At 32.8% G+C, this 144,179-nt stretch overlaps 6 protein-coding genes and 1 long non-coding RNA gene across 7 annotated transcripts; 4 read left to right on the top strand and 3 right to left on the bottom strand.

The window, feature by feature from the left end:
• Positions 1-73: 73 nt before the first annotated feature.
• On the bottom strand, positions 74-6,694 carry LOC142233377 (UBX domain-containing protein 4). Its single transcript, XM_075304274.1, has 3 exons — positions 6,519-6,694; positions 1,466-2,831; positions 74-652 (listed from the first exon to the last, which is right to left on the bottom strand). Exons 1-3 carry the CDS (start codon positions 6,598-6,600, stop codon positions 442-444), a joined length of 1,659 nt encoding a protein of 552 aa, XP_075160389.1. The 5' UTR covers positions 6,601-6,694; the 3' UTR covers positions 74-441.
• Positions 6,695-8,048: 1,354 nt separating this feature from the next.
• LOC142236687 (uncharacterized) lies at positions 8,049-8,542 on the bottom strand. The gene is made up of 2 exons (XR_012722158.1): positions 8,305-8,542; positions 8,049-8,237 (listed from the first exon to the last, which is right to left on the bottom strand). It is a non-coding gene; the product is annotated as an uncharacterized LOC142236687 (long non-coding RNA).
• Positions 8,543-9,678: 1,136 nt separating this feature from the next.
• LOC142234390 (three prime repair exonuclease 2-like) lies at positions 9,679-11,190 on the top strand. The gene is made up of 3 exons (XM_075305518.1): positions 9,679-10,239; positions 10,301-10,467; positions 10,531-11,190. The coding sequence occupies exons 1-3, from the start codon at positions 9,948-9,950 to the stop codon at positions 10,936-10,938; spliced, it is 867 nt and encodes a 288-aa protein (XP_075161633.1). The 5' UTR covers positions 9,679-9,947; the 3' UTR covers positions 10,939-11,190.
• A 13,723-nt stretch (positions 11,191-24,913) lies between these two features.
• Positions 24,914-26,223, top strand: LOC142234258 (UBX domain-containing protein 1). Its single transcript, XM_075305347.1, has 2 exons — positions 24,914-25,097; positions 25,170-26,223. The coding sequence occupies exons 1-2, from the start codon at positions 25,049-25,051 to the stop codon at positions 26,057-26,059; spliced, it is 939 nt and encodes a 312-aa protein (XP_075161462.1). The 5' UTR covers positions 24,914-25,048; the 3' UTR covers positions 26,060-26,223.
• Positions 26,224-30,899: 4,676 nt separating this feature from the next.
• Positions 30,900-33,444, top strand: ida (anaphase promoting complex subunit 5 ida). The gene is made up of 3 exons (XM_075305691.1): positions 30,900-31,109; positions 31,176-31,563; positions 31,627-33,444. The coding sequence occupies exons 1-3, from the start codon at positions 30,996-30,998 to the stop codon at positions 33,381-33,383; spliced, it is 2,259 nt and encodes a 752-aa protein (XP_075161806.1). The 5' UTR covers positions 30,900-30,995; the 3' UTR covers positions 33,384-33,444.
• A 2,576-nt stretch (positions 33,445-36,020) lies between these two features.
• Positions 36,021-38,989, bottom strand: Mfap1 (Microfibril-associated protein 1). The gene is made up of 4 exons (XM_075305522.1): positions 38,793-38,989; positions 37,930-38,735; positions 37,746-37,870; positions 36,021-36,562 (listed from the first exon to the last, which is right to left on the bottom strand). The coding sequence occupies exons 1-4, from the start codon at positions 38,860-38,862 to the stop codon at positions 36,127-36,129; spliced, it is 1,437 nt and encodes a 478-aa protein (XP_075161637.1). The 5' UTR covers positions 38,863-38,989; the 3' UTR covers positions 36,021-36,126.
• Positions 38,990-66,611: 27,622 nt separating this feature from the next.
• Positions 66,612-140,268, top strand: LOC142233478 (sodium-coupled monocarboxylate transporter 1). Its single transcript, XM_075304417.1, has 8 exons — positions 66,612-66,752; positions 114,875-115,715; positions 115,789-115,937; positions 125,729-125,890; positions 129,673-129,788; positions 131,902-132,261; positions 132,339-132,803; positions 139,278-140,268. Exons 2-8 carry the CDS (start codon positions 115,166-115,168, stop codon positions 139,573-139,575), a joined length of 2,100 nt encoding a protein of 699 aa, XP_075160532.1. The 5' UTR covers positions 66,612-66,752; positions 114,875-115,165; the 3' UTR covers positions 139,576-140,268.
• The last annotated feature ends 3,911 nt before the right edge of the window (positions 140,269-144,179 follow it).

Genomic DNA, 144,179 nt, shown 5'->3' with positions numbered 1-144,179 from the left:
AAAGTATATGATGTACCAAAAGAATATTGCACAATTTCGATATTCTATTGCCTGTAAATAAATAAAGGACAGATTTATGTAATTTATGTCTCGCAATGAAACAATTATTCTTACTTATTTATTGTATTTATTTATTAATTGCATAGATTAATAACTATTTGTAAATAATTACAAACTAAAGGATTTTTTCTTTTCCTAAACCTGAAATACAAATACACATTCAATTACAGAAGAGAGGGAGAAAAAAAAAACAAAATAATCAAGTTCACATTCACCATATTTTTGTGGGTTGTTGAAAATTTTCATAGACCAAAGGACAAATGATTTCCTGCAATCATCTCAATTCGGTATTCAAATTCTCAGAAAAAGATAATAAAGACATATAATAAACACGAGAATTGGTTTAAAACTCGCAAACACTGGGAAATAATTAAATTGGAATTATTGTTGCTGTGTGGAGTTACCATTCCAAGTGGCATTCTCATCGTCCGAGTCTTTACGATTATCTGCGAGGCGATGCACATTCGAGCCGGACACATATCGACGATAAGCTTGTGATGATGTTCCAGGTGATGAATTGGGTCCATTGTTACTATTATCGGAAACTGCGTTTCCACCACCCACAAAACGGTCTAAGTTACGACGTTTCGCACTGCAAAGAATATACATATTAATTATAATTTATAAAATAACGTCTAAAAAATTCAATTTATAAAAAAACGTCACAAATGGGTAACCCAACATATATTTTATATGGTCGGAAATCAATTTTACGATATGTTACAAACGGAATAGCAAATCTAGTATACCCCTATTTCTGATGCACAGTGGTTCGAAATCGTTTTTTGGGAAATAATTCAACATAATTTTTTCTTTGTGTGAAACCTGAGGTGTGACCATCTAAGTTTGCAAGTTTATGGGTCCCTAGTGGATCCACCGGCTTAACTGTATGTGTTGAAAGTTGGTCGCCTCGAGTGTATGAAATTTTGTTTTAGATGCCGCAAACGATTTCGATGATTTTTTTGTAAAACCCTACTATTAGGTCGTGTACGTGTGCGAATATCTTTTATAGTTTTTGGGCGGACCAGTTATACGTGCGGCAGGTTAATAGACATAGACACAAAAATTTAGAAATTAAGAAATACCGAATTGTGACCAATTTTTTTTTTTACGTACATTCTTTCTATCGTAATTTTTTTTTCAAGACTTCTCCCAATGTTTTTTCTTGTTTCCTATAGAACACCAAATAAGTATGCGTTTTAAGCATTTATCGGCCATTTGGATTTTACAAGTTCTTTTCAGTAAAGAAAAATTATCGAAATCGGTTCATAATTGCAAATTTGACAGCTAAAAGAAAATTTCATACGCCCGTAATGGAAATACAAATTTCGTCTATATTTAGGTTGGAAGAAATCTTTAATAAAATTTACTCGAAAGTGTCGGATTATCTAATCATAATACTTACACATCATCCTGTACACCACGCTCTTCATTTGCTCGCTTCTGGGCACCTGTTTGTGCATTATTGGCAGCACCCTTACCAGTTACCCAATTTTTGGCCGTTGTAAATAACGAAAATATTGGATTCAATATCGACATAACAACCATGGATAATATATTGAAAATACCGCCTTGACGTGCTATCATAGCACTGGGTCCAGTGGCTTCTTTGCCAATTATTAAAATAACAGCACTTGGTATAAGTTCGAGTTCAGTCAGTGTCTTGGAATAATGCTCTGTGGTGAATTCCCTCTTGGGATATGTAGTGGCCAAAGTGAAATCCTTTATTCCCGTGCCAGGCAAAAGATCATTTTTAACATAATCTCGAATATCCGACAATGTTGTGGAACATTTGAAATTCTTCGTTCGGGAATCACCACTAGCAAATCGAAATTGTAATCGAGTTTCATCTGTTGCTGCTGGCGTGGGATTAGTTTGCAACGTTGATGAGGCTTGACCAGCAGCTTGTGACGTAGAGGCTTGGTTGTCATTTGTGCCTGTGCCAAATTTGTGGGCCCGTTCAGCCTTATCGGCAGCTATCTGAGCAAGTATCCTTTCTCGAGCAGCCTGCTCCTCGAGACGATCTTTTTTTATGCTATCTTTAAGTTCTTTTAGTTCTTGATCTTTTTGCCAGGCACGTAAATTTTGCATGTCTTTGCCTAATTTTCGACGCTGCAATTCCCTTTCCTTCTCCAGGCGTTTTTCTTCTTCCACGCGTTCACGACGTTTTTGTTCCAATATTTTACGAGTTTCTGCCATTTTATCCTCCTTTTCTTTCTCAGTCAAGTTTTGATCATTTTCTTGTAGTTTCTTTTCTTTTTCCTCTTGCTTGAGGGGAGCCAGTGGTGTTGAGGTTTCTTTGGGTTTCTTCACACAAACATCACCATCGCATACAATGTCTTCATGTCCTGCATTATTCGTTTCCACCACATTCTCTTTGACTTCAACTTTTTTCTGTTCGATGGGTGCCTCTTTTTTAGTAGGGCTCGCTTGACTTGTGCTGGCTTTGGCCTCTTGGCTAATAAATTCTTGACTTGAATTTGATCCTGAGGTGGGCTGCTTTTTGCCGGCTAGTTCTAAAACCTTTGCAACTTTCATTTCCAGTTCATCGACATTTGCTATTACAGATGTACAAATATCTAGTGGAGTTCCCGATTTACCAATGAAAAATAGTGAAGGCACCGGCACCATTTGGTAGATACTGGCAAACTGCATATAAGCTTCACTATCCGACTTCACTTTAATGGCAACAAAGTCATTGGAACAAAGCTTTCCAGAAACTTTGGCATCATCAATGAATTTTGTTAATTTAGCGGTGTTTTCATCATTGCCTATTTTATTTTTTTTTTTTGTGGGATTAAAGAGCAATCAAAAAAGAAAAGGAATTGGATTATTATATTTACAAGTAAAAGAAAGTTAAACTGCAGAAATATCTTCAATAAACTCAGAACTAAAAACTATGTATAATTCCATGGAGATATGTAGCAAATATGTTTATAAGGTCAACAGGTGGACCGGGTCGAATATTATGTACCCATCATGCGGTCACGAATTGGCCTTTGGCGTGATAATTAAGCAAAGCCGAAACTTGTTTACATTTGATCAGAAGCTTAACGTTAGTTTCAAGAGAGATTCAACTAGTGCCAACACAATTTTCGATTTTAAAAATATGAGTTTTCTGATATATATGACAAAAGGCGTCATAATTCTAATCTTGGATTTCGGATTTTATCCCGTCGTTAAATCCTTATTTTGTACTGAAAGAAAAAATGTTTTTTTTTTTCAAAAAATGTAGGCTGCCTTCGCTTCCGATTTGATGGTACATGTTAAATAAATTCTAAACTTAAAAAGAGTTCGGGATCGTCCTCGACCGAATATTACCTTTTTCTCTGATCATCGTATTCGTCCAAAAATATCCACTTCGGTCGAGCTCTAACCCACCACCATACAAAATTCTACTAAAGACGTCGTTCACAAAGCAATACTTCATTTAATAATGGAGCGATAATGGCCCATTTTTGTGCAAATATATCAAAGTCTAATTTGGATATGGGTCTATCTAACAAAAACACAAAATGGAAATATGTTTTAATGAAGCTATATCTAATTGTCAACATGAACTAATTTATATGTGGTTAGTCGGGGGTAGCCACATTACCCACCCAATTTCAGGCTGATCGGATGAATGAACCTATAGCCTTTCATATATGGGGACTACATAAGATTGTGGATATTGGATATATTTTTATTTAACTTTTAGAAGAATCTTAATTATCTCGTTTAAGACTTCAAAAAAATTAGGGGGACGTGGCATGTATGTTATTTCTCAGAAAGTAAATGGACAACGATGAGACAATATTTGGTCCATATTAGCCATAGTGGCACGTTTATTTCATATCTATATCTTAAGCTGAACTTATTTGGACAAAAGTTGGACATATAAGTCTCTCTGTGCAATACATCCGGTCAATTAGAATAAAATCCCGTCGGGGTCGGATTTCACTATCTCATGTTGGCTGACATATATCTAAGCTAGTACACGGCCTGGTATGCTCTCTAAGTCCTTCTTTCCATCGTACCCTTCTTTTATTCCAAGATCTCTTCCAGTCCCTGTTTTCCAATTGTGTCAAGTCTCCAATCACTTCTTATCCGATTTCTTCTTTCCATCGTACCCTTCCTTTATTCCAGGAAATCTTTGTCTCTCGAATTCCCCAATGTGTTTCCAGTTCCTGTTTCACAATTGTGCCAAGTCCCGAATCACTTTTTAACTGATAGGTTAACTCTTTGCCTAACAAATGCAGTTAAGGTCTGGTTTAACCCTGGAAAGTCATCCTTATTTTTTGTACATTAACGTCATCCTTCGTCATTTTGACTACGGCTTATTTCAAGACGCTATAATTTGCATTTGCGAGCAAAAATTAGAACCAAAATTGAGTTTATTTTCTCATTCGATTTATTTTTAATTATTATAACACAAAAATTCATAAAATTTTTAAATTGGTATAACTTAAATTTATCATTTCCCAATCGACCAAAATGCATTTTAAATCGAAAATGAAATTACGCGTCGTCATTTTGACGAAGGATGACTGTCCAGGGTTAAGGAATAGGATATCGGTGTCTTGGTCCTTCACATAATCAGAATGCCACACTCGGCAGCTTGGCCACCCTATTACACCCACCATTTTCCCTATTATCCTTTGATAATAGGATAATAGGGGAATCGGTGTTTCCGTCCATTCTCCCAAAATCTTTATTCTCGGGTCGGTTTAAAATGTGCATTTTATTTTCATTAGCCAAATCGGTTATACATATATTTGGGAGCTGGTTTTGAAATAATTAATGGGAACTTCGGATCTACGGAACAATTAATAAGGATCGATTCAGATTTAACAAGTAAGGAAAGTCTAAAGTCGGACGGGGCCGACTATATTATACCCTGCACCACTTTTTAGATCTAAATTTTCGATACCATATCACATCCGTCAAATGTGTTGGGGCTATATATAAAGGTTTGTCCCAAATACATACATTTAAATATCACTCGATTTGGACAGAATTTGATAGACTTTTACAAAATCTATAGACTCAAAATTTAAGTTGGCTAATGCACTAGGGTGGAACACAATTTTAGTATAAAACCAGTAAGGAAAGTCTAAAGTCGGGCGGGGCCGACTATATTATACCCTGCACCACTTTGTAGATCTAAATTTTCGATACCATATCACATCCGTCAAATGTGTTGGGGCTATATATAAAGGTTTGTCCCAAATACATACATTTAAATATCACTCGATTTGGACAGAATTTGATAGACTTTTACAAAATCTATAGACTCAAAATTTAAGTTGGCTAATGCACTAGGGTGGAACACAATTTTAGTAAAAAAATATGGGAAACATTTAAATCTGAAGCAATTTTAAGGAAACTTCGCAAAAGTTTATTTATGATTTATCGCTCGATATATATGTATTAGAAGTTTAGAAAAATTAGAGTCATTTTTACAACTTTTCGACTAAGCAGTGGCGACTTAACAAGGAAAATGTTGGTATTTTGACCATTTTTGTCGAAATCAGAAAAACATATATATGGGAGCTATATCTAAATCTGAACCAATTTCAACCAAATTTGGCACGCATAGCAACAATGCTAATTCTACTCCCTGTGCACAATTTCAACTAAATCGGAGCAAAAAATTGGCCTCTGTGGTCATTTGAGTGTAAATCGGGCGAAAGCTATATATGGGAGCTATATCTAAATCTGAACCGATTTGGCTGATATTTTGCAAGTTTTTCGAGACTCATAAAATGTACGGAATTTGAGGAAGATCGGTTGATATACACGCCAATTATGACCAGATCGGTGACAAATATATATGACAGCTATATCTAACAGGACCCTATACCAAATTTTAGGACAATCGGACTAAAACTGCGAGCTGTACTTTGCACACAAAAATACACCAACAGACAGACAGACGGACATCGCTAAATCGACTCAGAATTTAATTCTAAGACGATCGGTATACTAAACGATGGGTCTCCGACTTTTCCTTCTTGGTGTTACATACAAATGAACAAACTTATTATACCCTGTACCACAGTAGTGGTGAAGGGTATAAAAATTGACTCGCCGATTGGATTAAAACTTCTACGTAGACTTTGATTACAAAAATGTGACAGGCGGACAGACCGTTGCAAGAACATCGCATAGACAACGAATATTTCCCAAAGGCACCATGGGTCTATCTCGAATTTCATCAGTTTAACTAGGTGTGGAAAAATCAATGACTTTCTAGAAAAGTTGGTAACAAACTGTTGGTGCGTTCCAAGCTTAAACATACAGCAAATTTTGCAATCTTCGTCGTGTGTTTGATTTACTTTTGTAACTGTACATAGTTTATTGGTACGAATGCTAGCATGGTGGGTGCTTCAAAAAAGCGCCTGGAATATAATGTATTCAAGGCACTTTTATTGACGTGTTACAGTTCTTTCTGGTACACTCTTTCTCACACTTACCTTCAACAAAAACCACAAAAATTGCATTCATCGACTTTGACTTTGCTACAGCCTCGGCTATATTACCTTTATACCAATTCATGGTCTTGTTTTAAATTTTTTTTTACAATCTTTTCAAACAAATAATTTGCTATTATTGGAATTTGTATGGGTAATCACGAAAAAAGACAGCTGATTGAATGACTATTTATTAAGAACAGTAAAGTGACGTAAGCCAGAAGTTAAGGCCTGGTTATGCATCCAAAAACGGGTCGTAAGCGTAGCGTGGCGTGTCTGCTGTTTATTTTTGATATCCCTGTCGTACATGTAGTTAACTTGAAATTAACAGCTTATTTCTGCTATCCGAATTCTAGTCTTCGTTCGCATACAAAACGAAAAACAGCTGATTTTGGTTTCTCTAAGGGGTATCTAAACGAAAATCGAAACGAAAGTCAATGCGAACGAAGACGTAAACTTACAGCCTATTTCTGCTATCCGAATTCTAGTCTTCGTTCGCATACAAAACGAAAAACAGCTGATTTTGGTTTCTCTAAGGGGTATCTAAACGAAAATCGAAACGAAAGTCAATGCGAACGAAGACGTAACGTAAGCTCTAAAATTGGGTTTCTCTAACTCGATTCGTTCGCATTTTGACGAACTGAAATGTCAAAACCACTCACTTGGTAAAGACCTTTCGTTTTGTGGAAAAAGGCATTTATAAATAGGAAAAACTTAATAATTGATAAATTGATTAAAGCTTTTATTCTAAATATGTGATAAAAGATAATTATATCGATCTATTTTTTCTTTATAACCGCCATAGAGACCGTTTAAGGGAAAGTCTAACACGAGCAAACACATACATTTCGAAAGAAACACTCATTAAAAGGACAACTGAACTGTAATTATTGTAGAAATATGGAAATACAAATTCTTATCTCTCCACGCGGGCTAATTTGTTAAAAAAATATTGAGCTAAACCAAATATCAAAAGCGGGAAATGTTTGCCAAATGAACGGCGATGCCAGATTGAATTTTATGGAAAATCATTTTTAAAATGTATGGGCCTTTTTCAGGAAATTGAAATAATGGAGATCTGGTAATGCTAGCATTTGGCAGTAACGTAAGCCATGTGAACGAACGAAAGGAAGTTAGAGAAACCCAAATCTAGACGAAAGTGAGTGACTGCCGTTCGTTCGCAATTGTTTTCGTTCGGATATCAGAAATAGGCTGTTAATCTCTAAAATTGGGTTTCTCTAACTCGATTCGTGCGCACCCTGCCAACATTTTTTGAATTTGGGGGCGCTTCTGAGAATCCCCACTACGTCGAAAACAATCATATACGACATCAAAAACTCGTCGGAAAAGCGCCGTCACTATTGAGAAGTTGTACCACGCCAAGTTACTACGAAAAAGTTTCTCATCAGTGCAATTATTAGGTGCCTATTTAGATCAATTTCGAAGGACGCCAATAAGAACCCTTGCAAACTATCAGAAAAAGTGAATTTTAAGGTAATTGTAGAAGAATCATTGTGGTCAAGTAAAACACGATTGTGTAGATGTTTATTGATTTGATTAAACATTTATAATTTCTTATAAATATAACATTTTTCGGTTTATCTCATCACATTTAACATAATTTTTTGCATTAATAAAAGAATGATGTTGAGTTTTAAGTAGCAAGTTACATATTGCAGCGTCTATCAGCCAGTTTGTTTATTTTCGATGGAGACAGCGTGCCTGGAAAAATATTTGAAAAACGATCACTTTATTCTATTTGAAAAGTCGAAAAATGTTCACCACATACCTTTCACAATTTTAAGCGTAATATCTATGTTTTCAGAACTTTATTTTCGTTTTTATTTAAATAAAATATAACAAGCTGGTTGCGCTTGGCGTTTTACAAAAAATAAAATGGCTCTTCTAACAGTAGTGATGGCAAAATACTTTCATGTACATTTTGTACTTTTTGATATGCTTCCCCCATCACAGTTCGCGATGGTTGTGGTGACATTTACGAGTCTGTGGTAGCGATGAGGATGAAATGGAACTTTCAAATGCTGACAGGGCATTTTGTCGAACAGCCAATTTCTGATATCCGAACGAAAGCAATTGCGAACGAACGATAGTCACTCACTTTCGTCTAGATTTTGGTTTCTCTAACTTTCTTTCGTTCGTTCGCATGGCTTACGTTACTGTAAAATGCTAGTATTACCAGATCTCAATTATTTCATTTTCCTGAAAAAGGCCCCTACATTTTAAAAATTATTTTCCATAGAATTCAATCTGGCATCGCCGTTCATTTGTCAAACTTTTCCCGCTTCTGATACTTGGTTTAGCTCAATATTTTTTTTTAACAAATTAGCCCGCGTAGAGAGATGAGGATTTGTATTTCCATATTTCTACAATAATTACAGTTCAGTTCTCCATTTAATGAGTGTTTCATTCGAAATGTATGAGTTTGTTTGTGTTAGACTTTCCTTTAAACGGTCTCTATGACGGTTATAAAGAAAAAAATATATCGATATAAATCACTTTTATCCAATATTTACATTAAAAGCTTTAATCAATTTATCAATTATTACGTTTTTCTTTATTTATAAATGCCTTTTTCCACAAAACGAAAGGTCTTTACCAAGTGAGTGGTTTTGACATTTCAGTTCGACAAAATGCGAACGAATCGAGTTATTCGCTTTACAGACTATCAGTTATTCCGGACGACAGTGCTCGTGTCGAACATATCCCATATATTGTGCACATTATAAGTTAAGTCCGAAGGCACAATCGATACTGCTGCATGTTTATGGGATCCATAACACATTTACCGATTATTTGGTCATCGCCGACAAGTCGTGTCGATCCGACACACTGTAAGATTCGTTACAAAAACCGACATTCCGTCCGGAATAACTGATAGTCTGTAAAGCGCATTAGAGAAACCCAATTTTAGAGATTACGTTACGTCTTCGTTCGCATTGACTTTCGTTTCGATTTTCGTTTATATACCCCTTGGAGAAACCAAAATCAGCTGTTTTTCGTTTTGTATGCGAACGAAGACTAGAATCCGGATAGCAGAAATAGGTTGTTACACGCTAAACTTATATTGTGGACGGCGCATAAAAAATGCATTTTCACTTTTACACATTCTTGGCATCCCTATCCATACATATGTGTCATTCATTCATCGTGAGTGTTTTGTTGATAAATGAAATCAATCCGTTTAATGTGAAATTCTCAATAAAGTCGTGAAATTTACCAATGACACCAATCCTATGTAGATAATATCATTTAAAACCTAGATTTGCGTTTTATTTCTTCATACACTTGTTCATTTATTGCTGGCCAATAAAATAGGGAAACATCTCGACCAAAAAAAATATTTTCAATAGTCGTATCAAAGGAAACTGTAGCAAAATTTCCCCATAAATCCAAGAAATAATTTGACCAACTATGGAAGATAAAGATAGTATAAAAACCATTGCTGTCATAGATTTAGAAACAAATGGTCTGCCAAGAGAACAAAATAACACATGTGCTATTACAGAACTTAGTTTGTATGCATTTCCTGCATCAGCATTAAGAGATACGAACGAAGATGAAATTATTTTGCATTTAAACGATGATATGGATGTGATAGAAAAACGAGCGTTACAACCACCCCAACTTCCACGAGTTTTGCATAAAATGACCATGATGATTAATCCAGGAAAAGAAATTCATCCGGTATCTACAAAAATGACTTGTATGTACATATATTGGAGATAATAAACAATCAAAAAGCTCCAATTTTGTTCAACTTCCAGGTCTTAGCAATAAAATGTTGGAATCTGAATCAACTTTTGACGCAAATACGGCTAACTGTCTTTTGATGTTTTTGGATAGGCTTGAGAAACCTATATGTTTCGTAGCTCATAATGGTTGGTCATTTGATTATCCAATCTTACGTTATGTTCTTGACACTATATACATGGTAAGTTTATAAAAAAAACTATCCCTATAAATAGAGTAAAATATCTATATTATTCTTCAACAGACTATACCCTCTTCAATTTATTGTATTGATTCGTTTAAAGCCTTTCGAGAACTTGATGAGAAAAAAACAAAAATAGATGAAATAAAGTACCAAATTATGGATAAAGTTAAAGGCATACCTTCCTCTTTGCAAAATGAGACAGATAAATATTTATTGGCTTTTAATGAGTATCGTAAATTGTTTGTGCAACCATTTAATCCCAAAACATTCTTTCCCACGAAAGGATCCTATGTTTTGGGAAATATTTACGAAAGAGTTTTTCAAGAACCAGCTGGGGATCTACATCGGGCAGAAGGCGACGTTGCTATATTGAGTAAATTAATTCTACACCATGGTTTGGTATTTTTGGCTTATGCCGAAGAGCGTAAGAAATCCTTTGCAAAGGTACCCAAATTAGGTTCGAAATGAGCTCTTGCATATGTTTTATTGACTAGTCTTGAAATTAGGAATATTTTTATCAGTGCAATGGTTATAATTTTTTTTAATGTAGCAGTTTTTTTATCTTTTTGATATACTATATACATAGGACAAAATATTTAAACTACTACATCAAAAAACAAAAACATCACATTTTATATAAAATATACATTTTTACAATAAATATTATTATAATTTTTATATAAAATATATATTACAATAAAAAAAATGTAATAAGGTAAACTATTTATTTATTTATTTATTTTATTTTCATTATGTAATTTGAAGCCACATAGCGGCCAATTTATGGAAATTACAGTGGACTACTAACCGTGACTAAAGTATAATTGAAGTTATGACAATGTGAAAATATATGCGAGTATATAAAAAGTATAATTACATATATGAGGTATAAAATAGATTAATTAATAATATGACAAAAAATGAAATATGACAATTATAATTAATAATATGATAAAAAAAAATATAAAAAAAATGAAATATGACAAAACATTTTTAGTTCCCATTATGATTGAAAAAAGGCAAAATAAGAAAATATTATTTACTCAAACAAGCACAACAAAGCAGCACTACTAACTCGAGTTTGGATAAGCTTCATGCAGGTGATCCAAGATGATCGAGTAATCTTTTACGATATGTCGAATCAGAAATCGAGAAGTCCTTTAAATTAGTAGGGAAACAGTTATAAGATCTGGCGATTCTAGCCTGAAATGACTTGTCCATATGACCTCTGGCAAGAGGTACAACAATCTGATTTCGCCGCGATCGGCCAAATGAAAATAAGTCCACGAGAAATCGAGGTGACTGAGCACTGAAAATTTTGTGGAAAAGAACAAGTGATCTGAAGTCAATAAAACTCGAAAATGGGCACCCCAGGAAATCCTGGACATGAGGAGATATGTGGTCATATCGACGCAATGAATGTAGATAACGGACTATTCTATGAATTGCTAGTTTAACTTTCCTTATGTTACCAGCATTTGTGCCACAAAAAACCTCAATGCCGTATAGAATATTGGGCATTGCCAAAGCATGTACAAGTCTCTTTTTGAATGAAAAAGGCAGCATCAAATCAGAGTTGTACAATTGGCGTAGAGTCAAATTCGTTTGACTAATAACATTGTCTATATGTAGATCAAATGAAAGTCTATCGTCAATGGTAACCCCCAAACATTTTAAATGGTGGACGACTTCAATATCACACCCATTATAAGAAAGAGTTAGACCAATATCAGGATGAGATAAAAAAATTAATGCTTTTGTCTTAGAACCATTGACGGAAAGATTATTGAGACACATCCAACAGTATAAACTATTAGTTACAAAATCATTCTTAGCTTGTAAGACATCTAAATTATTAACATCCCCCCGAAAAAGCAACTGAACATCATCGGCGTACGAAAAAGTGGAGCAAAACATATCAAGATTCGCAAATAAATCATTAAGAAAAAGTATGAAAAGCATAGGCCCAATAATTGAGCCTTGTGGGACTCCACTCCTTACCGACAAAATATTTGATCTTTCTCCATTGATCTGCACATATTGCTTTCTACCTGTAAGGTATGAAGCAATAAGTTTGCAGGCACTAAAGCCGAAGCCGAAGTATTGGTGAAGCTTTTTTACCAATATGAAATGATCTACGCGATCGAAGGCATTTTCTAAGTCTAATGAAAGTAAAACGCATACTTTATCATGCGTGAAACTCCCCCTTATAGCATCAGTTAGGCCAAGCAGTAACATTGTTGTGCTTCTATGACTTCTGAAGCCACATTGACAATCAGAAAGTAACTTATTAAATTCTAGATAATCATTAAGTTGCTTTTTCAAAATATATTCGAATACCTTAGATAAAACAGGCATTAGCGCTATCGGCCTATACTCATGACAATTCGGACTTGACTTTTTCTTAATCGGACACACTCTTGCCGTTTTCCTCTCACGAGGGAATTTAGAAGTCATGATAATGGTATTGACCAAATGAAGGAAGTGGTCGGCGATATGTGGTATTACTATTTTGTAGAATTTGAGTGGAAATCCATCGTTTCCAGAAGCATTAGACTTAACGGACGAAAAAGCACAGATGACATCGTCAATAGTAACACATTTGAATGAAAATCCCGCTTCACCAAGTGAAGATGTTAAAAACGATCCAAAATCCCCCACGACATTTAACTGGTTACTTACAAATCCATCATTCAGGTCATCGACACTACTAACATTATCTGTGCGAATAGGGGATACTTCACCACCAATTATGCCGTTATCCCTAATTATGTTCCAAAATTCCTTAGGGTGTCCGCAGCGATCAAACATAGCGGCATGACAATTCCTCTTTAACCTCCTTTTGACGGCTTTTGCCCGATTTCTGGCCCTACAATAATTTGACCAATTCTCTTGATTCCTGTCACGAAGATAAGCTTTATAAGCTATATCAGCCAATGACTGATGGTAGCGTACAAGGGGAGACTTAATCCAGTCATCACGACTGTTATTGAAAAACTTTGCTCTTCTTTTAGGAAAAGCAGAATGTATTGTGTCAATTCCAGCCATAAGCACACGCAGCTGCAAATCGACATCGGAGGTTAAGTATAAATTCGAGAAATCAACACACGAGATAGTATTTCGCAACAATTGATCATCATAATTGTTGTAATCAAAATACTCATAGATGTCGCTGCTTTGGCGAACACTATTTTTAAAAATAAATATTTGTTTTTTGTTTAAGGTGAGTATTAAGTTCGAGTTTAGCCGCTAAAATCGCTAAAGTGAAAACTAAATCAGTAAGAAAAATGCATGAAATTATACATATTTGTTGCAAATTTTATTATAACTTGATGGGGAAAAGCCCAAAGCAAATTTTCACAAAGTTTGTGTTCCTTAAAATGGATTATTAAAGAAAAGTAATCGTGAAAAAATGACGATTTTAGCGGCTAAACTCGAACTTAATACCCACCTTTAGTCAATTCAAATCAAACATTTATATAATCAATTAATTCCACGCAATACAAACTACAGCAAAACTGTAACAAAATCGTAAATGAAATAAAAACTAATGTGAATACAATATTCTTCATAGCAAATCAGTAAGAAAAATGCATGAAATTATACATATTTGTTGCAAATTTTATTATACCTTGATGGGGAAAAGCCCAAAGCAAATTTTCACAAAGTTTGTATTCCTTAAAATGGATTATTAATGAAAAGTAATCGTGAAAAAATTACGTTTTTAGCGGTTAAACTCGAACTTAATACCCACCTTTAGCCGCTAAAATCGTCATTTTTTCACGATTACTTTTCTTTAATAATCCATTTGAAGGAATACAAATTTTGTGAAAATTTGCTTTGGGCTATTCCCCATCAAGTTGTAATAAAATTTCCAACAAATGTGTATAATTTTATGCCTTTTTTTTACTGATTTAGTTTTCACTTTAGGGGAAAAACTCGAACTTAGTACTCACCTTTACGGCCTGTATTAAATTCACATTATCGCGCTAAAATAGCTTTAATAATTAATCTTAGAGGAAATAAACTTTTTCAATTATCGATTTGGATCAATCCCCATCAAATTATAAAAAAATTGCCAACGAAATTATAATTTTTTTTTTTGCCTTTACAGATATGCATCCGATTTTAATCTCGAACTTAATACCCAGCTTTAATAATAAAAACTAACAACATCGCATTGATATTATTAATGGTAATGCAAAGGCAATTCTCATTATTAAAATACTGGCTCATTTTTTTTAAAAGAGCTCAAACTTACTGAAAAATGCATATATCAGAATTTGAATATTACGAGCAGAGTGTAGGAAATTGAAACATAGGAGGCAAAAAGCAAAGACAGTAAACTCTAGGAAGATAGGAAATTGGCTTGCGTCATACCAAATGTTGCATTCAAAGATTATAGATTTGAGAAAGATAGGAAATTGGCTTGCGTCATACCAAATGTTGCATTTACCAGATTAGTTTAATACATATTTTAGTTGTTTTTCGTTTTTAAATGAAAAATATAATTTTCTTAATGAAACAATGTTAAATTTTAGGCAACAACAAAAAAAAATTACATTTTCCCCTTTAGGGTAGGTACTATGTTTGGCTTTCGAGTTGAAAACCACTTTATTTTCGCGATTCCTTTTCCTTGAATAACCTGTAAAGTCTTGTCGAAATCTGTTTTAATAAAGTAACCACGAAAATTTCAACGCGAAAAGCGAACATAGTACTTACCTTTATGGATATTTATTTCGTGCTCTTAATTTCTTTTTATTTGCATTTTAATGCTATGTCTATACTTGTCGTATACGCGTTTGGTTCGAGTATTAAACTAATGTGGTAAATGGTTTGATGTGCTCAGTAGCCAATCTCCCATCTTCTGTAATCTATAATCTTTGGTTGCATTTACTATGTATTTGTATTTTTTTATTTGTTTTTCGTTTTTATATTTTAAATGAAACAATGTTATATTTTAGGCAACAGCAAAAAAATCACATTTTCCCGATTAAGGAAATTTATTTGGTGCCCTTAATTTATTTTTATTTGCATTTTAATACTATGTCAATACTTGTCGTATACGCGTTTGGTTCGAGTATGAAACTAAAGGTAAGTACTATGTTCGCTTTTCGCGTTGAAATTTTCGTGGTTACTTTATTAAACCAGCTCAATTCAAAGCAAATAAATTGACTCAATTGATGTGCAGTTTCTTGTTCCTCTAGATTTCGACAAGGCGTTACAGGAATAAGTTTGTTATCAATTATAATTTTGATTATTTAAAGAAATGTAATCGCGAAAATAAAGTGGTTTTCAACTCGAAAACCAAACATAGTACCCACCTTAAAGGTGGGTATTAAGTTCGAGTTTAAACGCTAAAATCGTCATTTTTTCACGATTACTTTTCTTTAATAATCCATTTTAAAGCCTAGTACTAAGATAACGTTTTCGCACGAAAAACTGTTATACTCCATATAAAAAAAGTTAGCGCGGAATAAATGCGAAATCTTTGTTTTGAGCATTTTCAGACACATATTTATACAACCCTGGATTTTTCGCACGAAAAAATAGGCAGGCATATTATTTCGCATAAATAAGTTAACATTCCTGGGATTGAGACCCTATTTACGGAGATATATGAAGATATTCGTTTTTCGCAGAAACGAACTTAGTACTAAGCATAAGGAATACAAACTTTGTGAAAATGTGCTTTGGGCTATCCCCCATCAAATTATAATGACATCTGCAACAAATATGTATAATTTTATGTCTTTTTTTACTGATTTAGTTTTTACTTTAAGGCCGGTACTATGTTCATTCTTGCGAAAAATTTTTATGGAAACCATTATTTCGCACATAGAAAGCGGCGTTTTTTTAGGTAGCTTGGAGCGCTATTTTACAGGGAGCGATATTGGATTAAGTTGGTGGTTGTTGCTTGTTTTTACAAAATAATATATTATTTTTCCTTGGGCAATTGGTCTGCTATACCTTTGATCCTTTGTATAGTTTCGGAACAAAAATATGGTCCGTGTTTGATTTATAAACCCGCACAAATAGTTTTTAATAAATAAATTATTTCGTAATTCACATTGCAAATGGCGCCGTGATATAAACGTCAGTTTTTCAACACGAAAAAACAAAGTATCACAAATGGAAAAACTTTCGCAAATTTTTCGCATTTATTGGTTTTGTAAGGAGTTTCAACGCGAAAACCGAACAGAGTACCGGCCTTTAGTGAAAAAATTACGATTTTAGCTGCTAAACTCGAACTTAATACTCACCTTAACACGGTAAATGATTTGATCTCCTCAGTAGCTAATTTCCGATCTTCCTAGAGTTTATTATCTTTGGCTAGGGTTGCCATTATTTATATTAAAAATATGTTAAATGCTCAAAACCCTGCCAACATTTTTTGAATTTGGGGGCGCTTCTGAGAATCCCCACTACGTCGAAAACAGTCGTATACGATATCCAAAACTCCTCGGAAAAGCGCCGTCACTATTAAGAAGTTGTACCACGCCAAGTTACTACAAAAAAGTATCGCATGAGTGCAATTATTAGGAGCCCTTCTGGATACATTTAGAAGGACGCCAATAAGAGCCCCTTCAAACAATCAGACAAAGGCCATTTTAAGATAGTTGTAAAAGAATCATTGTGGTCAAGTAAAACACGATTGTTTAGATGTTTATTAATTTTATGAAACATTAATAAATTCTCATAAATATAACATATACGACTATCACATCACATTTAACACATTTTTATGCATTAATAAGAGATTGATGTTGAGTTACAAGTTGTAAGTTAAATGTTGTAGCGTCTATCAGCCAGTACTTTTATTCCCAATGGAGGCAGCGTGTCTGGAAAAATATTTGAAAAACTAACACTTTATTCCATTTGGAAAGTCAAAAATTGTTCACCAATTTACTTTTCACAATTTTAAGCGTAATAACTATGTTTTCAGCACTTTTTTTTTCGTTTTCATTGAAATAAATTATAATAAGCCAGTTGCGCAAGGCATATTAATTAAAGGTAAAGTCACGAGCAAACGTGTGTACCCCCCATGATATTTAGAAAGTCAAACTAAAATGGCAGGTCACTTAAGTTTACATTTTGTGTATGTGTATTGTTGTTGTATTGTAATATTTATGTACACAAAGAATGTAAACAAACCTACTAAACGTAAACAAAGCCTTTGACAAGATGAATGTCGATATTAGTCACCTGATTGCATGACTTTACCTCTTTAATATGCCTTGCCAGTTGCGCTTGGTGTTTCACAAAATATAAAATGGCTCTTGTAACAATAGTGATGGCAAAATACTTTCATGCGAATAGTGATGGCAAAATACTATCACAGTTGGCGATTGTTGCAGTGTCACTTACGAGTCTGTGGTAGCGATGAGGATGAAATGGAACATTGAAATGTTGGCAGGGAAAAGTAGACCATATAATTTTGTAATTTGAACAGCACATAATTAAATAAATTTCTTAATTCTTCAAATATGAACATACTATGAATTGCTTCCACCCTTTGCTCGAAATATATATTTTATTAAATTCGAAAAGACCATAGAATTCAAATGTAAGAAAGCTCGATGTCTTTTGTACTGTGTTTGACGTTTAAGGCCGGTATGCACCTCTAGCGAAAAATTTCATTCCCATAAGAAATGCATTGCTATTTATGCTAACGAAATTTTCGGTAGCGTTCAATTTCGTAAGCTGGTACGCACCTCTAATGAAAATAACAGGGTTGTCAAAAGCATATTTTGGCAGCAAACATTTAATTTATTACAATCATTGTGTGCGTAAAAGTTTTAAAAGGTCTGTAAATAATAAACAATTTATTTGAGGAATATTTGGAACATATATTAACAATTTTTAAAAGCGATTAGCTGGTTTAAAATTTGTGTACACAGCCCTGTTTTTTTTTGTTGTAGACTTAAATAAATTTTTGCTACCGAAAATTTCGCTAGAGGTGCATACCGGCCTTAGACTTAAATAAATTTTTGCTACCGAAAATTTCGCTAGAGGTGCATACCGGCCTTTACAGAAATGGTCATCGTTATCATGCCTCCGTATTTGGCGTTCTTCTATTCGTTGTAGGATACGTCACGCTAACGCGTGGTATTTAGGTCTCATTTAGGATGTCATTCTCAGTTATATACCACTTTGCTATTACATTCGCATAATAAATAAACAGAGACTAACAGCGTCACAGTTCCATTTTGTTTTGAAAAGATATCACCTTTGAGAACTCACTCAACAATTAACCAAAATGGATTCACCAAAATTGAAAAATATATCCGTTCGTGTTAAACGTGCTCAACATCCTGATAGTACTTCGGTAGGTGACTGAAAAAAAAACTTAATGAAATCATAGACATTTCCATTTGTAATGTCTTTTGTTGTTAATTATACAGATGGATGAGGTACGTGACCAAGTTTCCATGAAAAGATGTACTGTAAGGCTCCAAAGGTACAATGATGAAGAATTGCGTCAAATGGGTATGAATTTGATCATCTCTTTGCTATATAACTTTCCAAAAAACAAACTTCTAACTTCATAATGCTATACATTGCAGCCCTTAATTGCAGATCAGTGGTATTGAAGGAAGACACTAGTAAACCCAAGAACATTAGAAACATGGTAGTACGCGTTCGAAGACTTGTAGACTATGGAATTCCAGTCCAATAGTACTAATGAATGATGGCCACTTAAGATTCCAATGTATGATACCAATCAGAAAATGTATATGCACATACTATATCTATGTGTGTAGTAGTAATTAAATACTGATTATTTCGACTAATAGTAACTTTTTTCACCAAAATCTTATTAATATGGAAATATGTTTTGTATTTATTGAATTGTCTAATTCAATTCGCATACATGCGAAAAAAGAAATAAATAAATATCTAATATAATATTTCTTTTGTAGAAATTCACAACTTTTTTGGGGGGATTATGTCTGTATGTATGTATTCATAGAAACGGGAACGGCCATATGTATGCACACAGTTGCAATACATTACGTTACAAAGGGCCTCAATGATTATAACCATTAATAATAAGGTGGGTAATAAAAAGCCGGTTCTTTCTTCTAATCATAAGAAATATATAATGCTGACTACTGGTTGCATTAATTTAAAGCAGTGCTTTAAACATTTTATGCATTAAGATATTGGAAGAGAAAGAAGTTGCAAGTTCTTAATGGTCAATTGTAATCACTAGAGGTCTGCATAATTTCATTTGTAAATGAAGAGTACACGTGTACTTGCTACATGAGTACATCTATTTGAGAGAGTCGTAAAACAATTGGTACACATTTTGATGAACACCAAAAGCCACGAGTAACTTCTTGTTGCTACTCTGATGTCTTCACTACCAACAAACATATATTCCTCTTTCTCTCTTATTGAAGTGTACTCAGAGTGATCACGTCGAGTATGTTGCGAGAACAAAACTTCATAGAGTACTCCATGTACCACGTGCAGTTGCAGAAATACAAAAAACAGTTACTCTCCATAATATATGTTTTCGGTTTGTTATAAAGAACGGCAAACGTTAAGGTAAGTGTGTGACATACATAAATATATGATATATGTGACATACATACATATCTATGATTAAGAACAATGGATAGTATTGCTTCGTACATAACTGAGAAATACTTGTGGTACAACGTGAAGTGAAGAGAATCCATGTTGTACTTTTTCTCAAGTACTTGCATTTTTATTGTTCCTTTTTTTCGGAACACATATTGTTTCGGATAAGTACTTGGTGGTATTTGACAAGCAAGTGTTCTCTTCACTTCACTACTTGCGCTCTGAGAGAAAGACATTGTATGTACTATATTCGACAGCGAATTGCATACATGTAGTGAAAAGTTATTCGATGCAGACCTCTAGTAATCACCACTTCGAGTTAGAAACTATTCCCGTAAAATGGCAATCGGTTCTTTGTTACACTCATAGAAAAATGTCTACCAAAAACAGCAGTCTGCTGTTATATTTTTGTACTTCAGGGTCTAACGAACAATAAATTTAAAAATTTTTAGAAACCAAAAGTAGTTTTTGGTATACTTTTACACTGTAATGTACTTACAAGCCTCCTAAATGCGATCAGCAAACATTTTGTTTGCTGTTATGACACAATTTGATAAATATTCAGATTTTTGGGTAAATACTTTAGATATTCATAAAATATTGTTTTAATTGTGTTACGATAGCCCCTTAGTTGTCATTTTTATTTGTTTCAGCCAAACTAAAACAAGCTTTTGTGTAATCGAGCTTAAACAAGTATATAGTAAGTTCAGCCGGGCCGAATCTTAAATACCCACCACCATGAATCAAATATAATATGTAGTTTCCTTTGAAAATTTCAGGGGGGTTTGATGACAGATATTTTCCCAAGCAGATCAGTTCAACCAGTACGCTTCCCACAGATAAATGTAAAGATTTTACCTAAGAAGACTAGATCAGATTCTGAATTTATAAGAACCATTTTTTGTTTGAGTTTTAGCGGAATCATAAATATCTCTTGTAAGTGCAAGAAAATTATGAAATAACGCCTTGATGAAATCTAAAATCTGTGAATTTTCATCCCAATTATTTAAATGACTACGAAAAGTAAAATCTGGAAATTTTGCTTGAAACTAATTTTCAAGAACAGAGCGCCTTCTATTCCCCCCATAAGTGAAATCGGTCTATATGGAGGCCTTACCAAATGGACCGATAAAACTATGGGATATACACTTTGTTATGGGTCTAAAATGCCAGTATATTTTAAATTTGTGGCAAATCGGATAAAACCTACAATTTCTAGAAGCCCTAGGAGTTTAATCGGGAGTTCGCTGTAATGGGGCTATATCAAAACATAGAAGGATACACACAGTATTCAGCACATTTAATTGTAGTTCTAGAATCTAGACCCCAAATTGGAGGGCCGGTTTATAAGGGGGCTATATCAAAAACTGTACCGATACTCAATATATTCGGCACACCTCTTTATGGTCCTAGAATACCTCTAGATTTCCAATTTCAGGCAAATTGGATAAAAACTACGGATTCTAGAAGCCCAAGAAGTAAATCTGGAGATCGGTCTATATGGGGGCTATATCAAAACATGGTCCGATAATCACCATTTTCGGCACATCTCTTTATTTTCTTAGAATACCTCTACATTTCCAATTTCAGGCAAATTAGATAAAAACTACGGTTTCTAGAAGCCCAAGAAGTAAAATCGGGAGATCGGTCTATATGGGGGCTATATCAAAACATGGACACACCTCTTTTGGTCCTAGAATACCTCTAGATTTCCGATTTGAGGCAAATTGGGTAAAAATTACGGATTCTAGTTGCCCAAGAAGTAAAATCGGGAGATCGGTCTATATGGGGGCTATATCACAACATGGACCGATACACTCCATTTTCGGCTCACCTCTTTATGGTCCTAGAATACCTCTAGATTTCCAATTTTAGGCAAATCGGATAGAAAATACACTTTCTAGACGCCCAAGAAGCAATATCGGGAAATCGGTCCATATGGGGGCTAAACCAAAACATGGACCGATAGGCACCATTTTCGGTACACTTTTTGATGGTCCTAAAATACCTTTAGATTTCCAATTTCAGGCAAATTGAATAAAAACTACAGTTTTTATAAGCCCACGTCCCCAAATGTGGAGGTCGGTTTATATGGGGACTATATCAAAACTTGGACCGATATAGCCCATCTTCGAACTTGACCTGCCTGCATACAAAAGACGAATCTGTGCCAAATTTCAGGACGATAGCGCCATTATTGAAGGCTGTAGCGTGATTACAACAGACAGACGGACATGGTTATATCGTCTTAGAATTTCTCCCTGATCAAGAATATATATACTTTCTGTAGTCGGAAATCGATATTTCGATGTGTTACAAACGGAATGACAAACTTATTATACCCCCGTCACCATTCTATGGTGGTGGGTATAAAAATAGCAGACAATGTGCAATCCATTTACAATAATTCTTGATTCAACCTGGTAAGATTCAATTAAACTGTCAAACTACAAACCACACCAAACATTTTTACGTTAAAGGTGGGTATTAAGGACTATTCCAAGTTATAATAAAATTTGCATCAATGAGGTATGATTTTATATCTTTTTTATTGATTTATTTTTGATCAAAGCCTTGGATCTTTCCAATCCATAATTTGACAAGACTTGAGAAAATATAATCGTCTTCATATACATTTACATACTTTCTTGTATACATTTAATTTAGTGTTTTGGTGGAAAACCCGATCATAGTGCTCACCATTAATGATGGTGACCCTTCTAAACAATAACTTTTAGATTTTCCGAGCCCGAGATATAAGTGACTGCAAGATTTTCACCTCCTTACGCTTCCGGATTACTCATAAGAGTCGACGAATTATGCTGCGCTCTGTAAAAATATATAGGTTAATTACACTTTTTATGCCCTCCACCATAGGATGGGGGGTATGTTAACTTTGTCATTCCATTTGTAACACATCGAAATATTGCTCTAAGACCCCATAAAGTATTTTGGCTCGTGGTGAAATTCTGAGTCACGTCCGTCTGTTAAAATCACGCTAACTTCCGAACGAAACATGCTATCGACTTGAAACTTGACATAAGTAGTTATTGATGTAGGTCGGATGGTACAGCAAATAGGTCATATCGTATAGCTCCCATATAAACCGACTCTCTGATATGGCTTGCGGAACCTCTAAGAGAAGCAAATTTCATCCGATCCGGTTGAAATTTGGTACGTGGTAGTCTCTAAGAACAATGCAAAAATTGATCCATATCGGTCCATAATTATGTATATATACCCCCCATATAAACCGATCTTGGGGGAGCAAATTTCATCCGATCAGATTGAAATTTTGTATGTTAACATATGTAAGTATATGGTCTCTAATCACCATGCAAAAATTAGTCCATAATTATATAGCCCCCATATACACCGATTCCCAAATTTGACCTCCGGAGCCTCTTGGACAAGTAAATTTCATCCGATTCGGTTGAAATTTAGTACGTTGTGCAATGATATGGGTACTAACAACCATAGTTATATATAGCACCCAGATAAATCGACTCCCAATCACACAAAAATTGGTCCATATCAGTTCATAATTCTAATAGCCCCCACATAAAGAGACCCCCATATTTAACTTCTGGCTCTCTAATTACAACGCAACAGTTCATATCGGTTCGTAATTATTTGTAGACACCCCTATATATACCGATTAAGAACTGAATTATATAAGTATTTAATCGGCCTTTCTTGTCTAAGATAACCTGTACGGACTAACTTAAAATTTAGAAGACGATGTTAAGAAGTTTTAAGATACCTCGCCATCGGCAAGTATTACCACAACCCAAGTAATTCAATTGTAGATGGCAGTCTTTAGTAGAAGTTTCTACGCAAAACATAACATTCGGCCTGGCCGAACTTACGGCCGTATATACTTGTTTTGGTTTTATTCAATCACAAATTTAATTTATCCAATTAATGTTTTAATTGAAATTTCTTCAATTACAAAAATAATAGAATCATCCATAGAATTAATTAGAAATAAAAAAATATATACTTTAATAAAAAATTAAATGATTTTTTCGGATTCGAATTTTTGAACCAATTAAAAATTTAATTGATTTTAATTAATTGATTGATTCAATTAATTGACTTTATTTTGATTAAAAATTGATTATGTCAATTATCTTTTAATTATTTATATTTTCCATTTTAATCAAGTTTTTAGTTTACATATTTTGGCGATATTTTTCCCGTGTAAATCTAGAACTATAACATATTTGAGTAACTAAAAGTTCTTTTTTTTATCGTTTATTCTAGTATTTAATTTTGTAATGTAATATGTTCGGCTGATGAGTCCTTTTTTGAGTCATGGCTCATTCAAAGGCCGGAAAAGTGAGCGGTCCCAGCGAATAGAAAAAGTGACAACTAAGGAAATGCCAGTTCAGTTTTCGAGTCTTTTCATATTACATAATCAGCATATTTTTCATGTTATATGCCATATAACATATTATGGTGATTTTAACGAATTATCCCTGCCAGCATTTCAAAGTTTGATTTTATCTCGATCGATACCATAGAATCTTAAATGGAACCATAAATCGCCAAAATAGGAAATATGGGAAATATTCCAAAACAAAAATTTTATAAAGAAGAAGAAAACCAAAAATCAGCACATTGTTATTACGTTCAAATTATGATAAATATATTTATTTCTATATGTGTGATTGATAAAAATATTATTTATTTATTTAGTGGAAAACCCGAACTTACTCTTCATCCTTATTCAAAATAACATTTTTTAAAACCTTTATTTTGGAAATTGGCGATATATTCGTAAAATCTATTACACACTCTTGTATATGGGTCTTCGATAACTATTTAATGGTAATCGAATGGTTGAGTATGTTCAGTGTGCTCGTCTAATTCAATGAAGTAAAAGTCATCATTGCTAAAATTTGCAAAAATTGTTTATATATTTCAAAAACGTAGATTGATTTATTTTTAAATATTTTTCTACAATATTTGCAATAGAGCCAGCATGGGTGATGTACAAGTTTTGATGGATATGGGTTTCCCACAGGATAGAGGTAAGTGATGTGTTTTTTGTTTGATAAGCCGGCAAATGGAAATAGTTATTCTATGCATTTTTTTTCTTTAAGTGGAATATGCCTTGAAAGTAACCAACAATAAAGGGGTGGAGCCAGCAATGGAGTGGTTGTTGGCTCATGTTGACGAAAGTATTCCCCAACCGTCTTCCGATGCTGCGCCAAATGAACCTAGCACCAGCTCACAAAAAACAGAGGTCGTCAAGTCCTTTAAATGCGATGACTGTGGTAAAATATTATGCAAGGACCAGGGTGAAGTAGAATTCCATGCAGCGAAAACTGGTCACAGTAACTTTTCCGAGTCCACCGAGGAGAAAAAACCATTGACAGAAGAAGAAAAAAAACAACAGTTGGCCCTAATCGAGGAAAAGCTAAAGCTAAAACGTTTGGAACGAGAAGAACGCGAAAAACAGGATGCTTTGGAAAGGGAAAGAAATCGTATTAAATCTGGCAAAGATATGTCTGAAGCTCGCAGAAAAAATGAGGAATTGGAAATGAAGAAAATCATTGAACAACGTAAACGTGAAAAGGCCGATGAAAAGGCTGCCCGCGAACGAGTTCGTGCCCAAATCGAAGCCGATAAGGCTAGACGTAAAGCAGCTAGCCAGACACCATCCTCTCCCGAAACACCAGTGGCCTCGTCATCAGTTTCTTCAACCACTACACCCGTCGAAGCGGTTAAATCTCCACCGAAAGATTATAAAGAGACTCGTATACAGATTCGTTTGCAGGACGGTTCGACTCTAACCGAAACGTTTAATGTACAAGAGCAATTATCGGCTGTGAGAGTTTTTATACAAATGAAAACTGGGAATGAAACACCATTTGGTCTTATGACCTCATTTCCTCGCAAAGTCTTTAATAGCGAAGATTTTGAGAAACCTTTGAGTGTTCTAGGTTTAGTTCCGTCTGCAGTTCTCATCATGACCAAAGTTAATGTGTGAACAAGATCGATCACAAATGCGTAAATATATAATTCTTATTCTAGGTCATTTTTTATATATTGCTCGGCAACAATATTCACATTTTATATGCAACAACAACTGTAAGAAGAGAATGCAGAATTGAATTTTGTTTTCAAGTAAAGTACAGTGATTCAAACAAAAAAGTTATCATGAGACGTTTTTGGATTACTACCAGGGATTCGCAGTGGGAACTTTTGGAGTTAAATATAATAATCATGCGACCATGGGGCATTAAAGTACATAATCAAAAATTGTTGTTTTTTTTTTTGATTTCAGCTTAAAACCATGCATCGACTAAACTACAAGTGTAGCTTAACCAACAGAGGAAAACAATGTTTGTCAAATTAATTTGGGCAAAGCCCTATGGACTGCAAGATAGTTGGATGGACGCACGTTTCGGAATTTACCACATTCCTCATCAGCATCCTCTACTTGCAGCAAAACTATCAACCAATTATCAGAATAAATTCACGCAGTTCATTAAACCCAACAATGAACCACACTTGAACCTTCCGAAAAAAGGTTTTACATGATAGCCGGCTTATGCCGAAATAATTTGTACAAACATATCTCTTTTCCGTTGCCACCGTCAAATCATCGATTTGAGTGCAGATTAAAGAACAAAACCAACTATAACAAAACAAAACGAATGAAAGAAGAGGAAGCACGCTCAAAATAAACACAACCAACTGCACTCAAATCGATGATTTGACGGTGGCAACGGAAAAGAGATATGTTTGTACAAATTATTTCGGCATAAGCCGGCTATCATGTAAAACCATAGGGCTTTGCCCAAATAAATTTGACAAACATTCTTTTCCGCTGTTGGTTAAGCTACACTTGTAGTTTAGCCATTTTTAAGCTGAAATCAAAAAAAAAAAAAAAAACAACAATGATTAAAGAACAAAACCAACAATAACAAAACAAAAAATAATCAAAAAATTTAAACAAATCACATATTAGTAACAAAGTACTATGTTCTGTTTTTCCACGAAAACTAAATTAAAAATGCACATTTTTATCCGATCTTGTTAAAACTTGGATGGAGAAGTTTTAGGGCTTTGATTGTGTACACTTTCATCTTTTAAAATTAATTGAAAAAGGAACTGTTTAAAAAAACTTAATTCTGTAATTGATACTACAATTTTTCCACGGAATTTTTTTTTTCTGATTCAACCACAAATTAAAATTTTTATTAGATGTGTCCTTCAATCACGAAAATTGTAGTATGAGCCAAAGTTTTAATTGGACATTAAAGAATTAATTGATTTCATTAGCAAATTTTAATTAATTTTTTAATTGCTTGAATTGATGGGATAGGGTCACATAAAAAATTTCACAATATAAACTTTCTTTAGTTTATAGATCTTCACCCCTTTAAAATAGCACACGATACTGAATAAAATAGCGCTAGATTCGGATCAAATTTCAAAATGTAGACTATAGATAGGCTTATAACATATACCATGCGTTGATGGAAGGCTTGACATTTTCTGTTTGAGGCACTCTAACTGAGCTGATGCTTTAAAAAAGAGAAAATTTAACGAAGCAGATTTAGCATATCCGTTAATAAGTCTAAACTCAGTGATAAGAGAGAAATTCACCACTGTGGTATCACAATGGTCTGTATAATCTAAATGAGCCTGAAATATACCTAACCTACATTCGTTTCCCACTCGACAACAAATTATGAAGTGACTTGCCTTTCGACATAGAGAAACTAGTAATTTCGTTTGAAATTCGAAAGAAAGCAATCGTTCGATGTACAGAAATAGGGAATAAAAATATCTAGCTAAATGAGGCAACAATTTCGAATTGAGAGCAAACTTGAAAATTTTATATTTTCACAAGATAATGCGAACCGGCACTTAGTGAAAATTGTAGGCTATAGTAATGCATTTTGCATATTTGGGTCACTCCCACAAAGTTTCTACCTTTGCTTATCTAGATACAATTTTTATACCATGCGCCACACTGTGGAACAGGGTATTATAAGTTAGTGCATATGTTTGCAACACCCAGAAGGAGACGAGATAGACATATGGTGTCTTTGGCAATATTGTTCAGGGCCGACCCTTGAGTCGATCTAGGCATGTCCTTCTGTCTGTGAACACATTTTCAAAGTTTAGGTCTCAATTTTAGTCCAATCGACTTCAAATTTGGCCCAAGTATGTATTTTGGGTCAGAATAGAACGCTATTGATTTTGCATTCGGTTCAGATTTAGGTATAGCTCCCATATATATCATTCGCCCGATATGGACTTATATGGCCCCAGAAGCCAGAGTTTAACCTATTTTGCTATAATCCTAGTGCTACAGTCAAGTGTACAAAATTTTATTGAAATCGGTTCAGATTTAGATATAGCTCCAATATATATTTTTCACCCGATATGGACTTATATGGCCCCAGAAGCCAGAGTTTTACACCAATTTGGTTGAAATTTTGTACAAGAACAATTAGTACTATAATCAAGTGTGCCAAATTTTATTGAAATCGGTTCAGATTTATATATAGCTCCCACATATATCTTTCGCCCGATTTACACTAATATGACCACAGAGACCAAAGTTGTACTCTGATTTACGTGCATTTTTGAGTGCACAGAGTGTAGAATTAACATACCCACCCGACCAAAGTGCCGAGAAATGGCGAAGGTTCGCTAATGCGAACATTTTTCGAAATAAATTAATGCCCACATTATTCGGGAAAAGTTCGATAATAGACAAAATTTCGAACATTCCTTATATCGAAATACACAGAAAAAAATTTCCTTAGTTTAACTAACGCTAAATTTAACTTATTTGTATTGTTAAAAAATTATTTGTTAGTAGTAAAATTTTATTACTTTTTGCGAAATTTTCCACAGCCCAATGAAATTTTCGTTTTTTTTAAGTATGTCTCAAATATTTTATGAACTAAACGTGAGTAAAAAGTTCGATGACCGTACACATAAGTTTAATATGAACTAAAGCAAATGAAAATTTTCATACGATTCCCAAAAATAGTAAGAAAGAGGGTGTAATTTCGTGAACTGTAGTTAAAAAGTACAACAGGGCATTAAATTTTCCTGGTTTTAACAACGCTTTGGGGAAATCTCAAAATGCGTAGCAAAATTTAGTTCAATTTTCGTACGAGTTAGTTTATTCTTCCTATAAAACAATTTACTTTTTTCGGGGTAATAACGTATATTTTTCGGCTTATTTGTTATGTTGGTGTTCCGCCATGTTTGTTTTTGACAAAGGTGATTAAAAAGTCATTTCAGTTTAAGAAATTCATAAGTTCGGGTGAAGTGTCTTAGCGAATCTAAGTAAGTAAGTAATTTATTTATATATCTTTTACAAAACTACAAATTTTCTTTCTTGTTTATTTTGCAGATGTATCCAGGAAAATGTTACTAATTGAAATTAGTCCTTTCACTGGCAGAGCCACGACCGGCTTCATTAATTCCGCGCAAAGAAGTCAATGTAGTGCCTTAAATCCCTATAAATATAACAGGTTGGCTGATAAGTCACCGGTATGACTTATAGACGGCGTCGCTAGTATTGAATACATATTATTTTTATAGAGTACCAACCTTCAAATGATTCGTGTCAAAATTTGACGTCTGTAAGTCAATTAGTTTGTGAGATAGAGCGTCTTTTGTGAAGCAACTTTTGTTATTGTGAAAAAAATGAAAAAAATGAATATGTGACAATGGATGAAACTTGGCTCCATCACTACATTCCTGAGTCCAATCGACAGTCGGCTGAGTGGACAGTACAGAAAATCTTTGAAACCGGAATGCTATCGAACTCGAAATAGATTCGTTAACAATCAATTATAGATATCGCGAAACCTTCTTTAATGAATCGCTAAGAAGCCTTCGAAAACGAAGAGTTTGCTGGCAGTAAAAGAACGACAGATGAACGTTTTTTTCGAACCATTCTCGATATCGTTTTCGATAGTTTTCTTCGACAAATAACCGAGAATATTTCTATATCGAATACGATAACGATCGCTGTGGTCAGATGGGTATTAACTTTGCATGCCAAATTTGGTTGAAATCGGTTCAGATTTAAATATAGCTTCCATATATATGTTTTTCCGATTTGGTAAAAAATGGCCAAAATACCAACAGTTTCCTTATAAAATCGCCACTGCTAAGTCGAAAACTTGTAAAAATGAATCCAATTTTCCTATACTTCTAATACATATCTATCTACCGATAAATCATAAATCCACTTTTGCGAATTTGCCTATAAATTGGTTCAGATTTAAATGTTTCCCATATTGTGTTCTACCCCAGGGCATTAACCGACTTAAATTTAAAGTCTATACATTTTGTAGAACTCTAACAACTTCTGTCCAGATCGGGTCTGATTAAAATATATCTATATGGGAACATAAACCTTTATATATAGCACCCAACACATTGGACGGATTTGATATGGTATCGAAAATGTGGATCTACAAAGTGGTGCAGTGTATAATATAGTCGGCCCCGCTCGACTTTAGACTTTTCTTCCTTGTTCTTCTTAAATTACTTACACATTATTGTCCATATTCAAAATAATTTGTAAGCAGTTTATCGAAGGAATTTCTATGAGAAATTCCGGGGGTAAATCTGAAGATAACCTGTGTACAATTTTACTAAACAAATTAACTTTTTCACTTAAAAATTCTCGGTCGAACATCTTAATATATATAAATATTTCTTAGCTACGCCAATGGCTCCCATAGTTGCCGCTATGGATATGTTCAACTACTTTGTGACTGCTGATCAAAGGCACAGCGATAACTGTTATCGTAAAATCGATTACAAAATCTCACATGATATACAACATTTTGAGGTTTCACTGTGTTTTGTTATTGTTTAAATTTATTAATATAAATACGGTTTACGACAAAGCGGATATAATTGTAAAAAGTGCAAAAATGCATTTCGAAGAGTTGGAGGCTTTAGATCCAACCAGTCCTAATTTAAGCCGTATTGAGATGCCAACTCCGCATAAAGTATCTGTTTTGATTTTGGTTGAGCAATACATCAAGGTAAGGATCTAGGATGGAATAGGGTTCATCAATAAAACTCAATTTGCACATTCCGTTTTGTTGTAGGCTAAGAAGGCTGCTACTGATTCCGGTATCATGTATCCCACACAATATCGGAGAAATTTCTGCATGCTTCTATTGAAGTTGATACAATATCCGGACATGACATACAATGACTTGTTTCAATTGCTATGCTCGCCAAAATACAAAATTGATCCTTTGCATTTGGAACGTTTCGAAAAGGTTATGGGCGAATTATTCTCCTTGGGCATTGAAACACTATTCGATTTTGCCGAAATGGATAATATTGAAAAGATGTTGGCCGAACATTTGGGTGTAAGTCAATTCAGTCTAGTTGGTCTATATATACGGCGAGTGGGTGTAATTTTGGAGCGTTTGTCTTTTCCGGAAATGATGGCACTACATAAAAACATATGTTTGTACTATGAAAAAGGTGAGTGGGATGGTAAAAATATAGCAAATTATCTGTTGAATGGTTGAATATGAACATATTTAGGTGTTCGTTCCTTGACAATTGGACCACGGAAACCCCACTGTGGCACAGGTGTAAGTCACATAACCAACAATACTACTACGGATGAAGATAACACAATGGAAGAGTCTATTTTGGATACAGAAACTGTACATCAGGATCGCAATCCCCACAGTAAATGGTCTCCCAAACAAGCTCTGATGTTTGTAAATCAACAGTGCAATCTATTGGAAAAGAATGAATTGCGGGCTTTGCCACCCATCGAAATGCAAACAAAACTGAATGAAATAATACAGGATAATCCCTTGAATGCAAAAGCCTACTTTCTGAGTTATATGAATCAATTACGGTTACGTGATGTGTTTGGAGCACGGGATGCTTTACACAGATCTTTCGATCGCAGTCCCACCTATATGATAGGTCAAAACGATCAAAGAGGATTTCAATATTTCAGCGTAAATTTAGCCGTACTGCATGCAAGTTTTAATCACAAACGAGAAGCATTGAATGCCCTGAAGGAGTGTATAATGCTGGCCCAGGAGTGTGGAGATAAACGATGTCTAGATTTGGCCAATTCTTGGTATTGTCTCTTGAACAGCAGTAGCATAGGGCCTTTTCACAAAAGCCTACCGGATATTCAAGATCCGGGCTTCATACAGAGCCTTTCACAGGCTTTGGCATTTGTGGTGACGTTTGGAGCAAAATGTGGATGTCTACCTCTGGACCTTTTTGAATTGTTGCAAAGAAGCGATAACTTAAATAATAAACATATTCTATTGGAGCATATTTCCGATACGCTGGCCCTTCGTAGCACTCTGTGGGTTCTTTATGGACGTTATGAAATGTCTGCCCTGTATTCGCAATTGTTAATGAATCTCAAGAAAACCTGGGCCTTTGGAGATGTTAGTAATTCCGAAAGTGTTAGTAAAGTTTTGGCCAATCTATCGCTGTGGTTTAATAGCCAAGGAGAATATCAACTTAGTGCGGTGATACAGAATCATGCTCGTACAAGATTTCAACGTTATCCCTTTGCAGCTGATTGGATGACCAGCGAATGTCACATTGCCATACAACAATGTATACATCGGTGTAGATGGCAGGAAGCAATGCGTTGGTGTTGTCAGCTTTATTTGTTAGACAAACATGATGGTAACATACAGAGGGCCGCTGTGTATATAGCCAAACGTTATAACAACACTGCCCGTCGAATATTACAACATCTATTGCAAGAGAATGATTTGGACTCTCTGAGACAAGTAAGGGTATTAATTCTTTTGGCCTATAATTGTATATCAGAGAATAATATCACCTCTGAAGCCATGGATTATCTAATGCAAGCCTCAGTAATAGCCGAAGAAGGATATCTTCAATATGAACATTCTCTTATTGATACCATAATTGCTCAACTCCTCGAGCAAATGGGCTTGTATCAGAAGGCATTGCAAGCTTTACGTAACTCCATAGATACCATACATATAAATGGTGGGATCTATGATCGTGCGAAAACTGATTTTATTTTTACTCGTTGTTTAGTAGCCGCTGGTCTAGATCGTGAACAACAACATAAACGTTTGCTAAAATCATTGCCCGTTTTGGAAAGAGCTATGGATTCATTTCGAAAGCTGGAAGCCCATGCTAAAGTTTTGGATGTTTTAGTCTATATATCGAAGACGTTTAACAAATTCGGTTTTGTGGCCGAACGAAATAAGTATGCGTGTAAGTTCAAACAGTATTATACGGATAATCCAGTGCCACGGGAATATTTAGGTATGGTCTATTAATTGCATTGAAAATATTTTTTATTGTATACGTTTTATATTAAATTTGGCTAGAAACAATGTATGTGGGTGATTTTGTTTTTGGATGTATAGGAAGATTTAAAAAAATTGCATTAGTGAATGTCAATTGAGGGGAATAAATGCAGTTTAGATCAAAGACAATAAACTTGAGGAAAATAGGAAATTGGCTTGCGTCATACCAAATGTTGCATTTGCCATGTTAGTTCCATACATATTTTTTTATTTGTTTTCGTTTCTATTTTTTAAATGAAAAACTTAATTTTCTTAATGAAACAATGTTAAATTTTCGGCAACAATAAAAATTACATTTTCCACTTTATGGAAATTTATTTCGTATGTCAATACTTGTCGTATACGCGTTTGGTTCGAGTATTAAACTAACCCGGTAAATGGTTCGATCTCTTCAGTAGCTAATTTCCTATCTTCCTGAATCTATAATCTTTCGTTTAGATGGCATAAACTATTATCAACTTAACACACTGTTATAGATGTAATAGATTCTTTAATTGGCATCATCGTATTTTTTGATCTTTCGACTTTTTAAATGTTTGGATGAGTCGAAAAGTCAACTTTTCGAATGGTTTTTAGAATAAACGACATCATCGACACATACTCTCATAAATAATTGCTTGCATCATATTCTCCTTTTAATTCAAAGCCGATTTTTTGAATTTTTCGTTAAACCTCAAACGATTTTGACCAACATCACAAGTCGATTTTAGTCAGGGTTGTATTCAGAATCAAAAAGTTCACTTTGGAAATTGTAAAAAAGGTTGACATTTTGAAAAGTCGACTGAGTTTTGCAATCGTCGATTTGAAAACCTCCCAAAATTTCTCTTATTGAAAAGTGGACTTCTGACACACGTGAACTTTCGGCATTTTATGGGTATGTATGTACACTACAGATCGAATGATGTATGAATTCGCGTTGAATTAAAAAAATAAAAAAAAATTGTTTATATGGATCAGGTTTTTTTAAGATTACTTGGATCAGATTTGGGGAATCGGTTTATGAGCCATGGGAGTTGCCATGGTGAGCATAACCGCCTTGAATACAAAGGGAAGATAGTAGAAAGTAGGTCCCAGGAAAATGAGGCCCAAAACCCAAAAAGAAACAGCCCCAACTGATGCTTAAAAATCGACCCCAAAATAAAATCAGGACCTATTTTCACTTTTGATTTAAAAAACAGGGTGAAAATTGACCCCAATCGATGGAAGCACGAAGTCCAAAGTGCTCAGCACGAAGTCCAAAGTGGTGTTAGCCATCCTTGGACTCCATAGGAGAAAACCTTAAACCACCGGCCAAAGGCCGTACTCTAAAAACACAAATCTGATGTGCTACAATGCTATTCAGAATAACCAATGTGTGTACACAGAAAAAAACTTCACGAAAATGTTTCCAAAGTCTTAATTAATTAAAAATTTAATTGATTCAACAAATTTTTTAATATCAATTGATTTTTTATTTGGATCAATTAATTTTTAATTGATGCTATCATTTCTGTGATTAAAGACATTTCAATGAAAAACTGAATTGGATCAATAAATTTCGTGATTGAATAAAAAAAAATTTGTGTACGGTTGCCACCATTGTCAAATCCCAGAATGTGAAGACGAAGCATAATCCCAAAGTGAAATGAAGCTATTCCCCCAAAAAAAAAAAACATACAAATTTGGTGTTGTTTCTCATGACATTTAGGTTTTGAGGATAATTTTCTCGGCGACCAAAGGATCGTGGGTTTAATAACAAAGATTCTCTAAGTGGTTTCGTCGTAATATGAAACGCCGACCGGAATCGGCTATAAAAAGCAGGTATCTTGTCTTTGAGCTAAACGTGGAATCGGGTAGTATAATATTAAGAAGTTTTAAGATGACTTCTCTACCACAACCCAGGTAATTCGATTGTGGATGACCACGGTGTAGGGAATATAAGAGTAGGACCGGTCCTATTGTTGTGATTGCAATCAATAAATAAATATGTTCACACATTTTGTTAGCCTTTTGCATTAGCAACACTTCGTACTAGTTATCCTGTATGTTGAAAATTCATTTTTTTAAATGCAGGGTTTTTGTAGGCTCATTATTTATTATACCACCTTGGTATATTTTCCAATCTCATCTATTATTTGTATACTGGAATTGAGAATTCTGCACACATTTTTGTTTGAAGAACCACCTTTCCGATATATTTCTCAAATGACAAACATCAATAGCAAACACTCGAATGATGTGTACTCCAAACTGGTTAAATCCGATTAAATCAGAAGACTATATTACGTGAAGTATATATTTGGGCAAAAATATGTCCGCATATATGCAATACACTTTTAAGAAATCCAACTTGGCTAAGCTAATCTGACATTTTCCATTGATACTTTTATCAGTGAGTTATGATTTACAAGGCAGCAGCAGTAGACGTTTAAGGTGATCAATCATATCGAAATATCTTTGGCGCTTGGTAATAATGTGTATTTGTTGTTGTTGTTTCTTTAAAAATTTCTGTGCAAAAATCAAGAAATGTTTTCCCATTAATCCATAACCAAAATAATTTTAGACACTTAGTCAATTATTTGCTATTGATACAATAGTACCTGGGCTCCTAATAGTACACTATGTTAGTTTCATACTAACAAAAATTAATTTTTTATTAAAACGAAAAAGTTTCCTTAAAAAATATTCCATAAACTAAAGTTGATTTTGTTTTATCATACAATCAATGTTGAAATTAGTCCATCTTTTTACGTTTGGATAGTGAAGGTTTATCGAAGACTTGTTTCATACCACCACCACGCTCACTGTGGAACTTTAGATTATTGGCAGTTTCAGCATACCAAGGTGAGTCGAATTTTGTTGTATCTTGATCCACCAAATGGGTATATTTGGTACGGCCACAACGGCCGAAATTTTTGACTTGCATTACCTTTGGCAATATGGTTTTGTCAAAGTGATCTTCTAATGTGGCTTGAGCGAAATCACGTTTCAGTACATCATTCTCTTCATCCAAATAGAAGGCACCGCGATGATAGTATTTTTGCAAGAATTTATATTTTCCTTTGACCGCCTTATTGGTAACGATTTTGGGATTGATGCGCATTTCTTGCCTCCGTTCATCTTCACCAAGATTACGCATACGATCGATTTCGGCTTTCTCACGTTCAACACTGGGAAGGGGAAAAATAAGTTATTGAAATTAAAAACAAATCTTTAAGTGGAATAGATATATTTGTTTCATTTGTGATATCCCAACGGACTGAATAGTATAAGGGCGTTTTCGTTTCGCAAAAAATATGTTGCCTTGGTGTTACACTACTTTTTCCCTCATTGTATTTTCGCCCAAATGGTAGTGTCATTCCAAAGTTATTATTAATTCATAGCATTTTGAGGGACGCAGGAACCAAAATTTATGACAGTGTCCTTTATATGTGGCAATCAATTTCGAGAATGTTGCACCCTTTTTCCCAATCGAAATCGCCATAAGTTAGCCTAAAATAATGGGCCGCCACTGTACCTAAACTAGCCTACAATGTTAATCCCGTCATTGGGGCCCGATTTCCGGCCATATCGTCGTAGAAACTTGAGCTCTCAGGACGTACAGATGTAGCGGTGTGTGCCCAATCTTTAATCAATGTCTACAAACCAATCCTAATTTTTTCGAATGACATCCTAGACCAACTTGGCTCACTGCTCTGGACATAGTTGCGGTGTTCCGTTTTTTTCATCATGAAAAACTGAAGTGCCCTTCATGTCATATGGAAATGGACTAAGTGAATAGTGTTCATACAACCTGTCGCAGTTCCTATAGGAACCATATTAAAAGATATTCTCCAAATAGTTTTTCATCGACTCGGTATGTTCTTGCGTAGGCATTTGAGCCTATTATTGTGGTTTAAGTAATGAATATACAACCTAACTGTCCCATTAAAAAGGGTATTTCTCCCTATTATACTAGGGAGCCACCGTGGTGCAATGGTTAGCTTGCCCGTCTTGCATACACAAGGTCGTGGGTTCGATTCCTGCTTCTACCGAACACCAAAAAGTTTTTCAGCGGTGGATTATCCCACCTCAGTAATGCTGGTGACATTTCTGAGGGTTTCAAAGTTTCTCTAAGTGGTTTCACTGCAATGTGGAACGCCGTTCGGACTCGGCTATAAAAAGGAGGTCCCTTATCATTGAGCTTAACATGGAATCGGGCAGCACTCAGTGATAAGAGAGAAGTTCACCAATGTGGTATCACAATGGACTGAATATTCTAAGTGAGCCTGATACATCGGGCTGCCACCTAACCTAACCCTATTATACTTGTCTTTCAATATGCAATAATTATCTAAAATATTTTCAACATACTTTTCTCTTTCTTCACGATCACGTTTCATACGTTTAAGTTCACGTAACTTCCAAGCCTCATATTCGACTTCATCATTTTCATCGTCTGTACAGACATCTTCAATTTGAGGTTCGGCAGTATCATTCTGAAAATATTGAATTTTTTTTATTTTAACATTCTAAACTTTGCTCAATCTTCTGGTACCTTAGTCTTTTCCAAATCCTTTTTCACACTCTCCTCCACAAGACGCAGGGTATTGCGTCTTCTTTCTTTGGCCAAACGTTTAGCTTCAATTTCCAATTGCTTTTGTTTTTGTGCTTCACGTTCTTTTTCTTGTATTGTGGCACGATCTTTTTTACGTACAAACAAGGGTTTCAAACGTGGTTCATTGTCTTCTTCACTTTCAGTTTCTTCTTCATACTCTGAACTTTCTGAATCTGAAGATTCCGATTGTTTTTCCTCTTCTTTTTGTAGGATTTCTTCCTCTTTTTGTTGTTGCAACATTCGTTGACGTAACTTCATGCGTCTACTTTCCAGTTCGGTTTCACTTATATCTGAATCCGAATCAGATTCCGAGGCTAATGTGATTTTATTTGTAGCCTTTGTCATGGCCTTTTCTTGTTCTTCATTGTCTTCGGAATCACTTTCTTCTTCCACAAATTCAGGTTCATGGATATGACGATGACGTTCCATACGCTCCTTAGCCAATTCATCCTGTTCGACGGGTCGAGCTCGTAAGCGTCTTAGGCGGGGATCATCAACATCTTCCTCATCGTCTTCGTTTTCCCTAGTCTCAGCATTGCGATCCCTTCTGTTACGATCCCTATCTGTATCTTCATCTTCTCTGTAACGTCGCCGTTCATGTTGATGGTGATGGGAATATTGTCGTCGACGATGCTCTAGAAAATCTTCTGTATCATCTCCTTCTGAACTGGAATCATATTTGGCATAATCGGGTCTTTTTCCAGATATATACCGTTGTACTTTTACCTTTTGCATAGACAATTCACCTGAAAAAGGTCACAATGAAATAAAGTATACACCCAAAATCCTACGATGTGGCTTACCTTTTTCATTTCGTACTGCGATGGCTCCCGCTGTACTTTGGATACCCGCCGGTAACGTGGGATTATTCATCTTGTTGTATTTGGGAAATATTACAATTTCCTCAAAATATTACTATTTATTTTTATTGTTTACTGCTATCTTGTGTTCTTCACTTCGATGTCAATTAAGGTTTTCCAAGACTTTTGCTTGTATTGAATGAATACTTGAGTGTTTTGGTATTTGGTATTCATCTGTCAGCAGTGTTGCCAAGGCTATCAAAACAAATGATGACGTTTTAGTACTAAATGTGGGTACTATGTTCGGTTTTCGAGTTGAAGATCATTCATTTTTCGCGATTACTTTTCCTGAAATAATCAAAATTATCCCCCCTGTTCTGGTTTACGAATTCGGAAAACGCAAAATGTTCTTCTATCGCTAGTTCCCGAACTACAATGATATATGATACGAAATTTTTACATACTATTCCCATGGAAGGAATTTCTTGGCAAAATATGAAGTGCTTCAGAATTTATTTACAGATAAAAATTTTGCGTTTTGCGTATTCGTAAATCAGAACATGTGGGTATAAATGAAAACGAACCTATTCCCTGCCGAAATTTGGAGGAACAAGAAACTGCGCATCAATTGAGCTAATTTAACAGGTTGGCTGATAAGTCGCCCCGTTTTTATTATTCAACATAGTTCCCTTCAAGAGCGATACAACGATTATAACGACCTTCCTTCGGTTTTGCCTCAAAATAGTTTCGGCGATCACCTCTTCATTGCAGCCAAATTTTTTCCCTGCGAGCATCCTTTTGAGGTGTGAGAACAAGAAAAGTCGCTGGGACCAGATCTGGAGAATACGTTGGGTGGGGAAGCAATTCGAAGCCCAATTCATGAATTTTTGCCATCGTTCTCAATGACTTGTGGCGCGGTGCGTTGTCTTGGTGGAACAAAACGTTTTTCTTTTTCATATGGGGCCGTTTTGCCGCGATTTCGACCTTCAAACGCTCCAATAACGCCATATAATAGTAACTGTTGATGGGTTTTCCCTTCTCAAGATAATCGATAAAAATTATTCCATGCGCATCCCAAAAAACGGAGGACATTACTTTGCCAGCGGACTTTTGAGTCTTTCCACGATTCGGAGACGGTTCACCGGTCGCTGTCCACTCAGCCGACTGTCGATTGGACTCAGAAGTGTAGTGATGGAGCCATGTCGGGTGTATTACGAGTTAACAGCTGCAAACACCGCTCAGAATCATCAACACGTTGTTGTTTTTGGTCAAATGTGAGCTCGCGCGGCACCCATTTTGCACAGATTTCCGCATATCCAAATATTGATGAATGATATGACCAACACGTTCCTTTGATATCTTTAATGCCTCTGCTACTCGATCAACTTCATTTTACGGTCACTCAAAATCATTTTGTGGATTTTTTTGATGTTTTCGTCGGTAACCACCTCTTTCGGGCGTCCACTGCGTTCACCGTCCTCCGTACTCATTTCACCACGCTTGAATTTTGCATACCAATCAATTATTGTTGATTTCCCTGGGGCAGAGTCCGGAAACTCGTTATCAAGCCAAGTTTTTGCTTCCACCGTATGTTTTCCCTTCAGAAAACAGTATTTTATCAAAACACGAAATTCCTTTTTTCCATTTTTTTCGCAATAACAAAAGTTGCTTCACAAAAGACGATCTATCTCACAAACTAATTGACTTACAGACGTCAAATTTTGACACGAATCATTTGAAGGTTGGTACTATATAAAAATAATATGCATTTAATACCAGCGACGCCATCTATGTGTCAGACCGGGAACTTATCAGCCAACCTGTTATATGCTTTATATTGAACTGTTTTAATAAAGTAAAGGTGGGTATTAAGTTCGAGTTTAGCCGCTAATTCACGATTACTTTCCTTTAATAATCCATTTTAAAGGTGAGTACTATGTTCGAATTTTTCACCAAAACAGTAAATTAAAAGTGCAAAAATATATATGAGATAACATTTTTATCAAGTCTCTTCAAATTATGGATGGAAAAGATCCAATGTATTGATTGCGAACCATTTAATATTTCGAAATTAATTGATTAAAAAAAGTAACCGTGAAAATAAGCTGGTTTTCAGCTTGAAAACTGAACATAGTACTCAGTTTAAGAAATAAAAACTTTGTGAAAATTTGCTTTGTAAAAATTTTATTTATATAGAAAAATTTTCAACATTTTTATTTCTATAGAAAATTTGGTCCGATCGGACCAAAATAGCAACCCTGGCGGTCATTGTGCGGTAGAAGTGAAGCGCGGAACCTCCTTTTTTCATCCATTCTGGGTTGACGCGTTCTGAGTGCGATGGTGGTCAGTTCAACCATAGTGGTGTATTGGTTAGCATGTCCTCCTTGCATACATAGGGTCGCCAGTTTCGACCGAACAACAAAATGCCATTATAACTAACCTAACATAATCTACCACTTCTGTGTGCTCTTCAATAAAATCTGACATTTCAAATTTTCGACCTATTCGCGTCCAAAAATTGGACGGCTTTCGTCCAATTTTTGGACACGTCTCAGCATCACAGTAACGAGCAATGTACGAGAAACAAAAGATTTAATTAAATTTATATGCTGATAACCACATCATTCCTTCAATTCCATCGTGATTAATAACTAAAGATATTTCACGTGTAAAGGCCGGTACTCTGTTCGGTTTTCGCGTTGAAACTCCATACAAAACCAAAAATGCGAAAAATTTGCGAAATTTTTTCCATTTGTGATACTTTGTTTTTTCGTGTTGAAAAACTGACGTTTATAGCACGGCGCCATTTGCAATGTGAATTAAGAAATAATTTATTTATTAAAAACTATTTGTGCGGGTTTATAAATCAAACACGGACCCTATTTTTGTTCCGAAACTATACAAAGGATCAAAGGAATAGCAGATCAATTGCCCAAAGAAAAATAAAATGTTATTTTGTAAAAACAAGCAACAACCACCAACTTAATACAATATCGCTCCCTGTAAAATAGCGCTCCAAGCTACCTAAAAAAACGCCGCTTTCTATGTGCGAAATAATGGTTTCCATAAAAATTTTTCGCAAGAATGAACATAGTACCGGCCTTAACGCTTCCACCTCCATTTACTTTCTATGATCTACTCGTAATATTTCAAAAGGGTTGTAACCGTTTTACAATGTTTGTAACAGGTAATACTTGTGCAGAACACGCATAAATAACAAATCTAATTGATAAAGTTCAATGACCTATAACGTTGACTGCATAATACTAAAATAGAAACCTCTCCAATCTCTTACACTTATTTACAATTAGTGATAAACTATTCCATTAATTACAATACAGTTTGGCCGATAACTGATTAAAATGTGTTATTGTATTAATAACACGCTTTTGTAAAATATATTCACGTAACGGGTTCTAAGTCATCTCAGACAGTCTGAATTAATCTCATTACTTCAAGTCTTAACTGGTTTCATTCAGATGCCTCGATGGGTATATAATCAATACAAGTGAATGATATAACAATATTTCTGCAAAAATTAAATTACACATGTAAAATTTCTTATAATATTGGGTTACAAAATTCGGTATACTTTTTGCAAACTAGATGACTTATTGATATTGACCAATATAAAGGGTGATTGATATAGATTGCAACCAATTTCAAGTTTCTATCAGTTCGTCTGACAGCTGACAGATTTATTCCTATGACAGTTCATTTTATTGTTTAAAAGCTAACAAAAGCATTTTTAAAATGCAAGTGGCGATGTTTCTTTAATTTTTTTTTGGCAGCCTTAATTGTGATTAATTTGACGAATAAAGGTGAGTACTATGTTCGGGGTTTTCACCAAAACACTAAATTAAAAGTACAAATATATTTATGAAGACGATTATATTTTGATCAAGTCTTTTCAAATAATGGATGGAAAAGATCCAAGGAATTGGTTGCATATAACTTTATATTTCTAAATTAATTAATAAAAAAAAGTAACCGTGAAAATAAGTTGGTTTTCAGCTTGAAAACTGAACATAGTACTCAGCTTAACATGAAAATAAAAGTGCCATAAATAATCAGTGCCATAATAATTATTTGAGTATTTTTTATTAAACATTTTAAATTTCATTTGTTTTCTGTTATTATTTTTAAACAGCTGATGCCAGTGTTGCACATATTTGGTTATGTCCTGGATAAACGAGTTCTCCGTTTTCTTTCTTGGTATCCAGTTCGTTATGGAATCACGGTTGCCACTTGTGCCAAAAATATTCTACCAAAATTTGAAGCAAATTTTACCAAATTAAAAAAAATCTTGTTTAGAAATCTTTGGTAAAATTCTTTTATTTCTATAGAAAATGTTGTCAAAATTTTATTTCAATAGAAAACTTTGTCAAAATTTTATTTCAATAGAAAACTTTGTCAAAATTTTATTTCTATAGAATTTTTTTTTTCAAAATTTTATTTCTATAGAAAATTTTGTCAAAATTTTATTTCTATAGAAAATTTTGTCAAAATTTTATTTCTATAAAAAAATTTGTCAAAATTTTATTTCTATAGAAAATTTTGTCAAAATTTTCTATAGGAATAAAATTTTGACAACATTTTCTATAGAAAATAAAATTTTGTCAAAATTTTCTTTCTATAGAATATAAAATTTTGTCAAAATTTTCTTTCTATAGAATATTTTGTCAAAATTTTATTTCTATAGAATACTTTGTCAAAATTTTATTTCTATAGAAAATTTTGGCAAAATTTTATTTCTATAGAAAATTTTGTCAAAATTTTATTTCTATCGAAAATTTTTTCAAAATTTTATTTATATCGAAAATTTTGACAAAATTTTATTTCTATAGAAAATTTTATCAAAATTTTATTTCTATACAAAATTTTGTCAAAATTTTATTACTATAGAAAATTTTATCAAAATTTTGTCAAAATTTTATTTCTATAGAAAATTTTGTCAAAAATTTATTACTATAGAAAATTTTATCAAAATTTTGTCAAAATTTTATTTCTATAGAAAATTTTCTCAAAATTTTATTTCTATAGAAAATTTTGTCAAAATTTTATTTGACAATTTTATTTTCGGTTCGACCTTTTTAATTATTTTCAAACATCTATTGTTATTTTTGGGCTTTTAAGGTCAGGTATTTTAATGCGAATAAAAGATTAATTTATTCCATTTTTGTCATCCAACGTTTCGCTGGGCGATTGCAGCTTCTTCAGGGATGGTATTTTTATCGAATATTTAATCTTTCGTCAGGTTATTTTCTATTGCACTTATAAAGTTTTCTTATTCGCTAACATATGTTAGCGAATAAGAAAACTTTATTTGACAACATTTTCTATAGAAAATAAAATTTTGTCAAAATTTTCTTTATATAGAATATTTTGTCAAAATTTTATTTCTATAGAATACTTTGTCAAAATTTTATTTCTATAGAAAATTTTGTCAACATTTTATTTTTATGTAAAAGTACCTCTTAGTTGGAAATGTATTTTTGGCAAAACCTACCAGACGGTAAAAAATCTATCATTGGTTAGCATGCCCGCCTTGCATACACAAGGTCGTGGGTTCGATTCCTGCTTCGACCGAACACCAAAAAGTTTTTCAGCGGTGGATTATCCCACCTCAGTAATGCTGGTGACATTTCTGAGGGTTTCAAAGCTTCTCTAAGTGGTTTCACTTCAATGTGGAACGAGCTTAACATGGAATCGGGCAGCATTCAGTGATAAGAGAGAAGTTCACCAATGTGGTATCGCAATGGACGGAATAGTCTAAGTGAGCCTGATACATCGGGCTGCCACCTAACTGAGATTTATTTTGAGGATTTTGGGTCCTTGGATTAAGGTTTTTTTTCGGAATTAAGAAAACATTTATTTGTACGTTGAAGTATCTGTTATAATATAGCAATTGACATTTGTTTGTACGTGAATAGATTTATTAATATATTGCAAAAACATAATGGAAATTCCATGAACGTATCCTAATTTTAATTTTGTTTATCCCTGATTTAACGTAGATAGGTCCCTCGAAATTGTCTTTATTTTAAAGAAGCCGCATCTTTGGCTCGGAAACAATACAAAAATCCTTAAGTGAAGGTCAAAATCTTTGGATCCGAATAATGTTTTTTTTTTTTTTTTTTGTTTGAGTGCAGTTAATTTTAATGTGCTGATGTAGCAAATATCTTACAACCATTGTCCACTTTTGAGAGGTGTCCGGTTTTCAGAATATTTCACTGTATACAAAATTTATTGTGAAATTTATTTTAGTTCATGAAAATTTGTTGATTTTATTTAAATGTTGCCCAATGTGAGTAAATGTTCTTTATTTGAATAATTTGTTGCTTACTTTAATGACGTGAACTAGAAACAGGAAAAAGTTGTATACAAATATAATACACAATTTTTCTAAAAAATAAAATAGTTCATAATTTCCTAAAATGGGAAAAGTTTGCTAAAAGTGAGTTCATAAGTCTCTCAAATGAGTAAATTTTACTAAAAAATAAAATAGTTCATAATTTCCTAAAATGGGAAAAGTTTGCTAAAAGTGAGTTCATAAGCTTCTCAAATTAGTAAATTTTACTAAAATTGCACCTATTATTATTTTCAATATTTTTAATACATTTTCTTCAATTTGACAAAAAGTATAAACTTATTTGTAATATGTTGCAATAGAAAACTATTTTATTTAAAATTTTCTAAAATAAACCTACATATTGTTACGTTTTTATATTTAGGCGTTTTTAATTACCCGACAATTAAAACACAGTTCTTCTAAATAACGACAATCTACAATTTATTTACTATGACTTCACACTTTACAATTCGTTCACACTGAAGTTATTCGTTTGACGCTTTAATTAAGACTGACTCGTTAACAGCATGCGAGCGCTTTTATATATGACGGTGTGGCAATACGAGAACATTCTGGTAGCACCACAATATTCTGGCAACGCCAGAACATTCTTAGACAATGCTAGAAGGATCTACGACCATTAAGTTATTCGTCTGGTGGCTGCCAAACACATACACACTCACATAGATATATGCTCGCATTACTACAACAACAATGACAATAGACAATGAGATGAGAATGCAGAATAACAAAGCAAAGGGGTTGCTATTCTATGAGAGAGTAAGAACTAACATTTCGGTAAGCAAACAAAAGAACATAAAAGAAATTCAGGAAAATACTAGAAAATGAATAGATGATTCCAACAAGTGATAGCGAAGTTTTATCGTTACAATTTGAAATTTTAAATTAACGGAAACTAATTTAAATAAACTTATATCTATAATTATCAAATTCGTAACACTGCCTCCCGCTTAAGCCTGTTCGTCCCGAACAGGCACAGAACCTGTTCCGTAAGGAGCCAATCGTTCCAGATGTACAACTTTCATCTTTGATCTAGGGCTGTCGTCCTTCTGAATCCGGTATACAACATCATTGATCTTCTTGATGACTTTGTATGGGCCTTCCCACTGTGTTTGCAGTTTAGGACACAATCCTTTCTTTCGTTGCGGGTTAAATAGCAGAACCAATTCTTCTTCTTGGAAGCCCTCAGTATTTACAGCACGATCGTATCTCGCCTTCATTCTGTTGCTGACCATTCTTATTTTGTTGCGCACTGATTCGTGAACTTCACCGAAAGTGTTTGGGATGTCGTTTCTGTTTTCTTCCATGGCGAGCTCATTAGGTTTAGCGCCGAATATCAGATCTCCAGGCAACTTCAACTCAGTTCCGAATAGAACATTGGCCGGTGTTCGCGAGGTGGAATCATGAATGGCAGATCTATACGACAGCAAAAACTTTGGTATATGCTCGTCCCAGTCCCTCTGGCCGTTGTCCACTACTTTTCGAAGATGTTCCTCCAGAGTGCGATTAAACCTTTCTACCATGCCATCGGATTGTGGATGTAATGGCGTAGTCCTCGTTTTCTTGATACCAAGGGATTCACACATCTCTTTGAATATGGCCGATTCAAAATTTCTTCCCTGGTCTGAGTGAATCTCGGACGGCACACCGTAGCGACATATCCAGTTTTTGTTGACCACATCCACAATCGTTTTTGCCTCTTGGTTTGGAATTGCATACACCTCCGGCCATTTGCTGAAGTAATCCATGACCACAAGGACATAACGGTTTCCAGAATCACTTACTGGGAAAGGGCCTGCCACGTCCATTGCTATTCTTTCAAACGGGGCTCCTGGTCTATATTCTTGCATAGGACCTCGACTTTTCCTTGTTGGACCTTTCGCCTTCATGCACTTCTCGCAATTGGCTACCCATTCAGCAATTGATTTCTGGCATCCAACCCAGTAGAATCGTTGCTTCACTTTCTCGGCGGTTTTGGTTATTCCCAGATGACCTCCACTGGGACCATTATGGAACTCCGCCAAAACGTCTCTTATTTTGGAATCTGGAACGATGATCAAATTTCGGCTGCTCTTGCCATCTTCGCTTTCCCATTTACGTTGCAGGGATCCATTGACTAGAACTAAACTATCCCATTGAGCCCAGTATGATTTCATAAGTGGACTTTCGGCTGCGATGTCTTTCTTACTGGGCTTCTTGTTCTCTTCCTTTGCCGAAATAATTTTGTTCAAAATGGGATCTTTACGCTGTTCTGTTGGCCAGTCCACTCCAGATTCGATGTGTAACAGCCGAATATCAACAATCTCTTCCTTATGTTCAGCTTTCGAGCAGTGCTTGCATTCTATACTGCAAGGTCGACGTGACAAAGCGTCAGCGTTACCGTGTTTTCCACCTTTTCTATGCTCGATACTGAAATTATAGCTTTGGAGCCTCTCGATCCAACGTGCCAGTTGAGCTTCCGGATTCTTGAATTGGAGCAACCATCGTAGAGCTGAGTGATCAGTCCTGAGCAAGAAGTGTTGTCCATACAAATATTTATGATAATGTTTTACACCCTCTATGACGGCTAGCAGCTCTCGTCGTTACACAGTAGTTCTTTTCGGGCTTGGACAACGTTCGGCTGAAATATCCGATGACCTTCTCCTTGCCGTCTATCTGTTGGGATAGCACACCTCCAATACCATGCGCGCTAGCATCTGTATCCAAAACAAATTTTTCGCCCGGAATAGGATACGCTAGAACAGGAGCTGAACATAAAAGTTCTTTTAAATGTTGGAATGAATCCTCCTGTTTGTCGCTCCACTGGAACTTCTGACCTTTTTGCGTCAATTTATGGAGACTAGCGGCGATGCTGGCGAAGTTTGGGACGAATCGTCGATAATATGTACATAACCCAAGGAAACTTCTTAATTCGTGGAGATTTTGGGGTCGTGGCCAATCTCTGACAGCTTGGATTTTGTCTTCATCGGTGGATATGCCCTCTGCAGTCACATGATGACCCAGGTATTTAACTTCCCGCTGGAAAAGGGAGCATTTCTTTGCGTTAAGGCGTAGACCAGCGGCTGACAATTGCTGGATAACGTCTTTCAAGTTCTTAAGGTGCTCGTCAAATGTTTTGCCCATCACTATGATGTCGTCCAAGTATATCAAGCACGACTTCCAGTGCAACCCCTTCAGTACCCGCTCCATCAATCTTTCGAAGGTAGCCGGAGCGTTGCAGAGCCCGAACGGCATTACATTGAATTGCCAGAGACCGCCATTAACGCCAAAAGCCGTCTTTTCCTTGTCTTTCTCGGCGATCTCTACTTTCCAATATCCACTCTGCAAATCAAGCGTAGAAAACCATGTTGTTCCGGCTAGTGTGTCCAACGTGTCATCAATGCGTGGAAGCGGATAACTGTCCTTTTTGGTGACTTCATTCAGTTTTCTGTAGTCCACGCAGAATCGGGTACTTCCATCTTTCTTTTTGACCAGCACAACTGGGGAACACCAAGGACTTGATGATGGCTCGATCACTCCGCTCTCCGCCATTTCCTTTATGAGCTTTTGAACTTCGTCTCTTTTTGCCAGGGGAACACTTCGTGGTGCCTGTTTTATGGGCCTTTCTTCTGCGGTTTTAATTTCATGTTTCACTACAGATGTTCTTCCTTGATTTCCCTTTTCAGAAGCAAAAGCAGAGGCGTTTTTCCACAACAATTGCTTGGCTTTATTTCTCTCTGACGGCGATAGATGACGTGTCCAAGCCTCGAAATACCCTTCTAGATGTTTTCTCACTGCTCCATGTGTCTTTGATGAGTTGCCTTCCAAATTGACTATTGCCTCGGCTGGTGTACATTTGCCAATGTCAGAAAATTTTACAATTTGCTCATGATTGTCAGACAAGTTCAAGACACGAACTGGTATTAGTCTCTCTTCGTTCGTTGTTACCAGGGCATTTGCTATCAAGATGTTGTTGCTTTTGTTTTCTGCTGGTTCAACAACCCACAATTGGCCGACTTCACAATCTCCATTCATAGAAACCCATATAATTGCTTCGGCATTCGGTGGTATAGACTCTGACTGGCTCGTTGTCAAACGTCTGACAGGTGTATTCTCGTCGTATCCCACGTTTACCGTTATTTCGGCATCGCACCATGTCATTACACGACGCTTCATATCCAGATTGAGGCCAAAAGCAATCATGAAATCCGCTCCAATTATAACTTCGTCTACTATATCGGCCACAATGAAATCATAAGTAACGGATTTGTTAGCAATAGTTAATTTTACGGCGACCTTTCCATATACGGTTGCGTGTTCCCCTGTAGCCGTGCGTAGCTTGACTCCAATCAGTGGTGTAACTTTTCCTTTTACTAAATCAGATCTAATGATAGACTTTGATGCACCAGTATCCAACGTCAAAGTACGCTTGTCGCCATTAATAACACCCGCAATAGTTAAATTGTTATTTTTCTGTTGAACTATTGCTATGGAGATGGTGGGGCCATCGTCTGTGGGAGCCAGCTCTTGCCCCGCTGAACTAGCTCGATTTAGTTTAAAGGTGACTCACTTGACTGTGGGGTCACCTTCTTATGGCTATTGTTTAATGGAGATGGTGATGTGGACCTTGACCGTTTGCGTCGTGCTTTGCATTCTCGAGCTAGATGTCCCGGCTTATCACAGTTATAGCATTTGATCCGGGATTTATTTGCCTCTTGCTTCATTTCTTGCATTGCCTGCTTCATGGCCTCTTTTATCGACTCAATAACGGACTTTGATTCATCACACTCTGTCTCTACTTTACGTACCTTGTGAATTTGAGGCCGCGCTAGCAATCTCGCAGTCTCCTGTGCAAGTGCGATTGGTACTGTTTCAGCGAATGTAGCCTTTTGTGACGCATATGTTGCACATTTTATATCTGGGTCTCGAATTCCATTGACGAAGGTTTCAATCTTGATGCGGTCCACAAGAGGATGACTCTCACCTGGGTATGTCAAAAGCACTAGCCGCTCAACTTCTGTTGCGAAATCTTGTAGGGTTTCATTCGATTTCTGGATTCTTCCTCTCAATTCCATTCTGAAGATGTCCTGCTTGTGCTCTCCACCATACTTGCGTTGAAGTGCCGCTATTACTTCATTATAGTTATTTCTAGAAGCAGCGGGAATGCTTTGTATCACATCAGCAGCATTGCCCTTTAATGCCAATAGAAGTTCAATTGCTTTATCATCGTCATTCCACAAATTTCTACAAGCAACCATTTCGAATTGGAATTTGAAGACATCAAATGACGTTGAGCCATCGAAAACAGGAGTTTTGATTTTTGAGCCCTCGATGACGCGCACTGGACCACCTTTAATTTCCAGCTCTGACATTTTTTTCTCAAGGTGTAGAAATTTTTCATCGTGAACCACAAATTTCTTATCCAATTCCACAATTTGATTTTCTATATGGTCCACACGTTTCTCCATGCCTTCAGAAATTTGTTGTAATTTTTCGTTGACCATTCTAGAATTTTCGTCGAATTTTTCTTCCAATTTTCTAGAATTTTCTTCCATTTTTCTAGAATTTGCTTCCATTTGTAGGGCATTTTCTTTCAGCAATTTTCTAGAATTTTCTTCCATTTTTCTAGAATTTTCTTCCATTTTTCTAGAATTCTCATCCATGATTTTTCTAGAGTTTTCTTCCATCATTTTGCTTAAAACATTGAGCATTGAGGTGTAATCCACAACACTTGAAGCCACAGATGGATTTTCTACACTGCTGGTATTGACGAGTATTGATTCGTCAATGTCCTCCTTATAATCAAACTCATGCGTCGCAATGTCCATATTACGCCGTTCAAACTCTTCCAGTAGACGCTTTTGAAGCTGGGCCTTAATGCCTGTTGTCGGCAGGTCCAGTTTGCTCAATTCCTTTTTTATGTCTTCCACACGAAGCTCATTAAACTTCATTGTAGATTTTTTTTTTTCGTTATTTCACTTCCGACACCAATTGTTACGTTTTTATATTTAGGCGTTTTTAATTACCCGACAATTAAAACACAGTTCTTCTAAATAACGACAATCTACAATTTATTTACTATGACTTCACACTTTACAATTCGTTCACACTGAAGTTATTCGTTTGACGCTTTAATTAAGACTGACTCGTTAGCAGCATGCGAGCGCTTTTATATATGACGGTGTGGCAATACGAGAACATTCTGGTAGCACCACAATATTCTGGCAACGCCAGAACATTCTTAGACAATGCTAGAAGGATCTACGACCATTAAGTTATTCGTCTGGTGGCTGCCAAACACATACACACTCACATAGATATATGCTCGCATTACTACAACAACAATGACAATAGACAATGAGATGAGAATGCAGAATAACAAAGCAAAGGGGTTGCTATTCTATGAGAGAGTAAGAACTAACATTTCGGTAAGCAAACAAAAGAACATAAAAGAAATTCAGGAAAATACTAGAAAATGAATAGATGATTCCAACAAGTGATAGCGAAGTTTTATCGTTACAATTTGAAATTTTAAATTAACGGAAACTAATTTAAATAAACTTATATCTATAATTATCAAATTCGTAACAATATTCTTTAAAGGTGGATTTACTTTTTGTGGTTTGTTATTTTCTGACAAGAAGTCAAATCAGGAGATCGGTCTATATGGGCCCCCAGAAAGAAGACAGCAATTTTTTTTTAGCCAAATGTGGAAATTTGTTCTTATTTTAATTATTTTTTGCTTACTTTAACGACGTGAACTAAAAACGAGAAAAAAAGTTGTATACACATGAAGTACACAATTTTACTACTAAAGGCATTTTGACAATTTTTAATTTAATTTTTTTTCTTCCAAAATATGCAATTTTATTAAACAACAGAACAAAAATGTATTCATTTTAATAAATGTTCTTCAATTTGACAAAAATTATTGACTTATTTGTTCCCTGTTGCCCACCCAAAAAAAGTGACCCCACCGTGAAAGAAAATGTAGGTTTATTTTAGAAAATTTTAACTAAAATAGTTTTCTAATTGCAACATGTTACAAATAAGTTAATACTTTTACCTTCTGTTTTCTTTTTTACTTACTTTTTGTCAAATTGAAGCAAATTTTTTTCAAAACAATTAATTTTTTTTCTGTTGTTTAAGAAAATTTCATATATTGGAAGAAAAAATTGGATTTAAAAACTATTAAAAAGTCTTTAGCGCTGTACGAAGTTAGAGACAGGTACAATTTTAGTAAAATTTACTCATTTGAGAGACTTATAAACTCAATTTAAGCAAACTTCTGCCATTTTAGGAAAATATGAACTATTTTCTTTTTTAGTAAAATTGTGCACTATATTTGTATACAACTTTTTTTTCTTATTTTTAGTTCACGTCATTAAAGTTAGCAAGAAATTATTTAAATAAGGAACATTTACTCATATTGTGCAAAATTTAACTAAAATCAACTAATCTTCATGAACTAAAATAAAGTTCAGTTGGCATTATAGCCCCTTTTTTCTGGGTGTGGGGTCTATTCTAAACCATAGACCGATACTCACTATTTTTGGCAATATTATTTATGGTCCAAAAATACCTCCAGATTTCCAATCTAAGGCAAATAGGATTAAAAACTACCGAGTCTAGAAGCCCAAGAAGTAAAATCGGGAGATCGGTCTATATGGGACGATACTCACCCTTTTCGGCAGTCTTCTTTATGGTCCTAAAATACCTCTAGATTTCTAATTACAGGCAAATTGGATAAAAACAACGGTTCCACAAGCTCAAGAAATAAAATCAGGAGATCAGGCTATATGGGGCCTATATCAGAACGTGGACCGATACGCACCATATTCGGCGTATTTATTTGTGGACCCAAAATACCTCCAGATTTGGAATTTCAGGCAAATCGGATAAAAACTACGGTTTCTATAAGCCCAAGAAGTAAAATCGGTCTATATGGCGGCTATAACAAACCATGGACCACTACTCACTATTTTCGACACTCCTCTTTATGGTTCAAAAATACCTCTAGATTTCTAGTTTCAAGGAAATTGGATAAAAACTTCGGCTTCTATAAGCGCAAGGCCCCAAATCGGGGGGTTGGTTTATATGGGGGCTATATCAAAACCTGGACCGATATTTTTTAATCAGACACCCTATATTTGTTTTGTTCAGTGTAGGTAAATATTTTAACACTGGAAAAAATGTTTAAAAATTTACTTTTTGCTGGTATTTGTAAGACCTCTCATACCAACTTTTTCTCGTTTTGCGTATAAATTTATAATTAAATTATAGTATTTACACAATTATATTATCTACTTAAAAAAAAAAAAAACTAAACAATACTCAAACGTCACGCTATTATTATCACCAACTGTATAATATCTTGTAATACCCAAATCGAACTGCCAAGATGCGGTTCGATGCAGTTTCACGAACGAAAACAAAACAGGCTTTTAAGAAAACTAATCTGAGAACGCAATTCCGACGGAAATTCAAATGAGAGCGAGCCATAAAATAGACGAGATTGCAATATGGATTTTTACAAAAGTATGCGCCGGCGCATACAATCAATAGAATTATTTAATTACAAGAAATTACAGAGCTTTCTTCGAAAATATCATAGAAAGGCGAATTTTTGATAGTTTGGAAAAGTCAAATTTTCGATTTTTCCTTCAAAATTTTGGAAATAATCAACTTTTGACTACACTGAAACAAACTGTTTGGTGGGATAAATGAAATGAATTTTATTCAAATTTTTAGATTTTTTCAATTCAAATTTTAAAAGTTTTAAAAATAAAAAAGTTTCATTAATTTTGAAGAAATTTTCAGAATTATTGAAGACATGTTGACCTCATTCAAACAAATTTTCTTTCATGTTGAATCACTTGTTCTTATAACAAAATGACTACACTGTAATGTTTATCGACTTTTGGAGAAGGAAAAAACGTGATATCAGAGAAATGCGTCTTCTATGCTAATAAAAATTCGCATTCGTATTTTAGAGACATGACATCTTTGGCCTCACACAATATTTTTGTCAGTGCATAGCACAATATTAAAATTTTACTACGAAACATTAAAATGTGTCATACATCCAGAAATACAGAAGGAAACTATTGTCCTAAAATGAAAGATTATGCAGCCTAAATTTTTGTATACGCTATCTACACAATATTGATGACAATTTTCTTCAAAATAAAGAAATTTTAATTAAAACAAAATTCATAATTTTTGCTTTAAGAATTGTTTTCATTAAATTTTGGCCACGAATCTTGGAAAGTTACGTCCCTCCATTAAAGTCGTATGTCGTATTTGAAGTAAGACAATTTTCCATATTGGACTACTTTTACGTATAGCCCTCATATAAACCGACCTCCAGATTTGGTTTGCAGAGCCTCTTAGAGAAGCAAATTTCATCCGATCCGGTAGAAATTTGTTACGTGGTGTTAGTATATGCTCTCTAACAACCATGCAAAAATTAGCCATAATTATATATAGCCCCCATATAAACCGATCCCCAGATTTAGCTTGGGACCCTCTTGGAGGAGCAAAATTCATCCGATCCGGTTGAAATTTGGTACAAAGTGTAAGTATATGGTATCTAACAACCATGCAAAAAATGGTATATATCGGTCCATAATTATATATAGCCCCCTTATAAATCGATCCCCAGATTTGACCTCCGGAACCTCTTGGAGGAGCAAAATTCATCCGATTCGGTTGAAATTTGGTACGTGGTGTTAGTACATGGTCTTTAACCCTTTCACTACCGATGTCCACTTAGAAGGACATTCGAAAAAGACACCAAATCCTATTTTCCCACTTAGTTTCGATTTATTTCTCGATGTTATTTTAAAGTAGAGGCTTTAATCTAAATAAGCTATAAATATTGTCCATATTGGTGAGGTCTAAAATACATTTTTAAAAACTTCTTTAACAATAAACGAAAAATGCGAAAATTTGAGACAATTTTTGTACTCTATGTTTCTAGTAAATGGTCATTATACAAAAACTATAGCTGGTACTTTTACGGGTTCTTTTTTGTATATTTTCTCACACTTTGAAAGATATTATAGGCCAAATAGCGCTTATTTTCGTAAGGCTATTTGGTCACAATTCAAGAATCAAGTTTTCAGAACAAGCACATATTGCTTTTGCAGTAATTGAGGTAGGGTTTCAAAATGACAGTTTTTGTTCTAAATGCTGTTAGTACAAGTAAAAACAGAAGAAAAATAAAAGTTTTTATCATTAGGTTTATTTTGGTAGTGAAAGGGTTAACAGCCATGCAAAAATTGGTATATATCGGTCCATAATTATATATAGCCCACATATAAATCGATCCCCAGATTTGACCTCCGGAACCTTTTGGAGGAGCAAAATTCATCCGATTCGGTTGAAATTTGGTACGTGGTCTCTAACAACCATGCACAAATTGGTCCATATCGGTTCATAATTATATATAACCCCCATATAAACCGTTCCCCAGATTTGACCTCCGGAGCCTCTTGGAGGAGCAAACTTCATCCGATCCGGTTGAAATTTGGAACGTAGTGTTAGTATATGGACCATGCCAAAATTGGACCATATCGGTCTATAGTTATATATTGCCGATACGCAATTACACAAAAATTGGTCCAAAAATAATCTACCAAAATTTTATTTATATAGAAAATTTTGTCAAAATTTTATATCTATAGAAAATTTTGTAAAAATTTTATTTCTATAGAAAATGATATCAAAATTTTATTTCTATAGAAAATTTTATCAAATTGTTATTTATATAGAAAATTTTGTCAAAATGCTATTTCTATAGAAAATTTTGTCAAAATTTTATTTCTTGGACCATATCGGTTAATAGTTATGGTTGTCATTCGAGCCAAAAATAATCTACCAACATTTTATTTCTATAGAAAATTTTATCAAAATTTTATTTCTATAGAAAATTTTGTCATAAGTTTATTTCTATAGAAAATGTTGTCAAATTTTTATTTATATAGAAAATTTTGTTAAAATTTGATTTCTATAGAAAATTTTGTCAAAATTTTATTTCAAAAGAAAATTTTGTCAAAATTTTATTTCTATAGAAAATTTTGTCAAATTTATTTCTATAGAAAATTTTATCAAAATTTTATTTCTAAAGAAAATTTTGTCAACATTTTATTACTATAGAAAATTTTTGTCAAAATTTTATTTCTATAGAAAATGTTGTAAAAATTTTATTTCTATAGAAAATGTTGTCAAAATTTTATTTCTATAGAAAATTTTGTTAAACTGAATTATATACGTATTTAATCGGTCTTTTTATACCCTGCGTCACACTGTGGAACAGGGTATTATAAGTTAGTGCATATGTTTGTAACACCCAGAAGGAGACGAGATAGACACATGGTGTGAACACATTTTTGTGATCAAACCCTAGGTCGCAATTTAAGTCCAATCGCCTTCACATTTGGCACATATTCCTAATTTGGGTCAGAATAGAACCCTATTGATTTTGGAAGAAATCGGTTCAAATTTAGATATAGCTCCCATATATATCTTTCGCCCGATATGGACTTATATGGCCCAGAAGCCAGAGTTTTATATATATATATATCTATATATATATATATATATATATATATATATATATATATATATATATATATATATATATATATATATATATATATATATATATATATATATATATATATATATATATATATATATATATATATATATATATATATATATATATATATATATATATATATATATATATATATATATATATATATATATATATATATATATATATATATATATATATATATATATATATATATATATATATATATATATATATATATATATATATATATATATATATATATATATATATATATATATATATATATATATATATATATATATATATATATATATATATATATATATATATATGTATCGAAAATTTAGATCTACAAAGTGGTGCAGGGTATAATATAGTCGGCCCCGCCCGACTTTAGACTATCCTTACTTGTTTTAGTTCAATATATACCACGTACGGACTAACTTACAATTTAGAAGACAGTGTTAGGAGGTTTTAAGATGACAGTCTTTAGTAGAAGTTTCTACGCAATCCATGGTGGAGGGGACATAAGATTCGGCTGGCCGAACTTACCACCGTATATACTTGTTTAAATTGTGATATAATCGAAAAAGACTGTGATGTGGCCATAAAAAATCTTTTCTTGAAGGTAGAAAAAATTGTAACATAATTCATTATCCCCCATTTTCATGAAGCTCCGTTAGCGCTACGTTAGCTAACGAACTTTTAAGCTGTACTGTGGAGATATCTGTCATTTTGCCTATTTATTCCATACGTCAGTTAGGATCTTAACTGTTGAAATTTTTTCAGTTAAAGTTAACCGCAGAGAAGATATTTGCAGTTTATTTTCTGTTAACTGACAGTTAAAGCCTAACGGAGCTACATGAAAATGGCCGTATGATTGTAAATATATAAATAAATAAATAAATTGTAACAATTTTTTTTTTGGTTATTAAAGTTTGAATTTTTCGAATGAAGAAATTGTAAAACCTCTTGATTAACGATTCCGACACCTGTTTTCCAATTTTTTTTTTGTTGGAAGTAAGGGATAGAATTTAAGTTTTCTCGATATTCCAGTCAACTAAAAAAATTTCATGATATTATGCGTGTACATTCACTTGCAAACACATATTTGTTGATACATTAAGAACAAATATTAATTTTATATTTATAAAGATCATAGTAGGAAATAATTTAAACAATTTCCGCTAACGCCCGCATAACATGTATGTACGTTTACCGCAAACGTTCCATTGAATCGTGTATTTAATAGAACGGAGGTACAGTATCTCACGATGCTATAAAGGCGACATCAATGTATCTTGATTGACACGAGGAAAATGCATTCAATCATCGATACATTTGGAAATAGATCTTCATTGGAAAAAATTAAAAACTAATAATAAATAATAATGAAAAAGAAATCAAGCGAAACCTGGATAAAATCCAAACGTTCGAGAAAGGGTAATAAATTTGTATTTCCATCAAAATAATTTTTCATGTTGACACAAGAAATGTGCAAAACATCCAAGTGTGATGACTTTTAACGACACGTAATTAAAAAGCAATTTTCCCTTTATATCGTTTAAATTAATTGTGACCAATTAATGACTGATAAAGAAATACAGAGAATTTTGTTTAGCTCTTTGCCATTTTTGGCGGTGTCTTAGAGGAAATTTTTGAAAAATGTTATCGTTGGGAAAAAATACACAAATTGATTAGGCGACATAGAAGTATGAAATAAGTGCCATTATTTGGATTTACAGTGACCAGATAAAATATTAAACAAGTATCCAAAGATGGTCCAGAGTAAAACTATGTTGTTGACATGATCATATTTGAAGAGCAAAATAATATGATTTGAGCTTTTTAGTGTAGTCAAAAAGATTTTGACATTCCATTAAGGATTTTGGTATTGATTGCGAACCAGCGTTGCCAGAATTGTTTCACAAAAAACCGCTAGATTTTTCCAAAAAAACTAGCCAAAAAAGCTAAAAAATTTAAAAAAATAGCTCGAAAAAAAGCTAAAATTTTTTGTATCAAAAGTCACATTTTTGATTGAAATTTAACAAACTTAAAGGCTTTATATCACTTAAAATGCATATTATTTTAATTGTATTCATTTTAATTCAATTTCTGTGAGACTGTAAGAAAATTTAAGTCATATTAGCTCTGTTTGCGTACTCGATACATTTTGATTACTATCACAAATTTTTACTGGAAGTCCTTCGTTTATATTTCCTAGTAAAAACATTTTTCCCAGTAAACTTGCAATTGCCAGCTGGTTAATCATCAACAAGTCCAATGTGCGATATATTGCATAATGTCACATAGAACTGCATTAGAAAATGTCAATATATTTCGTTTTAACTGAATTAATGATAAATTCGTGAACGTGAACACTTCTCCTAATTTTACCCAAGAGAATAAAACCCATTCTAACTGTCTTGCAAGTTTATATTGAATAACTATTATTTGAAAATTTCCCATACAAACCTATTGTTGTCCAAATTTCGTAAATGTAAATCCATTCCATTAATATATAGCAGATTTGTTTTGATCCTATCACTACGAATTTTTTCATTGCATTTTTTGATGTTAAAAAAATAATACCACATTTAAAACTTTATTTCCTTAATTATTTCTATATTCGGTTCCAAAGATTTTGTACACTAATGATTTTGGTATTGATTCCGAGTCAAATTTGAATTTAAATATTCGTTTTTTTCAGCTTTTTCTTCATGAGCTATCACAGTGCTTTAAAAACGTGCTAACGACAACTTAAATTTCCAAATTCAGACTCGACTTTAAGTAGAAATTATTCTATGTATACATTTTTAAAATAAAATGTTGAAAAACCTCTTCTATTTTTGAACGCTATTTTGGTTTGTGGTCAAGATACAAAAACTCCACAAATTTAAAGACTATTTCATTAATTTTAAGAATTTTTTAGAATTGACCCTAGCCTTCTTTCATGAAAAGATACCCATTTTTAAGTTGAATCACTTAACTATAATGGCAAAAAGAATTTATCGGCTATTGGACAAGGAAAACAGTTTATATAAGAGAAATTCACAAATGCTATTATAACCAAAATTCGCGTTCGTATTTTAAGGAAATGAAATCTTTGGCCTCACAACAATATTTTTTCAATGTACAAAGCAATTCACATCTACTATTTTAATTTAATTATATCATAATAAACGAGTCAAATGCTAATATTCCTAATAATTTACTGACAGTTTATATAAGGAATTGAAATATGTGGAAAACCTTATTCTGACAGCAAGGCTTAGATAAAAACGAAGTTTTATCCATATTTCAATAGGAACATGTCGAAAATAAAAAAGCCAAAAATAGCTAAAAGGGACATGAAAAAAGCCAGAAAAAAAGCTAAAAGCTAAATGCATTTTTTTCCCGCTAAACGTCTTCAAAAAAAGCCAAATCTAGCGGGAAAAAAGCTAAATTGGCAACGCTGTTGCGAACCAAAGATGCGGTTTCTTTAAAATAAAAATGTCTTTATTTATAGCGACCTATTTGGCTTTAAATCTCGGATCAATAAAATTAAAACTAGGAAATATATCTCATTTGTCTATTTTTATTTTTTCGCGCTCTATTAATAAAGCTATTCTCGTGTAAACAACTGTCCTCAAAATTTAGGGTGTGTAATCTTTAATATCACGTAAATGTTTTTTTCTGTATTTTGGATCACCAATCTGTGATCTGGAAGTAGTGCAAAATTGGACCATCTCCAATGAATTTTAAATGGGATTGTCACTGGAAGGAAGTACTCCGTTTTTGGATCCCTTGCATTGCTTTAGAAGCTGTGCCCATGAAGTTCATTTGAATGAAGAAATTAAAAAAAAAAAAACGAAACAAGTATATACAGCTGTAAGTTCGGCCAGGCCGAATCTTATATACCCTCCACCATGGATTGCGTAGAAACTTCTACTAAAGACTGTCATCAACAATCGAATTACTTGGGTTGTGGTAATACTTGCCTATAGCAAGGGTTACTCCATACGTGGTATATATTGGACCAAAAAAAGTAGATTAAATGCGTATATAATTCAATTCTTGACCGGAAGTCTACAAATAATTACAATATGATATGAACTTTTGCGCGGTAAATAGAGAGCCAGAATTCGAATTATCTGGGGCTATATATATATAACTACAGACGTATTTGGACTACGTTTGGCATGGTTATTAGCCATATACTAGCACAATGTACCAAATTTCAACCGAATCGGATGAATTACTATAGAAATTTTTTGTTACAATTTTATTACTATAGAAAATTTTGTCAAAATGTTATTTCTATAGAAAATTTTGTCAAAATTTTATTTCTATAGAAATTTTTGTTAAAATTTTTTTTCTATAGAAAATTTTGTCAAAATTTTATTTCTATAAAAAAATTTGTCACAATTTTATTTCTATAGAAAATTTTGTTAAAATTTTATTTCTATAGAAAATTTTGTCAAAATTTTATTTTTATAAAAAATTTTGTCAAAATTTTATTTATATAGAAAATTTTGTCAAAATTTTATTTTTATAAAAAATTTGTTAAATTTTATTTCTATAGAAAATTTTGTCAAAATTTTATTTCTATAGAAAATTTTGTCAAAATTTTATTTCTATAGAAAATTTTATCAAAATTTTATTTCTATAGAAATTTTGTCAAAATTTTATTTCTATAGAAAATTTTGTCAAAATTTTATTTCTATAGAAAATTTTGTCAAAATTTTATTTCTATAGAAAATTTTGTCAAAATTTTATTTCTATAGAAAATTTTGTCAAAATTTTATTTCTATAGAAAATTTTGTCAAAATTTTATTTCTATAGAAAATTTTGTCAAAATTTTATTTCTATAGAAAATTTTGGCAAAATTTTATTTCTATAGAAAATTTTGGCAAAATTTTATTTCTATAGAAAATTTTGTCAAAATTTTATTTCTATAGAAAATTTTGTCAAAATTTTATTTCTATAGAAAATTTTGTCAAAATTTTATTTCTATAGAATATTTTGTCAAAATTTTGTTTTTATAGAAAATTTTGTTAAAATTTTATTTCTATAGAAATTTGTCAAAATTTTACTACTATAGACATTTTTTGTCAGACCTATTTGGACCACGTTTGGCATGGTTGTTAGCGGCCATATACTAGCACAATGTACCAAATTTCAACCGAATCGGATGAATTTTGCTCCTCCAAGAGACTCCGGAGGTCAAATCTGGGGATCGGTTGATATGGGGGCTATATATAACTATGGACCGATATGGACTATTTTTTTCATAGTTGTTAGAGAACTACTTACACCACGTAACAAATTTTAACCAGATCGGATGAAAATTGCTCCTAAAAGAGGCTCCGGAGATCAAATCTGGGGATCCGACTATATGGGGACTCTTTATAATTATGGACCGATATAGATAAATTTTTGCATGGTTGTTAGAGACCTTATACTAACAACACGTGCCAAAATTCAACCGGATCGGGTGTATTCTGCTCCTCCAAGAGGCTCCGGAGGTCAAATCTGGGGATCCGACTATATGGGGGCTATATATATTTATGGACCGACATAGACCAATTTTTGCATGGTTGTTAGAGAAAATATACTAACATTACATCTTATGGTGTAGGGTATACAAATATTTTGTTATTTTTGTTAATATTTTGTTAAAATTAAAAAAAAATATATAAAATAGAATCATTTCATCTACATTTTTGTATTGCAAAAACGGTACTGAGAACTAAATAAACCACATCGAAAGGAAGCAGATATGAGGGATGATACAATTAGCCAGAAAAAAACTGCACCGAAAAAAAATTCGGTAGTTAAACTAAAGCTAAATTTAACATATTTTTAATGCAAAAAAAAGTATTTGTTTGTAGTTAATAATTTAACTAATTTAACTACGTATGCAAAAAATTATTAAAGTCCTGGAAACTTTCTTAAAACGTAATAATTCCTTGAACTAAAATAGAATTAAATCGACTTTAGTGAAATATAGTGTTCACTTTTTTTGAGTGAATGGTAAACAATGGTTGCTTCTCTATAATTTCATTTGGGAAAAATGAATTTTTTTTGCGTGTATCCCTTAAACAGCGTTCTTGTTCGACTCCTTCGTTACAAAAGCTTATCTAATTTTATGACTGAATACTTTCTTCGCTTGTGATTAAAATTGTGCGCAAATTTTGTTTAAATAATGTTTTTTTTTTTGTAATAAATTTTATTGCCATTTGCTTGAGTGTTTGCGTATAAATGTATCTTAATTAGTGAATTGAATTTTATTTAAGATTAAGATACATTTCCTTCTGACGGATTATTGTAACAAAAACTAAAAAAAAAAACAACAACAACACATTTACATTGCTCTATTGGCATATCTAACACGATCATATACTCACACCACACTTCGCTCACAAGAGTGCTTAAGTGATTTGTGTATTCTCTTTTTGATTAAAAGTCGGGCGACAAAAGAGATCATATAAATGGGTGACATTTCTCTAACTTGTTAAGATCGATATCGTTGAGTAAAGATGCTCACAAACACAAACTTACACACATCGTCTAAAAGAAAGGAAATACAACGAAGATGAACGAAATACGTCTTTTTCCGAGAAGTACAACTAAACTTTGCACTATGGGCATGTTATCACATATTTTTGAAAACAAAAAAAAAAGTTCAATAATTGGGGACAGCAATTGTAAAAAAAAGTTTAAATCGTAAATACAACAAAAAAAATAATTCTTTCTTTCCAAAGGAAAATGATAAATATAAATACAATATTTTTTTGTTAATACAAGGCCAGTTTTAAGTTCGACCTTAAAATTATAAATGCTAACATATTTCTATGATCTATCATATACTACTTTTGGGTAGAAGAAATAATTTAATTTATACCTTGGAAACAATGTTTTCAAACGACTAAATTTAGGATATGTTGCGATAATTAACTTTTCGGCCAATCGATTTTCCGTGGAAAAAAGTCAAATTTTGTTCAAATTCGATTAATCGAATTGAAAATCGTCTAATCACATATTGTTGTTGGCCCAAACGAATTTTGATAGTCAGCTTCGACGAATTGATTTTGAAGAAAAAATTCGAAAGTGACTTTTCATTGTAAGAATCAGAAATAGATCATTTATACCACGTCAAAAAGTCTATATTTATGGCGCCAAAAGTCGAATAAAAAAAGTCTATAAAATTTTCTATAGAAATAAAATGTTGACAAAATTTTCTATAGAAATAACATTTTGAGAAAATTTTCTATAGAAATACAATTTTGACAAAATTTTCTATAGAAATAAAATGTTGACAAAATTTTCTATAGAAATAAAATTTTGAGAAAATTTGCTATAGAAATACAATTTTGACAAAATTTTCAATAGAAATAAAATGTTGACAAAATTTTCAATAGAAATGAAATTTTGACAAAATTTTCTATATAAATAAAATTTGTTTTTGTTTTTGTTTTTTATTGTTGGTTTGTACTTCAATCATATTTGTTGTTTTGATCTCAACTTTAAAACCATTGCCTTCACTAAACTACAAGAGTTAACCAACAGAGGAAAATAATATTTGTCAAATTTATTTGGGCAAAGTTTCGGAATTACCACATTCCTCAACAGCATCCTCTACTTGCAGCAAAACTATCAACCAATTATCAGAATAAATTCGGGTAGTTCACTAAACCCAAAGTGAACCACACACTTTGTACAAACATTTCTCTTTTCCTTTGCCACCGTCACATCGATGTGAGTGCAGTTGGCTGGGTTTATTTTGAGCGTGCTTCCTCTTAATCTTGTAGTTTAGTCAACGCAATGGTTTTAAAGCTGAGATCAAAACAACAAATATGAAATAAAATTTGGACAAAATTTTCTATAGAAATAAAATGTTGACAAAATTTTCTATAGAAATAAAATTTTGACAAAAATTTTGTATAGAAATAAAATTTTGACAAAATTTTCTATAGAAATAAAATTTTCTATAGAAATTAACAAAATTTTCTATAGAAATTTTGACAAAATGTTCTATAGAAATTAACAAAATTTTCTATAGAAATTTTGACAAAATTTTCTATAGAAATAAAATTTTGACAAAATTTTCTATAGAAATAAAATTTTGACAAAATTTTTTATAGAAATAAAATTTTGACAAAATTTTTTATAGAAATAAAATTTTGACAAAATTTTCTATAGAAATTAACAAAATTTTCTATACAAATTTTGATAAAATTTTCTATAGAAATTAACAAAATTTTCTATAGAAATCTAGACAAAATTTTCCATAGAAATAAAATTTTGGCAAAATTTTCTATAGAAATTAACAAAATTTTCTATAGAAATTTTGACACAATTTTCTATAGAAATAAAATGTTGACAACTTTTTTTATACAAATACAATTTTGACAAAATTTTTTATAGAAATAAATTTTCTATAGGAATAACATTTTGACAACATTTTATATAGAAATAAAATTTTGACAAAATTTCCTATAGAAATAAAATGTTAACACATTTTTTTATATAAATTAATTTTTGACAAAATTTTCTATAGAAATAAAATTTTGACAAAATTTTCTATAGAAATAAAATTTTGACAAAATTTTCTATAGAAATAAAATTTTGACAAAATTTTCTATAGAAATTAAATTTTGACAAAATTTTCTATAGAAATTAAATTTTGACAACATTTTATATAGAAATAAAATTTTGACAAAATTTCCTATAGAAATAAAATGTTAACACATTTTTCTATATAAATTAATTTTTGACCAAATTTTCTATAGAAATAAAATGTTAACAAAATTTTCTATACAAATAAAATTTTGACAAAATTTTCTATAGAAATTAAATTTTGACAAATTTTGGCCCTTTTTTCTGGGTGTAAAAAACAAATGCATATTTCATCAATTTTAAAATTACTAAAAATTTTTTCGAGTAGAGCTTCTATTATTTTTTTCCAAAAAATTTATTGGGGATTTTTGTAAGAAATTTCAATTTATTTTTGTTTTTAATTTTTTTGGCACAAAAATGTCTCAATTTGGAGACAAAAGCCAGGGAAATACTGACAACACTGGACATCGGTATTCAAAGGGGTAATATCTAGTGCCAAAAGTTTTAAAGTCACCCCACTGTGTGGTCGCAATAGAGGATATTTGTTTGTATCTATGTGTTATTGAGTCTACCACTTGTGAGTTGTGTTGTGAGAATGAAAACCAAAACGGAGATTTAAGATCCATGAGATAGTTCTCTTACCACACACTTACATTCATCTAAGCGTTTCCATAACAACGACAAAAGCAAGTTGTCTTGTCCGATATTAAAACCAAAGCTGTACTCTCAATGTTTGAGTTTGGTGAATATAAAAACCGAGCATAGCTAAACCACAGAAGGCATTTATTCGCAAATTGTCAAAACGATCGAATCGAATTGAATTGAATCGGTAGTTTTTGAGCATTTCTGTTTGTTAATTTTTTTCTTATATTTTTTAATTAAAATAAAATAAATATTAGAATCGATGTATTAATTCTCTGCTCATATAAATCTAAAGCTGAACTCCCGAGTGTGTCAGTGTAAAATAGACTTTGAAGTAAAAAACAAAACATGGTGAAAAGTGTTCAAATAAATAATACAATGAAATAATAAAACCAAAAGGATATTTTCTAAGAAATCAGAAACATTTTCTTATTATAAAGAAATTGTTAAAAACGGAATAAAAAAAAATAGTATTGAAGAAAAAACAAGAAGGCCATAGCAATTGAACTCCATAGATTTTGATAACCCAAGGACCAATGTCCTTCTGTTTATAACAAAAGTAGTTTCTAGTACCCCAACAGTTTTGTGGGTTTTTATTCGAAAAGAAAGACCATTCAATTTCTGATTGAATTTGTTTTAAAGATTCGCGTTTAATTCACGTTAATGAAATACCGGAATAATCGCGGCACAATACTTCAAATACAATTCCGAACATTTTTGATGAAAAAACAATTTTGGCACAGGAAACGGTGTTTCCAAGACGGTAAGTTTTGGGGTTTTTAGTTTAGGTTTTTTTAATACTGGGTTCGTGGGTTCGATTCCTGCTTCGACCAAACACCAAAAAGTTTTTCAGCGGTGAATAATCCCACCTCAGTAATGCTGGTGACATTTCTGAGGGTTTCAAAGCTTCTCTAAGTGGTTTCACTGCAATGTGAAACGCCGTTCGGACTCGGCTATAAAAACGAGGTCCCTTGTCATTGAGCTTAACATGGAATCGGACAGCACTCAATGATAACACCAATGTGGTATCACAATGGACTGAATAGCCTAAGTGACCTAAGTGACCAATAACACCAATGTGGTATCACAATGGACTGAATAGTGTAAGTAAGCCTGATACATCGGGCTGCCACCTAACCTAACCTACCAAGAAAAAAAATTTGGAAGTTTTGCTAAAGGCACAACTTTAAAAACACTTCCAAAACTGGTCTCCCAAAGATGTTCTTTATTTTAACCACACATGAAGTTCGTTTGATTTTTTTTTATGACTCGCTTTTTTAATATTTCTACGGCCATACATGAGATACATGAATCTCCGTTAGACTTTAACTCCCAGTTAACATAAGGTAAAATCGAAATATCTTCTCTCCGGTTAACTTTAACTGAAAATTGTTTAGCAGTTAAGTTCCTAACTGCCGTATAGAATATATAGACATGATGACAGACATGTCCATACACAAAAAAAAAAAATTCACGAAAATGTTTGCAATTAAAGTCTTAAATGAGTTTTAAAAATTTAATTGATTCAACAAATTTTTTAATTGAAACAAAAAACAATCACAAAAATTAATAGTATCAATTAATTTTTTAAATTGGATCAATTAATTTTTTAATTGACGTTCAATTAATTTATTAATTTATACTATCATTTCTGTGATTGAAGACATTTCAATTAAAAATTAATTGGATCAATTAATTTCGTGATTGAATCAGAAAAAAAATTTGCGTGTAGTACGGTTTAAAAGTTCTTTAGCTAACGTAGCACTAACGGAGCTTCCTGAAAAAGGTGGTTAATGGGAAACTTTAACTTTTTTTTGTTTCAAATAGGTTAAAAACAGAATAAAAATTAAGAAAATCGTATAATTTATTATCATTTTGTTAAAAAAATAATAATAAATAAATAAACTAAATCTATTCTAGAAAAATTGCGAATTTTTGAAAATATTTGAGGTCAAACTTTTCAGACAAATTTTTTTACTTAACATCCAAATCATAGAATTCGGATCACTCATTAAGAAGTGATGCAAATTCAGTGCAACGACTGAAAAAAGTGATAAATCTATTCCAAAACAATTATGCATTTTTAAAAATATTTGAAGTCAAACGTTTGATACAAACATTAGAATGCAATAAAAATCATAAAAAATTATTTATTTGGCAAAATATCACAAAATTGTTTACATACGAGTAACATCCAAATCATAGAATTCAGATCAAACCTTAAGAAGTGATGCAACGGCTGTTGAAATGGTGGTCATCCGTCCTATGGCAAACCCATGTTAATTTCATCGCTTCTGCGCCAATTTTGCACCACTTCCGGATCCAAAAAGAACGGATCCAAAGTGAACCCTCTATTTCACTAAAGCCAATTTAACTTTATTTTAGTTCATGGAATTATTATTTTTGGAGAAAGTTTCCTTTACTCTAATAATTTTTTGCTTACGTTAATTGAATGGACTAAAACAACAAGAAAAAATTATACACAAAAAAGCATAAAGATTTACTAAATTCGTACTTCGTACAAAATAGTTAATTATTTCTTTAAATTTGTAAATTTTACTACAAATGCGTCCATCTTGAACTTCGTATGGCACTAAAGACATTCTTGCAATTTTGAACTCCAATTTTTTTTCTTCAAACTACAAAATTTTCCTCAACATGTGAAAAAAATTAAATTTTCTTGAATTTGTCGAAAAATATTTTCTTGAATTTGTCGAAAAATATTTACTTGTTTTTGTGATATCGGCGTGATGTCAGAGGTTGTAATACTGTTTAGTTAATTTTTTCTAAAATTAACCAACATTTGTCTTCGTGGTGGGTTCACTGTTTTTTCAGTGAACATTTTCACTACTTTGGCGACGCTTCGTTTGCTGGGTAGTTAAGCCTATGTTTGGTAAAAAAAAAATTTTTGTTTACTTCAAATTTGACTAATAGACTTTTACATAGATGACCTTGACCCAAATCGACTTTTGATGCTGGCCCAAATTGATTTTGAAAGAAAAAGTGGACTTTGGAAATACACTGAAAAAAAGCTATTGGCCTAATATGAGAGATTATGCAATCTAAATTTTAGGATACCCAATTTACACAATATTAAAGGCAAATTTCTATAAAATAATGACCATTTTAATTAAAAGAACGATTATTACCATTGTTTCAGATTTTTTCATTAAATTTAGGACACGAATCTTTGAAATTTGTATCCCTCACTAAAGTCTTATGTCTTTGAACTAACGCAAATTTTTTTAAAGTAAAGAAAAACATTCTTGATTTAAAGATATCGTCGTTAAATTAACTGAAATATTGAATTTTTCGATTCAAAATAAAAACGCTTCAAATATAGGCTAAGACTTATGTTGAGGATTTAGCATCATTGGTTTAAATTTTTAAGTTTTTTTTTGAAATTAAGAAAACGTTTTTTCCTATTAAGTATATTTTAATTTATTTCAAATATAGGCTAAGACTTATTTTCAGGATTTAGCATCATTGGAGGAGCAATTTCATCAGATGCGTTTGAAATTTTGGCCATGGTAATGGTCTATGGTCTATAACATCCAAGCAAAAATTGGCCTATGTTGATCTATAATTGTATATAGCTCTCATATAAATCCACCTCAAGATTGGACTTGAGGATATTCTTGGCGGAGCAAATTTCATCCGATCCTATTGAAATTTGGTACGTAGTGTTAATATATAGCCTCTAATAACCATGCAAAAATTGGTACATATCGGTCCATAATTATATTAGCTCCCGATCACGGTAGCCACAGTTAGTAGAATTCTACCAAAAATGTAGATTTTTTACTATTTGGTAGATTGGTACAATTCTTGATGTTTTGGTAGATTTGGCACAATATTTCTCTCCACCTAAGAGGTATTTCACAAATTTTCTATAGAAATAAAATTTTCACAAAATGTTCTATGAAAATAATATCTTGACAAAATTTTCTATAGAAATAAAATTTTAACAAAATTTCCTATAAATATAAAATTTTGACAAAATTTTCTATAGCAATAAAATTTTGACAACGTTTTCTATAGCAATAAAATTTTGACAAAATTTTCTATAAAAATAAAATTTTGACAAAATTTTCTATAGCAATAAAATTTTGACAAAATTTTCTATAGCAATAAAATGTTGACAGAATCTTCTATAGCAATAAAATTTTGACAAAATTTTCTATAGCAATAAAATTTTGACAAAATTTTCTATAGCAATAAAATTTTGACAAAATTTTCTAAATAAATAAAATTTTGGCAGATTATTTCTGGACCAATTTTCTATAGAAATAAAATTTTAACAAAATTTTCAATAGAAATAAAATTTTGACAAAATTTTCTATAGAAATAAATTTTTAACAAAATTTTCTATAAAAATAACATTTTTACAAAAAGTTCTATGAAAATAATATCTTGACAAAATTTTCTATAGAAATAAAATTTTAACAAAATTTCCTATAAGAATAAAAAAAATTATTTTGGCAGATTTTCTATAAATATAAAATTTTGACAAAATTTCCCATAAATATAAAGTTTTATATAAATCTAAAATGTTGACAAAATTTTCTATAATTATAAAATTTTGACAAAATTTTCTATAGCAAAAAAAAAATGTTGACAAAATGTTCTATAGAAATTAAATTTGGCAACATTTTCTATAATTATAAAAATTTGACAAAAATTTCTATAAAAATAAAATTTTGAGAACATTTTCTATAAAAATAAAATGTTTAAAAATAAAAGTTTTAGAACATTTTCTATAAAATTAAAACTTTGACAAAATTTTCTATAAAAATAAAATTTTGAAAGCATTTTCTATAAAAATAAAATCGTAGGATTTTTTTATATAAAAATAAAATTTTGGGAACATTTTATATAAAATTAAAACCATTCGTTTTGGTTTGTTATTGTTGGCCTTGTTCTTTAAGCATTGTTGTTGTTGTTTATTTCAGCTTAAAACCATACATTGACTAAACTACAAGCTTAACCAACAGAGGAAAAGAACTTTGACAAAATTTTCTATAAAAATAAAATTTTGATGAAATTTTCTATAAAAATAACATTTTGGCAAAATTTTTTATAAAAATAAAATTTTGACAAAATTCTCTATAATAAGTAAGGAAAGTCTAAAGTCGGGCTGGACCGACTATATTATACCCTGCACCACTTTTTAGATCTAAATTTTCGATACCATATCACATCCGTCAAATGTGTTGGGGGCTATATATAAAGGTTTGTCCCAAATACATACATTTAAGTATCACTCGATCTGGACAGAGTCTATCAACTTCTACAAAATCTATAGACTCAAAATTTAAGTCGGCTAATGCACTAGGGTGGAACACAATGTTAGTGAAATAAATATGGGAAACATTTAAATCTGAAGCAATTTTAAGGAAACTTCGCAAAAGTTTATTTATGATTTATCGCCCGATATATATATGTATTAGAAGTTTAGGAAAATTAGAGTCATTTTTATAACTTTTCGACTAAGCAGCAGAGAATGAAGCCGCCGAGTCGCGCCGCCGATTTCAGTCGCCGACGACCATTTTTTGCCAGTCGACGTCGCCGCCGAATATGTCGACTCATCTCGACTCAAATTTAGCCGCCAAGTAATCAAAAATATCGATTTAAATCAGAAAAATGTTTATTAAATTGTCGTATTTTTTCCAAAATTTTGAACACAACCAATCATATTTAATCTGCTATAATAATTTAGCAAAAATTTAGCTCAGAAAATTTGAACGAAAAGTAAATTTGTTTGTAAGATAGGTTGTACAACTAATCTCATTACCATTCGATTAACTTCAAATTGATTTTATAATGGATAATTGTCCGCCGCCGAGTGAACAAATTTATATCGGCTCAGCCGTCAAGCCGCCGCCGCCGGAGGCAAAAATTTAGTGTCCGCCGCCGCCGACAAAAATGGGTCGGCTTCATTCTCTGCTAAGCAGTGGCGATTTTACAAGGAAAATGTTGGTATTTTGACCAATTTTGTCGAAATCAGAAAAACATATATGTGGGAGCTATATCTAAATTTGAACCGATTTCAACCAAATTTGGCACGCATAGCTACAATGCTAATTCTACTCCCTGTGCAAAATTTTAACTAAATCGGAGCAAAAAATTGATCTCTGTGGTCATATGAGTGTAAATCGGGCGAAAGCTATATATGGGAGTTATATCTAAATCTGAACCGATTTCAATAAAATTTGGCACACTTGACTACACCACTCATTGTACTCATAGTGCAAAATTTCAACCAAATTAGGGTAAAACTCTGGCTTCTTGGACCATATTAGTTCATATCGGGCGAAAGATATATATGGGAGCTATATCTAAATCTGAACCGATTTTAATAAAATTTGGCACACTTGACTATAGTACTAATTGTTCTTCTTGTGCAAAATTTTAAGCAAATTAGGGTAAAACTCTGGCTTCTGGGGCCATCTAAGTTCATATCGGGCGAAATATATATATATGGGAGCTATATCTAAATCTGAACCGATTTCTTCCAAAATCAATAGGGTTCTATTCTGAGCCAGAACACATACTTGTGCTAAATTTGAAGTCGAGTGGACTAAAACTGCGATCTAAACTTTGATTACAAAAATGTGTTCACGGACACACGGACAGACGGACATAGCTATATCGACTCAGGAGCCCACCCTGAGCATTTTTGCCAAAGACATCATGTGTCTATCTCGTCCCAGCAAAAACTATCATTACCCGGTAATCTTGTAGGTAAGCCTATTTAAAAATTAATAACCACTTATTAATTGGCATCGCTTCGGATTACATTTCCATACGCATGTCCTAGAAGGAAAGTACTTCTCCCCAGGCATACTTTCGGCCATAAAATAAGTAGTGCATTTAAAGCATATAATCACCTAATATGTAATGACTTATTCGTAGATACACCAAAGCCTGCAAAATAGCCACTTATTGTCTCAGGCAACCAAATCTCGAAAATATTGATTTCTATCGCCGATTACAATGGATCAAAATATGGCGAGTGATGTTGTAATAGAAGAACTACTTGAATAGAAACGAATATTGTATAAATAAACAAAATATCTAATAAATAATCTAAATAAGATGCAAATTAATTTCACACTTAAAATAGAAATAAATGTAGGTTGTTTTAGGAGTTGGATTCGTGAATTACGTTATAATATATCCAATAGCCAATTCACATAAGGTTCAAAATCTACTAAAAGTGGATTTTAAGTCTCTTTTTTATAAGGCAAATGGCATTTGAAATTTAGTTTAAGCGCATTTTGGATGTGTAATGTGAATGCGGTATAAGAAAGCATTTATTTAAAACATAATATGACAATGTCATTAAACACAATCATTATGAAATATTTGTGATAAAAAATTCTTAACGGAACAATTTTCAGAATTACCGTTACATTACATATTCTTTTTGATTTTTTATGTAAGTGCTCGATTATGTGAATAATTATACCTAATGGTACCACCATTTATTCTATTTTATTAATTCGTTAACTACAACTGCCTAAAAATTTGAGAGTAACAATTCGAAAATTACCGAGAAGTATTTATTTTTCTCATTACAAGTTAGTCATTATAACTCGCCGCAATGTAATGCAACGTGTAATGACAGCTTTACTCCTGGTAATGTGAATTGTAATGAGATGTGGTTACCTAGTTTTTGCTGGGGTCTCCTTCTGGGTGTTGCAAACATATGCACTAACTTATAATATCCTGTTCCACAGTGTGGCGCAGGGTATAAAAATAAAATTTTGACAATGTTCTATAAAAATAAAACTTTGACAAAATTTTCTATAGAAATAAAATATTTAAAAATATAAAAATAAAAATATTTAAAACTTCGACACTAGTTATAATTCAAGGAATATTTATACACCTAAATAAATTATCGCCATTAGGAGTGATCATAAAATAATAAATAAACTTCTAAAATAAAATAATAAACAATTTCTTTCGAAGAAAATTTTTTTCATAATTACCACAAAAATTGGATCAAAACCTGCAAAATAAGATTTTTTTATTTGGTGGTTTGTTTGTAAAATTTTCATCAAAATTTGGTAGATTATTTTTAGCTCGTGTGGAGCTTTCTAACGATGCAACTTTCATCCGATCCGGACATCTATAGAAGTCCGTCTATTCGCCGATATCAAAAGAATATGAACTTTATGGAATCTCTGATCAATATTTCAGTGGTGTACATCGCATACTAAGGTTACGCATATAAAAACGCAAACGTTTACTTTCCCAATATTTTATTAAGCTCTAGTAGATAGGCCTTTGTGATTTTCACTTCAATATGTAATTTTTCTTGTGCGTGTATATTGTTGAAATAAAATTCCAATATTTGCTTTATCATTGGGGAAATGATGGAAAAGCATCTCAATCTACAATAGTCGTAATTCTTTTGTTAGCGCCATGTAATCACTTCACAAATCCAACGTATTAATTTCAAATAAAATATCAATTTAATTCCGACATATTTGTTTTACAAATAATACAAAACAATAAGATCATCCTAATGCGGCAATATTGTGCTAATGGCGATTTCCATTGTACACTCGAAGAAAAAAACGTTCTGAAAACAGTCTTTTTCAAATTCAAACTTTTATCTCCAAAAACATATTTTTGTAAAAGAATATTAATTTTTCCATTGAAAAAAAAAAAATACTTTTTATTCCAAAATCACGGCCACTTAAAAATAAAATCCATAGTAAAAATATAATATCGTATTATGCAATATCACCGTCCGCTCGAACTCTTGCGAAAATTTTACTAATTCCAACACAATAAATTGAAGAAAATTTGGTAAAAATAATATTTTTTAAAATTCATATTTTGAAAGAAAAAATAGAGCCAATTTAACTTTATTTATACTAGAGGTGTGCACGTGACACGAAATTGTCGTGAATCGCGAAAAATTGCAACGGCGTGAGTGTGCGTGATTAACTAACCAAAAGTCGTGCGTGAGTCGGAAAAACACGCTCACGAAAAAAATTATGCCTACGGACATAAAACGCTTTCGAGATGAATCCATTTACAATTTTAGTGACCCTGGGATGTTAAGAGTTAAATAACGCTCTCGAATTTAATCATGTTCATGTTTTAATACACGTCGCTAAAGTAAATTAGTCATTATTATTCGTGAGTCACGGTATTTTTTGTGAGTCACGACATTTCGTGCGTGAGTAAAGATACTCTTTTCGTGAGTGTGCGTGAGTCCTACCAAACAATATAGTGCGTGAGTAAGATTTTTCCGTCGTGAGTGTGCGTGAGTAAAATATTAATCATGAAGTTTAGAATCACCTACTGAGCAAGGTTGCCACAGGGGAGCCACCGTGGTGCAATGGTTAGCATGCCCGCCTTGCATATACATGGTCGTGTGTTCGATTCCTGCTTCGACCGAACACCAAAAAAAGTTTTTCAGCGGTGGATTATCCCACCTCAGTAATGCTGGTGACATTTCTGAGGGGCTCAAAACTTCTCTAAGTGGTTCCTCTGCAATGTGGAACGCCGTTCGTACTCGGCTATAAAAAGGAGATTAACATGGAATCGGGCAGCACTCAGTGATAAGAGAGAAGTTTACCAATGTGGTATCACAATGGACTGAATAGTCTAAGTGAGCTTGATACATCGGGCTGCCACCTAACCTAACCTAAGGCTGCCACAGTTGGTAGAATTCTACGAAAAATGGTAGATTTTTTACAGTTTGTTAGATTGGTAGTATTCTTGATGCTTTGATAGATTTTGCAAAGTTTTCCTCTCGAAATAAGATGTACTTCACAAACTTTAGAAATATAATTTTGACAAAATTTTCTATAGAAATAAAAATTTTGATCAAATATTCTATATGAATAAAATGTTGATAAAATTTTCTGTAGAAATAAAATTTTGACAAAATTTTCTATAGAAATAAAAATTTTGAACAATTTTTTTTTTAAATAAAAGTTTGACAAAATTTTCAATAAAATAAATTTTTGATAAAATTTTGACAAAATTTTTTATAGAAAAAAAATTTTGACCAAATTTCTTTTAAAAATAAAATTTTCCTTAGATATAAAATTTTGACAAAATTTTCTATAGAAATAAAATTTTGACAAAATTTTCTATAAAAATTAATTTTTGACAAAATTTTCTATAGAAATGTAATGTTGACATAATTTTCTATAAAAATTAATTTTTGACAAACTTTTCTATAGAAATAAAATTTTGACAAACTTTTCTATAGAAATAAAATTTTGACAAAATTTTCTATAGAAATAAAATTTTGACAAAATTTTCTAAAAAAATTAAATTTTGGCAAAATTTTCTATAGAAATAAAATTTTGGCAAAATTTTCTATACAAATAAAAGTTTGACAAAATTGTTTATAGAAATAAAATTTTGACAAAATTTTCTATAGAAATAAAATTTTGACAAAATTTTCTATAGAAATAAAATTTTGACAAAATTTTCTATAGAAATAAAATTTTGACAAAATTTTCTATAGAAATAAAATTTTGACAAAATTTTCTATAGAAATAAAATTTTGACAAAATTTTCTATAGAAATAAAATTTTGACAAAATTTTCTATAGAAATAAAATTTTGACAAAATTTTCTATAGAAATAAAATTTTGACAAAATTTTCTATAGAAATAAAATTTTGACAAAATTTTCTATAGAAATAAAATTTTGACAAAATTTTCTGTAGAAATAACAGCCGTGCTTGTAACAAACAATTATATCTCTGAACTTCATTTAGTTGTTTGATTTTTTTTTATATTTGTTGTTAGTTTCCCATTAAAAAATAAAATTTTGCTAATTTTGAAAAAATAACCTTATTTTCGCAAAGTGTGAACATTTCAAAAAAGCTTCATTTTTGTCTACCGTGGTGATACTTGTATCAAAAAATTATATCTCTGAATTTTATTAGGTTGGTTGTTTTTATACCCACCACCATAGAATGGTGACGGGGGTATAATAAGTTTGTCATTCCGTTTGTAACGCATCGAAATATCGATTTCCGACTATATAAAGTATATATATTCTTGATCAGGGAGAAATTCTAAGACGATATAACGATGTCCGTCTGTCCGTCTGTCTGTCTGTCTGTCTGTCTGTCTGTCTGTTGTAATCACGCTACAGTCTTCAATAATGAAGCAATCGTGCTGAAATTTTGCACAAACTCGTCTTTTGTCTGCAGGCAGGTCAAGTTCGAAGATGGGCTATATCGGTCCAGGTTTTGATATAGTCCCCATATAAACCGACATCCCGATTTGGGGTCTTGGGCTTATAGAAATCGTAGTTTTTATCCAATTTGCCTGAAATTTGAAATCTAGAGGTATTTTATGACCATAAAGAGGTGTGCCAAAAATGGTGAGTATCGGTCCATGTTTTGGTATAGCCCCCATATAGACCGATCTCCCGATTTTACTTCTTGGGCTTATAGAAACCGCAGTTTTTATTCAATTTACTTGAAATTGGAAATCTAGAGGTATTGTAGGACCACAAATACGTGTGCCAAAAATTGTGAGTATCGGTCCATGTTTTGGTATGGTCCCCATATAAAACGACCTCCCGATTTGGGGTCTTGGGTTTATAGAAATCGTAGTTTTTATCCAATTTGCATGAAATTTGAAATCTAGAGGTATTTTATGACCATAAAGAGGTGTGCCAAAAATTGTGAGTATCGGTCCATATTTTGGTATAGCCCCCATATAGACCTATCTCCCGATTTTACTTCTTTGGCTTATAGAAACCGCAGTTTTTATTCAATTTACCTGAAATTGGAAATCTATAGGTATTTTCGGGTCATAAAGAGGTGTGCCGAAAACGGTGAGTATCGGTCCATATTTTAGTATAGACCCCATAAGAACGATCTCCCGATTTAACTCCTTGGGTTTCTAGAAACAGTAGGTTTTATCTGATTTGCCTGAAATTGTAAATATTCTGGTATTTTACGCTCACAAAAACGTGTATCGGATTAAGTTTTTATCGGTGCATTTGGTAATGCCTCCATATAGACCGACTTCACTTCTGAGGGTGTAGAAGGTGCACTGATCATGAAAATTGCTTGAAACTCAATGTAAAATTTCCAGATTTTACTTCTACAGATTTAAGATTTTCAAATCAAGACGTTATTTTATAATTTTCTTGCACACTTACAAGAGATGTTAATGATTCCTCTAAAACTCAAACAAAAATGGTTCTTATAAATCCAGAATCTGATATAGTCTTCATAGGTGAAATCTTTAAATTTATGAAATCTTTAAATTTATCTTTGGGAAGTGTCCCCAAGTCCTCAAGCCCTTCTGAAATTTCAAAGGAAACCCTAATATTTGGTTCATGGTGGTGGGTATTTAAGATTCGGCCCAGCCGAACTTAGTGCTGTATATACTTGTTTTTTTTTACATTTGTTGTTAAAAGAAGAAATAAAAAAAAAAAAAAAATATATATATATATATATATATATATATATATATATATATATATATATATATATATATATATATATATATATATATATATATATATATATATATATATATATATATATATATATATATATATATATATATATATATATATATATATATATATATATATATATATATATATATATATATATATATATATATATATATATATATATATATATATATATATATATATATATATATATATATATATATATATATATATATATATATATATATATATATATATATATATATATATATTTGTGGAAATTACCTACAAGAATTATTTTTCCTGCACATCTTTTTTTACATTGCTTTGTTATTTTTATTAGGCTTCTGCTTCTGGCAGTACTGTAGGTAACAAACATGTTTTATTTTCTGTATGTGTATGTGTTTGATTTTGGTGGAATTTAATCCGTTTCAAATCATCCATGAATGTGCTATAATTGTCATTAATGTTATAATTAGAAATTAAACATCTTAACGCTTCGTATGTACACGTGGAAAATTTTAAAGTTTTTACTAATTGCAAAATTGTTGTATTAACAACAACCCAGCCAAAAAATGCCCTCCCAAAGATGTTCTTTATTTTAACTACATAGGAAGTTATTTTAATACAATTTATTATTACTCGTTTTTTTTGTATTTGTAATGCGTAATTTTAACTTTTTTTATTACAAACAGAGTAACAATTAATAAAATGGTACAAATTCTTGATATTTTGTGGGAAAGTGTGCTAAATCTCTTCTAGAAAAATTGCGAATTTTTGAAAATTTTAAATGCTTTATAAATCATAAAAAATTATAAAAATTATTTATTTGGCATAATATTACAAAAGTTTTTAATTCACACATCCAAAACACTAAATTCGAATCACCCCATGGTGAACATCCGTCCAATGACAAGCCCATGTTACATTCATCGCTTCTGCGCCAATTTTGCACCACTTCCGGAACATTTTCACTGCTTTTTTGGCAACGCTTTTTTTGCTGGGAAGTTAATATTTTTTGTCAAATTGAGCACAATTGATTAAGAGTAATACTTTTTTGTTTGAGACACGATGAGACGACATATTTAGAGACATAGTGTTGCACATTTGTAGATATGTCCTGGATAAACGAGTTCTCTGTTTTCTTTTCTATCCAGAACTTCTGAAGTTTGCCGGCATTGCGACGCTAAATTTCGAAAAATGATTCACGATAGCTATTTATTGTGATTTAATTTGTCCAACAAATTTTAGTCCTTTAGCAACCACAGAAAATATGGTTGATACCCAAAGTCAAACGTTGTGTGATACAAACCGTCAAATTATTATACAAAATGTTTGTGTAGTAATTGCCGGCATTGCCAGGCTAAATTTTGAAAAATGATTCACGATAGCTATTTATTGTGATTTTAATTGTCTAATGACATTTAGTCATTTAGTAACCACACAAAAAATGGCCACTAATCGACTTCAAGTTTTGCACAAGTATTATGTATTGGATCAGAATAGAAGCCTTTTGATTACACTTCGGCTAAAAATATATGATAATAACACACATTCTAAGTTGATATTTTGAAATTTAAAATTATAATATTAATTTCGTTTTTGTTCTAGCCAAAAGTTATATTTGATACATCGTTTGTAAGCAAATGAATATCAGGCGTTCACAACGAAAGTTTCTTTAAATGAGTTTGTGTGTGTGCATTATGTAAACATTGGCCTATAAATAGAATTGCTACGCTATTTGTATGTTGCTGAGTGTAAAATCTACATGGCCCACACTATTTGAAAAAAATTACGTTCCGAAATCGTGAACGGAGGGTAACAAAATTAAAATGAAACGTTCACGAAAAATCAAAACGGAATGTTTATAGTTTCGTCCATGGATGTTCAAGATTTCATGAACGGCTTTTATTTATCTTTGGCCATGAAAAGTCTTATTATGGCAACTTTGTCATTGGTACAATGTGCTGAGGCGATTGTTAACGCGTATGGAGCAGACAATTCAGGTTCGAGTCACGCTGATTACATGACGCAGTTACATTTTCCGTCCATGAAAAAGTAACATTAAATAAGTTTGATGTGATCATATTCCATCTCTGAGAGCTTATTCGAAATATCGGTCTCATCTTTGACAATTTGTCTCAGTGTACTTTTGATAGTGATAACTTTATTTTGTGATATCTTCATCTGGGGTCTAGGGTTATTTATTCGTATTCGATAGATTTAATAAATGATAATATTTATGGTTATTATGAATAAATAATTTTTCTGTTAAAGCTCCCTGTATTCGAAATGCGATCGCGCTGATTAATGCTAATGCTAATTGTCTATAAAATCAAATAAATTAATCGTTTGAATAACTTTGAATTGCTTTCGAGCATATTTCTTAAGCTACATTTATTAATTTAGGGCAAACCCTCTATGGAAAGTTTTGGCTTGTGTCTTGTAAACATACTCTATGGATGGAAAGGCCGGCGGATGAAGATCAACGCTAGTTAGTTAGATTTTATATTAAATTAAACATATACATGTGGGGGTTATATAAGATTCTGGATCTATAAAAACCATTATTGTTTGTTGGTGAGCATAATAAAGAATCGGTCGGCACTCATTGATAGGAGAGAAGTTGACAACTTGTGATAGTAGAAGCTGTGAACTTGGACTGAATGTTTGGTCTAAGCCAGAGTTTCCCAATCCAATTAGTTTTGTCTGCGCCACACTGTGGAACAGGGTATTATAACCCAGCAAAAAATGAGCTTCAAATAAAGTAGTTTGGATCCCCAATTTGTGATCCGTAAGTTGTGCAAACTTGGATCATCTCCAATGAATTTTACATGGGCTTGTTATAGGACTGAAGTAGAAGTTGTGCCTTCGAAGTTCATTTGGATGAAGAAATTAAAAAAAAAACAAACAAACAAGTAAGGAAAGTCTAAAGTCGGGCGGGGCCGACTATATTATACCCTGCACCACTTTGTAGATCTAAATTTTCGATACCATATCATCCGTCACATCCGTCAAATGTCTTTGGGGCTATATATAAAGGTTTGTCCTACATGCATACATTTAAATATCACTCGATCTAGACAGAATTTGATAGACTTCTACAAAATCTATAGACTCAAAATTTAAGTCGGCTAATGCACTAGGGTGGAACACAATGTTAGTAAAAAATATGGGAAACATTTAAATCTGAAGCAATTTTAAGGAAACTTCGCAAAAGTTTATTTATGATTTATCGCTCGATATATATGTATTAGAAGTTTAGGAAAATTACAGTCCTTTCTACAAGATTTCGACTAACCAGAGGCGATTTTAAAAGGGAAAATGTTGGTATTTTGACCATTTTTGTCGAAATCAGGAAAACATATATATGGGAGCTATATCTAAATCTGAACCGATTTCAACCAAATTGGGCACGCATAGCTACAATCCTAATTCTACTCCCTGTGCAAAATTTCAACTAAATCGGAGTAAAAAATTGGCCTCTGTGGTCATATGAGTGTAAATCGGGCGAAAGCGATATATGGGAGCTATATATATAAATCTGAATCGATTTCAATAAAATTTGGCACGCATAGGTACAATTAGTAGTATAGTCAAGTGTGCAAAATTTGATTGAAATCGGTTCATATTTAGATATAGCTCCCATATATATCCTTCGCCCGATATGGACAAATATGGTCCTAGAAGCCAGAGTTTTGGCCCAATTTGTTTGAAATTTTGCACTAGGAGTACAACTAGTAGTATAGTCAAGTGTGCTAAATTTGATTGAAATCGGTTCAGATTTAGATATAGCTCCCATATATAACTTTCGCCCGATATGGACTTATATGGCCCCAGAAGCCAGAGTTTTAGCCCAATTTGATTGAAATTTTGCACTAGGAGTGCAATTAGTAGTATAGTCAAGTGTGCTAAATTTTATTGAAGTCGGTTCAGGTTTAGATATAGCTCCCATATATATCTTTCGCCCCGATTTCCTCTTTTTTAATAATGGAGTCAATATCTGTTCGAAAAAGGAACTATATGTTTTAATATCGCACATTTCGGTTCAGATCAGGGATCCGGAGCGGAGCGGAGCAAGCCCTTTTTTTGCCGGAGCGGGAGCGGCATTTCTAAAATCCGGAGCGGAGCGGGAGCGGAGCGGTTTCCAAATGAAAAACCGCTCCGCTCCGAATAAAATATTACTTGAATGAAATGTGTAACTTTGAAATTACACTGTGTAGGTAATTTCAAATTTAGCTAGTACTTAGCGTAGTGTGAGTAAACGTTTAAAATGTACGATATGTATTTTTGTACGTACGTACATTGGGGAAAACACAACGTGTTTTTTAGTAATTGTTTTCAAAAACGGCAAATGTCAAAATATATATCTAGTATGTGTTGTAAAAGTAACAACAGTACTTTCGATCAATTTCATCCCGTATTACTACAAAGATGTTTGTAATGAACGTCAAATAAATGCATTTAAACGATCTTATTTATATTTATTTTTTTAGTTTTCTACACTGAAATATTGTCGTGAAGTCAAAGATTCTATGTCCTTAGAATAAGAATGCAAATTTTGCTTAACATGGAAGACGCATTTCTCTAAAATAAAGTTTTTTTCTTGTCCAAAAGGCAATAAACTTTTGAATGAAGTTGTAATGTCCTTATAATTAAGTGATTTTACTTAAAAATGTGTATCATAACATGAAAGATACAATTTTTGAGGTAAGGTCAACGTGACTTTAATAATTAAGAAAAATTCTTTAAAATCATAAATTAAAAATTAATGAAGTCAAAATGGATTTAATATTTCTGAAAAAATCTTCAAAATTAATAAAATATTTCAACACATTGTTTTAAAGTCATTATACCCTAAACCACATAGTGGTTAGGGTATAATAAGTTTGATCTGTCAAAAAATGTGCCTACAAGAAATATTGATTTTAGACCCCATAAAATATATACCGATCGACTCAGAATCACCTCCTGAGTCGATCTAGCGCTTGGCGTCCGTCCGTCCATCCGTCCGTCTGTCCATGTATTTGTTGTTCACAGGATTTCGGTCGCAATTATTAACCGATTTTGATGAAATTTGGTACAGCGAGTTTTTTTGGGCACAAGGACGAACGTTATTGAATTTGGAAGAAATCGGATCAAATTTAGATATAGCTCCCATATATATGTATTGCCCGATTTCGACAAATGGGGTCACGTTGCACTTTTTTTACTAACCGATCGTCGTCAAATTTAGCACAAAATAATCTTCTGTATCACCCTTTAAGTCTGAAAATTTCAGATTTAGATATAGGTCCCATATATATGTATCGCCCGATTTTGTCAAATTAGGTCATAAAACCCTTATTTATCAACCGATCTTACTCAAAGTTGGCGAAATGTAATCTTCTATAGCACTAACTATATGTGCAAAAAATCATCGAAATCGGTTCAGATTTAGCTATAGCTTCCATATATGTACCGCCCGATTTTTCTAAATAAAATAAAACTCAATTGAACAAATAATACAATGTTTGTACTATAATTTTCTCGAAGAGGAGCGGAGCGGAGCGATTTTTTTTTCTCGGAGCGGAGCGGTTTTTTTTTTCTCCGGAGCGGGAGCGGAGCGGAGCGAAAAAAATGGACCGCTCCGGATCCCTGGTTCAGATTGTGATAAAACTCCTATAAACGTGTATCCCTTAATGTTCTGATGAAAATGCGGGTTATATCCCAAACCTATATATAGTTTTAGATTGGTCCTTATCAAGTTCATAATTGTACATAGCTCCCATATAAGCGACCCCCATATTTCAAATCTGGCTCTCTACGTATCGTGCAAAAAGTCCATATCGATTCGTAATTATTTGTAGACTTAACTATACATAACTTTTTTGTCTAATATCTACCACGTATGGACTAACTCGCTAACTAAATTTAGAAAACGATGTTAAGAAGTTTTAAGATACCACAACTCAATTAATTCGATTGTGGATGACAGTCTTTCGTAGAAGTTTCTACGCAATCCATGGTGGAGGGTACATAACAGGTTGGCTGATAAGTCCCCGGTCTAAAAAAGAAAAACACATTTTTTTTGTCAAAATTCGTTTTTATTATTCAACATAGTTCCCTTCAAGAGCGATACAATGATTATAACGACCTTCCAATTTTTTGATTCCATTTTGGTAGTACTCCTTCGGTTTTGCCTCAAAATAGGCCTCAGTTTCGGCGATCATCTCTTCATTGCAGCCAAATTTTTTCCCTGCGAGCATCCTTTTGAGGTCTGAGAACAAGAAAAAGTCGCTGGGGGCCAGATCTGGAGAATACGGTGGTTGGGCAAGCAATTCGAAGCCCAATTCATGAATTTTTGCCATCGTTCTCAATGACTTGTGGCACGGTGCGTTGTCTTGGTTGAACAGCACTTTTTACCCTCCACCATAGGATGGGGGGTATATTAACTTTGTCATTCCGTTTGTAACACATCGAAATATTGCTCTAAGACCCCATAAAGTATATATATTATGGGTCGTGATGAAGTTCTAAGTCGATCTGAGCATGTCCGTCCGTCCGTCCGTCTGTTGAAATCACGCTAACTTCCGAACGAAACAAGCTATCGACTTGAAACTTTGCACAAGTAGTTGTTAGTAATGTAGGTCAGATGGTATTGCAAATGGGCCATATCGGTCCACTTTTACGTATAGCCCCCATATAAACGGACCCCCAAATTTGGCTTGCGATTGATCTAAGAGAAGCAAATTTCATACGATCCGGCTGAAATTTGGTACATGGTGTTAGTATATGGTCTCTAACAACCATGCAAAAATTGGTCCACATCGGTCCATAATTATATATAGCCCCCATATAAACCGATCCCCCGATTTGGCTTGCGGAGCCTCTAAGAGAAGAAAATTTCATCCGATCCGGCTGAAATTGGGTACATGGTGTTAATATATGGTCTCTAATGACCATGCAAAAATTGGTTCACATCGGTCCATAATTATATATAGCCCCCATATAAACCGATCACCAGATTTGACCTCCGGAGCCCCTTGGAAGAGCAAAATTCATCTGATCCGGTTGAAATTTGGTACGTGATGTTAGTATATGGTATCCAACAACCATGCAGGAATTTGTTCATATCAGTCCATAATTATATATAGCCACCATATAAACCGATCCCCAGATTTGATCTCCGGTGCCTTTTGGAGAAGCAAAATTCATCCGATCTGCTTGAAATTTGGTACGTGGTGGTAGTATATGATATTTAACAACCATGCCAAAAGTGGTCCATATTAGTCCATAATCATATATAGCCCCCATATAAACCGATCCCGAAATTTGGTTTTGGAGCCTCTTGGAGGAGCAAATTTCATCCGAGTCAGTTGAAATTTGGTACATTGTGCTAGTATATGGTCGTTAACAACCATGCCTAACTAGGTCCATATCGGTCTATAGTTATATATAGCCCTCAGATAAATCGAGCCCCAATCACAAAAAATTGGTCCATATGAAGTTCATAATTGTATATAGCCCCTATATAAGCGACCCCCATATTTCAATTCTGGCTCCCTACGTACCGTGCAAAAGTCCATATTGATTCGTAATTATTTGTAGACTTACCTACACATACCTTTTTTGTCTAATATATACCACGTATGGACTAACTCACAATTTAGAAAACGATGTTAAGAAGTTTTAAGATACCACAACCTAAGTAATTCGATTGTGGATGACATTCATTCGTAGAAGTTTCTACGCTATCCATGGTGGAGGGTACATAAGATTCGGCCTGACCGAACTTACGGCCATATGTACTTGTTTCTTATGAGGCCGTTTTGCCACGATTTCGACCTTCAAACGCTCCAATAACGCCATATAAAAGTCACTCTCAAGATAATCGATAAAAATTATTCCATGCGCATCCCAAAAAACAGAGGTGATGGCCTTTGCCAGCGGACTTTTGAGTCTTTCCACGCTTCGGAGACGGTTCACCGGTCGCTGTCCACTCAGCCGACTGTCGATTGGACTCAGGAGTGTAGTGATGGAGCCATGTTTCATCCATTGTCACATATCGACGGAAAACTCGGGTGTATTGCGAGTTAACAGCTGCAAACACCGCTCAGAATCATCAACACGTTGTTGTTTTTGGTCAAATGTGAGCTCGCGCGGCACCCATTTTGCACAGAGCTTCCGCATATCCAAATATTGATGAATGATATGCCCAACACGTTCCTTTGATATCTTTAAGGCCTCTGCTATCTCGATCAACTTCATTTTACGGTCAGTCAATATCATTTTGTGGATTTTTTTGATATTTTCGTCGGTAACCACCTCTTTCGGGCGTCCACTGCGTTCACCGTCCTCCGTGCTCATTTCACCATGCTTGAATTTTGCATACCAATCAATTATTGTTAATTTCCCTGGGGCAGAGTCCGGAAACTCATTATCAAGCCAAGTTTTTGCTTCCACCGTATTTTTTCCCTTCAGAAAACAGTATTTTATCAAAACACGAAATTCCTTTTTTTTCATTTTTTCACAATAACAAAAGGTGCTTCACAAAAGACACTCTATCTCACAAACTAATTGACTTACAGACGTCAAATTTTGACACGAATAATTTGAAGGTTGGTACTATATAAAAATAATATGCATTTAATACTAGCGACGCCATCTATGTGTCAGACCGGGGACTTATCAGCCAACCTTAAGATTCGGCCTGGCCGAACTTACGGCCGTATATACTTGTTATTTATTTAGCCATTAAAGCTATTAGATATAGTCGGCCCCGCCCGACTTTCTACTTTACTCACTTGTTATACCCACCACCATGGAATGGTGACGGGGGTATATAAGTATGTCATTCCGTTCGTAACACATCGAAATATCAATTACCGACTATATAAAGTATATATATTCTTGATCAGGGAGAAATTCTAAGACGATATAATCATGTCCGTCTGTCTGTCTGTTGTAATCACGCTGCAGCCTTCAATAATGGCGCTATCGTCCTGAAATTTGGCACATATTCGTCTTTTGTTTGCAAGCAGGTCAATTTCGAAGATGGGCTATATCGAGTTTTGATATAGTCCCCATATAAACTGACATCCCGATTTGGGGTCTTTGGCTTATAAAACTGTAGTTTTCATCCAATTTGCCTGCAATTGGAAATCTAGAGGTATTTTAGGACCATCAAAAAGTGTACCGAAAATGGTGCCTATCGGTCCATGTTTTGTTATAGCCCCCATATGGACCGATTTCCCGATTTTGCTTCTTGGGCGTCTAGAAAGTGTATTTTCTATCCGATTTGCCTGAAATTGGAAATGTAGAGGTATTCTAGGACCATAAAGAGGTGTGCCGAAGATGGGGTGTATCGGTCTATGTTTTGATATAGCCCCCATATAGACCGATCTACCGATTTTACTTCGTGATCTTCTAGAATCCGTAGTTTTTATCCAATTTGCCTGAAATTTGAAATCTAGAGGTATTATAGGACCATAAAGACGTGTGTCGAAAATGGTGAGTGTCGGTCCATGTTTTGATATAGCCCCCATATAGACCGATCTCCCGATTTTACTTCTTGGGCTTCTAGAATCCGTAGTTTTTATCCAATTTGCTGATATTGGAAATCTAGAGGTATTCTAGGACCATAATGGGGTGTGACGAAAATGGTGAGTACCGGCCCATGTTTTGATATAGCCACCATATAGACCGATTTCTCGATTTTTACTTCGTGGGCTTCTAGAATTCGTAATTTTTACCCAATTTGCTTCGGAAATCTAGAGCTATTCTAGGACCTTAAGGTGGTGTGCCGGAAATGGTGAGTGTCGGTCCATGTTTTGATATAGCCCCCATATAGACCGATCTCCCGATTTTACTTCTTGGGCTTCTAGAATCCGTAGTTTTTATCCAATCTGCCTGAAATTGGAAATCTAGAGGTACTCTAGGACTCTAAAGACGTGTGACGAAAATTGTGAGTACAGGTTCATGTTTTGATATAGCCACCATATAGACCGATCTCCCGATTTTACTTCGTGGTCTTCTAGAATCCGTAGTTTTTATCCAATTTGACTGAAATTTGAAATCTAGAGGTATTCTAGGACCATAAAGACGTGTGTCGAAAATGGTGAGTACCGTTCCATGTTCTGATATAGCCCCCATATAGACCGATCTCCCGATTTTACTTCTTGGGCTTCTCGAATCCGTAGTTTTTATCCAATTTGCCTGAAATTGGAAATCTAGAGGTATTCTAGGACCATAATGGGGTGTGCCGAATATATTGAGTATCGGTACAGTTTTTGATGTAGCCCCCTTATAAACCGGCCCTCCGATTTGGGGTCGAGATTCTAGAACTACAATTAAATGTGCTGAATACTGTGTGTGTATATTTCAATGTTTTGGTGTAGCCCCCATTACACCGGACTCCCGATTTAACTCCTAGGGTTTCTAGAAATTGTAGTTTTTATCCGATTTGCCACAAATTGAAAATATACTGGCATTCTAAACCCATAGGTTAGGTTAGGATAGGTTGTAGAGGGTGACATCAATGTCTTGTATTGATGCCCACTTAGACCAGTATAGGTCCATTGTGATCCCTCGATGTGATTTTTCAATCTTTCTTCTTCCGAGGCGGCCGCTTTGTCCCAGAAACTTCCATCTGCTCGTTCTCTTTGAAAGAAATCTCAGAATGACCAACCAGAGGCCCTGATGAAGGCAAGTATGTTTCTTAAGCTGCACTCCCGTAGATCAGTGAGAGTCTGAAAGAAAAAGGAGCCCAGTATCTTGTTTCTTCTAAAGGATAAAGCTGGGCACTGACACAGGAAGTGGTACGAGTCCTCCGTAACTTCCGGGTCCAGGCACCATCTACAGATATCATCGTCTTTAAGTCCTATTCTTACCATGTGTTTCCCAAGTGTGTTGTGTCCTGTTATGATACCAATCAATGGCCGTAATTCCTCTCTGTTCATCGACAACAAAATTTCACAGTTCCTACGTTTCTTTTCATCCCATATCAACTTGGTTTGCTCGCAACCATCCGAAGAGACCCAGCGTCTTCGCCATCATATATAACAAAGTGTATATGATTTAGCTTTATCGGTCCATTTGGTAAGGCCTTCATATAGACCGATTTCACTTATTGAGGGTATAGAAGGCGCACTGATCATGAAAATTGCTTGAAACTGAATGCAAAATTTCCAGATTTTACTTCTCGTAGTCATTTAAATAATTGGGATGAAAATCCACAGATTATAGATTGATGGTTATAGAGTATGGTTGTTGGTTTGTTTGTTTTTAATTAAAATATCAATTGTCCCATTTAACATTTCGTTTGAATATAAAAAAATTCAAATTAGAAATTTAATTGAAGATTAACTCAGAATTAAGTAGCTCCTATATAGACATTCTATTCATTGGATCATTAAATAATAAAAAAAACAACAACAATAAATCCATTTTTTTCGAGCGTTTCCAAATGAAATGTGGTTTTTACGATCATGGATTGATTAATAACTTGTTTACCCTCCATTATTTGGAGATCAGCAATTTGTTGGTTGATTCTCACTTGGTTTAGACAAGTTCCTCTGGCCGTCCATCGTCTTCTAACTTCGAATTTCTTCAAAATCTTCATTCACTTAAAAAACATATTAATTTATTTCGGAGGTTTTGATAATTCTTGAATTGTTTGTAGATACAAAAATTGATTTGGCAAACGTATGATAAAGTGTTTCTTGAAACTTACTTAAACACGCTTTGTCATTCGGTTTGGCACAAAATGTTTCCATGCATATCTTTAACCCTTTCGTTTTGATTTCTATGGCATAGTCAGTTTTTGAAGTCCGTTCTAAGGGAAACTAAAGGGTGATTCTTTTGAGGTTAGGATTTTCATGCATTAGTATTTGACAGATCACGTGGGATTTCAGACATGGTGTCAAAGAGAAAGATGCTCAGTATGCTTTGACATTTCATCATGAATAGACTTACGATCTGCCACAACGTCGAATTTTCAGTAAATGGGCCCTAGAAAAGTTGGCAGAAAATCCGCTTTTTTATCGACAAATTTTGTTCAGCGATGAGGCTCATTTCTGGTTGAATGGCTACGTAAATAAGCAAAATTGCCGCATTTGGAGTGAAGAGCAACCAGAAGCCGTTCAAGAACTGCCCATGCATCCCGAAAAATGCACTGTTTGGTGTGGTTTGTACGCTGGTGGAATCATTGGACCGTATTTTTTCAAAGATGCTGTTGGACGCAACGTTACGGTGAATGGCGATCGCTATCGTTCGATGCTAACAAACTTTTTGTTGCCAAAAATGGAAGAACTGAACTTGGTTGACATGTGGTTTCAACAAGATGGCGCTACATGCCACACAGCTCGCGATTCTATGGCCATTTTGAGGGAAAACTTCGGAGAACAATTCATCTCAAGAAATGGACCGGTAAGTTGGCCACCAAGATCATGCGATTTGACGCCTTTAGACTATTTTTTGTGGGGCTACGTCAAGTCTAAAGTCTACAGAAATAAGCCAGCAACTATTCCAGCTTTGGAAGACAACATTTCCGAAGAAATTCGGGCTATTTCGGCCGAAATGCTCGAAAAAGTTGCCCAAAATTGGACTTTCCGAATGGACCACCTAAGACGCAGCCGCGGTCAACATTTAAATGAAATTATCTTCAAAAAGTAAATGTCATGGACCAATCTAACGTTTCAAATAAAGAACCGATGAGATTTTGCAAATTTTATGCGTTTTTAAAAAAAAAAAAGTTATCAAGCTCTTAACAAATCACCCTTTACTTAAAACTGCAAATGTTTTTTTCAATAATACTATATTTTTCTCTGAAGCAGGGACAATTATCTAAAAATCTGTTTTGTACCAATCCAAAAACCAAATTTTCAAAATTTTCCAGATGCTGTAAATAATAAAATAATAATAAAATAATTTTTCTCCCTAGGTTTCATTCGATACTGAAAGGGTTAATTAGTTATAAAACCAAAATGAGTTCAATAAACTAATTTGGATTTTAGAATTGTAAATATTTACGCCTTTGATAATATCATTAAAATCATAACGGTGGAATTTTTAGTATTCACTCATCGTAATTAGTTTAAGACGTAAATATATAACATTTCAGTTCATTCGGAAGGGCCAATCTTGAATATATTTACTTTTTTGCACACATGTTCAAGTTTTTATGTTGTTAGTAGAGTCTATTGATTTTTTTTGCAAAAGTTCCAACTTTTATCAAGACAAAAAGATTTGTTTGTGAGTTTTTTTTTTTGGTAAAAAAAAACTGGTTTCATTTGGGAAGATTAATTTCTCGTATAGTATTTCCATTAGAAATTAGCGTATAAGACCAATTTTCTATGAAATTTTGACAAAATGTTCAATAGAAATGTTATTTTGATAAAATTTCCTACGCAAAAGAAATTTTGACAAAAATTCCTATGGGGAAGGAATTTTGAAAAAATGTGCTATTGACGGAAAATTTTGACAAAATTTTCAATTGACAAGAAATTTTGACAAAATTTCATTTAGACAGGGAATATTGGCAAAATTTCCTATAGAAATGAAATATTGGTAAAATTTCCTATAGAAATCAAATATTGGTAAAATTTTCTATGGAAATGAAATATCGACAAAATATAGAAGTGGAATTTTGACAAAATTTCCTATAGAAAGGGAATTTGGACGAGATTTTCTATAAAAATGGAATTTTGACAAAATTACGTACAGAAAAGAAAAATTGACAAAATTTCCCATTGAAAAGGAATATTGACAAAATTTCCTATAGTGAAGAAATTTACTTTTTTTTTTGAAATTTTAACAAAAATTCCTATAGAAATGAAATTTTGAAAAAATTTCCTATTGAAATGAAATTTTTGAAAAAATTTCTATAGAAATGAGATTTTAAGAAAATTTCCTATAGATATGAAATTTTGACAAAATTTCTTATAGAAATAAAATGGTGACAAAATTTCTTATAGAAATGAAATAGTGACAAAATTTTTCCCATAAAAATGGAAAATTTTACAAAATTTCCTATAGAAATGAAATTTTGACAAAATTTGATAAAATTTGATAAAATTTGATAAAATTTCCTACGCAAAAGAAATTTTGACAAAAATTCTTATGGGGAAGAAATTTTGAAAAAATGTGCTATTGACAGAAAATTTTGAAAAAAAATTCAATTGATAAGAAATTTTGACAAAATTTCATTTAGACAGGGAATTATTGGCAAAATTTCCTATAGAAATGAAAAATTGACAAGATTTTCTATAGAAATGAAATATTGGTAAAATTTCCTATAGAAATCAAATATTGGTAAAATTTTCTATGGAAATGAAATATCGACAAAATATAGAAGTGAAATTTTGACAAAATTTCCTATAGAAAGGGAATTTGGACGAGATTTCCTATAAAAATGGAATTTTGACAAAATTACGTATAGAAAAGAAAAATTGACGAAATTTCCTATTGAAAAGGAATATTGACAAAATTTCCTATAGTGAAGAAATTTACTATTTATTTTTGAAATTTTAACAAAAATTCCTATAGAAATGAAATTTTAAAAAAATTTCCTATTGAAATGAAATTTTTGAAAAAATTTCTATAGAAATGAGATTTTAAGAAAATTTCCTATAGATATGAAATTTTGACAAAATTTCCCATTGAAATAAAGTAGAAATAAAAAAAAAATCCCATAGATATAAAAAAATTCTTATAGAAATGAAATATTGACAAAATTTCTTATAGCAATTAAATTTTGACAAAATTTCCCATAGAAATGAAAAATTTACAAAATTTCCTAGAGAAATGAAATTTTGAAATAAAATAGTGACAAAATTTCTTATAGAAATGAAATATTGACAATTTTTTTCCCCCATAAAAATGGAGTTTTTACAAAATTTTTACGTATAGAAAAGAAAAATTGACAAAATTTCCTATAGAAAAGAAATATTGGCAAAATTTCCTATGGCCAAGAAATTTCCTTTTGTTATAGAAAAAATTCCTAAAATTTCCTATTGAAATGAAATTTCTGAAAAAATTCCTGTAGAAATGAAATTTTAACAAAATTTCCTATAGATATACAATTTTGACAAAATTTCCCATAGAAATAAAATAGAAATAAAAAAAACCCATAGATATAAAAAAAAATCTTATAGAAATGAAATATTGACAAAAATTTCTTATAGAATTAAATTTTGACAAAATTTCCCATAGAAATGAAAAATTTACAAAATTTCCTAGAGAAATGAAATTTTGACATCATTTCCTATGGAAATGAAATTTTGACAAAATTTCTTATAGAAATAGAATTTTGACAACATTTCCTATGGAAGGGAAATTTTGACAAAATTTCCTATAGAAATAGAATTTTGACAAAATTTCCTATAGAAATGTAATTTTTACCAAATCTGCTATGGAAATGATTTTTTTTTTTTTGACAAAATTTCCTATAAAAATTAAATTTTGACAAATGTCCTATAGAAATGAAGATTAACAACATTTCCTAAGGAAAAGAAATTTTGACAAAAATTCCTATTGAAATGATATTTTGACAAAATCTTTTATAGAAATGAAGTTCTGACAAACTCTTTTATAGAAATGAAATTTTGACAAAATTTTTGTATATATATGAAATCTTGACAAAATTTCCTATAGATATGAAATTTTGTTAAAATTTCCTATAGAAACAAAAATTTACAAGATTTCGTATAAGAATGGAATTTTGACAAAATTTCCTATAAAAATTAAATTTTGACAAAATTTCCTATAGAAATGAAGTTTGACAACATTTCCTAAGGAAAAGAAATTTTGACAAAATTTCCTATTGAAATGATATTTTGACAAAATCTTTTATAGAAATGAAGTTTTGACAAACTCTTTTATAGAAATGAAATTTTGACAAAATTTTTTATAGATATGAAATTTTGACAAAATTTCCTATAGATATGAAATTTTGTTAAAATTTCCTATAGAAATAAAAATTTACAAGATTTCGTATATGAATGGAATTTTGACAAAATTTTCTATAAAAATTAAATTTTGACAAAATTTCCTATAGAAATGAAGTTTGACAACATTTCCTAAGGAAAATAAATTTTGACAAAATTTCCTATTGAAATGATATTTTGACAAAATCTTTTATAGAAATGAAGTTTTGACAAACTCTTTTATAGAAATGAAATTTTGACAAAATTTTTTATAGATATGAAATTTTGACAAAATTTCCTATAGATATGAAATTTTGTTAAAATTTCCTATAGAAATAAAAATTTACAAGATTTCGTATATGAATGGAATTTTGAAAAAATTTTCTATAGAAATGAAATATTAACAAAATTTCTTATAGAAATTAAATTTTGACAAAACTTGCTATGGACAAGAAATTTTGACAAAAACTCCTATGGGCAAGAATTTTGGAAAACTGTTCAATTGATAAGAAATTTTGACAAAATTTTCAATTGATAAGAAAATTTGCCAAATTTTCAATTGATAAGAAATTTTAACAAAATTTCCTATAGAAATTGAATTTTGACAAAATTTTGTATAGAAATGAAATTGTGAAAAAAATCCTACAGTAATGAAGTTTTGACAAAATTTCGTATAGAAATGAAATTTTGACAAAATTTGCTATAGAAATAAAATTTTGACAAAATTTCCTATAGAAATTAAATTTTGATAAAATGTCCTATAAAATGAAATTTTGATAAAAATTCCTATAAAAATGATTTTTTTTTTATAAAATTTCCTATAGAAATGAAATTTTTACAAAATTTCGTATAGAAATAGAATTTTGACAAAATTTTTTATAGAAATGAAATTTTGACAAAATCTGCTATGGAAATTAAATTTTGAAAAAATTTCTTAAAGAAACGAAACAGAAATGAAATTTTTACAAAATTTCGTATAGAAATAGAATTTTGACAAAATTTCTTATAGAAATAGAATTTTGACAAAATTTCTTATAGAGACGAAAATTTGACAAAATTTCCTATAAAAAATTAAATTTTTATAAAATTTCCTATAGAAATGAAATTTTTAACAAAATTTCTTATAGAAATGAAATTTTTATAAAATTTTTTATAGAAATGGAATTATTACAAAATTTCCTATTAAATTTGACAAATTTTCCTATCGAGACTTGGGAAAATGTCTTATACCAATGCAATTTGAACAAAATTAATATGTTTAAATAGGAATTCTTTAATACATTTGAGTCAATAATGTATTTAATTCTTAGTTGTATATGCCCTTTTACACCAGTTCCCATTATCATTTCCAATTAAAAATGTATACATGGAAAATTTTTCCTTTTGCTACAAAATGATTTTTTGTTATTTTTTATTGTTTGAAATTGAATTTATATCAGCATCAACAAATCAAAATGAGAAACAATGCAAAGCAATCAGATACAATTAAATTGTGGTATAACATGAATTGATGAGGCTGCTGAGAAGGCGTCTTGAGAAATTGCTTGGTTAGATGGATGGATGGATGGATGGACGAATAGCTTCAACTATTCTCGGTCATTGTTTTCGACAATAGCAATTTATATATGGATGGTTACAATTAATATTCTTACATGCATATATTATTGGTGAATAGGTTTACATGATATCTATTTAAATATAGTAAAGGAAAAACTATGCTAGTTTTCATATTATTGCAATTATTAAATACGAACTTATAGGATATGAAGTTTAAGGAAATGGTATTATTAAATTATTCAAAAGAAAATGCCAGATACCAATCTCCATAAGCCTAACAACATTGATAAAAATATTTACGTGGCATTAAAGATTACGCAACCTGAAGTAATTAACTGAAAGAAAGTTCATAATCATACACAGAAAAAATTTCCGTAGTTAAACTAACGCTAAATTTAAGTTGTTTTTATTGGAAAAAAATTTATTTGCTTGTAGTTAAATTTTATTATTTTTATCGAAATTTTCCACAGCTTAATGAAATCTTACTTTTTTAAGTATGTCTCAAAAATTTTATGAAGTAAACGTGAGTATAAAGTTCAATGACATAAGTTCAATATGAACTAAAACAAAAGAAAATTTTTGTACGATTCCCAAAAATAGTAAGAATGAACTACTGTATGGTTAAAATGGTCATGATTTGGCGCCAATGATTTTCTTCTTTACTTTTAGTTAATTTTTACTTCTATGAGATGATGTAATTTCGTCAACTGCAGTTAAAAAGTACAACAGGACATTCAAATTTCCTGGTTTTAACAACGCTTTGTGGAAATCTCAAAATGTGGAGTAAAATTTAGTTCTAGTTTCATGCGAGGTAGTTCATTCTTCCTATAAAACAGTTCACTTTTTTTTGGTGTACATACATACGATACATATATATGGGGCTATATCTATATCTAAATCTGAATTGATTTCGATGAAATTTTGCACATACAGTTAGTGCTATAGAAGATTACATTTAGCCAATTTTGAGTATGATCGATTGATAAATAAGGGTTTTACGGTCAAATTTAAATGTGAACCGATTTCGATGATTTTGAGCACATATTGTTAGTACTAAACAAGTATATACGGCCGTAAGTTCGGCCATGCCGAATCTTATGTACCCTCCACCATGGATTGCGTAGAAACTTCTGCGAAAGATTGTCATCCACAACGAATTACTTGCGTTGTGGTAATACTTACCGATGGCAAGGTATCTTAAAACTTCTTAACATCGTTTTCTAAATTGTGAGTTAGTCCATACGTGGTATATATTAGACAAAAAAAGTTATGTATAGGTAAGTCTACAAATAATTACGAATCGATATGGACTTTTGCGCGGTACGTGGAGAACCAGAATTGAAATATGGCGGTCGCTTATGGACCAATGTATGTGTGATTGGGATCGATTTATCTGAGGGCTATATATAACTATAGACCGATATGGACCTAGTTAGACATGGTTGTTAACGGCCATATACTAGCACAATGTACCAAATTTAAACTGACTCGTATGAAATTTGCTCCTCCACACTGAAAAAAATAATGTCGTGAGGTCAAAGATTTCATGTCTTTAAAATACGAATACAAATTTTGCTTAGCATAGAAGACGCATTTCTCTAAAATAAAGTTATTTTCCTTGTCCAAAAGTCGATAAACTTTTCAATAAAGTCGTATTGTCCTTATAATTAAGTGATTTGACTTAAAAATGGGTATCTTAACATGAAAGAAAACATTTATAGGCTAAGGTCAACTTGACTTTAATAATTCAGAAAAATTCTTTAAATTTAATGAAATTGTCTTTAAATTTGTTGTCTTTTTGCATCTTGACTACAAAGCAAAAAATCGTTCAAATATAGGACATGTTTTTCAAAACTTTATTTTAAAGAAGTTTTTTACTTCAAACATAGCATAATTTCTACTGGAAGTCGAGACCTAATTTGGGAAATAAAGTTGCCGTTAACTCGTTTTTAAAGGACTTTGATAGCATATGAAGAAAAAAGCTGAGAAAGCGAAAAATTAAAATTTGCTTCCTAGAAGCAAGTACACATAACCTAAATTTAAAAGAGAATTGTGTCTTAAAAGTATCCTTACTTGTATTCTCCGCTTCTTTGGCTCGGAATCAATACCAAATTTTTTAAAGTAAAGACAAAATCTTTGGAACCGAGTATGCTTTTTTTTCAGTGCAAGAGGCTCCAAAACCAAATCTCGGGATCGTTTTATATGGGGGCTATACATAATTATGGACTGATATGGACCAATACCTGCATTGTTGTTAGATACCATATAATAATACCACGTACTTAATTTCAATCAGATTGGATGAATTTTGCTTATCCACCGGAGGTCAAATCTGGGGATGGGTTTATAGGGGGGCTATATATACGTATGGACTGATATGAACCAATTCCTGCATGGTTGTTGGATACCATATACTAACATCACGTACCAAATTTCAACCGAATCGGATGAATTTTGCTCTTCCAAGGGGCTCCGGAGATCAAATATAGGGATCGGTTTATATGGGGGCTATATAATTATGGACCAATTTTTGCATGGGTGTTTGAGGCCATATATTAACACCATGTACCAAATTTCAACTGAATCTGATGAATTTTGGTCTTCCAAGAGGCTCCGGAGGTCAAATCTGGAGATCGGTTTATATGGGGGCTATATATAATTATGGACCGATGTGGACCAATTTTTGCATGGTTGTTAGAGACCATATACTAACACCATGTACCAAATTTCAACCGGATCGGATGAAATTTGCTTCTCTTAGAGGCTCCGAAAGCCAAATCGGGGGGTCGGTTTATATGGGGACTATATATAATTATGGACCGATTTGCATGGTTGTTAGAGACCATATACAAACACCATGTACCAAATTTCAACCGGAACGGATGAAATTTGCTTCTCTTAGAGGGTCTGCAAGCCAAATTTGGGGGTCCCTTTATATGGGGGCTATACGTAAAAGTGGACCGATATGGCCCATTTGCAATACCATCCGACCTACATCAATAACAACTACTTGTGCCAAGTTTCAAGTCGATAGCTTGTTTCGTTCGGAAGTTAGCGTGATTTCAACAGACGGACGGACGGACGGACGGACATGTTCAGATCGACTCAGAATTTCACCACGACCCAGAATATATATACTTTATGGGGTCTTAGAGCAATATTTCGATGTGTTACAAACGGAATGACAAAGTTAATATACCCCCATCCTATGGTGGAGGGTATAAAAAAATAGAGTAAGCCAAGTTTGAGTAAGATCGCTTAATAGAAAAGGGTTTTATGGCCAAGTTCGGGCGATACATATCTATGCGAGCTATATCTAAAACTGAACCGATTTCGATGAAATTTTGCAGACTTGAAGGGTGATGAAAAGGATTACTTTGTGCCAAATTAGAGACGATCGGTTATTAAAAAAGTGCAACGCAACCCCATTTCTCGAAATCGGGCTATACATATATATGGGAGCTATATCTAAATTTGATCCGATTTCTTCCAAAACCAAAGCGTTCGTCATTGTGCCCAAAAAACACTCTGTACCAAATTTCATCAAAATTGGTTAATAATTACGATCGGAATCCTGCGAACAACAAATACATGGACAGACGGACACCAAGCGCTAGAACGACTCGGGAGGCGATTCTGAGTCGATCGGTATATATTTTATGGTGTCTAAAATCAATATTTCTGGTAGGTAAATTTTGTGGAAGATCAAAGTTATTATACCCTGACCACTATGTGGTTTAGGGTATAGAAATAATTGATCCAATAAATTGATGTATTTGATTTTTATTTCAATTAAAAACTAATTGAATATTCAATTGATGAGGCTGCTGAGAAGGCGTCTTGAGAAATTGCTTGGTTAGATGGATGGATGGACGAATAGCTTCAACTATTCTCGGTCATTGTTTTCGACAATAGCAATTTATATATGGATGGTTACAATTAATATTCTTACATGCATATATTTTACATGGTATATATTTTATGGTGTCTAAAATCAATATTTCTGGTAGGTAAATTTTTTGGAAGATCAAAGTTATTATACCCTGACCACTATGTGGTTTAGGGTATAGAAATAATTGATCCAATAAATTGATGTATTTGATTTTTGTTTCAATTAAAAACTAATTGAATATTCAATTAAATCACACAAAAAAATTTTTTTTGTCTTTAATTACAAAAGTAATTGATACAATTGAATTTTAATTGAAATTTCCTCAATCACCATCAATGTCAACTAAAAAATTAATTGCTACAAGTAAATTATTAATTGCTATTAAAGTTATGTTTTATGATTGGTTTTTTGATTTAATTAAAAACTGTGGTGAATTAATTAAAATTTTAATAGAAATCTGTTTAATATTAAATAATTATTAAAATTAATTTTTGTGTTTGATTTTTGTTTCAATTAAAAACTAATTGAATATTCAATTAAACCACACAAAAATTTTTTTTTGTCTTTAATTACAAAAGTAATTGATACAATTAAATTTTAATTGAAATTTCTTCAATCACCATCAATGTCAACTAAAAAATTAATTGCTACAAGTAAATTATTAATTGATTTTAAAGTTAGGTTTTATGATTGGTTTTTTGATTTAATTAAAAACTGTGGTGAATTAATTAAAATTTTAATAGAAATCTATATAATATTAAAAAATAATTAAAATTAATTTTTGTGTTTAATTTTTGTTTCAATTAAAAATTAAATCACACAGAAAAAATATTTTTTGTCTTTAATTACAAAAATAATTGATACAATTAAATTTTACTTGAAATTTCAGGGCTGTGGAGTCGGGGGCTGAAGATTTTGCTGGAGTCGTAGTCGTAAAAATTTTGCTCGACTCCGACTACGGCTAAACGAATTTTTTTAAAACACTGCACATTTTTGTAATTAAACAAGTTTTTACGCAAATTAGCTTCCATTGCGTTATTCATTCGATCTAAGTACGGTATGATTGTAAATGAAAATCAACTTCCAATTACGGAGATCATTTTATGTTACCTAAAATGTTTGGTAAATCGATCCATGGGCTGAATCGATCCATTTTAACAAGTACCAACACAACAATTTTTTTTTATTTTTTTATTTTTTTATTTTTTGAAGCATTTCGAATAATCTATTTTTTTTATTTCATTATAAGATCATATACCATATACATATGTCGAATATTGGCAGCAAAATTTTTTCAATAGAAGATACAGTTCCTATCTATCTGATAGGATTTTTTCAAAAATTTATTTTTATAGAAAATTTTATTTCTATAGATATTTTGGTCACAATTTTATTACTATAGAAAACTTTTTCAAACATTTTTTTCTATAGATAACTTTGTCAAAATTTTATTTCTATAGAAATTTTTATGAACATTTTTTTTCTATAGATATTTTGGTAAAAATTTTATTTCTATAGAAAATTTTGTCAAAATTTTATTTCTATAGAAAAATTTGCAAAATTTTATTTACTTTATAAACACTTTTTCAAAATTTTATTTCTATAGATATTTTGATCAAAATTTTATTTCTATAGAAAACTTTGCCAAAATTTTATTTCATTAGAAAATTTTCTCAAAATTTTATTTCTAAAAAAATTTCTAAAAATTTTATTTCTACAGAAAATTTTCTCAAACTTTATTTCTATAGAAAATTTTCTCAAAATTTTATTTCTATAGAATATTTTCTCAAAATTTTATTTAAAAAAAAATTTTTCTCAAAATTTTATTTCTGTAGAAAATTTTCTCAAAATTTTATTTCTTACTGTTGGTCACTGATACTCACTGCTAAGTCGCAAAATTTGTAAAAATGATAAAGCACTATATAATACATATCTATCGACTGATGAATCATAAATGCATTTTTGCGAAATTGCCTAAAAAATTATAAATATTTCCCATATTTATATCCTTCGCCAACCTGTGCCCAAGATTTTGTAGAAGTCTTACAAAATATTGTCCAAATCGGGTCAGTTTTAAATGTTGGTCAATGGGAATGTAAAACTTTATATAAAGCACTTAACAAATTTGAAGTATTTGAGAATTTATCCAAATTTTTTGTTTGTAGAATGTCAATTTTAAAGATGTTGGTGATATTTTTTTCCGTGTGGCATAATCTAAGTTAATCATGGATTTAGTATGTGATTACATTTGTATTCTTTTTAGGCTATGGGATTGTCCATTCCTTATATTTTCTGATAGCCGATCTCATTTGAAATTCAATAGTGAGTATTTTTGTATGGCATTTGAGTTGAGTTTTGTCGTTGAGATGGGTATTGGTTGGTTAATGTGTGCCGCTGCCACAGTCGTATTTAAGGCCACCGTTTTTTTTTTTTCACATGTGTTAGTGTATCTTTCCGCTTTTTTTGCCCCATAACTAGCTCGTGCCAGTATGTCTGGTGGTATCTGCTATAAACCAGATAAATTCGCTTCTTCAGCTCTTTCGGAAGAGCTGGTACTCTTGTACCAACACCAATAGCAATGGCCTTAGCTGGAAGGCAGCTCATGTAAATGTACCCAGAGAAAACAAGCGTGCCACTTGATAGAGGCGACATGAAATTTGTGTAAAACCGTTTTTTTTGTATCTGTCTTGATTGGTAACGTTTACATGCCGATGTCGGTGAGCGAGTGTATGGCCAATGGATGCATATGCCAAAGACCATAACAAGTGTCTCGATCATTAGTAAAGGGTGATTTGTTAAGAGCTTGATAACTTAAAAAAAAAAAAAAACGCATAAAATTTGCAAAATCTCATCGGTTCTTTATTTGAAACGTTAGATTGGTCCATGACATTTACTTTTTGAAGATAATTTCATTTAAATGTTGACCGCGGCTGCGTCTTAGGTGGTCCATTCGGAAAGTCCAATTTTGGGCAACTTTTTCGAGCATTTCGGCCGGAATAGCCCGAATTTCTTCGGAAATGTTGTCTTCCAAAGCTGGAATAGTTGCTGGCTTATTTCTGTAGACTTTAGACTTGACGTAGCCCCACAAAAAATAGTCTAAAGGCGTCAAATCGCATGATCTTGGTGGCCAACTTACCGGTCCATTTCTTGAGATGAATTGTTCTCCGAAGTTTTCCCTCAAAATGGCCATAGAATCGCGAGCTGTGTGGCATGTAGCGCCATCTTGTTGAAACCACATGTCAACCAAGTTCAGTTCTTCCATTTTTGGCAACAAAAAGTTTGTTAGCATCGAACGATAGCGATCGCCATTCACCGTAACGTTGCGTCCAACAGCATCTTTGAAAAAATACGGTCCAATGATTCCACCAGCGTACAAACCACACCAAACAGTGCATTTTTCGGGATGCATGGGCAGTTCTTGAACGGCTTCTGGTTGCTCTTCACTCCAAATGCGGCAATTTTGCTTATTTACGTAGCCATTCAACCAGAAATGAGCCTCATCGCTGAACAAAATTTGTCGATAAAAAAGCGGATTTTCTGCCAACTTTTCTAGGGCCCATTCACTGAAAATTCGACGTTGTGGCAGATCGTTCGGCTTCAGTTCTTGCACGAGCTGTATTTTATACGGTTTTACACCAAGATCTTTGCGTAAAATCTTCCATGTGGTCGAATAACACAAACCCAATTGCTGCGAACGGCGACGAATCGACATTTCACGGTCTTCAGCAACACTCTCAGAAACAGACGCAATATTCTCTTCTGTACGCACTGTACGCATTCGTGTGGTTGGTTTAATGTCCAATAAAGTAAACTGAGTGCGAAACATGGTCACAATCGCATTAATTGTTTGCTCACTTGGTCGATTATGTAGACCATAAATCGGACGTAAAGCGCGAAACACATTTCGAACCGAACACTGATTTTGGTAATAAAATTCAATGATTTGCAAGCGTTGCTCGTTAGTAAGTCTATTCATGATGAAATGTCAAAGCATACTGAGCATCTTTCTCTTTGACACCATGTCTGAAATCCCACGTGATCTGTCAAATACTAATGCATGAAAATCCTAACCTCAAAAGAATCACCCTTTACAAGTCCATATTGTATAGAAAAAGGCTTTTGACTTTTACTTTTGATGATCCCTTAAATTGTCTCATTATCATAAGTTCTGTTTGTTTTTGTTGGTATTCGAAAGATCAAAAGCAAATGATCATGAGGCTTAAGTGGGTTAGAGCTTAAAAAATATATATATAAAAAAAATTCTTAATTTTGCCCAAGAAGTTCTTGTCAAATATTCATCAATGTAAATGGATAAACCTCCAAAAAACACAGAAATTACACAGAAAAAAATATCACTAATAATTTTCCAATTAAATTTTTAATTGAAAAGTTATTTAAAAATTTAATTGATTTCGAAAAAAAGTAGGCATGTCGCCATCGTACCACTAGAACAACGCAGAGCAAGTCAATTGTAAGTGGCACACAACTCGGACTGTCAATCGGGATTTATCCCGAAATCCCGAGATTTTCGGGACGGGAATTATTCCGAATCCCGAGATTTTTTTATTTTGAATCCCGGGATTTTTTTATTTTGAATCCCGGGATTTTTCGTTATGCCGAAAAAATAATCCAAATTGGATTAGGATCTTTTATTAGTAAATTGGTTGATTTCATTCAGTATAAACGACCCGTATATAAGTGTCGACTGTGAAAGATGTTTTTCATCTGTAATAAGATAAGATCGCAAATATCTGATGAAAGTTTTGAAGCCTTGATATTTTTAAGAGGTTATTTAAAGCGAAGTACGAGTATAAAAGAAAATCGTTAAAATGTTTTGTTGAGTACGAAAGTAATATGAAATAGTTTTCAATTTATTATACCCTCCACCATAGGATGGGGGGGGGGGGGGGGTTATATTAACTTTGTCATTCCGTTTGTAACACATCGAAATATTGCTAAAGTATATATATTCTGGGTCGTGGTGAAATTCTGAGTCGATCTGAGCATGTCCGTCCGTCCGTCCGTCCGTCTGCTAACTTCCGAACGAAACAAGCTATCGACTTGTTTTCAGTTTACACAGAGGTAATATACATGTTCTAACAAAACATTTTTTTAAAACTGCCTTATGACCTAAGAATTTTGTACTGGTAGTATCTTAAAGGCTACAGTGCGCATTTAAGGGTTAAAGATGATTTTTTACTTCGAGCCTGGCGTAATTTCTACTTGATATGGAGCCTTACTGGTAAATTTAAGGTGTCGTTAACAGGTTTTACATAGGAAAAGAAGTAAACTACATTATGGGAAACATAGTTCATTTGATTGTGCGAAAATTGAACTAAATTGTGTTTCAAATTTTGAGATTCATTACATTAATGAAAATTTTCCGACATTTTTAATTACCGTTTATGAAATGCATCTTTCTCGAAAAGAAGAAAATGAACTAAAATTAAAGAAAAAATCTTAGGCGCCAGATCATTCCCATTTTAAGCACGCTGTAGTGCATTCTTACTATTTTTGACAAGTGTACGAAAAAACTTCTTTTGTTTTAGTTAGAATTGAACTAATTTGTATGTCATTGAAATTTTACTGCCATTTAGTTCATAAAATTTTTGTGAAATACTTGGAATAAAGAAAAAATCGTTGGGCTGGGGAAAATTTCTAACAAAATTAATAAATATTAGTAATCATTATAGCATCAGTTTTACAACAGACTTTTTTTCTGTGTAAATGACTGTGATGGAGAAATGCCGAAAAAAAACGGATAAATTAAAATTTATTTCCCAACTAGCGTAACCCGGCCCGCTTCGCTGCGCCTTCCGAAGCGTATTTGGAGGAACATTTTGCATTAAATTAGTCAACTATATCCTTCGTGCTGAAAACAAATTCGAAAAGATTTCAATTCTTTTAAACAAATCGGACTACTTGATTTTTCGTTTATAGGTACAAATACGGCGGGAGAGGGTGTACCCTTTCCTCCAAATTTTTTTAATAATGTTCTGTATTCAAGTAGTTGGACAATCTTCTATATTTCTTGTGAATTTTAAGTGGGGTTTGTCAAGGAAAGGTATCCTTCTCCTCAACATATCTGAAAATTAAGCACTATATTATAATAACATACAAAGAATTACTGTTTCCCATCCAATAAATCGGAAAAAGCAAAAGTAGTAAAAAATTTTACCACATTAACATTTGCTAAAATGTTGGAAAATGATGCACCCTCTATGTTGGCTGCCAATTTCATGTAAAGACTTCTTTACTAAAAAGAAGTCTGGCAGAAGCCTGTGCAAAAATCATAAAATTATGTACCGAGTTCCCATTTACGCACAACCCTCTACTTTCAATTAAAAAAAAAAAAAAACGGACAAAAGGGAACCCGCTCCCCACCTTCGCTCCACTCCGACCTGATATCGGACTATCACGTACCCTATATTAATTTCGCAACTACTCAATGGTCCCTATAAATTCTATCGAAGTAAATCGATAAAGTTTATTTCAATTTTCCCCTTCCCCAACCAGATATCGAAAAATCATATACTAATTTAAAAATTATGTATAAATTTAATCACCTCCTGCCACGTCCCTGTAAATTTCAAGTAGATCGGAGATGTTTAAATTGTGCTCTATTGTTTTAAAGGGACGTCACTTTCCCCGATACAATATCGACACCCCTAACCTTCCCTGAAAATTCTTGAAACTTTCCTTCAAGTGTGGGGCAAGGAAGGTTGCCTCTTCGTTCATAACCTTCCCCCACTGCCTTTGTAAATTTCAAGAAAACTTAAATTTTTTTTTAGTTTTAGAGGAGGACCTCCTCCCCGACCAAATATCGAAAAGTGATTTAGCGTATCTTTTGTAAACGTCCCAGAAAATGTCAATCAAATTATAAGTCTAAAGGGCGGCCTCTCTTCCGTCCTAATATCACAAAATCAGGTATCAACTATTACAGTTGACGGAGGTTACGATCTCTCCCCAGTCCTCTGTAAATTTCAAGTAACTCGGTAAAGTTTAATTGTTTCTCTGTATGTACTTAAGAGAAGCGGATGTCTCCCTATGCCCTTTTATTTTTATTAAAAAATCAGGAACCTGATATAAATTTCGTAACCCATGTTTTCTGTAAAATTTCAGTCGGGGGAGTTTAGTTTTGTTTGAACTTTCAAAAAAAAAAAAAAAAAAATTGGGCAAAGGGGTGGTCCCCCTCCCCGACCAAATATCGAAAAATAATGTAGCGGATTTTTGTCTACATGCCAACCCCAACATTCAATGAAAATTTCAAGCAAATCGCATAATTTTGTTCCAAGTTTCAAAAAGTAGGGCAAGGGGGAGGTCCCCCTCCCCATCCACATATGAAATCATCGGGTACCCCATATTAATTCCATAACCTCACCACATGTTCTCTGTAAATCTCAGATAATTTAGAGAATTTTAGTTTTTCACTGTACTTTAAAAAAAGTCGAATAAAGGAGAGGCCCCCCTCCGCCTCCAAATATCGAAATAAAAAGTAGCGGATCTTTGTCTAGATGCCAACCCCAATCTTCAACGAAAATTTCAACCAAATCGGTCAACTTTGGTCCAATTTTCAAAAAGTCCGACAAAGGGGAGGTCCCCCTCCGTGACCAGGTGTCAAAAAATGAGGTACCCTATTTTCACCACATGAACGCCCCCTACGATCTCTGAAAGTTTCAAGTAAATTGGTTCAGCCGTTTCGGAGCCAACTCGGTACATACAAACAAACAAACAAATAAACAAACATAGCTTGAATTTTATATATATATAGATATCAAGTACGCAAAACTCAATTTTAAAAGAAATTTGTATTCTTACTTCAATTCTCCGGAATCAATACCATAATCATAAGTGTAGGGACAAAATCTTTGGAAGCGGCCAAATTTTTGTTTTTTCAGTGCACACATCATTTCTCTACAAATATCAATAAAAAGGTGACCACTCAATGTGATCATCTTGTGAAACATTCATATAATTTAATTTTATTAAACTGTTTTTTTTTATAACTTTCATGTTTTTAATCCATTCATCCATGATGTCCATTGTGGGTTCGTTGATTGGTGGCAATAGAATTATTTTCAGATACAACCGCCTCTAGCTACCATACAATTGAATTTACTTTTATCGCACTTAGTTCTGTGTGTTTCTTTCTTCTATGGATGGATGGGTGGATAAATATGGTTGTGTGAACACACATATTGTTTATTAGTTTCTTTTTGTTTTTTGCAAAATGGCAATTAATTAATTGAAGATCATTGACTTACATAAATACATGATCAACTAAAAAAGAGAAACAATGTATACGTATGTCGTCTATAAGAATTTGTAAGGAAATAATATTGAACTTGAAAATATTGCTCGGTAAAATTAATTAAAAATAAAAAAAAAAAATTAATACCATTAAATACATACGGTACCATCACCAATTATTAATGGACCCAGACGATGATGATGATGAGTTATTGAACGTGTGACTTTATTTGCTTCAATAAATTAATGATCGTCTCAATTAAACCATAAAGTATCAAAAACTATAAAACAAATTTCTATAATTAGGATAATAACAAAAATAAATTTCATTAAATTTATGCACTTTAAAAACTTAAGTTTACTTGGTTTCAAAGATGTTGACTTTCTCTTTAGGATTTTGATATTCATTTCCAAGCAAAGATGTGGCTTGGACTATTGGCCATTATAGGATTGCAAACAGAATCTAAGTATTGATTTTTATGATATTTGGAGTATTGGGAGCCTTTACTTTTCACACAAAAAAGTTTGTTTTACACTCAAAAAAAAAAAAAAAAAAACAAAAATTTTACTTGGATCTAAAGATGTTGACCTTCCCTTAAGGATTTTGGTATTGATTCCGAGCCAAAGATGTGGCTTCTTTAAAATAAGGAAATTTTTTAGAGGCCTTTGTAGTTTCAAATCTAGGATCAATAAAATTAAAATTAGGTTACAGTTCTCATTTATGGAATTTTCATTCTCTTTTTGCCAATTGGCAAAATGGCAGTTTAAACATCCAAATTATATTCTTCCAAGTACAAAATACTTTTTTAGTTCCAAACAACTTTAAACCAAAGACACAAAATCCTCAGAATAAGTCTATATTTGAAGCGTTTTTATAGTAAACCTAAAGATTCAATATTTCAGTTAATTTTTATTTAACTCAAAAATACTTTAACCTTTAAATGCACACTGTATCTTTTAAGATACAACCAGAAAAAAATTGTTACTTCTTAAAATTTTGACCGAATTCTACGAATAAAAGTTTTTCGCATTTTAAACATCATAGGGCAGTTTTAAAAAATAAGCATTTTGTTTGGAAAATGTATAGTACTTCTCTGTAAACTGAAACCAATCTTGAACATTTTAAATTAAATTTTTCCCGAAATTTTAAAAAAACTACAAATTGGAGAATAATTATTTTTTCCCAGAAATAAAAGGGTAAGTTGGTAAAAATTTGTGTAGTGTAAAAATGTATCTATTCTATATTGTAAACAAAAACTTAGATTAATGCGCACTTTTAAGATTCAAACACTACTTTTGCAAAAAAAAAACAAAAAATTTAGGAAAAAATGTGGTATGGTATGCAGATGTTCTTTTTTAGCACTTTGCATATTAAATATATTTTTTTTTGAGGATCGGTGTTCTTGTGCATTTAAGGGTTAAAGAAAATTTGCCTTAGTTCAAAGACATGCGACTTTAACGGAAGCACGCAAATTTCAAAAATTTTTACTCTAAATTGAACAAGTATATACGGCCGTAAGTTCGGCCAGGCCGAATCTTATGTACCCTCCACCATGGATTGCGTAGGAACTTCTACTAAAGGCTATCATCCACAATCGAATTACTTGGGTTGCGATAACACTTGCCGATAGCAAGGTATCGTAAAACTTTTTAACACTGTCTTCTAAATTGTAAGTTAGCCCATACGGGGTATATATTAAACAAAAAAAGGCCGATTAAATACGTATATAATATAGTTTGACAAAATTTTCTACAGAAATGAAAACTTGACAAAATTTTCTATAGAAATAAAATTTTGACAAAATTTTCTATAGAAATAAAAACTTGACAAAATTTTCTATAGAAATAAAATGTTGACAAAATTTTCTATGGAAGTAAAATGTTGACAAAATTTTGTATAGAAATAAAATGTTGACAAAATTTTCTACAGAAATAAATTTTTTACAAAATTTTCTATAAAAATAAAATTTTGACGAAACTTTCTATGGAAATAAAATTTTGACAAACATTTCTATAGAAATAGCCGTTTGACAAAACTTTCTATAGAAATGAAATTTTGACACAACTTTCTATAGTAATAAAATTTGACAAAATTTTCTATGGAAATAAAGTTTTGGTAGATTATTTTTGGCGATATGGACCAATTTTTGTGTAATAAGTCATCGGCTATATATAACTAAAGACCGATATTGACCAATTTTTACATGGCTGTTAGAGGCCATATATTGACAAAATGTACCAAATTTCAACCGCATCGGATGACTTTTGCTATATATAATTATGGACCGATATGGACCAATTTTTGCATGGTTGTTAGATACCATATACTAACACCATGTACCAAATTTCAACTGGATCGGATGAATTTCGCTCCTCCAAGAGGCTCCTGAGGTCAAATCTGGGGATCGGTTTATATGGGAGCTATATATAATTATGAACCGATATGGACCAATTTTTGCATGGTTGTTAGAGACTATATACTAACACCACGTACTAAATTTCAATTGGATCGGATGAATTTTGCTCCTCCAAGAGGCTCCGGAGTTCAAATCTGGGGATCGGTTTATATGGGGGCTATATATAATTATGGACCGATATGGACCAATTTTTGCATGGTTGTTAGAGACCGTATACTAACATCAGGTACCACATTTCAACCGGATCGGATGAATTTTTCCCCTCCAAGAGGCTCCGGAGGTCAAATCTGGGGATCGGTTTATATGGGAGCTATATATAATTATGGACCGATATGGACCAATTTTTGCATGGTTGTTAGAGGCCGTATACTAACATCAGGTACCAAATTTAAACCGGATCGGATGAATTTTGCTGCTCCGGGAGGCTCCCCAAGCCAAATTTGGGGATCGGTTTATATGGGGGCTATACGTAAACGTCCGATATGGCCGATTTTCAATACCATCCGACCTACATCAATAACAACTACTTGTGCCAAGTTTGAAGTCGATAGCTTGTTTCGTTCGGAAGTTAGCGTGATTTCCACAGACGGACGGACGGACATGCTTAGATCGACTCAGAATTTCACCACGACCCAGAATATATATACTTTATGGGGTCTTAGAGCAATATTTCGATGTGTTACAAACGGAATGACAAAGTTAATATACCCCCATCCTATGGTGGAGGGTATAAAAACAAAATTGAATTTATAAACTTTCTTTTAATAAAAATTTTCTTATTTTAAAGTAATTTATCCTTAATATTGTGTGCATTGCTCATTCTTAAACTTAGGTTGCGTAATCTTTAATACCAAGTAAATATTTTTTCCAGTGTAAATTTAACTTATGCTTATTGTTTTTTATTTGTTTTAAAATTTAAAAAAATTTTTAAAGAAAACTTCCCTAGTTCAATGAAATTTTCTTTATTCCACATTTAGTTCAAAAACTTTTTGAACTAAACGTGCATACAAAAAAATAATTTTGGTCTTTACTCACGAAATTAATTGATCCAATTAATTTTTAATTGAAATGTCTTTGGTCACTGAAAAGTCACCAAAGTCAATTAAAAACTTAATTGATACTGCAAGCTTTTTATACCCTCCACCATAGGATGGGAGTATATTAACTTTGTCATTCCGTTTGTAACATATCGAAATATTGCTCTAAGACCCCATAAAGTATATATATATATTCTCGGTCGTGGTGAAATTCTGAGTCGATCTGAGCATGTCCGTCCGTCCGTCTGTTGAAATCACGCTAACTTCCGAACGAAACAAGCTATCGACTTGAAACTTGGCACAAGTAGTTGTTATTGATGTAGGTCGGATGGTATTACAAATGGGCCATATCGGTCCACTTTTACGTATAGCCCCCATATAAACGGACCCCCAAATTTGGCTTGCGATTGCTCTAAGAGAAGCAAATTCCATCCGATCCGGCTGAAATTTGGTACATGGTGTTCGTATGTGGTCTCTAACAACCATGCAAAAATTGGTCAATATCGGTCCACTTTTACATAAAGCCCCCATATAAACGGACCCCCAAATTTGGCTTGCGATTGCTCTAAGAGAAGCAAATTTCATCCGATACGGCTGAAATTTGGTACATGGTATTAGTATATGGTCTCTAACAGCCATGCAAAAATTGGTCCATATCGGTCCATAATTATATATAGCCCCCATATAAACCGATCTCCAGATTTGAACTGCGGAGCCTCTTAGAGGAGCAAAATTCATCCGATCCGGTTGAAATTTGGTACCTGGTGTTAGTATATGGTCTCTAAGAACCATTCAAAAATTGGTCCATATCAGTCCATAATTATATATAGCCCCTATATAAACCGAACCCCAGATTTGAACTCCGGAGCCACTTGGACGAGCAAAATTCATCCGATCCGGTTGAAATTTGCAACGTGGTGTTAATACACGCAAAAAAATAATTCTTTCCTCCCAAACGAAATTTTAGACAAACAAAGTTCGTTTCTCATATGCTTTTCGCTCTAAGGAAGTGTATTTGGAAGAAAAGTATATACTTTTTGTGGTCAACGTTTATTCTTTAAAAACAATTTCATAAAGACTAACTAAAAAAACATTGTTTTCTTGCTAATTGCATTTTCCCTCACATCTTTCTCACATCCACGAGGTTTTTTAGTTCTTAACACCTTTTCCTGTAATACCAACAATGTAGAAGAAATTATACGATTTTATAAATTTGGAAAATTTTTTTACCTATCGCCTGGACGGAGAATCGAACCGCGGACCATGTACTTTGTAAGCCAACACACTAACCACTGAGCTATGTACCTGTTATGGTCATCAATAGATAAATATCCATATAAGTTATATTTTATAGCATAGCTTTCGGCGCCCACGAACCGAATAAACAAAGTTTATTTAACAGAAACAAATATTTAGTTTGGCACCGTGGAGCAGTGGTTGCTATGTCCGACGTGCATGCCAAGGGTCGTGGGTTCGATCCCTGCTTCGACCAAAGTTTTTTTTTATTTTGTCTTTTTTTACATATATTCCAGATATGTTCGGAAGATTCCGAAAAAATGTTCAACATTAAATATTAAATTTTGAACTGTAAAATGTGTCTTATTAAAGGCCTAAAGTCAGAAAAGAACAGTGTTTGATATAAACGAAATGTACTGTGTTGTTGTTTCAAAAATAACTTTTTGTTATTGAAAAAATAAAAATTTTGTAACAAACGAATTTTTTTTTTGATGATAAAAGTTTAAAATTTTCGAAGCAATTCAAAAAACTCTAACAGAAGAAAAACGTTTTCGGTACACGTTTTCCAAACGTTTTTTTTTTTCTTTGCGTGTATATGGCCGCTAATAACCATGCCAAAATTGGTCCATATCGGTCTATAGTTATATATAGCCGATCCCCAATCACACAAAAATTGGTCCATATCGGTTCATAATCATGCTGCCACTCGAGCAAAAATAATCTAGCAAAATTTTATTTCTATTGAAAATTTTGTCAAAATTTTATTTCTATAGAAAATTTTGTCGAAATTTTATTCCTATAGAAACTTTTGTCAAATTTTATTTCTATAGAAAATTTTGGCAAAATTTTATTTCTATAGAAAATGTTGTCAAAATTTTAATTCTACACACAAAAAAATTTCACGTAAATTTTTCCAATTAAAATTTTAATTGAGTTTTAAAAAATATTCAATTAAAAATTTAATTGATACAACAAACTTTTTTAATTGAAACAAAAATCAATCACAAAAATAATAGTATCAATTACATTTTTAATTGGATCAATTAACTTTTTAATTGACCTTCAATTATTTTTTTAATTGATACTATCATTTCTGTGATTGAAGACATTTCAATTAAAAATTAATTGGGTCAATTAATTTCGTGATTGAATCAGAAAAAAAAATTTTTGTGTGTATAGAGAATGTTGTCAAAATTTTAAATCTTTTGAAAATTTTGTAAAAATTTTATTTCTATAGAAAATTTTGTCAAAATGTTATTTCTATTGAAAATTTTGTCCAAATTTTACTTCCATAGAAAATATTGTCAAAATTTTATTTTGTCAAAAATTTTTTTCTATAGAAAATTTTGTCAAACTAATTATATACGTATTTAATGGGCCATTTTAAGTTTAATATATACCACGTATGGACTACGTGGTATATATTACGGTATTAGGAAGTTTTAAGATACCTTGTCATCGGCAAAAGTTATCGCAACCCAAGTAATTCGATTGTGGATGACGGTCTTCAGTAGAAGTTTCTACGCAATCCATGGTGGAGGGTACATAAGCTTCGGCCTGGCCGAACGTACGGCCGTATATGCTTGTTATGATTGACTTTGTTTCAATTAAAAAATTTGTTGAATCAATTAAATTTTTAATTGAATATTTTTTTTTTAAATCAATTAAAATTTTTAATGGGAAAAATTTTCGTGATATTTGTTTTTTGTGTGGGAATTAATTTCACATACATTAAGTTCAGTGCTAACTAAAGTAGATGTATACACTTTTTTTTACACTTCTCAAAAAAGTCAAAATCTTTGGAAGAGGGTAACCCTTTTTAAGTGTACATTTAGGGTACATTTTTATTTAGTTCTGCTTGAGAGACAAGAAAATTTTTCCACACATACATACTATATATAACGAAACAATGAACAATGTTCATTAATAGAAGGCAATTTATTTTTTAATATCAAACTGAAATTCATTATAATAATTAAAAATATTCATTAAATTTATGAAATTGCCTTGTAGGCTTAATTTATTTTATAATCTATATTTAATGAATATTATGAAAATTTCTCTAGCCATCTCATAGTTAAAAATGTTTCACATTCTCTTTTGTTTATTTTTTTGTTGTTATTGCAGCTTACTGAATTTATTGTGAGAAAATAGTTTGAATTTCTCTTTCTCAATTGAAACGCTAACGGAGATGTAAACAACTCGCCTCTCTCTCACTGATTATAGAGAAGAAACAAAACAATAACGACAAGCACAAAACCCGAATATCTGCGAGACCAACTGAAAACAAAACAACAAAAAAACCAACGTATACCAAAAATATATACCGGATTAGTTGATTTCCGTAGAGAAAAATATTTTTGATATAGTTTTGAAATTTTTTGTTTATTACGAGACCTACGAGAAACTAACATCTGAATGAAAATGTCTGCTTCCATGGTGGCCATTTTGAAACTTTTGTTTTTGTGTGCTTTGGCTCACACTGCTGGATGTTTGTCACTTCCGGCCTCGAGTGTAGTCGAATCATTTGAAACTACCACTGATCCGCCTCCAGCCATTAAGACTTCGGAATATTTGATTGTACGCGGTGAAGATTCGTCATTGGAAAATCCCCATTTGAAATTGGCCGCTTCAGTATTGCTGAAGAGTTTTGAACAGGAAGCGGCCCAGCTTATTCCCTTGGTCAATGATGTACCCTTGGAGGAATGCAGTAATCCCTCACATAAGGCCAAATTTTCAGCCTATGATTATACTGTGCTATTGGCCATGCTGGTTATCTCATTGGGTATTGGCATCTTCTATGGATTCTTTAAGAAATCGGGCAGTTCTTCGAATGAATTTTTACTTGGTTCCGAAATGTCCATATTTCCGGTTACTTTGAGTTTGACCACAAGCTTTATAACAGCCATTGAATTGCTGGGCAATCCATCGGAAATGTATTTCCAGGGATCACAATTTGTATTGATTGGTGAGTGTGTAAATACTTTCAAGAATTTGGTTGTTGTTGTTTTTCAATGTTCTTTTTTTTGCTTTAATTATAGTTATTCCCATGGTGTTTGTTGTACCGGTAGCTGTGAAAATTTTCTATCCGATTTATTTCAAAATGGAACTGACCAGTTGTTATGAATATTTGGGTATACGTTTTGGCAAGGAAATTCGTGTTTTGGGAGCTATCTTATATGTTCTACAGGTAGGTACTCAGATAGACCCAAAGAATTTCGTTAGTACACAGATAAAAAAGGTAAACTATGAGGGAAAAAATGAACTATATCGTGCGAAATTTTAATTCAAAATTTTATTCCAAATTTTGAGAAAAATTAACGAAACGAAAATTTTTTTGACATTTTTGGATTTTTAAATACCATTTACAAAATGCAAAAATGAACTAAAAATAAAGAAAAATCTTAAGCGTCAAATTAATTAGAAGTGTACGAAAAACTTTTTCTGCTTTAGTTAGCATTGAACTTTTATTTGTATGTCATTGAAATTTTACTGTCATTTAGTTCATAAAACTATTGAGATATATTTGGAATAAAGAAAAATTCGTTGGGCTGGGGGAAATTTTAACAATAACCTGAAACAAAATATTTTTTTTTGCAATAAATATAAGTTAATTTAGCCTTAGTTTAAAAACCGATTTTTTTATGATTTATGAACCATTTTGGAAGAAAATAGGTCTATCCCCGCCATAACTTTTTGTAAAGTATCCCAGCAAAAAAAGCGTCGCCAAAAAATAATGAAAATGTTCTTTTTGGATCCGGAAGTGGTGCAGAAACAATGAATTTAACATGGGCTTGTCATAGGACGGAAGTCATCCATTTCAACAGTCGTTGCACTGAATTTGCATCACTTCTCTAGGTGTGATCCGAACTCAAATGTTTTAAATGTAAATTAAAAAATTCTGTGATATTTTGTTAAATAAATAATTTTTATAATTTTTAATGGTTTCTAACGCTTGTCGGAAACGTTTGACCTTAAATATTTTCAAAAATTCACAATTTTTCAGATTGGATTTAGCATTTTTTCGATAAAATTTAAATGAAAAATTTGAACCAATCAAAGACGAAAATAATGGGAAGGCAATGTAATATTTTGTATTATATTGATGGTACTTTGCAAATTCTGGAAAAAGAAAAAAATATAAATGGAAAATACATATTTTTATTATTATCGGATATTTTTCATATTTTTAAATCCAAAAGAAAGAACTTTTTTACCATTACATAATTCAGCTCATTAGTTTATATATCAGATATACTGCTCTCTACTTGGGTTCAAATTGAAAAAGGCATATAAAACAAAAATGCAATTGAATGCCAATGCCACTTCCCAACTTAAAGGTGAATCTTCCAACAAACCCATACCGCTCTTGGTTTTTAGAAAACTAGGAGTGAAAAAAATTTATAATTTTAAAAGATCAATAAGGTACCCACTTTTTTATTGCAAACATATTTTTATATATTTGATCAAATTATGGAGTTGATGGCATTGATTGGTCAATTTCACGAAATAAAATTGGTCACTAAAAGGAATGAATAAAAAATATATTATTTTAGTCAACTTAATGTAAACAGGCTTCAATGGAAAACGGTATTCACATTTCAAAATTTCTTACCTTCAATAAACGTAGATTGTTTTCCATTTTTACAATACCACAAAACACAAACACAGGTAATTTCAAATGCGTTCTGTCATATATTTTTTTCAAACCTTTACCACGTGGCCGTTTGTTGTTGCACACTTTATTTATTTCAACCCTTTGCTATGATTTGTTGTTGCGTTCAAAATATTTATGCACACATTTTCAATGCAGCAGACAGAATGTCGCCAATCATGTTTTTCAATTTACGCGAAAAACAAAAACCCAACCGTTCGTTACGAGTTACTTCCACAGACTGATCTCTCCATCATACATTGTTGAATAAATACCCATTCTCTTGTTCTCTTTTCGCTCTTTCCATTGCTCAAAATTATTCAGTTTCAATCACAAAGGTGATTGGATCAATCACATGTGTAATTGGAAACGGAAAAATTTTCAATCACGTTTGTAATTGAAAATTATTTCCGAATTGATTAACAAATTGATTGAATCAATTAATATATTAAATTGAAACGTAACAAATATCAATAATTTTTTTAATTGGTTTTTATTCGGATTTGATTAAATAATTAATTGAATCAATTAACATATTAATTGAATCCGTTTCCAAATTCAATTAAGTGTTTAATTGAAAAAATGTTGGTGATAATTTTTTGTGTGTATATATTAAACTAAAAAAGGCCGATTAAATACGTATATAATTAAGTTTAAAGTTTCTATAGAAATAAAATTTAGATTTGGTGTGATTGGGGATCGGCTATATATAACTATAGACCGATATGGACCAATTTTGGCATGGATTTTAGCGGCCTTCTACTAACACCACGTTGCAAATTTCAGCCGGATCGGATGAATTTTGCTCCTCCAAGAGGCTCCGGAGATCAAATCTGGGGAACGGTTTATATGGGGGCTATATATAATTATGGACCGATATGGACCAATTCTTGCGTGTTTGTTAGAAATCACATTCTAACACCATGTTCAAAATTTCAGCCGGATCGGATGAAATTTTCGTTTCTTAGAGGCTCCGCAAGCCAAATCGGGGGATCGGTTTATATGGGGGGTATATATAATTATGGACCGATGTGGACCAATTTTTGCATGGTCATTAGAGAATATATACCAATACCATGTACCATCCGATTCGGCTGAAATTTGCTTCTCTTAGAGGCTCCACAAGCCAAATCGGGGGATCGGTTTATATGGGGGCTATATATAATTATGGACCGATGTGGACCAATTTTTGCTTGGTTGTTAGAGACCATATACTAACACCATGTACCAAATTTCAGCCGGATCGGATGAAATTTGGTTTTCTTAGAGGCTGCTCAAGCCAAATCGGGGGATCGGTTTATATGGGGGCTATATGAAATTATGGACCGATATCGACCAATTTGGTTGTTAGAGGCCATATATTAACACCATGTACCAAATTTCAGCCGGATCGGATGAAATTTGCTTCTCTTAGAGCGATCGCAAGCCAAATTTGGGGGTCCGTTTATATGGGGGCTATACGAAAAAGTGGACCGTTATGGACCAATTTTTGCATGGTTGTTAGAGACCATATACTAACACCATGTACCAAATTTCAGCCGGATCGGATGAAATTTGCTTCTCTTAGAGCAATCGCAAGCCAAATTTGGGGGTCCGTTTATATGGGGGCTATACGTAAAAGTGGGCCGATATGGCCCATTTGCAATACCATCTGACCTACATCAATAACAACGACTTGTGCCAAGTTTCAAGTCGATAGCTTGTTTCGTTCGGAAGTTAGCGTGATTTCAACAGACGGACGGACGGACGGACATGCTCAGATCGACTCAGAATTTCACCACGACCCAGAATATATATACTTTATGGGGTCTTAGAGCAATATTTCGATGTGGTACAAACGGAATGACAAAGTTAATATACCCCCATCCTATGGTGGAGGGTATAAAAAAACTAAATATATGTTCCTGGGTAAGAATCTGGCGGTATGAACAATGAACGGTTGCCACTGTTGTTAGAATTATACCAAAAATGGTAGATTTTTCACTGTTTTTATTCTTCTCCAAATACTTTCTATAGAAATAAAATTTTAACAGAATTTTCTATAGAAATAAAATGTTGTTGTTGTTAAAATGTTGTTGTTAATGTTTGGTAGTTTCTTGGTAGAATTTTCTCAAAACTTTGGTAGATTATTTGTGGCTCAAGTGGCAACCATGGCCCCAATAGCCAAATCAAGCAGGGCCACAATCCCAGATGCACAATCCCAAAAAGGATACTTGGGGTTCATACAAACGGGCCTCAAAAATAAAATGAAAAAAAAAACATAAAAATAGGTATTGTTATTTTCCATATAATTTTTGGGGTCCTACTTCATTTAAGTTTTGGGGCAAATTTTCATAGGACCCCTTATTCATAACGCCTACTAATCTCTAATCGCGAAATGAATTCGAAAACTAGTTCCACTTGGAAACGCAGCACAATCCAATTGAGCTTCAATTTCATTTGAAATATTGGGGGTTATTTTCATAACGTAAACAGGCTCCAAAACAAAAAATTAAAATTAAATTTGACGTTGTTGTTTTACATATAATCTTTTGGGGTCCCACTCACTGTTGCCACATTTGGTAGAGTTATACCAAAAATGGTCGATTTTTTATTTTTTTTTGGTAGATTGGTCAAATTCTTGATGTTTTTGTATATTTTGCAAACTATTCCTCTCCAACCAGGAGGTTCTTCATAAATTTTTAATAGAAATAACATTTTGACAAAGTGTTCTATAGAAAATTTTTTTTTTGACAAAATGTTCCATAGCAAAAAATTTGACAACATTTTCTATTGAAATAAAAATTTGAAAAAAATTTCTATTGAAATAAAATTTTGAAAAAATTTGCTATAGAAATAAAATTTTGACAAAATTTTCTATAGAAATGGCATTTTGAGAAAGTTTCCTATAGAGATGAAGTTTTAGAAAAATTTCCTATAGAAATGAAGTTTTGAGAAAATTTCCTATAGAAATGAAAATTTGAGAAAAAAAAATCCTTTTTTTTTTCTTTTTGTAAATTCAAGCTCGAGGTCAAAGTTTTATTTTCTGTTTTATTTTTTTATAATTCGATATTTCGATCTCCTTCGGAAATCATCGACGGGAATAAAATAAATAAATAAAATTAAAACCTATGTCACTGGTGTTGTCCTCTCATTTCTGTTGCTGCTACCAACAGAAACAGAACTGAGAGGACAACTCAAGTGACATAGCTTTTAATTTTATTTATTTATTTTATTCCCGTCGATGATTTCCGAAGGAGATCGAAATATCGAATTATAAAAAAATAAAACAGAATATAAAACTTTGACTTCGAGTTTGAATTTACAAATAGAAAACAGAAGGTAATAAACAAAAAGGTACAAAAAAACAAGTATATACGGCCGTAAGTTCGGCCAGGCCGAATCTTATGTACCCTCCACCATGGATTGCGTAGGAACTTCTACTAAAGGCTGTCATCCACAATCGAATTACTTGGGTTGCGATAACACTTGCCGATGGCAAGGTATCGTAAAACTTTTTAACACTGTCTTCTAAATTGTAAGTTAGTCCATAAGGGGTATATATTAAACAAAAAAAAAAAAAGGCCGATTAAATACGTATATAATTCAGTTTGACAAAATTTTCTATAGAAATAAAATTTTGACAAAATTTTCTATAGAAATAAAAACTTGACAAAATTTTCTATAGAAATAAAATGTTGACAAAATTTTCTATGGAAGTAAAATGTTGACAAAATTTTCTATAGCAATAAAATTTTGACAAAATTTTCTATAGAAATAAAATGTTGACAAAATTTTCTATAGAAATAAAATGTTGACAAAATGTTCTATAGAAATAAAATGTTGACAAAATTGTCTATAGAAATAAAATGTTGACAAAATTTTCTCCAGAAATAATTTTTTTTACAAAATTTTCTATAGAAATAAAATTTTGACAAAATTTTCTATGGAAATAAAATGTTGACAAACATTGCTATAGAAATAAACTTTTTACAAAACTTTCTATAGAAATGAAATTTTGACAAAACTTTCTATAGTAGTAAAATTTGACAATTTTTACATGGCTGTTAGAGGCCATATACTAACGAAATGTACCAAATTTCAACCGCATCGGATGACTTTTGCTCCTCCAAGAGGCTCCGGAGGTCAAATCTGGGGATCGGTTTATATGGGAGCTATATATAATTATGGACCGATATGGACCAATTTTTGCATGGTTGTTAGAGACCATATACTAACACCACGTACTAAATTTCAATTGGATCGGATGAATTTTGCTCATCCAAGAGGCTCCAGAGTTCAAATCTGGGGATCGGTTTATATGGGAGCTATATATAATTATGGACCGATATGGACCAATTTTTGCATGATTGTTAGAGACCGTATACTAACATCAGGTACCCAATTTCAAACGGATCGGATGAATTTTGCCCCTCCAAGAGGCTCCGGAGGTCAAATCTGGGGATCGGTTTATATGGGAGCTATATATAATTATGGACCGATATGGACCAGTTTTTGCATGGTTGTTAGAGACCATATACTAACACCACGTACCAAATTTCAATCGGGTAGGATGAAGTTTGCTCCTCCAAGAGGCTCCGGAGGTCAAATCTGGGGATCGGTTTATATGGGAGCTATATATATTTATGGACCGATATGGACCAATTTTTGCATGGTTATTAGAGACCGTATACTAACATCAGGTACCAAATTTCAACCGGATCGGATGAATTTTGCCCCTCCAAGAGGCTCCGGAGGTCAAATCTGGGGATCGGTTTATATGGGGGCTATATATAATTATGGAACGATATGGACCAATTTTTGCATGGTTGTTAGAGACCGTATACTTAGACCACGTACCAAATTTCAACCGGATCGGATGAATTTTGCTGCTCCGGAAGGCTCCGCAGGCCAAATTTGGGGATCGGTTTATATGGGGGCTATACGTAAACGTGGGCCGATATGGCCCATTTTCAATACCATCCGACCTACATCAATAACAACTACTTGTGCCAAGTTTCAAGTCGATAGCTAGTTTCGTTCGGAAGTTAGCGTGATTTCCACAGACGGACGGACAGCCGGACAGACGGACAGACGGACGGACGGACGGACGGACGGACGGACGGACATGCTTAGATCGACTCAGAATTTCACCACGACCCAGAATATATATACTTTATGGGGTCTTAGACCAATATTTCGATGTGTTACAAACGGAATGACAAAGTTAATATACCCCCATCCTATGGTGGAGGGTATAAAAACAACAAACATAGATACAAAATTGAGAACATTTTGAGAAACTTTACTAAAGAAATAAACTTTGGAAAAAGAAATATAGAAATAAAATTTTGACAAAATTTCCTATAGAAATAAAATTTTGAGAATATTTTTCATAGAAATGAAATTTTGAGAAAAATTTTTCTCTAGAAATAACATTTTGACAAAATTTTCTAAGAAATAAAATTTTGACAAAATTCTAAGACCATTTTCTATAAACAAAACTTTCTATAGAAATAAAATTTGAACAAAATTTTCTATAAAAAATTGAAAAATTTTTCTATAGAAATACAATTTTGACAATATGTGCTATATAAATAAAATTTTGACAAAATTTTCTATAAAGAAAATAAAAAAATCTATAGAAATAAAATTTTGACAAAACTTTCTATACAGAAATTTAAAAAAAAAATTTATAGAAATAAAATTTTGACAATATTTGTTATAGAAATAAAATATTGCAAAAACACCAGTGACATAGGTTTTAATTTTATTTATTTATTTTATTCCCGTCGATGATTTCCGAAGGAGATCGAAATATCGAATTATAAAAAAATAAAACAGAAAATAAAACTTTGACCCCGAGCTTGAATTTACAAAAAGAAAACAGAAGGTAATAAACAAAAAGGTAAAGAAAAAACAAAAACAACAAACATAGATAAAAAAATTTAGAAAATTTTGAAAAGCTTTACTAAAGAAATAAACTTTTGAAAACAAAAAATTATAGAAATAAAATTTTTACAAAATTTCCTATAGAATTAAAATTTTGAGAATATTTTTCATAGAAATGAAATTTTGAGAAAAATTTTTCTCTAGAAATAAAATTTTGCAGAATTTTCTAAGAAATAAAATTTTGACAAATTTTTTATAACATAGAATCGGGCAGCGCTCAGTGATAAGAGAGAAGTTCACCAATGTGGTATCACAATGGACTGAATAGTCTAAGTGAGCCTGATACATCGGGCTGCCACCTAACCTAACCTATATAAGTAAAATTTTGACAAAATTTTCTATATAAATAAAATTGTAAGAAAATGTTCTATATAAATAAAATGTTGACAAAATGTCCTATAGAAATAAAATTTTGAGAATATTTTTCATAGAAATGAAATTTTGAGAAAAATTTTTGTAGAAATGAAATTTTGAGAAAATTCTCGAAAGAAACACAATTTTGAGAAAATTTTCTATAGAAATAAGATTATAATCAAAACAATTATACAGAAATGAAATTTTGAGAACATTTTCTATAGAAATGAAATAATTTGTTTTAGGTTTGCTAGGTTTTTGTTAAAATTTTCCTCAAAATTTGGTAGATTATGTTTGGCTCGAGTAGCAACTGTGGTCCTACTTCGTTTAGGTTTTGGGGCTAACTTTCATGGGGCTCATAATCATAGCGCCAAAGGATCCAAATATGGAGTACTTCCGTCCTATGATAAGTCCGAACAACTTTTTTGAAGACTCTTGTTTTGCTGGGGTTATATCCTATTTCGTTTATATCAAACACTGTTCTTTTCTGACTTTTGGTCTTTAATAAAACACATTTTACAGTTCAAAATTTAATATAGTACAATGTAATGTTTAACATTTTTTCGGAATCTTCCGAACATATGTAGAATGTATGTAAAAAAAAAAAAAAAACTTTGGTCGAAGCAGGGATCGAACCCACGACCCTTGGCATGAGAGTCAGACGTAGCAACCACTGCTCCACGGTGCCAAACTAAATGTTTGTTTGTGTTAAATAAACATTGTTTGTTCGGTACGTGGGCGCCGCAAGCTATGCTATATAAATATAACTTATATGGATATTTATCTATTGATGACCATAACAGGTACATAGGTTAGGTTAGGTTAGGTTATGTGGCAGCCCGATGTATCAGGCTCACTTAGACTATTCAGTCCATTGTGATACCACAGTGGTGAACTTCTCTCTTATCACTGAGTGCTGCCCGATTCCATGTTAAGCTCAATGACAAGGGACCTCCTTTTTATAGCCGAGTCCGAACGGCGTTCCACATTCCAGTGAAACCACTTAGAGAAGCTTTGAAACCCTCAGAAATGTCACCAGCATTACTGAGGTGGGATAATCCACCGCTGAAAAACTTTTTGGTGTTCGGTCGTAGCAGGAATCGAACCCACGACCTTGTGTATGCAAGGCGGGCATGCTAACCATTGCACCACGGTGGCTCCCAACAGGGAACAGGTACATAGCTCAGTGGTTAGTGTGTTGGCTTACAAAGTGCATGGTCCGCGGTTCGATTCTCCGTCCAGGCGAAAGGTAAAAAAATTTTAAAAATTTATAAAATCGTATAATTTCTTCTACATTGTTTGTATTACAGAAAAAGGTGCTAAGAACTAAAAATCTTCGTGGAAGTTAGAAAGATGTGAGGGAAAATGCAATTAGCCAGAAAAAAAAAATTTTTTTGAGTTAGTCTTTATGAAATTGTTTTTACATCCTGGAAAAGAATAAACGTTTATCACAAAAATTATATACTTTTCTTCCAAATACACTTCCTTACAGCGAAAAGCAAATGAGAAACGAACTTTGTTTGTCTAAAATTTCGTTTGGGAGGAAAGAATTATTTTTTTGCGTGTACTACCCAAGATTTCCATATACCTCTAACACACCAGATAAATTAGAAATTAGAAAAAAGTATAGGTAATGAAATTTAATAAATAAGTTTTTGTAAATAAAATTTAAGAAGCGTTCAAAAATACAACATGTATTTCAAGACTTTATTAAAAAGTCTAAAGACTTTACTTGAAAAATGGCATAATTTATACTTTAATTTGTAAGTTTACATTGCGATTATCACGTGATGTGATGGACTTCGAATTTACACGATGCAAAAGTTCATAAATTAAGATTTGCAAGCAACAAAATCTCAATTTAAACGTGACTGGCGTCTTAAATGTAGCCTTAAAATAATTCCTCACTCCTTTGAAATCACAAAATAATTAAAATAAAAAAAATTTTGCAATAGGATACGTTTTTTCTTAGTGTTAATATTAAATCAGTATTTTGTTCAGTGTATATTATTTATCTACATAATTTGCTTTGTTCTTTACAGATGTGCTTTTATACTGCGGTGGCTGTCTTGGCCCCAGCCATTGCCCTATCGAAGGCAACGGGCTTGGATACAAAAATCGCTGTTGTTCTAATCTATGTCGTTTGTGTATTCTACTCATCCCAAGGTGGTATGAAAGCTGTAGTCATTGCTGACACATTTCAGGTAGAGTCTAGGATCTCCAATGTTGTCGACATTTTCGTTTTGAATTCGACACAAAGAAAGATTTTTTCATGCAATAACGAAATTAATTTATCCAATTAAATTTTCAATTGAAATTGCTTCAATCACGAAAATATGAAATTTTTTCAAATCAATTTTAATTGAAATTGCCGAAGAAATTATATTTTTTTATTTCTAAGAAAGTTTGTTACAAAATTCTTCGACTATTTCAATTCAAACAATTTAATTGATTTTAAGTGTAAAACTCAATTAATTTTTTTAATTGCTTTCCTAAGTAAACTTCAGGTACTTTGTTGATTGATTTAATTTAAATTTAATTATTTCACCTTTAAAATTAAATAATTTTCTTGTAATTTTATTAGAATGCATATGATATAGCACTTTGTTATATGTTTCCCTTTGAAAATTTCTTTAGATTTGAGTCAAAATTTAATGAATCCTGAATTTCAATTGTATTTTGAATTTGAATTAAAAATGTTAATTGGGCTAATTAAAAATTAAAAATGTAAAACTTTCCAATAATTTTCTTAATTGACTTTTTTATACCCTCCGCCATAGGATGGGGGTATATTATCATTGTCATTCCGTTTGTAACACATCGAAATATTGGTCTAAGACCCCATAAAGTATATATATTCTGGGTCGTGGTGAAATTCTGAGTCCGTCCGTCTGTGGAAATCACACTAACTTCCGAACGAAACAAGCTATCGACGTGAAACTTGGCACAAGTAGTTGTTATTGATGTAGGTCGGATGCTATTGCAAATGGGACCTATCGGACCAAGTTTACGTATAGCCTCCATATATAGCCTCCATATAAACCGATCCCCAGATTTGATCTCCGGAGCCTCTTGGAGTAGTAAATTTCATCCGATCCGATGGAAATTTGGTACGTGGTGTTAGTATAGGGTCTCTAACAACCATGCAAAAATTGTTCATATCGGTCCATAAATATATATATATAGACCCCATGTAAACCGATCCCCAGATTTGACCTTAGGAGCCTCTTGCAAAATACATCCGATTCAGTTGAAATTTGGTATGTGGTGTTAGTATATGGTCTCTAATAAGCATACAAAAATTGGTCCATATTGGTCCATAATTATATAGAGTCCCCATATAAACCGATACCCAGATTTGACCTCCGGAGCCTCTTGGAGGAGCAAAATACATCCGATCCGGTTGAAATTTGGTATGTGGTCTTAGTATATTGTCTCTAATAAGCATGCAAAAATTGGTCCATATCGGTCCATATATATATATATATATATATATATATATATATATATATATATATATATATATATATATATATATATATATATATATATATATATATTATATATATATATATATATATATATATATATATATATATATATATATATATATATATATATATATATATATATATATATATATATATATATATATATATATATATATATATATATATATATATATAATATATATATATATATATATATATATATATATATATATATATATATATATATATATATATATATATAGCCCCATATAAACCGATCCCCAGATTTGAACTCCGGACCCTCTTGGAGGAGCAAAATACATCCGATCCCGTTGAAATTTGGCACGTGTTATTAGTATAAAATCTCTAACAACCATGCAAAAATTTATCCATATTGGTCCATAATTATATAGAGTCCCCACATAGTCGGATCCCCAGAATTGATCTCCGCAGCCTCTTTTAGGAGCAAATTTCATCCGATCCGGTTGAAATTTGGCACGTGTTGTTAGTATATAGTCTCTAACAACTGACAAATTAGTCCATATCGGTCCATAGTTATATATAGACCCCATATCAACCGATCCCCAGCTAACAACCATGCCAAACGTGGTCCAAATCGGTCTTTAGTTATATATAGCCCCAGATAATCCGATCCTCAATCACATAAAAATTTGTCCATATCGGTTCATTAGTATATTGCCCCCGTATAAACCGATCCCCATGTTTCAATTCTGGCTCTTTACTTACCGCGCAAAGTTCATATCGGATTGTAATTATTTGTAAACTCCCTATATATACCGGTCAAGAATTGAATTATGTACGTATTTAATCTGCTTTTTATACCCTTCACCAGTACTGTGGTACAGGGTAGTTATAATAAGTTTGTGCATTTGTATGTAACGCCAACAAGGAAAAGTCTGAGACCCATCGCTTAGTATACGGATCGGCTTAGAATTATATTCTGAGTCGATTTAGCGATGTCCGTCTGTCTGTCCGTCCGTCTGTCTGTATATGTAATTTTGTGTACAAAGTACAGCTCGCAGTTTAAGTCCGATCGTCCTCAAATGTGGCACATAGTTTTACATTGGCTCAGAGACAATCGCTATTGATTTTGAAAAAATCGGTTCAGATTTAGATATAGCTGCCATATATATTTATCACCGATCTGGCCATAATTGACGTATTTATCAACGTATTTTCTCAAAATTTCGGGCAGCCAAATATTTTGGGGCTTTCGTAAAATATTCAATATATCTGCTAAATCGCTTCAGATTTAGATATAGATCCCATATATATCTTTCGTCCGATTTGAACTTATAGCGCCAAAAAGCCAGAGTTTTGTCCTGATTTGCTTCAACTTTTGCACACGAAGTACCTTTAAGAGTATCGTTCAGTGTGCTAAATTTGGTTAAAATCAGTTCAGATTTAGATATAGCTCCCATATAAAGGGTGATTCTTTTGAGGTTAGGATTTTCATGCATTAGTATTTGACAGATCACGTGGGATTTCAGACATGGTGTCAAAGAGAAAGATGCTCAGTATGCTTTGACATTTCATCATGAATAGACTTACTAACGAGCAACGCTTGCAAATCATTGAATTTTATTACCAAAATCAGTGGCAGAAAATCCGCTTTTTTATCGACAAATTTTGTTCAGCGATGAGGCTCATTTCTGGTTGAATGGCTACGTAAATAAGCAAAATTGCCGCATTTGGAGTGAAGAGCAACCAGAAGCCGTTCAAGAACTGCCCATGCATCCCGAAAAATGCACTGTTTGGTGTGGTTTGTACGCTGGTGGAATCATTGGACCGTATTTTTTCAAAGATGCTGTTGGACGCAACGTTACGGTGAATGGCGATCGCTATCGTTCGATGCTAACAAACTTTTTGTTGCCAAAAATGGAAGAACTGAACTTGGTTGACATGTGGTTTCAACAAGATGGCGCTACATGCCACACAGCTCGCGATTCTATGGCCATTTTGAGGGAAAACTTCGGAGAACAATTCATCTCAAGAAATGGACCGGTAAGTTGGCCACCAAGATCATGCGATTTGACGCCTTTAGACTATTTTTTGTGGGGCTACGTCAAGTCTAAAGTCTACATAAATAAGCCAGCAACTATTCCAGCTTTGGAAGACAACATTTCCGAAGAAATTCGGGCTATTCCGGCCGAAATGCTCGAAAAAGTTGCCCAAAATTGGACTTTCCGAATGGACCACCTAAGACGCAGCCGCGGTCAACATTTAAATGAAATTATCTTCAAAAAGTAAATGTCATGGACCAATCTAACGTTTCAAATAAAGAACCGATGAGATTTTGCAAATTTTATGCGTTTTTTTTAAAAAAAGTTATCAAGCTCTTAACAAATCACCCTATATTTTAATTAATTGTATCTGTCACTTTTTTAATTGACTACGTTTTTAGTTTTTTTCTTTTCTGTGCAAATATTAACTAAGTTTTGTCTTTAATTTGTCCCCCTTTTTGATTTATTTAGGCTGCTGTTTTGGCTCTTTCATTGATTTTGGTTGTAGCTTTGGGAAGCTTCTATAGTGGAACACCAGCTGAGATTTTTAAGACTGCTGCTGAACGGGATCGTTTGGAATTTTTCAAGTATGTTGTTTGCATTTTAATTTAAATTTGGCATAAGTAGAGAACAAATTGTCTTGACTTCTTTAAAAAAATTAATTGATCGAATTATTATTATTATTATTTTTTGGAAATTGTTTCAATCACGGAAGTGAAGAAATAATTAAAAAATTAGAAAAAAAAATACCTGAAGCCATTAAAATATAAATAGATTTAACTAATTTGAGTGATTTATTATTTTGTTTTCATTAAAAAATTTAATTCGTTTTTATTGGTTTATATAAAAGGGTGTCTATACACACAAAAACAAGTTTACTTGGATCCAAAGATTTTGAACTTCCCTTAAGGATTTTGCTATTGATTCCGAGCCAAAAATACGGCTTCTTTAAAATAAAGACATTTTTAGCAACCTATATGGCTTTAAATCTAATTTTAATAAAAATAAAATTAGGATACAGATTGCATTTATGACATTTTCATTCTATTTTCTCGGTGTATGTATAAGGCTATTCACCTACAAACAAATGCCAGTTTAAAAATCCAAATTATAAAGGATGCTTCAAAGTGAAAAATGTTTTCTTAGTTCAAAAAAAAAAAAAAAAAAACTTTAAACCAAAGATACTAAATCCTCAAAATAAGTCTTAGCCTATATTTGAAGCGTTTTTATCTTAAATCTAACGATTTAATATTTCAATTAATTTAGGGATTATTTCTTTAAATCAAAAATGTGTTTCTTTATTTTACGGAAAATTTGCCTTAGTTCAAAGACATGCAACTTAAACGGGACGCAAATTCCAAAATTTGTGTCCTAAGTTTAATAATTTTTTTTGAAGCAAAGATTATAAACTTTATTTTAATTACAATTTCATTATTTTAAAGAAATTTATCCTTAGTATTTTGTAAATTGTGCAGTTTAATTTTAGGTTGCGTAATCTTTCATATATGATGTAAATATTTTTAGTATACCAATTTAATTTGGGTTTTTGGCCCATAATTGCTAACTTTTGTATAAGACTAGAGTACTATATTATTTGCATTTTAATTTAAATTTGGCATAAGTAGAGAACAAATTGTCTTGACTTCTTTAAAAAAATTAATTGATCGAATTATTATTATTATTATTATTTTTGGAAATTGTTTCATTCACGGAAGTGAAGAAATAATTAAAAAATTAGAAAAAAAAAATACCTGAAGCCATTAAAATATAAATAGATTTAACTAATTTGAGTTAATTATTTTTTTTTCATAAAAAAAAAAAATAATTCGTTTTTATCGGTTTATATAAAAAGGTGTCTATACACACATACAAAAAGTTTACTTGAATCCAAAGATTTTGAACTTCCTTTAAGGATTTTGCTATTGATTCCGAGCCAAAGATACGGCTTCTTTAAAATAAAGACATTTTTAACAACCTATATGGCTTTAAATCTAATTTTAATAAAATTAAAATTAGGATACAGATTTCATTTATGAAATTTTCATTCTATTTTCTCGGTGTATGTATAAGGATATTCACCTACAAACAAATGCCAGTTTAAAAATCAAAATTACTTCAAGGATACTTCAAAGTGAAAAATGTTTTCTTAGTTCCAAAAAAAAAAACTTTAAACCAAAGATACTAAATCCTCAAAATAAGTCTTAGCCTATATTTGAAGCGTTTTTATCTTAAATCTAACGATTTAATATTTCAATTAATTTAGGGATTATTTCTTTAAATCAAAAATGTGTTTCTTTATTTTACGGAAAATTTGCCTTAGTTCAAAGACATGCAACTTAAACGGGACTTAGCGGGACGCAAATTCCAAAATTTGTGTCCTAAGTTTAATAAATTTTTTTAAATTGTGCAGTTTAATTTTAGGTTGCGTAATCTTTCATATATGATGTAAATATTTTTAGTATACCAATTTAATTTGGGTTTTTGGCCCAAAATTGCCAACTTTTGTATAATACTAGAGAACTAATATAATCATCCATGGTTCTTAGATTAATGCCTAGCAAATAAGCTCTTTTTCGGTCCAGACAGGAAAAAACAAAATATTTGTTATATTTGATTTCAGTAATTTCCAAAAACATAAATTCCCAAGAAACTTCCTTGATAGAATATTAATCGATTATTTTGTTCTTTCCATTATTCCAGCTTCAACATGGATCCAACAACACGTCACACTGTTTGGTCTGTAGTCATTGGTGGCTTCTTCTATTGGACTTCGTTGTTCTGCACCAATCAGGCTTCGGTACAGAAATGTATGTCATTGAAATCGTTGAAATTGGCTCGCATAGCCTTGGGTTTTGCTATTTTGGGTTTGGTGGTTGTATTCCTGCTAAACTTCTACACCGGTCTAATGGTCTTCAATCATTATGCTGATTGTGATCCTTTGACAGCTGGACGCATAACAGCCACGGATCAGCTATTGCCCTATTACATTATAAGTACATATGAGCATATCTATACCATGGCTGGTATATTTGTGGCGGGTATTTTTGCAGCAAGTTTGGGGTAAGTTTTACATTTTCTATGCATAGAGGGATTTCTTGATCTGAGACTAATATCTTTCCAATTTTCTTCCCTTGCAGAACTGTTGCGTCTGCCTTGAATTCATTGTCGGCTGTGACTTGTGAAGATTTATTGGTGAATGGATTGAATATTAAGATCTCACCCGATAAGGGTGCCCTTTATGCCAAATGGATGTCTTTGGGCTATGGTCTCTTGTCCTTTGGTTTGGTCTTTATTGTGGAGCATTTGGGTGGAGTCCTACAGGCCACCTTGACTCTGAATGGCTTAATTGGTGGTGTTACTTTGGGTCTTTTCGTTTTGGGAATTGCATTCAAGAATGCCAATAGCAAAGGTGCTTTCTATGGTGGTATCTCGTCTCTGGTGATTGTGATATTCATTGGCGTTGTAGCTCAAATCTCCAATGTTGATCCAGAAGATTTACCTTTATCTGTGGAAAACTGTGATTGTTTTGTTAATGCTACGGAAACCTTGATATCGTCAGCGTTACGGCGTGAAGCTGTTGGAACAGTAGAAAGTGGCTTTACGTAAGTAATCAATCATTCTTCTGTAAAGAAAATTCTATAACAAAAAAGCAAACGTTCCTACTTTCCCGGATTTATAGTGCTTATTGCTGACATCCTCGAAAGTCACTCCTAGGTTAAGTTAGGTGGCAGCCCGATGTATCAGGCTCACATAAACTATTCAGTCCATTGTGATACCACATTGGTGAACTTCTCTCTTATCACTGAGTGCTGCCCGATTCCATGTTAAGCTCAATGACAAGGGACCTCTTTTTATAGCCGAGTCCGAACGGCGTTCCACATTGCACTTAAACCACTTAGAGAAACTTTGATACCCTCAGAAATGTCACCAGCATTATTGAGGTGGGATAATCCACCGCTGAAAAACTTTTTGGTGTTCGTTCGAAGCAGGAATCGAATGTGTATGGAAGGCGGGCATGCTAACCAATGCACCACGGTGGAACCGTCCTGACATATGCGCCTTGCAGACTATAAGTTTATCCGGACGACAGTGGCCATGTCGAACATATCCCATATATTTGCCACATTATAAGTTAAGTCCGAAGGCATAATCGATACTGCTGCATGCTTATGGGATCGATAACACAATTACCGATTATTTAGTCATCAACGAATTGTCGTATCGATGGAACATACTGTAAGATTCTTTACAAACACAGACGTTCCGTCCGGAAAAGCTTGTAGTCTGTAAGATGCATTACTCGGTTGCCACTATGGCAACCCATTATTCCACACTCTCTTAGACATTTAGTCCTTTGTAATGCCTTAGTGGTGAACTCCTCTCGTATCACTGAGTGCTGTCCGATTCCAGGTTTAGCTCAATGACAAGTGTCCACCCGTGTCGCCACTTAGAGAAGCTTTGAAATACCAGCATTACTGAGAGGGAATAGGTTCAGCTAAAAAACTTTTTGCTATTCGGTCAAACTGGGATTGTACCCATGATCCAAGGCGATCATAATAGCCATTGCATCACGACGGCTCCCTGTTACTCTGTATCCAGATCCAAGAACTCTACGATTAAGAAGGAACAAGGAAGTTGTAGTTCAACTGTGGTTAGGTTAGGTATAGTGGCAACCCAATAATTCAGGCTCACTTAGACTATTCCGTCCATTGTGATACCACAGTGGTGATCTTGATCATGCTAATGCATCTCCTACTTATTCGGAATTTATAGCTGCGTATATGACCTACGAACTTTTCACCTTTTCAAAGAGTGCCGTCCAATTATATATTAAGCACAATGATAAGGCACCTCATTTTTATAGCTGAGTGCGAAAGGTGTGTTACACTGTATGTATATTATAACAGTATCCCACCTGAGTCTTTTTCATTTGCAGAGGTTTGGAACTCAGTTTCCTAGTTTTGGGATCGACAGAGTTATTTGGACGGGTTTCGTAACAACAAATCCCACTGCTTCTGCAAGGAAATTGTCTCATTGGCTCAGGTGGTTAACCATATGTTTCGCTTGTGAAATTTTAGCAAGCGCATTATAGACATTAGCGCTGTGCGACATATGACTCTCCTTGTAGGTCGAACTTTGCACAAATATTCACATCAAAGTCATGTTGCCAAAGGTAACTGAAGTTCTGCAGGAACTAACAGAATTCGTTTTTAGTGCCTTGATTCATTTGCGCTTTTGATGGTGCCTGCAATTTCGGCGGAGGGTATTTCGTTGTTGCTCTTCCATTCTCCACATACACAGTACATTACCGGTTTACAAACTTCGTGCACCTCTTCAGATCAGTCAGCGTCATGTTAAAGGGACCAGAAGAGCGGTCCTTATGTCTGTGTGGTTCTAGATTCAGTTCTTTGATTCTCCGATAAAAAGAGTTCGTTGTTCTCTGATGCTTCGAAGTTTGGCCCACACATCGGGAAATATCGGGCTATACCTAAACAATCTCCATGGTATGTTGAGGCGTGTTATTGTTACGGAAATCACGAGGGGGATTACAACCTTCGAGATTGTCTCTGTTTCTGATTCTGGTTGGGCTCCACAAATTACAGTGGCGTAACCATGTGTTTCACTGTTGTCCATCGACTCTCTTATTGATCTTCCAATTCATTTGCCTTTACAGTGTCCCCCATAATGGGTTCAATGGGAATTTTCTTCTATTCATCGACCTTCATTGCTTTTCTGTTTCGTTTGAGAGATCTTTAACATTGCTCCACATCTTCTCTTTAACTGAGGCTATGTTACTTTGCTTTACATACCTTAAACACAAGTTTCTCTTGTGATCGGCTATTATGCTCGCTTGCAAGTTCCAAGGATCCTATAGGAAGGTTTGGCTCAACAGCTCTCGCTGGTGTTCGTCGACTCTCATATTGATCTCCAAACTCAATTGTCTTAACAGTGTCCCTCAAAAGGACCTCCAGAGGTTTAATGTGCTTTGCTTCTATTCATCGACCCTCATTGCCCTCATACTTGGTTTCTCTAATCATGCGTTGTTTCTCATGTGATTATCGAATATTTTATAGATCTGATGATGAAGTTCTCTGGTTCTGGGATTAGTGATACTTGGACGAATCGTATCCACGAGTCCATTTGATGAGCTCGTGGAGTCCAATTGGGAAAGCGGTCTATATGGGTGCTATATTAAAACATGGACCAATATATACCAAATATGACATAACTCTTAACGACTTTAAAATAAAGGGTGGTTAAAATTTCAAAGGCTGATGTTGATTTTGAATAAAACACAAACTATTAAGGAAATTATTGTAATTTTATTTTATTATGATATTTTGGTATTACTCAATTATGTATGGAACAAAATATCGGCCAAATGGGCGCCGCGACCTCGGTGGTACACCTTCATCCGATGGTCCAAGTTTTCGATGACGCTGAGGCATAATGGAGGTTCTATGCCGTTAATGTGCCGAATTATCTCATCCTTTAGCTCTTGAATTGTTGCTGGCTTATCGACGTACACCTTTTCTTTCAAATAACCCCAAAGAAAAAAGTCAAACGGTGTCAAATCACATGATCTTGGCGGCCAATTGACATCGCCATTACGTGAGATAACACGTCCATTGAATTTGTTGCGCAAAAGAGCCATTATTTCGTTAGCTGTGTGGCAAGTGGCACCGTCCTGCTGAAACTACATATCGTCCACATCCATATCTTCCAATTCGGGCCATAAAAAGTTCGTTATCATCTCATGATAGCGAACACCATTCACAGTAACTGCCTGACCGGCCTCATTTTGGAAAAAATACGGCCCGAGGATGCCGCCAGCCCATAAACCGCATCAAACAGTCACTCTTTGTGGGTACATTGGTTTTTCGACAATCACTCTTCGATTCTCATTCGTCCAAATGCGGCAATTCTGTTTATTGACGAATCCACTGAGGTGAAAATGTGCCTCATCACTGAAGATGATTTTCTTCGAAAATTGATAATCCACTGTTGCCATTTCTTGGAACCATTCTGCCCATGCACGACGTCCATGTCAAATAAAATTCGGAAAAAAACTTGGCTCTTTATCTCTTGATTTTAAGTGTCAAGCAACTCGGATGTAAATTGCGGCTGCCCTCAAAGAAATCAAATCGGCAGATCGGTAGTGGGTATAAAAACTATAGCGAAATTAGGGAGCCACCGTGGTACAATGGTTAGCATGCCCTCCTTGCATATCGTGGGTGATCCACCAAAAAGTTTTTCAGCGATGGATTATCCCCTCTCAGTAATGCTGGGCACATTTCTGAGTGTTTCAAAGCTAAATGGTTTCACTACAATGTGGTACGCCGTTCGGACTCGGCTATAAAAAGTAGATCCCTTGTCATTGAGCTAAACATAGAATCGGACAGCACTCAGTGATAAGAGAGAAGTTAACCACTGTGGTATCACAATATACTGAATAGTCTAAGTGAGCCTGAAATATGGGGTTGCCTCTATATCTACCCCAACCTAGCGAAATTCTCAATTTTTTCACTAATTTTTATACAGTTGTAAACTTTTTTCAATTTCTTTGAATGTAAATATTTGTTGGTGAAATGAAGCTTAAAACATCACCTTGCCAACTCCGTATGGTATGGCAAAATGTGATTGGCAACACATGAGTAAGGCGACTCCAACGACATCTTTTGACAAAACGACATCTATTGGCTTTTTCGATTACTCAATAATAACTCCGTTGGAGAACCCGATAATTTTTGATAATTATCACTCAGTGATAAGAGAGAAGTTAACCACTATGGTATCACAATATACTGAATAGTCTAAGTGAGCCTGAAATATAGGGTTGCCACTATATCTAACCCAACCTAGCGAAATTCTCCATTTTTTTCACTAATTTTTATACAGTTGTAAACATTTTTCAATTTCTTTGAATGTAAATATTTGTTTGTGAAATGAAGCTTAAAACATCACCTTGCCAACTCCGTATGGTATGGCAAAATGTGATTGGCAACACAGGAGTAAGGCGACTCCAACGACATCTATTGACAAAATGACATCTATTGGCTTTTTCGATTACTCAATAATAACTCCGTTCGAGAACCCGATAATTTTTGATAATTATCACTAATTTTTACTGGCAGTCGTTCGTTTAAACCGAAAAGCCGGCAAAAGAGAGGCAGCGAGAGACTACATTTGACAGTTTTCAGATATTGAAATTGCAAGTTTTTGCTAGAACTTTTCCCTCAGTATAATCTTGCGAACCAGAGAGTAGCAAATACAAGAGAACGAAACTGTAACGCGAAACTACGTCAGTAGGTGGCAGTCATGAGAAACATTTCTCTAAAATTATGCTATTTTTGTCGGCGTTCCTCTCAAATATCATACAGTTTGCGTCGTGGTTCTTTGCCGGCTTTACGAAACTTAAGGAAATAGGATTTAGAACCTACTTTGTAATAACCAATATTTTTTTTATCAATGTATTCATTCTGTTAAATTTTTGGCAGATAATTTGAAATTATAACTGCCGATCAGTGATGCCAATTTGGTGCTTTTAGCACCACATTTAGTGCTTTTTGATTTCTAAAAAGCACCAAATTGCCTTTTTGGTGCCTTTTCAAAAAAAAGCACAAACTTTGTGGTTTCTAGCATTTTCATTTACTGCTTTTGGTGCTTTTTCATTTTGAACAGTATTAAGTTTAATTTATACAAAAATTAGGATTAGACGTTCAGGAGCTTAAGAAACTCAACTTTATTGCCAAATATAGAATTTGATTGTTATGAAGGTGGTATTGATTATTTTAATTAATGTTGTTATTGAGGGTATTCTGTAGAAAAGTCTAGCGACGAGTGCTGAATTTTGGAACTTGATAAAGATGTCATTAAAAACGTTTGTATTAAATTCACAAAGGCACGCACAACTGAAATAAGCAATAGACTCCTTCCATATATTAATATTTTGAAAGTTGAAAGATATTACTGATCAAACTGAATTGAATGAAAGCATTAAAACTGATCAAGGTGTATACTTGAACAGCGGTTCATAACCTCATAATATTACAAATTCAATACACAAACGTTCTATAATACATCTTCGGAAGTTTTTTTTAGTAGAGCATTTTCGATTTTGGTTGGAAGTGGTATGTTAGAATTTATAATACATTTTTGGTGCTTTTTGGCCTTGGGGAGTTGGCAACACTGCTGCCGATGTTTCCATAACTAATTTATGAAAGCAGCGCTTCGACCGCAGCACCAGTGATACCAAAAGCTGCGGCATCTATACGGTTGGCATTTGTTTTCTTTGCAGAAGAGAACTTTTCGTCCTCTTGTATTTCCTACTCTCTGTTGCAAACCAAAGATAATTGAGAAGAAGATGCAGTCTTGTCATAGCAAAACTTAAGCACCAGAGGACTCTGCCAACAAAATATCATAAAGTTTGCGTCGACGTGTCTCTCAAATGTACTGCCGTTTGCGTCGGAAAATATCATAACATTTGTGTTTTTCATAAATTTCTGAATAAAAACCCACAAAAGCAGTACCAAAACGATTGTAGAAAATTAAAATAAAACGTATGTGTATTTTAAAGCAAATACTCATTATGGTTTTATGTGAATATTGCCGTTTAAATTTATTCTAGGGCAGAGCTGCTTTGGAAAAAATTGACTAATAAAACAATTTTTTCTCATAGCCCTCTACACCATGACATTTGTCTTCTCTTGATAAGAGCACAATTCTCAATCTTGTTATACTCAATTATCTTTGTGCAAACTATAGCATACGTTGCCAGCTGATTGTTGATAACAATGTACATGTTCCTCAACTACAATTGGAAGTTAAAAAAGGATTCGTTTTTAATATTTTAGAGGTTGAAAGTTTGAAGAAGCAAATAGTTACAGGATATTGTCGCGTACTTTTCTGCAATTTTAAGCAAAGAGAGTAAAATACACACTTACTCTCTTCCTAGTTTTTACTGGATATGTTTTACTGGACAAGTACGCGAACAGACCTAATACAAGCAAATTGGTTTTGTTTCCTTTTTTCTGGCAAAATTAACTAATTTCAATTTATTTTCTTTGCAATTACAGAGATTGGCCCATCTTCAAACTTAGCTATATGTGGTATTCCATGATTGGCTGTCTCTTGACCCTTGCCTTGGGCATTATCATCTCGGCTATAGTGAATGCAGTTCAAAAGCATCGAGTTTTGAAAATTAACTCTAGCAAAACAACGAATAATATGAAAATGCATCAGGATACCAATATACCAAAGCCGAACAACTTTAAAAACACTACCCATAGTCCAGATATGATGGTTGTTTCCTCGATGGAGGCCAGTGATGGTGGTCATGTCAATCATGCTATCAATTTGGGCGATGAAGAATGATTTAGTCACAACTACACTTTGATGCCTGCACCACTATAACCAAGCCTAAGCTAAAAAGAATTTAGTCGATTATGATCAGATGTGAATTCTGATCGATCCACATATAGATATATTCCTTTGAGTTTTACCTATATACCTCCAATGTAGATTCTTAAACGCCCACACCAAATTATGTGGGCATGAGCCCAAGCCCACCAAGTATTTATTTTATGTACAAATTACCTCTTAGTATGTAGTTCGACGTGAGGTTTTTATATCCTTCAAAGATAGTGATTACGTCTAGAGTCCTTTCCTTAGCTAGTGTTTAATCCTTACAAATCCAAAAAGGAAAAATCCTTAGACAGTGATATAGACGCAACCTTAATTTAGCCTTAAGTTTTATGCATAATTCTCACAATTACCATGTAACCATAATGTACTCGTATTCCTACAATTTGATTGTTTTTTTTTAGTAGTCGTGTAATATCTATGCACCAGTATTCTTTTTCTCTATACTTTTTTTATAAAACCAATTTGATATTGTCTTAATTTTAAACGAAAGCATGAGTGACATTAAGTTGCGTTTAAAATGTTGACATATGGGTTTTCTGTTGTTTTAGAAAATTACGAATAATGTTTTATTTCGAAATGAAAAAAAAAACATCTTAAATGCATGCAATTGTAGACCAATAAATGATTATTTAAAAAAAAAAACTCGAGTTAGTCTCTTTTAATTTTATCTGTAAGTGAGATCAGGCAGCAGAAACTCAACTAAATTTGGATGCTAACAGGTTGGCTGATAAGTCCCCGGTCTGACACATAGATTGCGTCGCTAGTATTAAATGCATATTATTTTTATATAGTACCAACCTTCAAATGATTCGTGTCAAAATTTGACGTCTGTAAGTCAATTAGTTTGTGAGATAGAGCGTCTTTTGTGAAGCAACTTTTGTTATTGTGAAAAAATGGAAAAAAGGAATTTCGTGTTTTCATAAAATACTGTTTTCTGAAGGGGAAAAAATACGGTGGAAGCAAAAACTTGGCTTGATAATGACTCTGCCCCAGGGAAACCAACAATAATTGATTGGTACGCAAAATTCAAGCGTGCACCCAGAGAAGGAATATGATCACCTCAAACATGTTTTAAGAGCAAAATGTTATTTTTGGGTGGTGACCATGTAACATGGTTTTCGCAACCATGTTATTTTCTCTGAAATCATGTATCTGATTTCGGCAAGCAGGTTATATTTGACGAGAAAATAACATTTTAGAGACAAACATGTTACATGGTCACCATACAAAAATAACATTTTGCTCTTGAAACATATTTGAGGTGATCATATTCCTTCTCTGCGCGTGGTGAAATGAGCACGGAGGACGGTGAACGCAGTGGACGCCCGAAAAAGGTGGTTACCGACGAAAACATAAAAAAATCCACAAAATGATTTTGAATGACCGTAAAATGAAGTTGATCGAGATAGCAGAGGCCTTAAAGATATCAAAGGAACGTGTTTGTCATATCATTCATCAATATATGGATATGCGGAAGCTCTGTGCCGCGCGAGCTCACATTTGACCAAAAACAACAACGTGTTGATGATTCTGAGCGGTGTTTGCAGCTGTTAACTCGTAATACACCCGAGTTTTTCCGTCGATATGTGACAATGGATGAAACATGGCTCCATCACTACACTCCTGAGTCCAATCGACAGTCGGCTGAGTGGACAGCGACCGGTGAACCGTCTCCGAAGCGTGGAAAGACTCAAAAGTCCGCTGGCAAAGTAATGGCCTCTGTTTTTTGGGATGCGCATGGAATAATTTTTATCAATTATCTTGAGAAGGGAAAAACCATCAACAGTGAATGTTATATGGCGTTATTGGAGCGTTTGAAGGTCGAAATCGCGGCAAAACGGCCCCATATGAATAAGAAAAAAGTGTTGTTCCACCAAGACAACGCACCGTGCCACAAGTCATTGAGAACGATGCCAAAAATTCATGAATTGGGCTTCGAATTGCTTCCCCACCCACCGTATTCTCCAGATCTGGCCCCCAGCGACTTTTTTTTGTTCTCAGACCTACAAAGGATGCTCGCAGGGAACAAATTTGGCTGCAATGAAGAGGTGATCGCCGAAACTGAGGCCTATTTTGAGGCAAAACCGAAGGACTACTACCAAAATGGTATCAAAAAATTGGAAGGTCGTTATAATCGTTGTATCGCTCTTGAAGGGAACTATGTTGAATAATAAAAACGAATTTTGACAAAAAAATGTGTTTTTCTTTGTAAGAGCGGGGACTTATCAGCCAACCTGTTATGGTCATTATACGATACACAGAAATTCAAAAACATTTATTTCGATATTTGAATTGCGAGGTATACTAACTTGCAATTGTAACCCTGGTTGCCACTCGAGCTGAATATATTGTACCAAACATTTTCCAAAAAATCTTATTTTGCAAAATTTTATTTCTATGGAAAATTTTATCAACATTTTATTTCCCTTCGTTTTGTTTTGTTATTGTTGGTTTTGTTCTTTAAGCATTGTTGTTGTTTTTTTATTTCAGCTTAAAACCATGCATTGACTAAACTACAAGTGTAGCTTAACCAACAGAGGAAAAGAATGTTTGTCAAATTTATTTGGGTAAAGCCCTATAGACTGCAAGATGGTTGGATGGACGCACGTTTCGGAATTACCACATTCCTCATCAGCATTCTCTACTTGCAGAAAAACTATTTTATTTTTATAGAAAATTTTCTCAAAATTTTATTTCTATAGAAAATTTTGTACAAATTTTATTTCTATAGAAATTTTTTTACAAATTTTATTTCTATAGAAAATTTTGTACAAATTTTATTTCTATAGAGAATTTTTAAACATTTTATATCTATAGAAAATTTTTGTCAAAATAATATTTTTATAAAAAAAATTTTCAATATTTTATTTCTATAGAAATTTTTGTCAAAATTTTAAGTCTATAGAAAAAACGTTTTATTTCTATTCAAAATTTTGTCAACAGTTTATTTCTATAGAAAATCTTGTCAATTTTTTTTTTTCAAAATTTTATTTCTATAAAAAATTTTGTCAATTTTTTTTTTCTTAGAAAATTTCGTCAAAATTTTATTTCTATAGAAAATTTTGTCAATAATTTTATTTTTATAGAAAATGTTCTCAAAATTTTATTTCTATAGCAAATTTTGTACAAATTTTATTTCTATAGAAAATTTTGTACAAATTTTATTTCTATAGAAAATTTTGTAAAAACTTTTTTTCTATAGAAAATTTTTGTCAAAATATTATTTTTATAAAAAAATTTGTCAAACTTTTATTTCCATAGAAAATTTGGTCAAAATTTTATTTTGACCAAATTTCTATTGAAAATTTTGTTAACATTTTATTTCTATAGAAAATCTTGTCAATTTTTTTTCTATAGATTTTTTCTCAAAATGTTATTTCTATAAAAAATTTTGTCAAATTTATTTTCTTAGAAAATTTCGTCAAATTTTTATTTCTATAAAAAATTTTGTCAACATTTTATTTCTATAGTAAATTTTGTCATAATTTTATTTTTATAGAAAAATTTCTCAAATTTTTATTTCTTTAGAAAATTTTGTACAAATTTAATTCTATAGAAAATTTTGTATACATTATTTTACTTCTAGAGAAAATTTTGTAAACAATTTATTTCTATAGAAAATTTTTGTCAAAATATTATTTTTATAAAAAAAATTTTTCAAAATTTTATTTCCATAGAAAATTTGGTCAAAATTTTATTCTATAGAATTTTGTCAAAATTTTTTATTTCTATAGAAAATTTTTTCAACATTTTATTTCTATAGAAAATTTTGTCAGAATTTTATTTGCCAGACATGTCATTACTAAGAGGGGCTAATCCACCGTTGAAAAACTCTTTCGGTGTTTGTTCGAAACTAGGATTGACGCTTGACCCTTTGTATGCAAGGCGAGCATGGTAACTATTGTACCACTGTGGCTCCAACTCCCGGAGTCTCTCAAAGAACCATGTGAAACTAGGTCCATATCGGTCCTTAGTTATATATAGCCTTCATATAAACCGATCACGAGATTTGACTACCTAATCCTCATGAAGGAGCAACTTCCATCCGATCCTTTTGAAATTTTGTGTGTGATATGCGTTCTAATAATCAGGCGAAAATAATGTAACAATTAGTTGGTAGAATTTTCTTTAATGCAATAGTTTTAGTTCACGTGAAATTCAATCTATAGACATAAAAGGGGGATATTTGTAAATGTAAAAATCAAGTGATTTTCAACTCGAAACCCGAACATAAACAATTACATGCTAAACAATAATTAGGGATGACAATTTTGGAAAACAGTAATTGATTTAATTGTGAAACACAGTGGTTTGTGTCTTTGTTAAATTCCAAATCACAATGGCGACATATTGTGAATGATTTTATCAAGGTGTTTATAAAGGGGAGAATTTCTCAATAGGTGGCGCTGTCCTATTTATTTACTACGGCCTGGTTATGCATCTAAAAATGTAACGTAGCTATATCATAACGGCAACGAATGATTTTTTGGTGATTAGCCCAATTGAAATAAGTATATACAGCAGTAAGTTCGGCCGGGCTGAGTCCTAAATAC

Source organism: Haematobia irritans, chromosome 4, assembly GCF_050003625.1.
Source record: "Haematobia irritans isolate KBUSLIRL chromosome 4, ASM5000362v1, whole genome shotgun sequence".
Lineage (NCBI taxonomy): Eukaryota > Metazoa > Arthropoda > Insecta > Diptera > Muscidae > Haematobia > Haematobia irritans.
The sequence above is the reverse complement of the archived record's forward strand: the minus strand, read 5'-3'. Positions and strand labels throughout refer to the sequence as shown.

Bases quoted from the DNA above. Each gene is read 5' to 3' on its own strand.
- LOC142233377 (XM_075304274.1), bottom strand. From the start codon at position 6,600: ATGAATTGGTATAAAGGTAATATAGCCGAGGCTGTAGCAAAGTCAAAG. The intron at 2,832-6,518 runs GTAAGTGTGAGA...AAAATAAAATAG, and splicing joins TTTTGTGGTTTTTGTTGAAG to GCAATGATGAAAACACCGCT. The intron at 653-1,465 runs GTAAGTATTATG...TATTCTTTGCAG, and splicing joins CGTGGTGTACAGGATGATGT to TGCGAAACGTCGTAACTTAG.
- LOC142234390 (XM_075305518.1), top strand. From the start codon at position 9,948: ATGGAAGATAAAGATAGTATAAAAACCATTGCTGTCATAGATTTAGAA. The intron at 10,240-10,300 runs GTATGTACATAT...TTCAACTTCCAG, and splicing joins GGTATCTACAAAAATGACTT to GTCTTAGCAATAAAATGTTG. The intron at 10,468-10,530 runs GTAAGTTTATAA...ATTCTTCAACAG, and splicing joins TTCTTGACACTATATACATG to ACTATACCCTCTTCAATTTA.
- LOC142234258 (XM_075305347.1), top strand. From the start codon at position 25,049: ATGGGTGATGTACAAGTTTTGATGGATATGGGTTTCCCACAGGATAGA. The intron at 25,098-25,169 runs GTAAGTGATGTG...TTTTTCTTTAAG, and splicing joins GGGTTTCCCACAGGATAGAG to TGGAATATGCCTTGAAAGTA.
- ida (XM_075305691.1), top strand. From the start codon at position 30,996: ATGCATTTCGAAGAGTTGGAGGCTTTAGATCCAACCAGTCCTAATTTA. The intron at 31,110-31,175 runs GTAAGGATCTAG...GTTTTGTTGTAG, and splicing joins TGGTTGAGCAATACATCAAG to GCTAAGAAGGCTGCTACTGA. The intron at 31,564-31,626 runs GTGAGTGGGATG...GAACATATTTAG, and splicing joins ATGTTTGTACTATGAAAAAG to GTGTTCGTTCCTTGACAATT.
- Mfap1 (XM_075305522.1), bottom strand. From the start codon at position 38,862: ATGAATAATCCCACGTTACCGGCGGGTATCCAAAGTACAGCGGGAGCC. The intron at 38,736-38,792 runs GTAAGCCACATC...GACCTTTTTCAG, and splicing joins CGCAGTACGAAATGAAAAAG to GTGAATTGTCTATGCAAAAG. The intron at 37,871-37,929 runs GTACCAGAAGAT...CAATATTTTCAG, and splicing joins AGGATTTGGAAAAGACTAAG to AATGATACTGCCGAACCTCA.
- LOC142233478 (XM_075304417.1), top strand. From the start codon at position 115,166: ATGAAAATGTCTGCTTCCATGGTGGCCATTTTGAAACTTTTGTTTTTG. The intron at 115,716-115,788 runs GTGAGTGTGTAA...CTTTAATTATAG, and splicing joins ATCACAATTTGTATTGATTG to TTATTCCCATGGTGTTTGTT. The intron at 129,789-131,901 runs GTATGTTGTTTG...CCATTATTCCAG, and splicing joins GATCGTTTGGAATTTTTCAA to CTTCAACATGGATCCAACAA.